Raw genomic sequence first — 114983 nt, forward strand, 5'->3', positions numbered from 1 at the left:
ATTTACCACGAGTACTGGCAGCATAGGTTTATTTTTTCAGCTTTTGCCTTGCCTATGGCGTCCGGTGAACAACCTGGCCACTGAATTCTGCACCAGTTGAAGTTTCCGAACCATCTTTTTACCAGTGCCTCCTTCAAGCAGCCAGGGACCACCCTCTCTCTCAAGGAGGCATTCATCCCCCCCCTGGCCCAGGCAGCTGTCTCTGCTCCGCTTGTTTTTTTTCAGCCAGGAGGTTTTGACTCTGCCTGTTAAAAATGTCAAAATGCTCTTCACCTCTCTGCAGCCGCCCCTACTAACAGCACCACATTCCCAGCGTAAGGCTCCCCTTCGCAGTCCTCGACCTTCACGCCATTGCCCAACGCCCCCTCCTCCCCAGCCGCCTGGGGGTGCGCAACACCATTTTGCCCACGATTTAAGTGCTGCTCCGTCACCGGTTTCAACTCTGGATTGACGGGCTGCCGGTGGATGAGCTGGTGCTTGTACAAACTCGACGTGTAGCTGAACCGCCGCCCGCAGTCCAGACACGAGTAGGGCTTTTCACCCGTGTGGATCCTCTCGTGCCTCACCAAGTCCGCCTTGTCCCGGAAGCCTTTTGCGCAGAGGAAGCACCAGTGGTTTCTTTGCCCCCTGCGGTTCGGCTTTTTTCGGGGAGCTTTGGTCACTGCCACAACCCGGCTTGGGACGGCTCCCCACGGAGAGTCCCCCGCTGGCCAGTATCCACTGGAGAAGGTGCCAGCAACGCTCTCTTGGGATGTCGCTGACGGGCTGGGCTGCAAGGATCCTGGCTGCATTTCCTGGCTTGAAGACACTTTTCCATCACCTGCAAGGAGAAAGAGAGAATCCAAACAGATATCATACCTCGTTCTAAGGAAAGGATTAAAAAGATTAATATATTTCACAAATGCACACACACAAATGTTGCACCTGCAAGTAAGTGTCTCTGTTACTGCTTTTAAGATTTTCAATTTTAGACATTTCAATAATTTTACAATCATTTTAACATTTCAAAACTCGTCTTCCTTTCCCCTCTTTCTGAGGTTCCTTTAAGTTTATTTTTTGTGTTTTCTACATATTCCAGATTAACTTACTCATTTATTCATCTACGTTAAATATAAAACGGCAGGTTATTACAATAATCCTGCCAATGTCCTTATCTGTTTACAGTTTATCTGTAAATATTCAATGAACCATTTCCATTCTTTTATTAAAAGTTTGTTATCTTGATCTCTTATTCTTCTGGTAAGATTTGCCATTTCTGTATACAGTGGACCCTTGGGTTACGTTACCTTCGGGTAAAGTAAACTTTGGGTTACGGACGTGGCAAACCCAGAATTGGGTTTGCTACTTGCACATGCGCAGAAGCGCTCTGTACACCTCACGCATATGCAGAAGCGGGTCCTCTGGTTACGAAATCTTCAGGATACGGCCGGGCCTCCAGAACGGATCCCATTCGTAACCGGAGGTACCACTGCATTCCACAAGTTTTTGTATCTGTTATACTATTATAACATATAGTATCTGTTATCATTAATTACAGGCATCCAAGACCTTTTCAAACCTCTTAAAGCATGCAAATGGCTTTCATTCTATCAGTGCGAGCATTTCTTCTTCCTCCACACACTGTTCTGGGTGGGTTCTGCCAATCCAATCCTACAAGCCAATTTGGGGTGTTTGTGTGCATGTGTGGATAGGGGGAAATCTTGTTGCACTAGTGAGATAAAGTGCTGATAACGGCAAAGTGGCAAGTTTGATCCCCATATGGGATGGCTGTTCCTTCCATCTCTGCTGCTTTCTGCTGCTCCAGAGAAGCGGACACGGGGCAATGGATTCAAACTACAAGAAAGAAGATTCCACCTAAACATTAGGAAGAACTTCCTGACAGTGAGAGCTGTTGGACAGTGGAATTTGCTGCCAAGGAGTGTGGTGGAGTCTCCTTCTTTGGAGGTCTTCAAGCGGAGGCTTGACAGCCATCTGTCAGGAATGCTTTGATGGTGTTTTCTGCTTGGCAGGGGGTTGGACTGGATGGCCCTTGTGGTCTCTTCCAACTCTATGATTCTATGATTCTACGATTCTATGATTCCAGCTCTTTGGTTTATTTATTTGCATTTATATCTCACTTTTTTCTCCAAAAAAAAAGGGAGGTTAGGCTGAGAGAGGGAGAGCGTGCCTGTGTGTGACTGGCCCAAGGTCACCCATCAAGCTTCATAAGTAAGTGGGGATTTGAATCTTGGTTGCCCAGGTCCTACTCTGAAACTCTAACCCACCATAAAATACTGGATCCAGCTTAATTCACCGTTTTATGTTCAATTGCTGCACTTAGCAGCAAATCGCACCACCTCTCCCACCGAGGCGATGCAGAAGGCTCTGAAAACTCTCAAGGGAGATACCAAATCTCCGCCACATAAGTACTGTTTTGGGGGGACAGGGGGGCAGGCAGGTGTGGATGGAGTACTGAATGGGGTAACTGTGCTCTTCCAGGTGCGCAGCCTGGGAGTCATTTTGGACTCACAGATGTCCATGGAAGTGCAGGTCAATTTTGTGTCCAGGGCAGCTGTCTACCAGCTCCACCTGGTAGGCAGGCCGAGACCCTACCTGCCCATGAACTGTCTCACCAGAAGACATCTGAAGGCAGCCCTGTATCAGGAGTTTTTTAATGTTTGATGTTTTATTGCTTTATTATTAATAATAATATTCTGTTGGGAGCCGCCCAGAGTGGCTGGGGAAACCCAGCCAGACAGGCGGGGTATAAACTGTTGTTGTTGTTATTCAGGTTGACACACACACAACCGGTTCAATCTCTGGCACCCCTACTTCAAAAGAGAACCAGAAAGCAGGGGCGGCATCAGTGGCAGTGAGGAGGGAGATACACTGAAAGGGGGTCTTTGCCCGAGAGCTCCCCCGAATACAGAGCCAGCTCTGGCTGGAAGAGGTGGTCCTGGAGGGTAAGCCCAGCCTCATACCTGCACCATGGCTGCCTTCTAGGTGCTTCCTCTGGTGTCTGTTGAGGGCGGGTTTCTGAGTGAAGCTCTGTCCGCACTCAAGGCAGCTGTACGGTCTCTCTCCCGTGTGGACCGTCTGGTGACGAAGGACTTGCGAAATGTCCCGGAAACTCTTCCCGCACTCTAGGCACTCGGGTCGTTTGCGGCCCACAAGGGTCTTCGGGGGTCGGACAGTGATGCTTACACCTGTTTGGCCAGAGGCGGGGAGCGGTATGAGATCCCGCACGAGGAAGGAGCGTCGCAAGGTTTAAATAAGGTCATTTGGTTACGTGAATTTTAACCGATGCAAAACTTTTATGATTCCTTAGATGTTGGAAACTATGGTGCCAAGCAGTGTGTGTGTAAAATACGTTATTGAAAACTACCATATGTTTTGGAAAGTTACTCGTTTGCTGTTTATTTAGACACCTCTTAAAGGCAAAGGTAAAGGGTCCAGTCGAGGACGACTCTGGGGTTGCGGCGCTCATCTCACTTTACTGGCCGAGGGAGCCGGTGTTTGTCCGCAGACAGCTTCCGGGTCATGTGGCCAGCATGACTAAGCTGCTTCTGGTGAACCAGAGCAGCACAAGGAAACACCGTTTACCTTCCCGCCAGAGAGGTACCTATTTATCTACTTGCACTTCTTGCTTTCGAACTGCTAGGTTGGCAGGAGCTGGGACCGAGCAACAGGAGCTCACCCCATCGCAGGGATGCGAACTGCCGACCTTCTGATCAGAAAGCCCTAGGGCTCTGTGGTTTAACCCACAGCATCACCTGCGTCCCTTAAGACACCTCTTAAGAGATCACAAACAAATGTTGCATGATGATTCCCAAGATCAAGAAGCAGGGTTTTTTTTTGTCTATGCCTCTCTACAATTGGATGCCATTTTGAATCAAGGTTGCAGAATGAACCTTTCAAAACTGCACTGGTTTTTAGGTTTCTGGTAATTATTGAGAACGAGCCTGCTTGTAAGTAAGCAATTAAGTAAGTAAATACTGTAGATTAGATAGATACAGGTGTAACTCGAAAAATTAGAATATCGTGGAAAAGTCCATTTATGTAAGCAATTGTTTTCATTAGCTACTGGAGTTTAATATATGAGATAGACTCATGACATGCAAAGTGAGATATGTCAAGCCTTTGCTTGTTATAATTGTGATGATTATGGCGCACAGCTGATGAAAACCCCAAAGTTGAAATTGTTAATTTGGGGTTCTCATCAGCTGTACACCATAATCATCACAATTATAACAAATAAAGGCTTGACATATCTCGCTTTGCATGTCATGAGTCTATCTCATACATTAGTTTCACCTTTTAAGTTGAATTACTGAAAGAAATGAACCTTTCCACGATACTCTAATTTTTCGAGTTTTACCTGTAGATGATAGATAGATAGACAGAAATATTTTTTATAAGCTAAAAAGGGTGTCTCTTATTAATTGGGCAGCAGATTTTGTTTTTCTGTGAAGGTTATGTTTAATACAATATCTTATGGCGACTGTATCAGGAACATCTGAGAATAGACATTCCTCCTAATACTTCTTCCACTGTCTTTTTAGGAGAGGCACGCTGCTTCTCTCTCTCTCTCTCTCTCTCTCTCTCTCTCTCTCTCTCTCTCTATCACACATACACACACACACACACACACACGTGGAATTCCTCTTAGGATAATATTAGAAGAGACATTTCCTTATCTCTCACCCAGCAAGAGGGAATCACTTTGTCCCTTACAATTATTGTCCCTTACAATCATAGCAGAATGCAGAAAGCTGAATGCCCCTGATGATCCTGTGGGAAGTCCTGTGGTTTCATATTATTGTGGAATATTAAGTATATCAACACACCAGAGCTGGAATCCAAATACAGTGGTACCTTGGTTCTTAAATTTAATCTGTTCCAGGAGTCTGTTCGACTCCCGAAACGGTTCAAAAACCTAGGTGAAGCTTCCGATTGGCTGCAGGAGCTTCCTGCACTCAACCGGAAGCCACGTCAGATGTTCGGCTTCCAAAAAACGTTTGCAAAACGGAACACTCACTTCTGGGTCTGCGGTGTTTGGGAGCCGATTTGTTCAGGAGCCAAGCTGTTCAGGAACCAAGGTACCACTTGGTTACATTTTCTATCGTAAGTTGCATAGTTTCAATAATCTCGATGGAGCTGCAGGGTTTGTGCAGTTATTTAAAAGCTTTTATATTTTGTGTGTGTGCAGATTCTATTACCTCTTGAGCATATTCATCTTTTGTGGCACCTGCAAAATTGATTACGGTGTACGTACCTGTGTAGTTCTTTCCTTCCAGATGTTTTCTGAGATGTCTATTGAGGGCCGGCTTCTGGGTGAAACTCTGCCCACACTCGGAGCAGGAATACGGCTTCTCTCCGGTGTGGACTGTCTGATGCCGGAGGACATGCGAGATATCGCGGAAACTCTTGCCGCATTCCGGGCATTCGGGACGCTTGCGGCCAGTGTGGGTCTTCTGGTGTCTATCCAGCTGCCATGAATCCTGGAAGCTTTCGCCACATTCGAGGCACCAGTGGCCATGTTCCTCCAAGCGCACAACAGTCTCGTAGACCCCTTCGCTGCAGAGCGTGGCTTCGTCCCACCTCTCGAGTGGCTCCGTCTCATTCTCCTGTTCCAGATCACAGCTGCTTTCGAGGGAACCAGGCCGCCCCAATAACGTCCCGAGCATCACCGGTTGCCTGGGACTTCCTCTCTGGAAAGGACCCAGCTTGCTCCCATTCAGAGTTGTTTCTCCAGCTGAGACTGCATAGCCATCAAGGTTCACTTTCCATGAAACAGGAAAAGGAAACAGAAGGATCAGTTCTGGATTTTACTGCACAATGTTTTAAAATATACAAAAGAGGAAACCAACGCTGCCTCCACACAGCCACATTTTGATGGGGCATTTGCATGACATCTCAGACGCCCTCTCTCATTTTAGCTTCTAAAGCTCAGAGAAATCTGACTCTCTTTATCTCATTGGACAAGCCGCACAATTATCACAGGTATAAATGGCCTTTTGCTCTGCTATTCTGGTCAGTTATGGCTCTATTTACTTTGTTCTAGCAGCTAGCATTTTCCTAGATTGCTCCAGCTGTTTCCTTCTCTATGGCCTGTCCCTTCTGCGAAGGAAGAAGAAGAAGAAGAAGAAGAAGAAGAAGAAGAAGAAGAAGAAGAAGAAGAAGAATTTATATACCGCCCTATACCTGGGGGGTCTCAGGGCGGTTCACAGAATAAAATCAAGATATAAAACCACAAAATACCTAATAAAAATGAAAGCAACACATTTTAAAAGGGCATAGGATGTAAATTGGATCAACCAAAAGCCTGGTTAAAAAGGAAAGTTTTTGCCTGGCGCCTAAAGGTGTATAATGAGGCGCCAGGCAAACTTCCCTGGAATCAACTCTTATCACTTTAAGAGTTAATAAAGAGATGAAAGGAACGAAAATAAAAGCTTAAAATTGTGCGACAAACATAGACAAAGAATACCAGAAACAGCGAGATTAATTGGAAGTCTTTTTATTTAACATCAAGAATGTTTTATACTTTGGAAATTATGTTATAAACTTTGTTTCTGATTTTTGTATTGGATTGTTTTTCTTATTAATATTGTAAATATCTTTTTTTTTTTACTTTTTCTTTTTCCTTTTTGTTTTTGACTTAATGTATTCTATTTTTAATGTTGCTGTGTTTGTTAGTTGTCTGAATGTTTTTTAAAATAATAAAGTTTATAAAAGAGAGAGGGGGGGAATATTAACCACTCTCAATTTTACCTGTGGACTGCCATCTGTCCAGATTTTACTTTGTTCTGAACTAATTTTTAAGATGTATTTTAATTGATTGCCTGTTTTTATGTTCTTATGTTCTTTGTATACTGTGTTAGTTTTATGAGGTTAGTTGCCCTGAGCCCGGCTCCAGCTGGGGAGGGTGGGGTACAAATAAAAAATTATATATATTTTTATTTTTTTATTATACATACCTAGTGAGTTGGGACCCAGGCTGCCCTCCAACGGCGACCACTCGGCCTCAGGGGAGACCACAATCACCTCCTCCTCGTGCCTCCCCGGCACCTAAAAGAGCAGAGGATTCCCGTCAAGTCAACGCCTCGGAATCAGGAGGGTGAACCCTCCTCAGGGCTCACCCTGAGCAAGATCAAATCTTAAAACTTCCTCAAAAGACAACCAGGTCAAATCAGTAATGATACACTGGGCAAAGGATTTGGGACATAATATCCAGGTGGCAGATTGGGAAAGTTTATGGAAAACGGATTTGAAATTTACAGCATGCTGTACACTGAAAGAAAATGATGTACTGGTGGTATTTGACTCCTAGTAAGTTAGCAAAAGTGTATAGAAGTAGTGCTGGGAATGTAAAGAAAAAGAAGGTACCTTTTATCATATGTGGTGGTCGTGTAAGGTAATAAAAGCTTTCTGGGAGATGATATATAATGAAATGAAAAAAATGCTTAACATAACTTTTGTTTAAAAACCAGAAGCTTTTCTATTAGGAATTATGTCGGAATACGTTTCACGGATCCGCCATGGATTCATAATTAATTGGTTATTTTATGGGTTTTTTAAGGTCTACTTTTGGTATAATTGCGCGCAAAAGTGAAAGTGAAAGCATGAATGAATAGTGTGATTCACTTACAAGATTAATCCGCCTTTATTTTGTAGATCCGGTCATGTTCAAAGTTGTTAATGAGCGTTAAACTTGCTTCCCGCCCTTTTGGAGGGCAGCAACAGTGATTTTATTGGTTAAAGTACTAATGATGATGTCACGTTTGTTCCCTAATAAAAGGCAGAGGCACCCCGCTTAGGCAGGAGAAGTAGCACGAGACCGCACGTTCTTCTTATGTTCTTTTAGTTGGGTTTTAGTTGAAGTCAAGTTTAGTTTAAGGGGCTAGGAGCGGGCTGGACGGGTTGGATGGGTTTTTCTTTAGTTAGAGTTAGATCGCGGAAGATCATTCGGTTTAGCCTTAGTTAGGTTTTCTTTAGGTTTAGCCTAGGGCTAGAATTGCGGAAGATATTTCGGTTTTAGTTTATTTAGTTAGCCTCGCGGAAGATTGGGCGCGCAGGGTCTTTAAGCTTAGGAGAACTTAGCTTAGGGGACGAGCCTACGCGGGTTCTGCCGAAGCCACTAAAGATACAACCGGTGTCTGTCTTCCTTTGGGGTTAAAGGGGGGAGTAAAGTAAAAATTTTATTTCTTTAAATTGGTCCGTCTATTCAGAGTCAGGGTATATATTTTATTTCACGAGGCAACTGTTCATTAAAGAAGGCAATTAGGAACTCACACTTCATCGGAGTCGTCAATTGGCTTACTCATCATCCTTCAGACTGTGAGGCTTGGCCGGCGACCGTGCTCAAAAGCACGCGGAACGCTGGCCACTTTCCCCGCAACTGGTACCTCGTGCATAACCAATCCAAGGCCGTGCACGAGGAGCTCCAGCACCCAAACCCCGACAAGTGGTGCCCTCTCTGAGGCAAAGCGTAGTCAAAAATCGCTTCCACGAAGACTCCGGTTAAAGGCAACATATCGGAAGTGGCTCGGAAACAGACATTGAGAGGTGAGGTATAACGGCCCGGTTTATCCAGGATTTCGCTGCAGTAGCGCGAATCCACCGCTTACCCAAAGTAGTGTAAATAGAAGTCGCGCGCGTATATTTTGCCCCAAGGGGTCCCCGGGTAGAGCGGCAAGGAGTTTAGTGTAAGCCTACGGGCAGAGTAAGGTCTTCCCTAAAGCCTACGGGTGCCAGGGTCTGGCAAAAGCCTACGGGTGCCAGGGTTTTCGGTCAAAGCCTACGGGTAGGGCCGGTGTCTCCCGAAAAAGCCTACGGGTGGGAGGGAAAGGTTTTCTGGCTAAAGCCTACGGGTGCCAGGTTTTTCGGTCAAAGCCTACGGGTAGGGCCGGTAGCCCCTAGTAGAAGCCCACGGGTGGGGGCGGAGGTTTTCTGGCTAAAGCCTACGGGTGCCAGGTTTTTCGGTTAAAGCCTACGGGTAGAACCGGTGTCCCCTAGTAGAAGCCTACGGGTGGGGGAGGAAAAGTTTTGGAAAAGTGTTTAAAAAATGGGCTCCTCACTCTCAACTGCTCAAGTAAAATTTTGTGAAGATTTATTGTACCTTTTGAAAAGAAATGGTCACCCTGTCTCTGAATCAGAAGTAGAGCTTTTAGTTAAAACCATTGGGGAAATTTGTCCCTGGGTCCCTAAGGAGGGAACGAAAGATTTAGCCTCATGGGAAAGGATCGGGTTAGAATTTATGGCCAACCCGAAAATCGGAATTCCTGTACAATTAGTATGGAGCAAAGTAAGAAACTGCTTTCAACAAATCGCTCCAAGAAATGTTTTGCTTAATGGAACAGTGAATTTAGGAAATACTGCTTTTAATAGTGCCCCTGTGCTGCCGCTTGCGGTTGTGCCATTTTCGGCCCCCTCGCAGCAGCCAGTTCAGGCCCCGTTGTCGTACACGCACTCGCCCTTGTCCAATTTGTCATTGCCAGATTCATTGCCGCCTGTGCCGGTGCAGCAGACGCCGTCGGCCTTTCAAGCCCCGCCGCGGACTGCCCCACCGCCAGTCGCTCAGCAGTCATCGCAGGCCTTTTACCAGCCAGCGATTTCAAGTCAGCAGCAGCCGCGGACCTCGCTCCAAGCAACGGTCCCGCTTCCTCCATCGCAAGCCGCGCTTTTGCCAGCGATTCAGCAGCAGCAGCAGCAAGCAGCCTTTTTGCCAGCAAACCCTGCTGCCCTGCAGGCCGCGCTCAAGCCAGCAGCTCCAGTTTTGCAGCAAGCTGATTTCCAATCAACAGCAATCCAAGCTTCAATGCAAGCAGCACAACAGCAATTTACCAACCCTTCAGCACCTCCAATGCCAATGCAGATTCCAAGACAAGAGCAAAGCCAAACAATGATGATCCAGATGCCAGGACTTGCAGTACAGAGCCAACAACCTTATGCTCCAACTTCAAGTCAGCCATCTTGTCTTCATCCAACTTCAAGTCAGCCATCTTGTCTTCATCCAACTTCAAGTCAGCCATCTTGTCTTCATAGTCAGCCATCTTCAAGGCATCCAGATGTCAAAGACTCTTTAGCACCATCTAGTGGCTCATCATTTGGAAAGCATCAAGAAGATTTAAACTCACTGATGCCACCTACAGATCCAACAGCAATGCAGCCCATCTGCAGAACCCAAGCTTTGGAAGCAGCTTTGGGACAAATAGACTTTAGTGCTGATCCAATGCACATCTTTCCAGTGATTCGTGCTAATGGAGGACAACCTGCAAGATATCAAGCCATTCCTTTTGAAACACTACGTGAACTGCGAAAAGCCATACGCGAAAATGGACTTCAAGCTCCTTATACTAGAAGTTTACTTGAAGGACTGTCCACTAGTAGACTTCTGCCATCTGATTGGAAGTTGATTCTTCGCACCTTCCTGTCGCCTACAGATGCTCTTCTGTGCCTGCAAGAGTGGAAAGAAGTAGCAGCCAGACGTGCAACGCCACTTGCCACAGAAGATATGCTCACAGGATCAGGACATTACTCCAATCTCAATCAACAGCTAGCCATACCTGATGCTGCACTTGTCACCATAGCAGACATTGTAGTCAAAGCTTGGCGCAGACTACCCAATCGCACAGATGCTAGCTCAGTATCAGGATTCGCTGCAGTTAGGCAAGGTCCAAAAGAACCTTATGGGGACTTCGTGGATCGCCTGATTGTTGCAGTGGAACGCCAGATAGAAGATCGTCATGCCAGAAACATGCTGACAAAACAACTTGCCTTTGAAAATGCCAATGATGACTGCAAGAATGCCCTAACAGCAGTTGCAGCTCGTCCAGATGCCACATTGACTGAGATGCTACGCGTCTGCCAGAATGTCGGTACCCACTCCTACAAAGCACAGCTCTTGGCAGCTGCGGTACAGATGCCACGTCAAGACAGCTCTACGCCAGTCAAGAAGTGCTATGGGTGTGGAGGCGATGGGCATTTCCGGTCGCAGTGCACAACAACGCCAAGGCCTTCTGCCAAGCCGCCAGAGAGATGTCCCATCTGTCAGAAAGGATTTCATTGGGCGAATGATTGTCGCTTGAATCCACAAAACACATCACCTACCTCATCTCCAGTTCAGGGAAACGGTTCTGCGGGCCGCGCCCCGGCCCCGGTAAAACAATAGGGTGCAAGTTCAAGAACATCATGAAGGTCAACCATCCCAGAAAGGTGAACAACGCTACTCCTTATCCAGGTCATCAGGAAAAAAGAGTGATCCAGAGAGATATCTACTCTTCAGATGTCCAGAGAAAAGATGTGACCTCATCAAGCATTCAGGTTCCAGAGGTTTCATCATCTGCCTTACCTATTCAAAGGGTTCCAGTAGAGAACACAGCATTCAGTTCACCTTCTGCTGACCGCCCTTCAGTTCCTGCTGATGTTGATCCTGCTTCACAGCAAGCAATCACAGTCAAGCCTCTGATCGCAGAATTGCCTTCAACGTTGAGAAGACATCCTACTGAGATCAATCTCGCAACTCCTGAGCTTTATTCATCTTCAAATCAAGGTCAATCTGTCATTGAAGGACATTTGCCCTTGATGAAACAGCAGTGTTCAAGTTGCAACCCAGCTGATGATCACTTTCCATGTGGCCAAAGAATGCAAGTGAGTGAGCCAGCTCCCTCTTGTGGAAGCTTAAACATCACTCCAGTTAACAATGTCCACACCTTTGTGTCACCTCCAGCTTTTAAGCTCAGCCCGCCACAACCAAACAACTATCAGGAACAACAACTTCTACTGCCTCGTGTCAAAGAGGAAGTTCCATCCTGCCAGTTTGATGCACAACTGACTGAATGCCAACAGGTTCAACAGCATCAGCAACTTTTACCAACAGAGGAACCTCAAGTTTGCCAACTCAACGCCAAGCAGCTTCAGAGTTGCCAACTTCAGCAGTGCAAAAAACCCGAAGCCAAAAAGATATCTTCAAACACTGCCAACGAAGAACAAGAAGAATCTTCTGTCCCAGGTATACCACTCTTCTTAACAGAGGACTGTTACTTTTCAAATCCATGGTTTGCTCAGCAATTGCCAACATCCATTCGTGGTCCATTCCCAGACACCTCAATTTGCCTTATCCTGCCTAGGATGGATCGCCTCCCTGCCACAGTCACACTGACTGCAGGCCTAGTTCGAATCACAGATTCATCGCAGTTGCTGATTCCAGGATTTTCAACTGTTCCTTGTGTCCTAACAAAAGGTTTGGAAATTGCCAGACTCTATTTGCTTACTTCTACGCCTACAGCTCCTGTAGACTCTTTGCCTCCTCAGACAGCAATGGCGCTAATCAAGATTACAGAAGAACGCCCTCATCTCGTCTTAGAAATGGGTGGACGAAAGATCAAGGGTCTTCTTGATACAGGCGCAGATGTTACAGTGATCGCCAGAAAAGATTGGCCTGACCAGTGGGCAACGACTGTCACCCAGGAAGTCTTCGGAGTCGGAGGTTTCGAACCCGCCCACCAGAGCGTGCATCCGATTACCTTCCAGTCAGACTCAGGCTCCATGGTGCAGCTCCGTCCACTTGTTATGGATGTGCCTATCACCCTTTGGGGTAGAGACTTATTGTCTAAAGCAAGAACTGTTGTCCATACGCATTTTTGATGTGGGCCTTTGCATCAGCGCCAGTACATGCTCTTCCACTCACATGGAAGGAAGGACCCCCTGTATGGGTCGACCAATGGGCGCTGACGTCAGAAAAGCTCGCTGCAGCAGAGGCCCTAATCAAAGAGCTGCTACACCAGGATCGTGTGCAACCCTCTAATAGCCCTTGGAACACTCCAATTTTCGTCATCAAGAAGAAAAGTGGAAAATGGCGTTTGCTTCAAGACCTGAGAAAAATCAATGAAAGAATTGTTCCAATGGGTCCCCTTCAATGTGGACTTCCTAACCCTAACCTCATTCCTAGAAACCATCAGCTTGCAATCATCGATCTTAAAGATTGTTTCTTTACCATTCCACTGGCACCTGCAGATCAAGAAAAGTTCGCTTTCACTCTACCTGTGTTCAATAACACCAGACCAGCTTCCAGATACTCTTGGAAGGTACTCCCTCAAGGAATGGTGAATTCGCCGACTCTCTGCCAGAACTTTGTAGATAAAGCATTACAGCCTTTCAGAGCACAATATCCAGCCTTAGAAGTTTGTCATTACATGGATGACATCTTGATCCATGGAGAAAAGGTCTCAGAGCATCATATTGAGCATCTTACGCGCATCCTGAACTCTTTTGGGCTTTGTATTGCCCCAGAAAAGGTACAGCGCACTGCTCCATTTCATTACTTGGGTCACAGACTGCTTCAAGATACAGCCCTGCCGGAAATGCCGAGCATAGTCATTCCAGAATCCTTTACTTTAACACAATTGCAGCATCTCTTGGGACAGATAAACTGGGCTCGAAAGTCTCTAGCAGTTCCAACATCTGAACTCTCGCCATTGTTTTCTGCTCTTAAGGGACATACATCTCCTTCAGATGTTATTCCATGCACTTCTGAGATGCGTCTTGCTTTACAAGGGGTAAACACAAAACTGCACCAAATAGCTGTAGATCGTGTGCCAACAGCCAACTGCGCTCTTTCATGTGCTATCTTCACTACACCAAGATTGCCGACAGCAGCCTTATACGTTCCGGATACTTCCTCAAAGGTGGCAATCGTGGAGTGGATTCATCTTTCGCACACGCCTCAAAGGAATGTGTACCCCAGTATGGACGCTGTTGCTGATCTCCTTGTTAAGTGCAGAGGCCGTGCAATTCGCCTGAGTGGAAATGATCTGCTTTCCATCTACCTTCCTTTCTCTCAAGAACAAGTACTAACTTTGATTCAGTTTTCAGATAGTTTCCAAATTGCTATTGCAGATTTTGTCGGTTCATTCTTGTATAATCCTCCTAAGGACAAAAGATTCACTTTGTTGCAACAAGTAAACTATCACCTTTCATCCATGTTGGTGCTTCAGCCTATTCCCACTGCAAAAACTCTGTTCACAGATGGCTCCTCTTCCTATGGTGTCCTTGCATGGAAGGAGGATGGACAATGGAAAACTGTGTTTACAGAGAAACAACTTTCAGCACAAAGATCGGAACTGGCAGCTGTGATTCTCGCTTTTAAAACTTTCACTACAGAAGCATTCAACCTCGTTGTAGATTCTCAGTATGTATATAGATTGTTATCATCGCTTCCAGTTGCTTATCTGTCTCCGTCCATGGACGAAAATCTCTTTAATCTGTTCGCACAGCTTCAAGAACTACTACAGAGACGTTCATTTCCCTTTTTTGCTGCACACTTGCGCTCTCATTCTAACCTTCCAGGATTCCTGGTGGAAGGAAATGCAGTAGCAGACGCTGCCCTCAGGACTCTAGCTTTCTCCTTGTTCGACAATCCTGTGACAAGCCATGAAACTTTCCACCAATCAGCAAAGGTTCTACACAAGACCTTCAACATTCCAATGTCACAAGCAAGGGACATTATTTCATGCTGCCCTTCGTGCTCCAAGTCTCCTATCTGCTTGCCATTTGACGCTGTAAATCCTCGAGGCACGGAGGCGAATCAGCTGTGGCAGATGGATGTGACACATGTCCCAGCCCTTGCTCCAATGTCTAAGTTGCATGTCACAGTGGACACCTTTTCAGGTTTCATTTGGGCTACAGCACTGAAGGGAGAAACTACGAGGCACGTCATACAGCACTGCATGAGAACCTTTTCAGTTATGGGAAAACCTCAAGCCATTAAAACAGATAATGGCCCGGCCTATGCTTCTCAGGCCTTTAATGACTTTTGTGTGCAATGGAATATTTCCCTATCCCACGGGATTCCGTTTAATTCGACAGGCCAAGCTCTCATTGAAAGGACACACCTCACTTTCAAAACTCTGCTCCACAAACAGACCGCAGGACGTCACCTTCCAGCCTCGGAGATCCCTTTGGCAGTTGCAAAGGTGCTGTTCACCTTAAATTTTCTTCTCTTTCCACATAACAAGCCTCATTCCCCAGTGGATCTCCACTTCAAGAAAGAAGAACAGCTTCCTCGACCTTTGGTCTCTTATCGCCTCTTGCCTGACATTGAATGGCGAGGACCAGTTCCACTCATCACTTGGGGTCGTGGGTATGCTGCCGTTGCCCTTGAAGAAAAGGCTGTTTGGGTGCCTGCCAGATGTGTGCGCCCTTGGAGAGCTAAGGAACCAAGTTGAGAATATCCACCTCGTTGTTTGGCTGCACTAGTTTCCAGTGTCAAATGCAGCAACTCTTCAACTATCCTTAACCTATGCCTTTTGTTTGCCTCTGGGCGGCCTCTGGTTCCTGGCTGCCTAGATTTGTTCCAGTTATTCCCATACCTGCACTCACTAGCAGATCACCTTGATTTGCTTGCTTAACCTCCTTTCTTCTACAGGTATCGTTGTTTCTTCAGAGCTCGATGTTTCAGTACTTTCCTGAGCTCCATGAACTTTTCCTGAGTTCCAGGACTATTTCTTCTACATGGTCATGTGTAGTCGGAGAAGAAGACGACCGGCAACTCATTCATCGTCTTCATCCTCCTCTCCAATACCATTTTGCAGTTCTAAACCTGTCTTGTACTTTATATTGTACTTGTAAAAATTGCATATTTGCCTTTGTATGCTTCTTGAAATATCCGCCTCGCATATTACATGTGTTTTCCATATAGCTTGGTAATTAATGATATGGGTGTTTATATATATGATAATTTTTCTGAAATGGTTTCCATTTAGAGCGTCACAACTTTGATGATATGGAAATGTTTATGTAAGGTTAAAAACATCATCTTTGTGCAGTTCTAGTCATAGACATATTTATACATATATGTTTTATTTCAATAATCCTAAATCTCCACGTTGTGCTTGCAAAAGTTGTAGTTCAAAATGTGGTAACACTTATATGCCTTATTTGAAATATTTTCCCTGGTCAAAGAATTGGTCATTCTCGGATTTGTTCAAGATATATGTGTCAAGTCTGGTGGCGTCCTACCCTTTTAGTACCCCTATTTTCTTTGAAGAATACCCCTCTATATGCTACCTTTTGGCAGTAAACCAGGTTCCCAGCTTTTCCCTTCACTCTGTTTCCTGCTGTTGATGGGAGACCTTTATGTAGTTGGTTTAATTCCCATCTCGTTTCGCTGGAAACCCTTGCGTAGATGGTTTAAATCCTCATCCTGGCTGGGACACCTTTATGTAGGTAGCTTAAATCCCCTCTTATGGCGAAAACCACTTGTACATAGGTGGCTTAAATCCCCTCTCTGGAATCGGACCCTAGTTCCCCGTTACCTGTGGTCGCTGTGGTAAGTCCAGAATCTAAAGTTCCCTCGATTCTGTAGCCTCAGAGCCACAACCCTTTTATGTTTCCTTATCCATTTTCCTTAGTTTCCAAAAAAAAAATTAAAAAAAAAATGGGGGAGGGGTCTGGGTAGGCCATGTAGCCCCAGCTCTAGTTATACTTTAATTTTGGGTCCCGGATCGGGACCTCTCTTATGTTTGGGCAGTCGTTATCCGTTATTTTTAATTTTGGACCTGCATCAGGTCCTCTCTTGTGTTTGGGGAGTAATTTGTTGTTTTACGCTGCACGCGAAAGTATACATGCTTATGAGGTGATTTGTTGTGTTACATTACATATTGAAGTATTTATATATGCCTAGAAGGTTTATAGTGTATCGGATCGATCATTTTTTATGTTCGGCTAGTGGTTTGTTATTTTCATGACTTTATTGCTACATTATTGTACAAGTATTTCCTCCTATGAAAGGGGTGGATGTTGATGGTTTTGCTGGTGTTTATATCACAGTCTTGATGTGGACACTGTCAGCACTGTTGACGCTTTGCCCTTTCATGTCGAGTTCTATATCTAAACAAATGGTAATGTTTGTGTCAGATAAATGCTTATGATATTTCTAACCTTCCTTTTTATATAACTAAATCAAAAATAATTTAATTTAAAACAAAAAAAGAAAGATGATATGTCGGAATACGTTTCACGGATCCGCCATGGATTCATAATTAATTGGTTATTTTATGGGTTTTTTAAGGTCTACTTTTGGTATAATTGCGCGCAAAAGTGAAAGTGAAAGCATGAATGAATAGTGTGATTCACTTACAAGATTAATCCGCCTTTATTTTGTAGATCCGGTCATGTTCAAAGTTGTTAATGAGCGTTAAACTTGCTTCCCGCCCTTTTGGAGGGCAGCAACAGTGATTTTATTGGTTAAAGTACTAATGATGATGTCACGTTTGTTCCCTAATAAAAGGCAGAGGCACCCCGCTTAGGCAGGAGAAGTAGCACGAGACCGCACGTTCTTCTTATGTTCTTTTAGTTGGGTTTTAGTTGAAGTCAAGTTTAGTTTAAGGGGCTAGGAGCGGGCTGGACGGGTTGGATGGGTTTTTCTTTAGTTAGAGTTAGATCGCGGAAGATCATTCGGTTTAGCCTTAGTTAGGTTTTCTTTAGGTTTAGCCTAGGGCTAGAATTGCGGAAGATATTTCGGTTTTAGTTTATTTAGTTAGCCTCGCGGAAGATTGGGCGCGCAGGGTCTTTAAGCTTAGGAGAACTTAGCTTAGGGGATGAGCCTACGCGGGTTCTGCCGAAGCCACTAAAGATACAACCGGTGTCTGTCTTCCTTTGGGGTTAAAGGGGGGAGTAAAGTAAAATTTTTATTTCTTTAAATTGGTCCGTCTATTCAGAGTCAGGGTATATATTTTATTTCACGAGGCAACTGTTCATTAAAGAAGGCAATTAGGAACTCACACTTCATCGGAGTCGTCAATTGGCTTACTCATCATCCTTCAGACTGTGAGGCTTGGCCGGCGACCGTGCTCAAAAGCACGCGGAACGCTGGCCACTTTCCCCGCAACTGGTACCTCGTGCATAACCAATCCAAGGCCGTGCACGAGGAGCTCCAGCACCCAAACCCCGACAGAATTATAGGTGCTGATATTCCAAAAAAGACTTTTTATATATACAACTGCTGCACTGATGTTACTAGCCCAGAGGTGGAAAGAAGAAAGAGCTCCTACCAGAGAGGAATTGCAAACTAAGTTGATGGACTGTATACCAAAAGGACAAAAACTTTTTAAAAGAATGGGATTTTTTAAAAACCTATTTGGATTGTTAGAATTTTATATTTCTAAAGTCAAATAAAAAATGATTTAAAATAAAATCTTAAAACTTTCTCCCCTTTACCTCGGCCTCTGGTTGCTGGCGTCTGAGGAAATCTTCGGCCAGGGCCACCGCCTGGGAACAGGCCTGAGGGCCACATTCCCTGACCCAGCTCTGCATCTCCGGAGGCAGGATGGTCAGGAACTGCTCCAAGATCACCAGCTCCAGGATCTGCTCCTTCGTGTGCTTCTCTGGCTTCAGCCACTGCCAGCAGAGCTCCCGGAGCTTCTTGCAAACCTCTCGGGGTCCCTCGGCTTCCTGGTAGCCAAACTGCCCGAAATGTCTGCCCCGCGCATCGGTGCTAGTGTCGTCCTTTCCCACGGCCTCTTTTTCCGACGTCCTGTTTTCTCCAGCGGCTGGATTGCTAAAGGCTGCTGGAGCTCCTCTGCCACTGCCTACCAGAAGCTGAGCGACTCCATCTCCGCTGGGCCACTGGCCAGCAACTGTCACGGCCTCACAAGAGCCCCACAGCAACGGTTTTGACGGCTGTTGGCTTCCCCACCCGGAGGGAAAGGGCTGCACGGCCTTTAGGACCTCCTGCCACTGAGTTTCCCAGCGTTGCGCCAAGCCCTCCTCAGACCCCTGCGTCAACTCTTGGGGGGGCACCCAGCCCAGAAGCTCCCCGATGGTCCCAACCTGGATGACGCGAGGGACCACCCGTTCCCCTTCGGATTCCAGAAGCCCCGCTTGGGATTCCTCCCTCAGTTTCGTGCCAGGGATCGTCTCATGTTCTAGAACGTTCTGCAAAGGGAAACTCATCACTCCGCCGGCCCTCAGCTCGGCAGCCATTTTGTCCGACGGCGTTGAACACCGGAGGCAATCTCCACAGAGAGCGTAGAAAGTATTATTTTAAGCTGGAAAACCCATCACCGGAAGGACGAGGGTTCCGAAATGTTGCCACATCGAGACCTGCAAGCCTAAAACAAACAAACAAACAGAAAATTTGTAGCATTCTCCTTTAAAAAGAGCTAAACAAAGAGTTTACTCCTTCTTATCCATTGTGTGAGAGACTTGTGCCATTGTGGATGTACCACAGGTGCTGCCAGGGAGGACTTTGTCATCAATCGCACCTCCTTTAAAATAAGCGGATCTCATGTTTTCATCTGCCAGGCTGATTCCTCCAGGTTCCACCAGCAGGATCTGTCGCCGGTGCCGCAAGTCACTCCTGTCAAATGGTGACTTTATGCTGGATTCAGCAAAATGTCCAGCCAGCAAGAACGGAACTTCTTTTCCCTGAAGGAAGAAGACAAAAGATGGAATAAATAAGCCAAACCAAGCTGTTTTGGCTGATGAGTTGTTCTGAAAAAGAAACCATATTTTAATCCTTCAGGCCAAGCATCTGCCTTGCATGATCCTGGGTTCAATCTTTGGCATCTCCATGCAGGGCTTGGGATAAGCTGACTTTCCATGTTGATAACAACAACAATTTATACCCCGCCCATCTGGCTGGATTTCCCCAGCCACTCTGGGCAGCTCCCAACAGATTATGAATAATAATAATAATAATAAAGCAATAATAATAATAATAAAGCAAAAAACATCAAACATTAAAATTTCCCTAAACAGGGTTGCCTTCAGATGTCTTCTGAAAGTCAGATAGTTGTTTATTTCCTTGACTTCTGATGGGGGGTGGTGGTTCCCACAGGGCAGACACCACTACCGAGAAGGCCTTGCCTTTTTTCTGAGCGTGCTCATTCAACTCTTCCCTTTCCTCCAGTCACTTTCTTCATGATCAGAGCTTGTGCAGCTAGACTGAACCTTTTCTTTTTCTATATGCACAACTGCAAATATAACTGGCAAGCTTTTAAAAGCCTCAGGCCCTTATGCCAGGGTACCAGTTAAAAGCGCTTTGCTAAACTGGGCCTGCTGTCCGGATCTAGCAGCTGACGCAACATCATGGAAAGAACATTTCAGTTCTGAGTTAGATGGACCAATGGCCCAACATAGTCTGTAGAGGGACCAATGCTCGTCTCCTTTGTTATTTTGTCCTCTCAACAACCCAGTTAAGTAGTCTTTAGCCTGAGAGAGAACGTGAAGGGCTAAAAGTCTCTCAATGAGCTTTACAGCCACGTGGAGACTTGAACTCGCGTCTCCCTCTTCCTAGTCCAGCACTCCAACTCGGCGTGACTGACCTATGTAGCCCTCCAGAGGTCAGGGATGATGCGAGCTGTTAGTAGTTCGAATATCAGACTTGGACCTGAGCGACCAGAGTTAAAATTATCCCACAATCATGAAACCCACTAAGTGACCGTAGGCCATTCACTGCCTCTCAACCTGACCTACCTGGCAGGGTCGTTGTGAGGATTAAATGAGGAGGAAGAGAACCCATGTAGGCCACACCTTTAGCTCCTTGTAGGAAGAGGTGAGATACAAATGCATTAAGTTCTCTAAGCATATGGCACAAAAAGAGGGAATATATATATATATATATATATATAGGAATAAAATAAATCACGCTCCCAGTGTTATTATTAGATAAATGATTCTCGGTAATACCTATTCTTCTTTTGAATCCATTTGCTTACACACCTGGTTAATTCCATAATTTTAAGCTTGCTCACAATCCTACCCGAAGGCACCTTTGCTGTTTCACACCCCTGACACTCCTTAGCAAACAACCTCAAATTTAACTTTTAAGTAAAAAAACAACAACCCAAAACAGAGTTTTGTGTAAAGAGTTACCCTACCACCCCCTTATTATCTCAACTAGGACGCCCGGTTGATTATTGTGTGACTTTTTCCCTCGTTGTGGACCAAGATAAGCAAAAACTGCAAAATTTCTAGGAGTTGCTGTTAGAAACTCCTAGAAACTTTCTAGGAGTTGCTGTTAGAAACTCACAACAATGAGCTTTTGATTTTGTGTGGTTTTTAATTTAAATTGGGCAGCCTTGTCTGCTTAGCTGCCTTCATATATGTCTGTTATTTGTGCACAAATTGCAATGCTTGGTGGTTGGTTAAAAATATTGATCTACCAGGATGTTCTACGGCACAACTTCAATGTGTATTAAGGGGGAGACGTTCCTCTTAAAAGCCTCCCCACTTTTGCAAGAATCCTCTATCGAACCACTCCGTCTTCACTTTTTCGTCTCTCCGCCCCCACCACCGCAATTGCATGAAAGTGACATTCCCATCCTAAAACACCAAAAAGATGCAATGGCACACCGTAGCATTTATGAAGGAGAAATAAAATACTTTAGAAGCAGGAGGAGAAGAAGAAGGAGGAAAAGGAGAAGCGACCCTGTAGTTGTAGACAGAGGTGGTGCATACGGTATGTACAGGGAAACACATGTACAGGAAAACATACGAAAATCGGTTTTATCAGAGATCTAGGTCAAAAGTGAACGGAAGTGGCAGAGGGCAACGGTTTGCAATCTGCTCTGCACCACTTTCACATTTAGAAACACCTCTTTCCCCCTCCTCAATGCAACTCACAGCACATCCTGCCCCACTGCGCTGGATCTGCTTCAGCCCCACAGAGGCACCTAGCTGTCCTCTTTCTGGTCTGGCTGTATCCTGCAACAGAGGGGCTGGAAGGGGGGGAGGGGAGCATCCAGAACAGGAAGTGGGCAGCCCTAATTTGTTTCCCCTTCACCCCCAACTCCTCAGTCTCTCTAGGAACCAAAGCACTCACAAATGTAACCCTTCATGAGCCTGTAGAAAAAACCCAAACCCCAACCAACCAGAGACACACCTTTACCCTCACGATATTATAAAACACACATTTTTATAGAGAAATATTGGAGGGTATGGAATAGGATGTCCCCATTTTCATCATGTTGTTGCGAATGCACTCAGCTGTGCAAATCCCCACAGAGCTGGGAGGGATCCCGAGGGTTATCTAGTCCAACCCCTGCAAATGCGGCAGTTACCTATTGGAAGAAGCTTGAACTCTGGACCTCCTGCATGCAAACCGCGTGCTCTTCCAGTGAGCCGCGCGGCACCTCCCCAAGGGCAATGGATGCACTTTGCATATGCTCAGAGGGCTACCGGAGACCCTTCATATTCCTGCCTGCCATGACGCAGGCTCTCAAAAGCTGGGAACCTCATCTGTCCCAAGCACAAGTTCTGTACCCATGTTGGAAGGTCCCCTGCCCCGCTCTGCCCAGGGCAATGCAGCCCCACCAACAACTCAGCCGCGGCACCAAAGGAGTTAAAGGGCTTGAGTTAGAGAGTCCTAGAGAGGACAGGAAATGGTGAGTGCATGGGGGAACTAAAACACCAGAGGAATCTTCCGGCCATGTGCACCTTTCTTTCTCTTCCCTTCTTTCTTTGGAGGAAGCTGGGCTGTTTAAAGCGGTATGATACCGCCTTAAGTGTATAGTGCAGATGGGGCCTTGTCAAGGTCATTAACTTCAGCTGCTCTACATAAGAAGAGCTTCTGGATCAGGCCAATAGTTCATCTAGTCCAGCATGTGCTGGCCCCGGGGGTGCCCGGCACAGAGGACACCGGGTGGGAAGGCCAGAAACTCAACTGAGGCCGAGCGGGGCATGGTCAGCAGTCCAATAGGGGGGTCAGTCCGGCAAAAAGCAAGGCAGGAAGCAGGGCAAGGTACAGGTCGGGATCAGGTACGAGGACACAGGCAGGCACACGTGAGCAGCTGTCAAAACAAAATTAAAAAATTCCTTCCAGTAGCACAACAAAAGAAAAAAATAAATTCCTTCCAGTAGCACCTTAGAGACCAACTAAGTTTGTTCTTGATATGAGCTTTCGTGTGCATGCACACTTCTTCAGATGCATGCACACTTCTTCATGTGCATGCACACGAAAGCTCATACCAAGAACAAACTTAGTTGGTCTCTAAGGTGCTACTGGAAGGAATTTATTGTTTTATTTTGTTTTGACTATGGCAGGCCAACACGGCTACCTACCTGTAACTTCCAGTATCACCTTAGAGAAGAACAAACTTAGTTGGTCTCTAAGGTGCTACTGGAAGGAATTTTTTAATTTTTAATTTTTAATTTTGTTTTGACTATGGCAGACCAACACGGCTACCTACCTGTAACGTTAGCAACTGTGTTGCTCACGCAACTTGGGGCTGGGGCTGGCCGGCCTTTATCTGCCCCGATGACTCACCTCTCCTTCTGGCCTGGAGGCAAGCACTCCTACTGCGGGGAACTTAGTTGCCTTCGCCTCTCTGCCCTGAGGCTCCGCAGCTCAGGAGAGGCTGGTGGGTTACCGGACCCAGGAGCAGCCTCAGCTTCCCCTGACGGGGCTGAGAGTGGGGCACCTGCAGGCAATGGGTCCTCCATCCCATCAGGAGCCAGAGCAGACTCAGCCTCAGGACCCTTCAGACTCAAGCCCTAGCCCCGGCTCAGCTGGTTCTGGAGGCAGGGAATCCTGTGCAGGCTGGGATTCCTCCAGTTCAGCATCTGAGTCTGAATCCCAGGCCATCACACAGCATCCTGTTCTCAAACTGGCTGACCTGTATATCAAAACCAACAAGCAGGATTCAAGCACTTTCCCTTCCTGTTGTGTCCAGCAACTGGCATTGAGAAGGCGCATTGGTGTCTCCAACCTTGTAGGCTGGTGTTTCCCAGACTTGGAGGTTTTTTTGGACTACAATTCCCATCATCCTTAACTAGCAGGACCAGTGGTCAGGGATGATGGCAACTGTAGTTCAAAAACAGCTGGAGACCCAAGTTTGGAAAACACTGGCAGAGACAGAGCATAGCTTCCATGGCTAGTAACCATTGATAGGCCTTTCCATGAATTTGTCTCATCTTCTTTCAAATCCATCCAAGTTGGTGACTGTCGCTGCCTCCTGTGGCAGGGAGTTCCATAGTTTGACAGTGAGCTGCATAAAGAAGTATTTTCTTTTATCTGCCCCTGAATCTTCCAACATTCAGCTTCATTGGATATCCTTGCAATTTCCCAGCATTTAGGAACTTGAGAGGACCGTAACAAATTTCCACTCAGCCATGATGCTGACTGCATAAGCTTGGGCCAGCCGTTACCTTAAAGTCTAACCAACCTTTCAGGGTTGTTGGTGAAGATAAATTATTTGTGTGTGAAGAGGGAGAGAGATGGGGGAGACAGGCATGCAGAGAGCGGAATGCTGCCCAGGTTTCTTGGGAAACTTGGTTGTTGTTTAGTTGTTCAGTCGTGTCCGACTCTTCATGACCCCATGGACCAGAGCATGCCAGGCACTCCTGTCTTCCACTGCCTCCTGCAGTTTGGTCAGACTCATGCCAGTCTCTTCGAGAACACTGTCCAACCATCTCATCCTCTGTCGTCCCCTTCTCCTTGTGCCCTCCATCTTTCCCAACACCAGGGTCTTTTCCAGGGAGTCTTCTCTTCTCATGAGGTGGCCATAAGTATTGGAGCCTCAGCTTCAGGATCTGTCCTTCCAGTGAGCACTCAGGGTTGATTTCCTTAAGAATGGATAGGTTTGATCTTCTTGCAGTCCCTGGGACTCTCAAGAGTCTCCTTCAGCACCATAATTCAAAAATATAATTCAAAAATTTATTGGGAAACTAGCAAGATTCAATTAAAGAAAAACTATCACAATAATACTGACAAAATATCACATTAAATAGCTAGATATATTTCCCTTTATTCTCCATTTTATTGTATTGTATTGTATTTTACTTTTTCTTGGCAACGGCTGTAGAAATATTATACGCATCCCAGTAAAGAATGGATACAAAAAACTTTTGAAATCTGCAGAAATGGCAAAACGTACCAGAAGAATAAGAAATCAAGATAACACACTTGTTATGAAAGAATGGAAATAGTTTATTGAATATTTACAGATAAATTGTAAACAGATAAGAACATTAGCAAGAGTATTGTAATAATCTGCAGTTTTATAAGAGTAGCAGTTTGAAAGCACATCAAGTGCAAGCAGATAAATAGGTACTGCTCTGGCGGGAAGGTAAACGGCGTTTCCGTGCACTGCTTTGGTTCGCCAGAAGCGGCTTAGTCATGCTGGCCACATGACCCAGAAGCTGTCTGCGGACAAACACCGGCTCCCTCAGCCTATAGAGCGAGATGAGCACGCAACCCCAGAGTCGTCCGCGACTGGACCTAACAGTCAGGGGTACCTTTATCTTTAATATACTTACAGTAGATATTTAAATGAGCAAGTTAAATGAATTTGGATATGCAGAAGATATTAAAAAAATAAATTTAAAGAACCGCAGAAAGAGGGGGAAGTCAAATTTTGAGGTGTTAAATTGATTGTAAAACTAATGAAATGTATAAATTTGAAAAGTATAAATAAAAAAACGTTTTTAAAAAAGAAATATTATATGTAACTAATTTGCAAACAGTTTTTAATAACACCTATCAATAATAAATAATAATAATAAAATCTTTATTACGGTCCAGAGACCCAACAATTCATTATAAAACAGTACACAGTTTTGACAGCCCCCTTCAGGTTATATAAGCATTATGTACAAACTTAGGAAGAGAGATCATTAGCTCTAGCCACCACCGATAGAAACTTCGCCACTGCTAATGTTCTATCATTTATCCGGTCTTCCAGTAGGAACCAGATGTGCCATCCCAGCTCAAGTCTGGGAGAACCACTTTAGAAACATATTTATGGAAAACACAAACCTCCCTTCCAGCTTCCAGGATGATGACAGTGCTAAATTGGCACCTATCAATAAAATGTGAGGTTCTTATTTTTTTCCTGTGTTTTCTGTATTTCTTTCTTCTTTTTTAAAAAATCTGTTTGCCTACTATGCAGCTGACAGTGTCATGGGAGCCTCGCCTAAAGAAAGACCAAACACCCTTCGTCAAAAAAGTTGCATGCGTTTTGATTTATATACAGAGAGTGTGTGGGACTCGATGTTCTTATGCACCTCCCCATTAGATATCCATGTGCATTATTTCTTCACTTAAAATTGTAGCAAGCCAGCCTTGCTACGTGAAAAGGTGATGGGGGGGGCTGGGAGGCACCACTTGCGGAGGGGGGGGGAGAAGAAGGAGGGAATTGCAAGTGGGTCTATAATGGTTAAATCCAAGGAATCCGATTCCTAGAGAGGCTCAATAAAGCTGGTGGGGGCGGGCGGAAGGGGAGGTCAGTAATGGACTCATCTTCCTCGCTGGAGGGGTCAGAATGGCTCCTTTGCAGCTTTGAGCAGGGTGAGCAGCTGACACCAAGTTCAATAATAAAGGGAGCTTGGGTGGGCGGAGGGTGTTGGAAAGGTGCAGGGTGCAGAGAAGGAGAGGCAGGGGATGGTGGGGGGGATTGGAGTGGGGGTGCAGGGGGGAAGCACCCCCTTCTCTCCCCTAGATCCTCTCCCTTAGGGGAGCAAACCTTGCAATGCACGTGGGAAAGGCACGCAGAGCAGGTCAGAGGTCCATCTGCAGTCCCGTTTGTCCCCTGGCACTGGAAGTGAAGGTAAAAGGAAGCACTTCCTAACTGCAGCACATTGTTAAACTTCGGAACTCCTTCCCACTGGAGGCAGTGATGACCACCAACCTGTTGAGCGCTCTCTTCTGCCCTGCCGCATTTGGAAGCAGCAGTGTTTCCGGATGCCAGGTGCTGGAAACCGCAGGAGGGGGAAGCGGTGTTGTGCTTGAATCCTGCTTGCGGGTTTCCCAATGGGTCCTCCGGATGGCCATTGTGAGAGCAGGATGCTGGACTAGGTGGGCCACTGGCCTGATCCAGTGGGCTCTTCTTAGGTTCTTATGGAAATGGCTCGTCTCCCCTTGTTTAACCCCCGGCACCTAATATCCGGGGATAGACTGCTGCTGTAAAAGGAGGCTCCCCCCCCCCCACCGCTAGTGTGGCACAGACATTCCTCTCCCCTAGACAATGCCATTTTTTAAAGTAGCAGTAAGATGCAGCTCTGGTGCAACATCAGTTTCCTTATGTGTAAATAAAAGTGTTTACCATCTCTTTCCCAATTATCTTCCCCAGTAAGACCATCAGCTTCCCTCTCCCTTCTTCCCATATTTTCTGTTTCCAGCCCAATCTGCTCCTTTCTTTCTTGGGGGAGGTCTCTTCCTTCCGCTTGTCCTGTCCAATTGCTCCCTTCTGAATGTTACCTAAAAATTTGCCAACCTCCCCCCCCCCCAAAAAAATCACTACCTAGACTGCTTCTGGCAATCTTTCCTTCTCTTCCAATAGCAAGTAAAACCTTCATCGCCCCTTCAACCAGTTCCCCTCCCCTCTCTTTCCTTGACCACCTTTGCATATTGCTTTAATTTCAATGTGTTTTCAGATACAGTGGTACCTCAGGTTACAGACACTTCAGGTTACAGACTCCGCTAACCCAGAAATAGTACCTTGGGTTAAGAACTTTGCTTCAGGATGAGAACAGAAATCGCACGGCGGCCGCAGCTGGAGGCCCCATTAGCTAAAGTGGTACCTCAGGTTAAGAACAGTTTCAGGTTAAGAACGGACCTCCAGAACGAATTAGGTTCTTAACCCGAGGTACCACTGTACATGTTTCGAGTATAGTAGTAGTAGTAGTAGTAGTAGTAACAATAATTTATTACTTATACCCCACCCATCTGGCTGGGTTTCCCCAGTCACTTGGGTGGCTTCCAACAAGATATTAAAAATACATTAAAAGAGTTTTTGTTTTTTTTACTCTTCCTTCTGTTCAAACATTTTTATTAACTTTGCTAATCATCCTTAAGGATTGTGTTAATTCCCATTTTTGATATAACAACTTTACCATTGCTTTGTCTGTGTGGTTCTGTTAACTTCATGAGGTGTCAAATTCTGGAGCGTGTCCGAAGTCTCAGTGTCAAAAGATCCCCCAAAGAGGCATTTAGATTGTATGTGAGGACTGCAGGCTTGCAGGCAAATTGCACACTTATGAACATAAGAGCCTGCTGGATCAGGCCAATACTGATCCTTGTGGGGTGTGTGGGTGTGTGTTCCACTTTCTACATCTTTCCATTTTGAGAACCGTCCCATTTATTCCTACTGTCTGCTGCCTGCCACTTGTCCAGTGTGTAATACACAAGTGAAACTCTCATACGTCATGTTTTATTGTGTTTTTATATATGTTGGCAACCCAATCAGATGGGTGAGGTACAAATAATAAAATTATTATTATTAAAATTGTCGTCGTCATCCCAGTCTGTGCCTGTGTTGGATTTAAAACCCACTTTTATATATGTAAGGGTTTTTAATTGTTTTTGGATATACAGTTGTTCATAGGCAGCAATCATTTTAACTTTATAAATATGTGTGCATGAGGGAGAAATAGCCCAAACACAATATATCTATGTGTATATTGTACAGTATTGTGAAATGGCTTCAAAATCCTTCATAGGGAGCCATCCACACCAGGCACGCCTATCCTTCACTGCCTCTCGCAGTTTGGCCAAACTCATGTTAGTAGCTTCAAGAACACTGTCCAGCCATTTCGTCCTCTGTTGTCCCCTTCTCCTTGTGCCCTCCATCTTTCCCAACATCAGGGTCTTTTTCAGGGAGTCTTCCCTTCTCATGAGGTGGCCAAAGTACTGGAGCCTCAACTTCAGGATCTGTCCTTCTAGTGAGCACTCAGGGCTGATTTCTTTAAGAATGGATAGGTTTGATCTTCTTGCAGTCCATGGGACTCTCAAGAGTCTCCTCCAGCAGCATAATTCAAAAGCATCCATTCTTTGGCGATCAGCCTTCTTGATGGTCCAGCTCTCACTTCCGTACATTACTACTGGGAAAACCATAGCTTTAACTATACGGACCTTTGTCGGCAGGGTGATGTCTTTGCTTTTTAAGATGCTGTCTAGGTTTGTCATTGCTTTTCTCCCAAGAAGCAGGCGTCTTCTAATTTCATGACTGCTGTCACCATCTGCAGTGATCATGGAACCCAAGAAAGTGAAATCTCTCACTGCCTCCATTTCTTCCCCTTCTATTTGCCAGGAGGTGATGGGACCAGTGGCCATGATCTTAGTTTTTTTGATGTTGAGCTTCAGACCGTATTTTGCGCTCTCCTCTTTCACCCTCATTAAAAGGTTCTTTAATTCCTCCTCACTTTCTTCCATCAAGGTTGTATCATCAGTGTATCTGAGGTTGTTGATATTTTTTCCGGCAATCTTAATTCCGGTTTGGGATTCATCCAGTCCAGCCTTTCGCATGATGAATTCTGCATATAAGTTAAATAAGCAGGGAGACAATATACAGCCTTGTCGTACTCCTTTCCCAATTTTATTATGCTAAACTTACTTAGGAGTCTTAGGTGAGTTAACTTGCTAAAAGCTTTTTGAAAGCCTAAGTGTGCTTGCTGACGTTCTCAAAGAACTCTAATAAGTTCACGAGGCAGGACTTCTCCTTGTAGAAGCCATGCTGGTTCTGCTTCAGCAAGACTTGGTCTTCTATACGCTCAGTTATTTTATCTTTAGCCATACTTTGCAGCAGGTGATCAGGGATGGTGGTAGTCGTAGTCTAGAAGCTTCTCAAGGGCCACAGGTTCCCCATCCCTGCAAATATATTGTCTAACTCCTGTTTGTGTTCTTTCTCCCTCAGGTGAAAGGGCTTCCAGTTACGGACTTCAAGAAAGTATCTCTGAAGTATCTCTGGAGATTGATTCAGGCGCAGGTTAAGCGTTTCTCTTGCCTCTTGCTGCGAGATTTGAAGGTTGACTTCAACTCGGCTCTCCCCCCGTCAGAATAAAATGACTACAGATTATGAATCGTCATCAGCCTTTGGTCTCCAGTTTCAGGATGTGCAGATGGGACTTAAAAGGGAGACCCAGGATGAGCCGGCAGCTGCCCCCCAGCCAGGATCTGAGGAAATGGGAGAAGCTTTTCAGCATCAGTGGACAGCCTTATCTGTTAAAGCCGAACCAGATGTGGGTCTGTGGTCCCACCAATATGAAGCTCAGTTGCAGGAGCTCGTGAAGACAAATCAGGCCCCTTGCTCCAGACAGGGAATCCCACCGCTGCCAGAAACTGTTCTTTGCGTTGATGCCAAAGTAGTTGCAGCAAAGCAATTGGCCCAAATCCTGCCATGTGCTCAGAAACCAAGTCAACAGGCCCGTGACAGGCTGGACTCCATGGCGCAAGGAGGAGGCCACAAGAGAGAAAGACACGATATCCTGAACGAGGAGGCCGCCGTCAGCTCAGGTGTACCCTGCCAACACTTTAGGCAGCTCAGGTACCGGGAGACCGAGGGCCCCCGAGAGGTTTGCAGCCAGCTACGGGATCTTTGTCATCGGTGGCTGAAGCCGGAGAGGAACACCAAGGAGCAGATCCTGGAGCTGGTGATCCTGGAGCAGTTCCTGGCCGTCCTCCCTCAGGAAATGGAGAGCTGGGTGAAGGAACATGGCCCAGAGACCTGTTCCCAGGCGGTAGACCTGGCAGAAGATTTCCTGCTGAGGCAGCAAGATGCTAAGAAAGAGGAAGAACAGGTGAAGGGCAAAGGAGAGAAGTTTGAAATGGGCAAAAGGACATTGCCTGTCCTGGCATTGGAGCCTTTTGCTGCCTGTCCTGGCATTGGAGCCTTTTGCTTTCTAGGCCTAAGGCCTTTCTCGTAGTAGCCTGGGAACCTTTGTTTCTCTAGGCCAGAAGCCTTTCCGGTAGTAGCTCGAGCTGGGCGATAATGCAATTAACCGGTATAATGATCAAACCGCGATACCGGTTTCAGACTTTTTGAACTGGGGATATATCGCGGCTCCCCAGCCCCTGCCAGCACAGCGTCTGCCTCGCTGTTGTCTGCCTGCCTGCCTGCACTGTGTTTGCAGCGTTCGGCAAGCTGCAACGTATCACCATCTCAAATTGCCTTGATCAGCTGGGAAACGGGCTTCCTTAAACTTAAAGCAAATTTAACTTCCTTTAAATTACTCCTGAAGGTCGATAATGAGGGAGACGGAGGCACTTCACCAGGGAGCGCGTTCCACAGATGGAGAACCACCACTGAGAAGGCCCTGTCATGGGTCAATGCGAACCGGGTGGCAGCCAGAGGCGGCACCGCCAATGGGGCCTTCCTTGCTGATTGTAGGACCCAGGAAAGTTGATATTGTGGGACTCCCTCCCTTAGGTCCCAAGCCATTTTGGGCTTTCAACTAAACCCATGAATTGGGCTCGGTAGCTCACAGGCAGCCCTAACGCATCCCCTTTCCTACGGCTTCAAAATGCTTTCCAGTTGTTACTGTCATATGTTGGGCGCTTTCCAGACCAGGAATGCACGATGGCAGAGAGTTAAAACACATTTAATAATTCCTTGTTTGCTGTTTCAGGAGCACTTTCACGTGATCACAGTCAGCTTCCCAGGCGATGAACAGACTTTGTTGGAAACCTCACAGAGCCAGTCCCACAGGGAGATCAAGCAGGAGGATGAAAGGGATTCCAGCTCCCCAAGTAAGGACCTGTTGTTACAATCCATTGCTTACTATAAAGAGCCTGGTAGGGCTTTAATTTGGGGGTTCTTACTCGGGGGGGGGGAATGTCTAAAGTGACTGCACTTGGAATCGTGTGTCCGGTTCTGGTTGCCTCACCCTAAAAGGGATATTGTGGAGTTGGCGACAGTTCAGAAAAGGGCAAGTGCTCTGACTGCGGGAACAGCTTCAACCGGAGCCAGAAAAGGGCAACCAAAATGAGTCAAGGCAATGGAGCAAAGATCATGGGGAAAGATTGCAACAACTTGATAGCTGTCGGTAAACTAGCTCAGTGTTTTTCAACCTTTTTTGGGCAAAGGCACACTTGTTTCATGAAAAAAATCACGAGGCACACCACCATTAGAAAATGTTAAAAAATTTAACTCTGTGCCTATATTGACTATATATAAAGTAATTCTCTTGAATTTTTCAATTTTTCCCACGGCACACCAGGCAACATCTCGTGGCACACTAGTGTGCCGCGGAACAGTGGTTGAAAAACACTGAACTAGCTGATCTCAAGGTCATGGGTTTGAGCCCCACATCGGGCAAAAGATTCCTGCGTAAAATCTCTCACTGCCTCCATTTCTTAGATACTGTACCTAAATTGTAAGTAAATTGTTCTCCTTTATTATCTCTCTACTTCAGCAGGTGACGAACACATGAATGGGATGCATTTGGAGGAAGCCGAGCTTCGAAAGCCGAAGAAAAGCTCAGGAGATCAACGTGGATCAAACAAGCGGAAAGAAAAAACAACGCAGAGGCGGAGAGAGAACTCTGTTCTTTGTCAGGCAGGTGGTATTGGAGGTCAACTGAGAATCCCCACAGGAGAGAGCAGGGACATGTGTGAGGAAAGCTCGAGTGATGCTACAGGCCACGATGCATTCTTAGGAGACGAGCCTTATACGTGCTCCGCCTGTGGGAAAGCCTTCCGTCTCAAGTCAAGCCTCAAAAGACACTGGAGAAGCCACACGGGCGAGAAGCCGTACACCTGCTTAGATTGCGGGCGGAGCTTCAGCTGGAGGAGCAGCCTCACCACACATCAGAGAACCCACATGAGCGAAAAGCAGTACAAATGCTCCAAGTGCGGGAAGACCTTCCGCTGGAGCCAGAACCTCACGAGGCACTGGAGCATCCACACCGGGGAGAAGCCGTACAAGTGCTCCGACTGCGGGAGCAGCTTCAACCGGAGCCAGAACCTCATCACTCATCGGAGAATCCACACGGGAGAGAAGCCGTACAAGTGCTCGGAGTGCGGGAGCACCTTCAACCGGAGCCAGAGCCTGATCACGCACCAGAAGACGCACGCGGGAGAGAAGCTGTACATCTGCTCGGACTGCGGGAAGACCTTCAACCGGAGCCAGAGCCTCATTGCTCATCAGAGACTCCACACGGGGGAGAAACTCTACATGCTCCGGATGAAAGGAGAGCTTGCGGGGAAAATGCAGCCCCCTCAGACACGGGTGGATTCGCACACTACGGACATGATATAGTAGGGTTGCCATATTCCAAAAAGCGAAAATCCAGACACAAATGTTGTTGAGCAAGATCTCCGGGCAAAAAAAGAGAATGTTTTAAAGCTATTTTTTAGGAAATTTGCCCCAAAAAAATAAATCAACATTGCTGATTTGAGCTGCCATATGTCCAGATTTTTCTAGACATTTTAACCGATTTTTGAAAATTCTGCCCGGATGCTATTTTCAACAGACAAATCCTGGGAAATTCCGTACGTATGACAGCCCTATGATATAGGCGTACTCACAGCGGAGGGGGAAAGATGGGTTTGAGATCCACCCCTTGTTTAGATAGGTACAAGGACACAGTGGAAAATGAGTGCCAGAAATGTTCATTTAAGTTGGGTGTTGCTGATGTGGCAGCCTGAGGGTGCTGGTATACCCACCAGGACCTCCCGTGATGCCTGCAAAATAAAATCTCTGTAAATATCCCCTCAAAAATCCACAATGCACAAAAGACTCTTTGCTCTTCCCACTCAGTTCCTGTTTGTACTGGCTTCGCCTCTCCTGCAGTGAACACTCCCCCTTTCAATATACTCAAGTTCCATTGGACGCCAGGACTGGATGCCCGCCTTCCCTTCCATTCTGAACAGGGGAGAGGTGCGCAGTGGCTGATAGAGGTGCCTTTCCCCCCATTTATCGGGCAGCTGACGTGGAGGCATGCTTCCATCATTTGGCGATCCTGTCTCTCTTCCTCCCAATGCTGTTAGGTGTGGCATTTTTGTGTGTGTGTTATAGCAAACCCTCCTGCATGCAGCATTTTCTCTAAACCTCAAGGGCTCTTTGCAAACCTCTCCTTCTGTCTGTTGAGCGATCAAGGCCAATGAAGGAGGACTTGCTAAGCTTTTGTAGCATAGTGGACACGGGTTCAAATTTTGGGGTGGGGAGGCCCTCTTCGAGATGTCACATTGACAGCAAACTCTACTTAGCAGAGCCTGACGACCACACAAACACCCCTCCCCAAATATGTGTGCAGTATGCTGGAAATAAAACTGTTGTATGTTAGTTAAAATAATAAATTTGATCATCCCTGAAAGTTGAACTGTATCCTCTGACTGAATATTCCTTCAAACTCCTAGGAAAGAGACTAGCCAATGCACTGTGTTTCTTCTTTTACCTAGCAAACTGCCTAAAATGAATCCTTAGTTTTGTTAATATAAACGTTGACTAGATTCCTGTCTTCCACCACCTGCCAAGGAACCTACCGTATTTTCCGGCATATAAGACGACTGGGCGTATAAGACGACCCCCAACTTTTCCAGTTAAAATATAGAGTTTGAGATATACTCGACCGCAGATTCTCCACCCGGCGTATGAGACGACCCCCGACTTTTGAGAAGATTTTCCTGGATTAAAAAATAGTCTTATACACCAGAATATACAGTAGGTGTTTTAATCAAAAAATGAAGACCCATCTGAGTAGAAGGTGGATTTTACATTTTAAAATATGGGGGAATTGATTTAGTCCAGGGGTAGGCAACCTAAGGCCCGTGGGCCGGATGCGGCCCAATTGCCTTCTCAATCCAGCCTGTGGACGGTTCCAGGAATCAGTGTGTTTTTACATGAGTAGAATGTGTTTTATTTAAAATGCATCTCTGGGTTATTTGTGGGGCCTGCCTGGTGTTTTTACATGAGTAGAATGTGTCCTTTTATTTAAAATGCATCTCTGGGTTATTTGTGGAGCATAGGAATTCGTTCATATTTTTTTTCAAAATATAGTCCGGCCCCCCACATGGTCTGAGGGACGGTGGACTGGACCACAGCTGAAAAAGGTTGCTGACCCCTGATTTAGTGCTTGTTGCCCCTTCCCAGTGGCCCTAAGTACCTGAAACCTGACACCACTTCACAGCCTCAGTTCAATGCTGGCCACACAAACACACCTCAGCCATTTCCTTCCCCCATCTGGATTTCTTCACACACACACCAATTTTTGTTTACCATCTAACCTGATGAAGCGTTCTGTAGACCTTGAAAGCTGGCAAGCTGTTTTCTGACATTTTATTTTCCCTAATAAAGGCATTGGTGTAATATGAGCTTTGTAGAGCATACGAGCAATCATTTAAAATGCGTTACATAAATATTAAGCATTGTTAAGCACGCTTCATTTCCTCATAAAGGGTGGGATTAGGGGCTGCACAATAGTTTACACCCCAATCCTGTATATGTGTACTCAGAAGTCGTCTTCTTTGGCGATCCCTCATAGCCAAGTAACACTGTCTTCCAAAACAGGGTTTTAGCAGTGAGTCCATAAGTGAATGGAGGCCAATTCTGGATCCACACATCCTTCCACAGTGGGGACAAAAGTTTCCGTGTGTTAGTTGATCATGGTGAGGGTTTGCCAAGTGTGCCTTCCTCTTAGTACATGTCTCCCTTTCGTCCTGAGTTCGAGCGTCTTCAAAGCCCCTGACACTTTTGGTAAAGGCTGTTCTCCAGTTGGAGTGCTCGCAGGCCAGGGTTTCCCAGTTGTTGGTGTTCATACTACATTTTTTTAGCAGTAAGCTCCAATTCAATAGGGTTTACTCCTACGTGAGTGAATAAAGATTTCAGGCCTAGTATCCATTGGGAGAAGAGCACAGGAGATGGGTTTGCTCCTATTGGACAACACAACTGCTGATCCTGCTTCGGATTCTGAAATTTTAGCTACCGGTAGGTAACATCTCTATCCAAATTAAATCAAAACAAAATTAAAAATTAAAAAATTCCTTCCAGTAGCACCTTAGAGACCAACTAAGTTTGTTCTTGGTATGAGCTTTCGTGTGCATGCACACTTCTTCAGATGCATACACACTTCATGTGCATGCACACGAAAGCTCATACCAAGAACAAACTTAGTTGGTCTCTAAGGTGCTACTGGAAGGAATTTTTTTGTTTGTTTTGACTATGGCAGACCAACACAGCTACCTACCTGTAACTCAAATTAAATCAGAATGGGCTGCTTTCTGCACATGTCCCTCTCTGTCTTCTATCCTACAAGCAAGAGGCATACAGGATGGTAGACACCTGGCTTACTAGATGTACATGTGAAAAGGATCTAGGGGTCTTGGTGGACCACAAGCTGAACGTGAGTCAACAGTTTGATGTGGCAGCAAAAAAAGCCAATGCTCTTCTAGGCTGCATCAACAGAAGTATAGTGTCCAGATCAAGGGAAGCAATAGTCCCACTCTGTTCTGCCTTGGTCAGACCACATTTGGAATACTGTGTCCAATTCTGGACACCACAATTTAAGAAGGATGTTGACAAACTGGAACGTGTGCAGAGGAGGGCAACCAAGATGATCAAGTGTCTGGAAACCAAGCCTTATGAGAAGTGCTTGAAGGAGCTGGGCGTGTTTAGCCTGGAAGAGAGGAGAGTGAGGGGAGATAGGATAGCCATCTTCAAATATCTCAAGGGCTGTCAGAAGAAGAAGAAGAAGAAGAAGAAGAAGAAGAAGAAGAAGAAGAAGAAGAAGAAGAGGAGGAGGAGGAGGAGGAGTTTGGATTTGATATCCCGCTTTATCACTACCCGAAGGAGTCTCAAAGCGGCTAACATTCTCCTTTCCCTTCCTCCCCCACAACAAACACTCTGTGAGGTGAGTGGGGCTGAGAGACTTCAAAGAAGTGTGACTAGCCCAAGGTCCCCAGCAGCTGCATGTGGAGGAGCGGAGACGCGAACCCGGTTCACCAGATTATGAGACTACCGCTCTTAACCACTACACCACACTGCAAGCTTGTTTTCTCCCTCTCCAGAGGGTAGGACACAAAACAATGCCTTCAAGTTACATAAAAGGAGATTCTGACGAAACATCAGGAAGAACCTTTCTGACAGCAAGAGCCCTTCAACAGTGCCAACAGACTCCCTTGGAAGGTTTTGCACTCTCCCTCCTTGGAGGTTTGTAATCGGAGGTTGGATGGCCATCTGTCATGGATGCTTTAGTTGAGATCCCTGCATTGCAAGGGGTTGGACTAGATGACCCTTTGGGTCCCTTCCAATTCTAAGATTTTATGAAATGTCCTTACAACATAATGCAATTTAGTCCCATATGATTAAGCAATTATAAGTAAATGAGTTCCCCCACCCTAAGAATAATGCACTTGGATAAACTGGTTTGTGCACATCTTTTTTCGGGGGGGGGGTGTCTGTCTGAGAGGGAGGGAGATAAGTAAATTTATATAGCAGGAGGAGGGCAACTTTCAGGGATGATCAAAAGATGGGAAAGCTGCATTTTCCTGCATTGCAGAAGGTTGGACTAGATGATCCTCAACAGGGTCCCTTCCAACTCTACAATACTATAATTTTAAGGCAGGCGTGTCAAAGATGTTGTGATCGATTTGGAGATCCTGGGGCTGATATTGGTCGATCGATCGCAGGCTCCTCCTCCTCCTCCTCCTGAAGCTGGCTTGCCTACTGGGGGTTAGAGCTCTGGTTGTGGGGTGAGGGGGACGTGGGGGGGGGAGGCAGGAAACAAAATGGAGCCCCCCCCAAAAAAAACAGCGAGGAAGGCAAAGAACAAAACACATGAGGGAAAGCCCCCTTAGCGCTCCATGAGCTTGAGAGAAAGGCTTTAAAGCAGTGGTGTCCAAACTTGTTTCAAAGAGGGCCAGATTTGAAGGGGCCAACCAATGTTGTTGAACTTTTTTTTAGGATTGAGGTTTTTGAGGGGTTTTTTTAGGATTTTACCCCAGGAAATAAACTGCCACAGCAGGCTGGATTAGGCCCCTGAAACGGACTTTGGACATACCTGGTTTAAAGTAACAGTATGGGAAAGAGAGGTGGAGTAAGGGCTTGGGGATGCTGCCATGAAGTCAGCTGCGATTTAAAGCAACAGTAGGGGAAAGACGGAGAAGTCCAGCAGACCCTGCTTTGTCCCGTGAGCAGCACAGCTTTGTCCTCGACCACACAGACACACACACAGCACCCGAGCGAGGGTGGGACATGGATGGGCAGGGAGAGCAGTCGGCATTTTGTCACCCCCTTCAATGATGACATCCGGGGCAGGCCGCATGCACTGCACACCCCCTCCTACGGCACTGTTCCTGCCCAGGAGGGGACAAATTGCCCACCCACTGCTCTGGTCCCCATGATGGAGGCAGGGAGGCAGAGATACATTATCTCCACATTGCAGATTCTCATAGCAGTAGAAGTCATGGCCCCCCAACAAAGCTGAATGTTGGGAGATACAGGACAGATAAAAGCATTTCATTGTGCAGCACAATTTTTTTTGTTAAATAATTTATTCATTTTCTATTATTATTATTATTATTATTATTATTATTATTATTATTATTATTATCATTATCATCATCATCATCATCATCATCATCATCATTATTCCATGCTTATTACATACAAGAAAAACAATACCAAAATGGGGACAACTTAAGAGGGGAGAGAAAAGGAAAGAAAATAAAATTTACACAATCCATTAATAAGATAAAAATTACAGTCTGACAAAAAAATTTGATTGCAATTTCATGTTACAATAAAAATAAAAATCTCATTATCTTTTATACCCAACCTCCCATTTATTGCTTAATTCTTTTTCATAGATTTACTGCCATATCAAATTACTATTTTTATATTAATATTTTCACACTTTATAAATGTTTATATTATATAAGCAATTAATAAAAACTTCTGGGATCACACAAAAGCTGCTACAGATTTTAACACGGTATAATTTTTGTATCCACTCTTGTCTAGAAGAAATTATGTGGCTCTTCCACCTTGTAGCTATAAGAACTCTGGCTGTCGCTGTTGCATACAAATATCTATCTATATCTATATCTATATCTATATATATATATGAATATGAATATCTGAATCAGTAATGCTCAACAGATATGCCTCTGGTTTCCTAAGAAATGAGATTATTAACATTTTTTCTAGTTCAAAGTGGATTTCCTCCCAAAATGGAGGACCAAAATGGTCAAAGGCCTGGAAACGATGCCTTATGAGGAACGGCTTAGGGAGCTGGGTATGTTTAGCCTGGAGAAGAGAAGGTTAAGGGGTGATATGATAGCCATGTTCAAATATATAAAAGGATGTCATATAGAGGAGGGAGGGAGGTTGTTTTCTGCTGCTACAGAGAAGCGGACATGGAGCAATGGATTCAAACTACAAGAAAGAAGATTCCACCTAAACATTAGGAAGAACTTCCTGACAGTAAGAGCTGTTGGACAGTGGAATTTGCTGCCAAGGAGTGTGGTGGAGTCTCCTTCTTTGGAGGTCTTTAAGCGGAGGCTTGACAGCCATCTGTCAGGAATGCTTTGATAGTGTTTCCTGCTTGGCACGAGGTTGGACTGGATGGCCCTTGTGGTCTCTTCCAACTCTATGATTCTATGAGCCTCTTTTCCATAAGAATTCATTTTTTTGTAACTGCGCAATAATAATTGCCATTTTGTTTCAGTCTTCAGCCTGGGCTGCTATATCTGATCTTGTTTTGCCAACTTCTCATTAAAGTTTTCCATTGAGGGCTGTATATCATGCAATCAATTATAATTTTTGCCTCATGTGTTTTCGTTTAAGTAATTATATTCTTTCTGGCTGAACTTCGCCAAATCATGATGCAAGTAAAAAAAGATTGTGGTTGCTCACCTCCTTAGTCCACATTTCAAGATTGGAGTCTGTTAAAAGTCTGAAATTCAACATCCAACAACTGAATAATTTAGCAGTTTTCTTCTTTTTTCTCCTCCATCTGGAACATGCCTGTTTCGCCCCCCAAAAAACTTATAAATATGAAAAACTGGTGCCTCTTGCATGTAGGAGTGGCTCTGGAGAGTGCCAGCCATGCCGAGCTCTTTGACCCAGCGCCCCCTGCCGCTCGTACCTTGATGCAAGCCGAGAGATCACTGGTGATCTGTGGGTCTGTGGGACAGTCCTCCCCCACCCTGGGGAGTCTGGCAGGGCTAATTACCCCTATATCAGTCCTGAATTACTAGCACGGTTGTAGTCCGTTCATGTGGGAGGCAGCCATTTCCCACAGCAAGAGACCAGAAGTCCATCATTGTGCAGCGCATAATTGAACTATGGAACTCACTGCCACTGGAGGCAGAGATGGCAACCAACTTAAAATCATGGGATTGCAGAGTTGGAAGGGATCACAAGGGTCATTTAGTCCAGATCTCTCCAATGCAGGAATCTTTTGCTCAACGTGGTGCTCAGTCTGGTGACCCTTAGATTAAGAGTCCAGCACTATTCAGTGGACACTCCATTTGATTCCCCCAATATACAGAATCTAGCATGTAAATAAGGAACGTCAATGCATCGACCCTTTACACATTTATAACAGGGCAGAAGCCCCACTCAATGCAATGAGGTTTATTTCTGACTAAGTGTAGAGATGGCGAGGCTGTATTTGCAGAAGATATTTGAAGCTGACACCTTGTTAAATTTCTTTTAAATTCTCTTCCTGTCTAAGGTCTCCAGAGCAAGGAGCTATCCTGCCTGATGTGGGTGAAGGGGTTCATTTTTTAGTCCCCTATTAATCCAATGATGCATGCATTTTCACAGCTGCATAAGGGAGAGAAAGGTTTCCTAGAATCGCAGAATTGCGAGGGGTCCTGAGGGTCATCTAGTCCCACCCCCTGCAGTGCAGGAATTTTTTTGCCCAACGTGGGGCTCAAACCCACAACCCTGGGATTAAAAGTCTTGTGCTCGGCCAAAGGTGAGGAAAATATTATTTATTGGGACTGTTAAAAGTATTACTGTCTCTTTAAGAAGTAAGAGGCAGAGGGAATTATGGGAAAAGGAAGGAAAATGCAAAGCCACAACAACCAATTTTTATTTTGTTATTTCTGCTGATTTTGACTGGAATGAATCTTCTCAAAGGGCCCTTGAAAAACTGCCCAACGTGCTCTTGCTGGGTAAATGTTTTTTATATTAGTCACTCTGGTCTGGAGAGAAACTCCTGCAGAGCCTGAGAGGCAGATTTAGTCTCCTCAGGAGATACTCAGGGGGGTTTTATTCCTCCACAGATGAAAGAAAGGGAGGATGGTCTCTCCAGAGAATGAGGCTCCTGAGAACGTGTAGAGTTCGGCTCCTGAGTCAGCGTCAGAAAAAGACACACGTCCCCCTTCATAGACCACGGTCACACAGATCCTCCTGGGCTTCTCACTCAGGGACAGAGGAGAGTCATCAGGGGAGGTGCAGGCCGAGTACTTGCCTCCAGACTTCTCCACAACCCAGATCCCCTCCTCAGGCCTAAAGGAGAAGCGGCCCTTTCTCCTCACAGACTTCCTGGCAACCCCCAAAGCCCACCATTCCCCACTTTCCACATTGACTTCCCAGAAATGTCTGCCTGCTGTGAATCCCTCGCGTCCCAACACACAAGGCCGGTCATTGAATCTCTCAGGATTGTCAGGCAGGTCTTGCTTTTTGTCTCCCCATCTCACGCTTTTCTGATCCTCAGACAGGATGAGGCCAGGATGGGCTGTGTCTGGATCCAGAGTCACATTTGCTGTTGGGGAGAAGATGAGGGAAAGAGAAGATTAGGCAGAGGCAGCTGAGAGACAGAAACGGACATCCTGTTAAATAAATAAAAAACAATGGAAAAACCCAGATTCCTTTTCAGATCAATGGGATTTCTTTGCATCGCCTGCAAGACTAAGACTCCTCCTTGCAGACTCTAATAAAAATAAACATATTCCTTGTTGGTTTTTAAATCAGTTTTCTCCACTTTCTTATATTTGACTAGTGGTTTCAGCCCGTTAAAATAACGGGCGCTAGAAGATATGTGGTGAATTTTTTTTAAAAAACTCACTTTTTAAAAATATTTCTTTTTTGTGGTGGGGGGGGGGGGAGGGTTAGAAAATCCACCAACCTGGTTTCCCAGTCCTGGAGTCGACTAAAACGAAATGCAACTTCTTCCAAGAGTTGAGCAAAGCTCCCCAACCCCAGCAACATTCTGCTTAACTGAGCAATGATTAGGAAAGGGTTAAGAAGCCTGCTCTGTGCACCTTTGGCTCCAGCGGCACACCCCCTCCAGCCAGGAATGAACGGAGTGGCCGGATTCCGGATTCCGGACTGGCCCCGGCTTTTCAGCTTTTTTTTTTTTTCCAGGCTTTTCAGGGTGGGGAGGAGAAGGGGAAGAGGCTGCTGCCTCCGTAGCTTCCTTAAGAGTTTTTGCAGCCTGCCTTTTAGAGGAAGAGACAGAGGGGGGTGCTATGGATTTTGTTCCTTTTAAAAAAAAAAAACCGGGTGCCTAACGACTGGGCGCGCGCCCTGCCGTTGCTAACCAACTCCGCGGCCCTAGCAACAGAAGGCCGCTCTCCACCGCACCGGCACCGGCTTTTCAGCTTTTCCCCCCCAGGCTTTTCATGGTGGGGAGGAGAAGGGGAAGAGGCTGCTGCCTCCGCAGCTTCCTTAAGAGTTTTTGCAGCCTGCCTTTTAGAGGAAGAGACAGAGGGGGGGTGCTGTGGATTGCGGTGCCGGGAAGGTAGAAGGGGGTGTGGCAACGGGGCGATTGCCAGGTGAGTCACGCTGCTCCAAGTTTCCTTCTTTTCTCCAAGAATACTCAATAGTTGTTTGAGGCCGCGCGGGGGCTGCAGCCGCGAGCCCGACCGGCCAGGGGGCCGAAGAGGAGGCGCCACAGGTACATTGCAATGCCTCCCTGCAAAAGGGAGCAAGCGAGTTCGCCCCTCGGGCTCCTCCGCTGCTGGTGCTGCTACCTCAGGAAGAAAAATCACGGGAAAAGGGGTTGGGGAAACACGGCAGCCCTGCCCTGACTGGCTCCGAGGGGGGGGGGAGAGATCCAGCCAGGGACCCCTCTTGCTCGCCGTCGGAGACGGAGGAACAGGAAGAGGAGCCGCGTTTCCCCCCGGAGGAAGCGTGGGAGGGGGCTTGGAAGCGGCGCCGGAGAGTGCGCAGGATCGCGGGCTGAAGGGGAGAGGGAGAGAGTTAAAGCTCGCGGGGGAAGAAGAAAGGGCGGGTTGTCGTTTGTCGTTGCCGAGCTGCTGCTGCGTGGCTTTGGCGCCTTCTTCCCACCCACCCCCCCAGCCTCCCTCTCCCAGCGGGGCAAACCATTGCCCCCCCCCCACCACGCTCCTGCTCTTTGCAAGGCCTGGGGCTCTGTTTTAGCGGCGGCAGCGGCAGCGTGACCTTCCTCTTCGGCCTCCCCTCTCTTTTGGAGCCCAGCGTTCCATTTCAACCGCCCCCTTCAACTGCTCCCGGCCCGATGTCTCTCCATCCAATCCTTGTGTCCCTGGGGCACATGCTCAGTAGCGCAAACCCAGAGACACACGGACTGGACGCAGAGACACTTGCATTTTATATATATAGATGTGTATTGTGGCTCCCCTCCTCTAAACCCAGGCATTTTCTAAGAGGAAAAACCACCCAGGAAACCTTTTACTCAGCTCTTCTGTGTTAGTGAAGGGGAAAGAGGAGAACTGGAGGAGGCAGGAGAGGAGAGAAGCTGCTTTTCTCTGACAATCTCTGTGGGAATTGGCCTTTGGGGACCTCTGGGTTGGGCAGGGAGATGAGGCCCCCCCTGTTCTAACAACAACAACAAAAACAGTATTATATTTGCATACTGCTCTTCATTCATAGATCTCAAGGTGGTTCACAGCATAAAAATACAACAAAAAAACACATTTAGGCGTCCCCTCACTTTTGCAGGGGTCACATTCTGGGCCCTCGTGCACACAAGTGAAAATTGCGTTGAGTGGGGAGCTTGTTTATTTCTGCTCTCCATCTCTCTCATCCACTTGGTCTCTCCTTGCCTTCCTCCTCCCTACCATCTTGGATGTTTAGGCCTCTTTTGGATTTAATATATGCCAGAATACTAGTTCCCTGGGGGAAGGGGGGGAATAACTCAACAGGTTACCAGTTAGGGGCTGAGACAGTCATGATAGGCGAGTGTAGGGTTGCCATCTTTTGAAGAGCAAAAAAGAGGACACCTCTACTTTTAACTATGGTTCGCTATGACGACTCTCATTTTATTTATTTATTTATTTTTTAAATATTAAACTTTATTATTTTAAAAAACACTCAGACGTATAACAAATATCACAACATTGAGAATTAAATACAGCAAAACATTACATAAAGGTTGCCATCTTTTGAAGAGCAAAAAAGAGGACACTTCTACTTTTAACTATGGATCGCTATGACGACTCTCATTTTAAATACCCCTACTCTATGTAGGCTATGGAAGCTGTGATATACTGCTAGTAGCAATAATACATATTGCTCCCTCACTTGCCACATGGAAGTATTTGCATTCATGTTCACATCTAGGTGAACATAAGTGTGCACAGAACAATTTATTAAACTGTTAAACATGTACATATGGACTCTCCTTAAGGGCAGGGGGATGTTAACTCTTGCCCTCCCAGACTACTTCTCCAAGATCTTGTAGCTGAGCCAGCGTCCTTTTAGTTCAGCCACAAGAGGAGGGATTTAAACAGTATGTAGATGCTGCTCTGCTGTGATTCTCTGTTGCAGATTAGTTTAGCTGGGTGCCTTAGATCTGAATCTGTGCTTTCCCCCACAATCAAACAGTATACACATTTTATGAAATAAAGCAAAATCTATAAAATTGAGGGGGAAACCAGGATACTAGTCTATAGGCAGGAGTGAAACTCACGGCTGGTGTGCAGGTTCTTCTCAGGGACAAGCTCTGCCCCCAAACCAAGGCTTCAAACCCTCTCCCAGTTCATTCATGGAACATACAAAGAACCCAAACACCACTAGAGGACTGTTACCCAGAGTTACACGATTGATGGGGGTCCCAAAGTCTGCAGAACAGACGGTTCATCACCAATGAAATATCAGTCCCCATCCCTCCTGTGAAATTGCTCTTCCCCTGGAAATTTACCTTTCTGTTTTCTGTATAACACAGCATCTGAGGAAGCAAAAAGATATAAAGTGTAAGGGCAACACTCTTCCATCTGAAATAAATCTCCATACAAAAGCAACACTTCATAATGTGGCATCCTTAAATTCTAGTACAATTATTAAATAGAAAAAATAATTATAAACAAGAAAATCATAGGAAGAATCTATGAAAATAACTAAAGCTTTAAAACTCAGCAATCATGAAGCAAGCTTACAAATAGCAGAATAAAAACATTCAGCATAAATCCTGATGGTCTCTGAACTTTGTCCCTGAAATTGGGCTCTACATTCTTGGACTGGAGGGGAGGCAGAGCAATAGGAATCCTGTAAAAGGAGGCAGAGGGGAGATGGAGGCAGCCTTAACATCTTCCCCAAGTAAAGTGGTGGGGGAAAATTATTAAAACAAAACTTGCTCGGTATTGGCAGAGCTGTCATGCAAAAGGAAGTCCTTCCTCATGAACCTGTTAAAAATCTTTTAGATTGTTAACAAACATAATTGTGCCCTTTTGGGGCTCATGTGCTCTTGCTTCCATCCTCAATGTCTCCATCTCCTCTCAGGAGATCTTGAAGGCTGGAGCACTAGATATGGCAGCTGCAGGGGATGTCTGAGGAGGAGATGGCTCAGGCCTTGGCTCCACTGCTGTGAAAAAATTCAGAGCAGGAGAACCTCCAAAAGGACAACCCCAGATTGTTTAGATGGGAAACCAAAAGGAAAATAAGGTTCCATTGAATTGTAAAGATGCACATTGGATGAAAAAATTCTGACTCTGTTTCAGGCTTTCTTTACAAGCTCCAGTGTCACACTGTACAGGAAAGGAAGGCTGGAGCACCAAGAAGGAAGGTATCCTGGCGTTACTAAATTCCATGCAATAAGAGTCTGGCATGTTCAGTTCTGAAGAAGTCATAGAATTCCCAGAGTGAAATCCTTGCAGCCATTTTTCATTACCATTCCAATGTCTCATTGTATGCTCCACAAGGTGATTTACATCACAGGATTCCAAGATCCTCTTCCTCAAGCCTGGGGGGAAAGGCAGTGGCTTCTCTGGACTCTCTCTTTTCTCATACCTGGTGGAAAGGAAAACAATGAATGGCCCCATTGTGGCACCGTCTCCCTAATTATTACAGGGGATTTCAATAAAATGAACAAAGTGGAAGTTCATTTCCCATCAAGTTTATTTCCATCACAGACTGGGGAGACCTCAGTCCAAAACCCCTGAGGACAGCTGTCAGTGGCTTCGTAAGGATGCTAAACAGCACAAGGGACAAGATGTAAACCTGTGTGACGCCACCGGAGGGCTCCCATGGCTTCCAACGATGCTGCCCCATAACAACTTTCTGGCAAGGTCCCAGGATGTAAGAACCAAACCCCTGAGATGGAGTGCCTGCAATCCCTCCCTACCTGAGCCTCTCCAGAGGATGTGAGTGATATCAGAAGCTGCCAAGAGGTCAAGGGGAACAACTGAAACCGTCCCTGCACCCCCTTTCTCAGCCAGGAAGGGCACAACCCCATGCCCAATTGGCCTCTCCCTCCAGAGGCAGGAAACAACCAGACTTTCACCCCCAACTCCAGACCACCTTCAGCCTCTCACGCTGGAAAGGCTCCTAAGAAAAAGAACCCACGCATTCTAGACCAACAGACCTTCCCTCCCTAAGTGCCTCAAAGGGGCTGAGTTACCAGAGTTGGGGGGCTGCTAGCTGGACATGGAAATCTATTGATACATCCTAAGCTGTTCCCAAGCATCTTTGGCACTTTCTCTCCTAGATATTTGATATTACCACAAAGTCCATGAACAGAAAGTGCAAGAGAAAGAAAGCCCCCATTCCTGGGTGAAGTGATGTGGGGAGGGAGGGAGGAGGCAGAGCTCTGGCCTTGATCACTGGAGGGAGAATTGGGATGCTACAAGTTCCAAAGAGGGGGCCCTGCTTTCACCTGTGAGATGCTGCAGAGAGTGAGTCCTACAGTCTCCCCCCTGCAGCCCCTGGAGGGCCATATTTGAGGTTCTTGCATCCCAACCTCATGGAGGGATGCTAATGGAAATGAGCCAGATCCACTTACCTCTGCAAGGTGCTTCTCACATCCTAGAGGGGAAAAGAGAAGGGAATTCACTGCACACCACAGGTCACACCAGGAAGACCCCCTCAGACCCTGGCCCTTGGATGTCAGTCTGCCTGGCACATGGTTTTGGGTAGGGATGGCTGAATCAGCTAGTTTGGGTTTCTCACAGCTTTTATTTTTCCTTTGTGAAATTATGAATTTTTCCCATATCAAGTTCTCCACATTTCCACATCAGTTTGCAATTATTACTTTTAATCCTTATGAAAATCCTCCAGCTTATAAAGGAATTTCACGTTTGTGGGTTCAAGAGAAGATTCCACCCCATCTCCTGTATTGGATTATAATTTATTAACTTTAATCCAGTTTGCATCGTGCAATTCAGACGTAAGTATGCCTACAGGGTAATCCAACCAGGGCACTATCCCAAACTGTCTTCCATAGAAGTCCCAAAATTTCAAATTCTATTTTTCATAAAAAGGACCTGCAGCATAAATGCTTCCAAAGGGGTAATAAAACAGTGTTTCTTTGGGCTCCTCCACACTTCTGCTTTTCCTGTGCCCAGAAAACACGAATCCAAAGGGTTTTGCCTTTGCTCTGCTGCTTTCCATGAGGAAAGACCAGCGCCTTAGTGCAACATCAAAGCTAACGTCAATCCGGAGAAAACCTGGCTGATGTTTGCTCTAATTCAGCAGTAAGCAGCGAGTTTCCTTGGAGGGAAGGGGTGGGACACAAGCAGCAGTCTGGATGAGTCCCTCTGCCTTGCTCTTTGGTCACTGTGACTAAGCACCTTTTTGGGTCGATCTGGATCCATGGAGAAAGGGATCAACCCAGAAGTTGTGGAGGAAACAAGAAGAGAAGCTTGGTCAAGAGACTGGCTCATGTCGGAAGGAGGCCTGAACGCATCCTAGGCAAAGCCCCTCACAGCTGGAAGGCATTTGGAGACAAATCTTCAGCAAAGAGCAGAAAACCACCAGTTCCATCAAGACCACAGAAGAATCTCTAGTCTGCATTCAGGTGAGTTAAGCATCCCAGGTCTCGTGGGTCTTCCTGTCCATTACAAACCTGACTAGAGGCTCCATCATCTGAGCCACTGCACTCCTTGTATACATGAAAGGGGCACAGATAGGATGGGAGGCAGCCTTTTCCTGGAGCCTTGGGCTGTTCCTGCCACCGCCTTACCTGCAGGAGTTCACTTGCTGGCTGCTGACGCGTCTCCTCCATCTCCTGGATGATCTTCTCAAGGGAGGAGAGTTTCCTGGAGAGTCTGGCCAGCTGCTCATCCCTTCTCCCTGCAATCTCATTCTCCACCTCTTCCACGTGATTCAGCAGATGTTTTTCCTGTTCTTCCAGGAACTGGTGCAGTTCTTTGAACTTCTGCACAGTCTTCAGCCTCTCTGTTTCTGTCAATTTCTGCAATAAAAGAGGAGGTCTGAGTTTGGAAGATGGTCAGCCTTCAAAACATCAGAAAGAGAATTATGAGAATTCCACAGGGAGGACACTTCTGATTTTTAATTGCTGTTTCTGTTGACTTCTATTTTGCAGAGGGCTTCAGCCTAAATCAAGGAGCTCTTTTTCTAGCCACGGATATTGCCTGCATGTTTTTGGGCATGGAATAACCAGAGTTTTAAATTGTTCAGAGAACATCCAGGGACATAAAACACCCCTCAGTTTAGACTGGGGCCATTTAGGTGCAGGAAGGCAACAGAAACAGAGGAGGAGGAGGACAAAGTGCAGGTTTTTCCCCATAGCTCCCCTGTTTTCCTTAAAGGTTCAAAATGACCTCTGTTTCCTAAAGATGAACAAGAGCACACATTTAGAAAGACCATTATTTAGTAATATTTATGGTAAATCAAGATTTGAATGGAACTGCTTCCACCCTGTCAGCTCACAAGTCCTCAGGCTTCTCTTTGGCTGCTTTTCACATAATAAACGACAATGGGAAATAAACTCAATTTAGCTGCATTCAAAGGTGAACTTACCTAATTCACAATTGCTGAAAAAATATGGGGGCCAAAACAGAACAATCCTTTGAAATACACACCTCTGAATGCCTGACCCAGCCAGCTAATGTTCACACAAAAATGTATTTATCAAGGTAAGGTACATATCAAAATATTTTTACAAAATATTTATAGTAGCTACCCTAACATCTGGTTCATTTTCAGAATAATAAATGAAAAAGGAGAAATGGGGAGAAGCTTAAATAGGCAGATTTCCCCATCCCTCCTCAGTCCTGACTTGATTCTTCAAGTGCTTGTTCCCTCACTAGTAACAACCTACAAGGAGGTCTTTGCTTTCCTTGTCCATGTCTGCTTGATAGGCCAGAATTTCCTCTCTCTCTTTCCTCAGAATCTCCAGGCAGCAACAGATATGTCCCTGAAAAGAAAAGGGGTTTGATTGAGACACAAAGAGAGGAGATGAATATTAGACTGGCTTCGTGGGTCCAGTGGCCTTGCTATAATAGCAAAGTAGTTTACTGGAAGAAATAAAAGTACAAGGGTTTTCAACCTTTTTGGGTCCACGGTTCCCTGGACCTACTACCTTTTTTTGCAGCACCCCTGTGGGGCTTAGGATCCCAATTAGCTCACCACTTGGCTGCAGAGCTTGCAGCCCCTCACTCTTTCTTGAACACCCTTCCTTGTGGAGGGCTCTCTCAGCCTCCTCTCCTCTCTCCTCTCCTTAGCAGTCCTCCTCTTGGTCTCTGAGCCCCAAAGAGAGGTGCCTCCTCACGCTGCCCCACAGGGGCCTGGGACCTTTCTGTCCATTCCCATCATCAAGGGCCCCTCGCTGGTTTGTTTGCTTACTCCAAGGCCACCTCAGCTCCTGGCAGCCAACACCCCATGGCCAGCCCCAGAGGCAACATTTGCCTGGAGAGCTTGTAGCCAGGGCTGCTGCAGAAGCCTTTGGGAGGCAGAGATGGCATCTGAGGAGGGAGGGAAGGAAAGAAAGAAGGACAGAGGCCAGTGTTGCCAGAGGCACCCCTGAGCATCATTCAAGGCACCCAAGGGTGCCACAGCACACTGGTTGAAAACCACTACCGAACTGGGATGGGAAAGTGCAACAAACGAGTCTGGGGAAGAGCAAGAGCCATACTTGCTCCTTTGTCTTCTCCCAGGAGACTTCCAGCCTGACTTCTCATCTTGAGGTCCCAGGGAGAAGTGGGAAGAGGAGGAGGAGGAAGGGCTAAGGCAGGATCCAGAATGAGTATTTTATTTTTTATGTATTATAGCACAGGTCCCATTCTGAGTTGTCATGGAAAAGTCATCTTCCCCCCATGTCTTTGCAGATGCTACTCTGAACCACGGAGTCCTTTGCCATTTGGGACAGGAAGAGATCCTCAGCCCCCCCCCCCCCGCTGAGACTTCATTGCACAGGCCCCGCACCACCCCCAGAATAAGCCAGAATAAGCATGCTCCCCACAGTAGGAGCTTCCACCTCCCCCCCTCTGAAATCTGCTTCCAACAGATACTTGGGAGGGATCCTGCACCATCCGGTCAATTCCTGGCTACCAGTCCCTGCCTCCCCTACAGCTGATCCTCTGCTGCTTTCTGCTTTGCAGGGAATTGAGGAGGCATGTACTTAGTTGTGTATGTGCAATTTACCTTTGCACTCTTCAGATGTACAAAGCAACTTTGCTGGGAGATGTGGATGGGGTTAACCCTTTCTGGCTGAGATAAAGACTTCAACTCCCTCCTCCCAGCCATCCCAGGAGCCCTCCGGCTCCCCCTGAGCTGCGTTTTACATAATAAACAACCACCAATAAATGCCATGCCTACTTTGGACCTGAGAATTAAAAAGAAAACCTCCCAAGAAGAATCCACAGCTATTCCCCCACCCCTCAAGATCCAGGGATCTCCTACCTTGTATTCCTCGAAAGCCTCCTCCAGAGGAATCACCTTGTGATGTTCATGTTCCTTTGATTTGTCACACACCACGCAGATGGGGGCTTCGTGGACTTTGCAAAAGAGCTTCAGGGGCTCCTGGTGCTTCTCGCAGACTCTCCCTTTCCCCCCTCCTTCCTCCTTTCCCTCTTGAAGGCTGAGATTCTTCGTTATTTCTACCATGTTAGCCAATTGCCGGTTGGGGATGAGGCTCCTTCTCTGAACTCTTTCTCTGCACTGAGGGCAGGAAGCCTCTGCCTCCGATTCCCCCCAGCACTGGATCAGGCAGGATCGGCAGAAGTTGTGTCCACACTCTGCCATGATCACAGGATCCTTAAAATATTCCAGGCAGATGGAGCAAGTGGCTTCATCAAGGAGACTCTGGATGTGACCCCCTGCAGCAGCCATGGCTTCTTCGCGCCAAAGACCCGAGTTAAGTTTCGTTTTCTCAGTTTTCAGCTACTGGGAGTTTCCCCTTCCTGGAAATGAATCAGAAACTCAGTGACCACGTGATCTTTTTTCTTTTTTTCTTTTTAAATGTCCCCATGCTTTTGATTACACACAAACACAGACGTACCTAATAAGTTGTGGTATTCATAATGTAACATTTTCATTCATAGGCTTCCTTGTCATTTTTGAATTGGAGAACATCTGCTGCTGCCCTAAATGGACGGGAGTTCTGATTTAGCAAGCGGAACTTGATTCCGTGAAGAAAACTCCTTAATTGCACATTTATTTAAAACCACAACCTGTGAACCCTTGTAGTAAAAAGCCATTTATCCAGCCTGTTGGAACAAAAATGTCTCCCAAAAGTGCAGAGAGTGGGCGCCTTACACATCTGGACAGGAACGATATTGCAGAGAAGAGGGGCAGCCACTCTCAAGGCCCTGCTCAGAGTCACTGTGCAAAAGGGCTTCTGAGATCTTGGGGGTGTGCAGAAGAGACACTCCCACAGACTGCAGGGATCTAGTGGTGTATAAGGCATAAGCCCCTCTCTCAGGAAACCTGGTCTTGGGGTATATGGGACCTTGAACTTGGCTCAGGAGCTGACTGGCAGCCTGTGGGAATCTCGCTAGCAGGGTGCTCAGCACTGGTGGTATTTGCCCCCACAACATGTTGACTTTCTGCACTGTCTTCTTCTTCTTCTTCTTGGAAGGGGAGGCCAGTTATGGTTGGTTTTTTTTTTTTTTTTTTTGCTGTGTCATTGTATTGTGAGTGGAACAGTGTTTGTATAAGGTATGTTTACATTGCAAACAGGGGCGTTTCTAGCCCCCTGGCTGCCAGGGGCGGCAAGCCAAGAGGCACCCCTGGGGGCGGGGCATTGCGGCATGTGCATGCGTCATGACGTCATGACGCACGTGCACAGCGCAATGCCACGCCCCTGGGGATGCCCCCGCAGGGGGGAAAAAGGAAAGCAAAGCGGGCGCTTGAACGCGCCTGCTTTGCTTCCTTTTCTCTCCCTTTTGGCGCCCAAAGGGGCGGCCGAAAGGGGGGGGGAGAAGCAAACAGGTGCGTTTAAGCGGCCGAAAGGAGGGGGAAGCGCCCGTTTGCTCCCCCCTTTCCCTTTTGGACGCTTCTTTCAGCGCTGGCTGGGCTGCGCCTCTGCAGCCCAGCCGGCACCGAAAGAAGCGACCGAAAGGGGAGAGAAGCGCCCGTTTGCTTCCCCCCCCCCTTTTCATTTTCGGACGCTTCTTTTGGTGCTGGCTGGGCTCCGGCTCTGCAGCCCAGCCAGCATTGAAGGAAGCATCCAAAAGGGGAGAAGAGCGCCAGTTTACTCCCCCCCCCTTTCCCTTTCGTCCGAAAGTGAAAAGGGGGGGAAAGCAAACGGGCGCTTTTCTCCCCTTTCGGTCGCTTCTTTCGGTGCCAGCTGGGCTGCAGAGGCGCAGCCCAGCCAGCACCGAAAGGGGCGGCCGAAAGGGGGGGGGAGTGTTGTGTCGTGGGTTCTGGTAGCAATAAAGTCCAGCAACACTACTTAGTGAACAGCTCTTTATTATAAGGATTGGACAAGACTGGGGAATAGGGGGTAGGGAAAGCTCTATTTATAGACACATAGGGACAGAGGGAAAAGATACATTTTAGCGGGAACCAATAATATTCAAACTTTCCGACGGGATCCAATCAGGCTGTGGATTGTGATTGTACTCTTTAAATTGACCAATGATATTACTCTACCCGGCTGACAGAATATCTATTTAATACACAACAGGGAGAAGCAAAGCTGGCGCGTTTAAGCGGCCAAAAGGGGGGGAGGCGCCCGTTTGCTCCTCCCTTTCCCTTTTGCCGCCATTCGTTCCGTCGCCCCAGGAGCAGCAGCACCGCACACACTGTGCGCTGCTGCTCCCACGGCGACGGAGAGAGCGGCGGTGCGTGGGGGTGACAAGCCACTCCCCATGCACCACCGGTCACCCCGGGAGGAGCAGCGCTGCTGCTCCCGGGGTGACGGAGGGAGCGGCGGCGCGTGGGAGTGGCGGGAGGGGCCGCCGCTTGTCTCCTCCACCCGCCGCTTGTCGCCCTGTCACTGGGGGCGTACCGCCCCTACCGCCCCTCCCCAGCGACGCCCCTGATTGCAAAGTAGCCAAAGCAAAATTCCAAATGTACTTGGCCAATAAATTATTCCTTCCTTCCTTCCTTCAACATGGTTTTATCAATGAGTCCGTAAGTGACTGTGGAGGCCAATTCTGAATCCACATGTCCTTCCACAGTGGGGACATTGGTTTCTGGGCGGGAGTTGATCACGGTGTGGATCTGCCAAGCATGCCTTCCTCTTAGCACGCTTCTCCCTTGCATCCTGAGTTCGAGTGTCTTCAAAGCCCATTACACCTTTGGTAGATGCTCTTCTCCAACTGGAGCGCTCGCAGGCCAGTGTTTCCCAGTTGTCAGTGTTTATACTACATCTTTTTAGATTTGCCTTGAGACAGTCTTTGAACCTCTTTTGTTGACCACCAGCATTACACTTTCCACTTTTAAGTTCAGAGAATAGTTGCTTTGGAAGACGATCATCAGGCATCCGACAACATGACCAGTCCAACGAAGTTGATGTTGAAGAATCATTGCACAAGCCATTCTGCTAGGCCGGGAAACTAGGATGCGGCTAAGGGACTTTGGCTCAGGGCTGCGTTGACTTTCTCCCTGTGTTTCAGATGCCATCTCAGGGGACAGCCACCAGGCCCCTTGAGGCAGACGAGGCTTCGCCAGACAACTCCCAGAGACAAAGCTACATGGACACGGCACTGAAATGCAATGGGGACATGATTCTGCTGGGTAAGGCTTTATTTTTAAATGTTTATTGGGTAAAACTCCTGCAGGAAAGGGAGGCATTGGGAGGAGGTCTTCCAGAGGATCCATAAGTAGGTTCAAGATTTTGGCGGATTCTCCAGGGTGAGGGAATGTCTTAACTGTAGATCAGACACCCAGAACACCTCCCTCTGTGCATTGTTTTTGTCAACCTGGTACTTGAATGGGATGGGCAACCTCTTTTCCTGAGACTCTGAAGAGCCTTCCTTGTGTGGCGGAACGTTCTCCCCCTCTCCTCTTCCCAAATCTGTTCTGGAATTTCCCTCTGACCTTCCCTAGCAGATCTTGTTGTGCAGGAAGGGGAGGAAGGGGGACAAACTCTCATTCTGCTAGTCCTAAACCTCGAGTTGGTGTATGCTTAATTGAATGCCACCCAATATGTGTATCTGCTCCTGATTGAAGCACTCCTGCAGGAAAGGGAGGCATTGGCAGGAGGTCTTCCAGAGGATCTGAAGAGAGAGAGTTTTTATTTTCTAGTTTATGAGTTTATAAGTCTTTTTGTGAACCAAGTTTTTTTTAACGCTTTCTATACTGTGTGTCTCTCAGTCTGTTAACACCATGCTTCATTATCCAGAACCGGGTAGCTATGGGGGGCCCCTTATTCTTACTCACCACTCTGTTATCTCGGCTAGCTCTGCCTGGCACAGGAGATTGCCATCTTTCTCTTTTGAGAGAAAGTTCCCTTTTTTGTGGCTCAGAGCTGCGCATTCAGCTTTCTCTGAGGGACAGTCTCTGAGCCTCTCTGAAATTTGAGCTGGATTTTCTGGGCTGAAAATCTTCTTATTTGGGAAAGGAAGGCTTCCCCTGGATAAGCTGGACCCTCCTTCCTATATAGAAGTAGGTTCCTTTTCTGAAATTCCCTCTTCTCCCCTCTTAGTCTCTCGAAATCACTAGGCAAGCCCCTTCTTCTATTTGACCTTCCTGCTTTTTCTGTAAGCTCTCTTTGTGATAAGTCCTTTTATTTGATATTTGGATTTTGCCTGTTTGCTCCATATGTAATTGGTATGATATTTAGCTTTCTCTGTAAGCTCCTTTTGAGAAACATGTTTTTAGTGCATATTTTTGTTTGCTGGCATATCATTAATCAATGGAAAGCTGTGGGTCAGAGTGCCCCTTCCCGTGGAAGGTACAAAATTGCTGGCAAGAGATGTGAAGGAGATTCTTTGTTGGATGGTCTTGCCAATTAGAGGGAAAGACAAGAGGCACCAAGAGCCAGTTGACCCAAAGTTTGAGATAAGAGTAAAAAGCTTTAATTATAAGAGCCAACCAAAGGGCAGGTTGACCCATATCTTAAAATAAGAGTGAAAAGCTTTAATTTTCACCCAATAATGAACTCAGGGCTGTCTTAGCCAGGGACAAGATGAGTCATTGATAGATGGCCTGGCTGGAGTACTTTTTGCTTTGGTGTTACTAATGGTGTGACGTGCACGAACTCATGAGGCTGAATTAGGGGGAGAGGGACTCTGAAAGAGGATAAAAGCTGTATGTATCTTTTCGCCAGTTGTATTTCGCTGTGAATTATCACGCGGATGCCTTCTGCTGTCCTAGGCAGTCAGAATAAAAGGAATTCTTTCTCTATTTCATTTCCTCGGTGTCATTTGGCTCCTTTTCTCCCTCATCTCGTGGTGCAACACGAAAGCCTGAGTTAACGGGAAGGTCTGCCAAAAAGGCTACAGATCCATAAGCAGGTTCAAGATTTTGGCAGATTCTTCGGGGTGAGGGAATGTTCTAATTGCAGATCAGACACCCATAACACCTCCCTCTGTGTGTTGTTTCTTTCAAATTGGCACTTGAATGGGATGGGCATCCTGTTTTCCTGAGACTCTAAAGAGCCTTCCTTGTGTGGCAGAACGTTCTCCCCCTCTCCTCTCTCCAAATCCTGTTCTGGAGTTCCCCCCTGACCTTCCCTAGCCGATCTGGGTGTGCAGGAAGGTGAGGAAGGGGACAAAGTCTCATTGTGCTAGTAATAAACCTCGAGTTGGCATACGTTTAATTGAATGCCACCCAATATGTGTATCTGCTCCTGCTTGAAGCACTCCAGAAGCCACAAAATAATTCCGCAAAGGACCTGGCCAACACCCAGTCTTGACTGGTGGCATCTCTCTGGGGGTCTTGCGGCCGAGGACTTTTGCCATCATCTGCTACCTGGCTGCTTTTTAACTGGAGGTCCCATGGATGGAGAGTGGGGTCTTCGTGCAATGCATTTGCCCTGTCCCTGAGCCAGCCGTCTTCCTCTCTTCTGTCCCTCACAGCCAACAGAACGATGCTCCCAAGCCAGGGAGGGACTGGAATTGGCTGAAGGTAAATAAACATCCCTCGCTTAGCAGCAGGCCTGGGGTGTTCCCTTGAGCAGGGTGAATGTAACAACGAGCTATGGATCAGAGCGCACCTGAGCACATGCAGAGTACATTTGCTGCATCACTGAGCAATTTCCCAGCCCCGTTTAATTTGTCTCAACCATTTCTATACAGCTTGATTGCCATTGTCTCTAAGCAGTGCGCAAAGTATTCCATACAATGAAAAATAGTGCAAAATATAAAATAAGCCTGCTAGAATGATGATGATGATGATGATGTCTTCAGTAAGTTCAACAGGGAGAAGGGCCTGTCTGACCGAAACCTGGAAGGGAGTTCCATAAAATTGGGCCCACAATGGAGTGCTTTATATCCCACCTTTACGCCAAGGAGCTCAAGGTTCTCCCCTTCCTTTTATAATCCCCAGAACAACCACCCTGTGAGGTGGGCTAGGCTGAGAGCCTGTGACTGGCTCAAGGTCACCAATGAGCTTCATGCCCAAAAGGGGATTTGAACCCAGGTCTCCCAGGTCGTGGTCCAACACTCTAACCACTACACCACACTGTCTCTCAGCAGCTGCTTAGGGATGGGACTGGGGACTGATTTTACACGGCTTGGTATTACGAAATTGGGAGTAGTGTGTGGGGGATCTTGGGTGTTCATTTTTAAATGGCGTTTTCTGGGACAGCAGAACCTGAGTGGGGCACATTTGACTGTTTCAGGGCCCAGCGAGCACCAAGGATGAGGAGGGGCCTTTTGGCAAGGAGGAGGCACCCCTGACACAGCCAGGCCAGAGGACGATGTTCTGGCAAGTCAAAGAGGAGAACTGTGGCATTTGGGGCTCTCTGGGTAAGGAATAGCGTTTCAGAGGAGGGAATCTATGGTCCTCCAGGTGGGGCTGAGCCACATCTCCCATCAGCCCCAGCAAGCGTGCCCAATGGCCAAGGATGATGGGATTTGTAGTTCAGCAACATCTGAGGGTCGAAGGTTCCCCACAGCTGGCCTAGGACTTCAGCCATAACTATCATCCCTAGCTAGCAAGGCCAGTGGTCAGGGATGATGGGAGTTGTAGGCCAAAAACAGCTGGAGGCCCAAGGTTGGGGAACACTGGGTTAAACCACAGAACCTAGGGCTTGCTGATCAGAAGGTCGGCGGTTTGAATCTCCGCGACGGTGTGAGCTCCCGTTGCTCGGTCCCAGCTCCTGCCCACCTAGCAGTTCGAAAGCACGTCAAAGTGTAAGTAGATAAATAGGGACCGCTCCAGCGGGAAGGTAAACGGCGTTTCCGTGCGCTGCTCTGGTTTGCCAGAAGCGGCTTAGTCATGCTGGCCACATGACCCGGAAGCTGTACACTGGCTCCTTCGGCCAGTAACGCGAGATGAGCGCCGCAACCCCAGAGTCGGACACGACTGGACCTAATGGTCAGGGGTCCCTTTACCTCTAAACAAAAACTATATTAAAAAAAGCTGACACCACATAAATAGGAGAGTTTCAGATAAATTGGCATAGCTGTCAACTTTTCCCTTTTTTTTAAAGGGAAATTCCCTTATTCCAAATAGGATTCCTTGCAAGAAAAGGGAAAAGTTGACAGGCAGCTATGTAAATAGGTGCAGACACACTAAGATCTCAATTCCTTGTAGAACAAACATTGCAGAACAAACAAGCATTTGCAGAATTCCCCAAAAAGGAAAAGGAGAGTTGGTTGTTGTTGTTTTTTTAATAATAATAATAATAATCAGATAGCAATTGGATTCCAAACCAATGTACTACAATTCCCAGAAGCCCTTGCCTTCCAAGGGGGCCGGGAGGAGCGAGGACTACAATTCCCAGCATGCCCTGGCCTTTCCTGCTGGAGGGCTCCCCGCCCCCTTGCTTTGCCCAGCTTCGGAGCACAAAGGCAGGTGGTGGGGAAGCGCCGGAGATGCAAAGGGGATCCTGCCTGCTCTGGATGGGTCCTGGCGCCGGTGAGTTGCAGCTGGAAGGGGAGGAATGGGGGGCGAGGAGAACTGCAGGGTCTTGTCCGAGGTTGCCAGCTTCTTCGATCAGCCTCTGCTCCTGTGCTCCTGCTCCAGCAGCAGGCTTGGGCTGGTGGAAGTTGACTGCTTTTTATTTCCCCGGCGTGGAAAGCTTCTCTTGTTGATTTCTGAAGATCAACCTGCTTTTTAAAGGCAGGAAAGCAAGCCAGGACATTCCTCCCCACATTTGCGTCTTCCTGTATCTGGCTGGGCCTTAACTTGGCATGGGAAAAGAGGGAGATGTTTCAATCTGTTCCAGCAAAACACAGGTTCACACACAATTTGGTGGTGGCCCTATAAACCCAACTGGGTTTTTTAAAAAAAGTTTTGTTTTTTTTAAAGTAACTTTTTATTGGATTTTATAAACAAGGATCATAGGAATAATAAAAGGTATAACTAAAAAGACCAAGTCTTCCAATGTCATTTGTACATTGCAAAAATAGCATAATAAATTTGCAATTAATATCTATGACATATGGTTCATTATTAGTGGTCAATGTACAAGTCCTTGGTTTAAAAATAAACCAAGTGGAGTGAATTAAATAAAAACAGCAAGCGGAAACGGGAAAGAACTGCTCAGCTCTGTTTTGTTCAAAGCAGACATAGGCAAACTCTGGCCCTCCAGATGTTTGGGACTACAATTCCCATCATCCCTAGCTAACAGGGCCAGTGGTCAGGGATGATGGGAATTGTTGTCCCAAACATCTGGAGGGCCACAGTTTGCCTGTGCCTAGTTTAAAGCATATAAATCCAACTGTTTTTAAGGTGCCACAAAAAGTATGAATCCCCCCCCCAATTTTCCAATTCCCAATTCCAATGTACAGTTGTATATTACTGTAATATAAAGTTGTTACAGAACCATTTATAAATGTGGCAGTTTATTAAATCATACGTAATGAATCTATAATTCACTGCTTTCATGAAAATGTAGAGGGTTGTGCTTTTGATTCTCTCTCCCGCCCCTTCCCTAAATCAAATATCACTTTGAGCTTTGCAAAATACTTTTTGAGATATTCAGATTTCACAAATAGGGAGAGGGCTGTTGCACTGAGGTTCTGCTCGTGGGCTTCCCATTGCGTTTCCAGGTTGGCCACTGTGAGAACAGGATGCGGCCTGATCCAGTGAGGGGCTTTTTATGTTTGTATATTCTTCATCCATAAAATGCAGCTCAGTTTCCCCAATCCGCAAATAACGGAAATCTCATTTTTTAAAGATCCCTCAGAGTACCGAATGACGTCCTCAGTTGAACCTGGATCCCCCCCTTTTTCCAAAGGGAGAGGAGAAAACACTCTGGTGGAGTCAGCTGAGGTAGGAAATTTTTGAGGGAGGATGGATCAAAAAGTCCTAGAGTTAAGTGTCTCTCAGTCCTCTGCGGTGTACTAGATTTCTTCAGCTGTGGGAGCTAAGAATTATATCTCTGTGGTAGATAAATTCTGCTCCCAGGTAGGGCTGGGCAATATATTGCCCAAAACAAGTTTGAAATCCATATCACGATACCTGTTTCATAACTTTTGCCCTTGCGATATATCGCGAATCATAATGTGTGTTAGGGCTGAGTGATGTCTGGCTTTCACCAGCTGAACATTGTGATATACCGATATATCATGATGCCTAAAATAAGGATGTAACTGTCGAGGTGAACGAAATAATGTCCAGAAAATGGCTGCTACTTAGGGGTCTAAACAGGCATAGGCAAACTCTGGCCCTCCAGATGTTTTGGGACTACAATTCCCATCATCAGAGGCGTACCAAGCCGCTTGGGTGCCAGGGGCGGCAAGCCAAGCGGCACCCCCCAGGGGCGGGGCCTTGCTCCATAGCGTATGTGTCATGACGCATGCGCTACGGAGCGCAGCCTGGGCAGACTGTGCATGTCCGCACATGCGCAGTCCTATGGGCTGCTGCGGACATGTGCAGTCTGCCTGGACTCCCAAGCCCTCGCCCAGCCACGCCCCCCGGGAGTGCGACTACCAAGCCGCCGCCCGGCAGCCCTTCCGCCCGAGCAGCCACCGCACGGAAGGGACGGAAAAGGGATGCCGGGCTGTGCTTGGGAGTCGCACTCATGGGGGGTGGGGGGGTGCAGAGTGTCACCCTCCCCAGGCTGGAACCCGGGGCGGACCCCTCCTCCACATGCAGCTGCTGGGTGACCTTGGGCTAGTGGTCACACTTCTCTGAAGTCTCTCAGCCCCACTCACCTCACAGAGTGTTTGTTGTGGGGGAGGAAGGGAAAGGAGAATGTGAGCCGCTTTGAGACTCCTTAGGGTAGTGATAAAGCGGGATATCAAATCCAAACTCCTCTTCTTTTATGGTCAGCTAAGCGTAGAATTCAGCACACGTCATTTGGGCACTGTCTGCACTACGCATTTAAACCTGTATCATACCACTTTAAACTGTTATGCCTTCCCTCAAAGGATCCTGGGAACTCTATTTTGTTAAGGACGCAGACGGCTGCAAGGAGACCCCAATTCCCTTCACAGAGCTGCACTTCCCAGACTGGTTTAACAAGCAAATCCCAGGAAACTCCGGAAACTGCTGATTTGTGAGGAGAATAAGAGTCTCCTAAGAATTCGAGTTGCCATGAAGATCACTCGTTGACCTAGTGCCAGCCCTTGCCTCAGTCATTTAATCTATCTCACAGGGTTGTTTTGAGGAAGAATTGGGAAGCGAGGGAACCGTGTCCGCCACCTCGGGTCCCTCAGATTTCGCTTTGTTCTTGCAGGGCCCGTTGACCTTTGAAGACGTGGCCGTATATTTCACGGAAGGGCAGGCGGCTCTGCTGAACCCGGTCCAAAGGGCCTTGTACCGGGAGGTCATGCTGGAGAATTATGGGAATGTGTCCTCGCTGGGTAAGGAAGGAGGCGATGCCTTGATAAAAATCTTAAAATGGAAAGTGTAACCATGGTTGTATAGCAGCCTTCGCCTACCATATCGTTGGACTACAACTTCCATCATCCCTGACCATGCTAGCTGGGACTGATGGGAGCCAGTGTGGTGTAGTGGTTAAGAGTGGTAGACTCGTAATCTGGTGAACTGGGTTTGCGTCTCTGCTCCTCCACATGCAGCTGCTGGGTGACCTTGGGCTAGTCACACTTCTCTGAAGTCTCTCAGCCCCACTCACCTCACAGAGTGTTTGTTGTGGGGGAGGAAGGGAAAGGAGAATTTTAGCCGCTTTGAGACTCCTTCGGGTAGTGATAAAGCAGGATATCAAATCCAAACTCTTCTTCTCTTCGTCTTTTATAGTCCAAACCATCTGGAGGGCGCCAGTTTGGGGAAGGCTGGTGTATAGGGTAATCCTTGCGGTCTGCCTAAGAAATAAATGCATTTTCTGAATCATTTTGGCGTTGCACAGACAAACATTTCATTCTGAAATTATGGCTAAACATTCATTCATCCTGAAATGATGGCTGAAAGCAAAGGAAAAAAGGGAAGCTGTTAGATGATGGGTCCACTTCACTCTGTGTTCTCTGGCAGAAGCTCTCCAGTGTTTCAGGCAATATTTCAGCTCTCCAGAGTCCCTGATCTCTCCCAGCCTTAACTGGAGATGTTGGGGATTGAACCTGTGACCTTCTGCATGCAAAGCAGATGCTGTTCCATTGAGCTAAGGGCCTCCCTTATAAGAGCGTATTAAAATTTTTTCTTATTAAGTGCCAAGTAGGAATGTACGGAGTTTTTATATGTAGACTCTATCAGCAAAGTTGACATGGGCGTACCCAGGGGGGCGGGGGGGGGGGGCAGCTGCCCCCCCGAAGCAAAAAAAAATAAAAAAAAAATAAATGGTTATTGGGAGCCTAAAAGTAAAAAAAAGCTTGACTGGTCTTTCTCCCCCTCCCAAAATCTCAATAACAATTGAGCTCTTCCGCTCTTGCCGAGGAACAGTTGGCCACTCGTGTGTGTGTGTGTGTGTGTGTGTGTGTTTTGCGCCGGCTGTTTCCCCCTCCCTCATGCCGACAAAGAGCTGGCGTTCCTATCAGAGACCGGATCCTAGCCTGCACCCTGCTTGGTCAAATGGGGATGCAGGCTGAGACCTGGGCAGTGTCAGGGGGCGAATTCATCGTTGCCGGGATTCATCGTTGCAAGGGAGCTTGGCAAACAGAGTTCCCTTGGATGGTGAGTAGTTCCTTTGCGAGGACTGAGGATCCTGGGAAACTGAGTTTTTCAGCCATTTGGGGCTTTCTGGTTGGGGGGGGGAGTTTTTCTGTTTTTTTGAAGCTGTTTTTGTTTTTGAACCTGAATGACTATGGCTCCCCCCCCCCTAGTTTTGATCCTGGGTATGCCCCTGAAAGTTGACTCAGCATAAACTCTCCTTTTGCATAACTTGCAGTTAAACCTCAGTAAAGAAGAAGAAGAAGAAAAAGTAATGAAAGGAAATAAAAGAAGGGAGAACTGGGGGAAAATAGTTCATCTATGTAACCTTCCTTTTCTGCTCCTGTTGTTTTGTTTAATGGAAAGAGTGAATTGCATAAAAATTAAAATTTGCAGCCAGGCAAAATGAAAGATTAAATGGTTACATAGGCTTGGTCTTCTTAAGCTTATGCATATATACAGGTGAAACTCGAAAAATTAGAATATCGTGGAAAGGTTCATTTCTTTCAGTAATTCAACTTAAAAGGTGAAACTAATATATGAGATGGACTCATGACATGCAAAGTGAGATATGTCAAGCCTTTATTTGTTATAATTGTGATGATTATGGCGTACAGCTGATGAGAACCCCAAATTAACAATCTCAACTTTGGGGTTTTCATCAGCTGTGTGCCATAATCATCACAATTATAACAAGCAAAGGCTTGACATTTCTCGCTTTGCATGTCATGAGTCTATCTCATATATTAAACTCCAGTAGCTGATGAGAACAATTGCTTACATGAATGGACTTTTCCACGATGTTCTAATTTTTCGAGTTTCACCTGTATATATAAAACCCAGTCAGCCAATTGTGACCTTGATTTCCCCCCTCGTTCTTTCCCAAGAAGGATCGCCAGTCCTCAAGCCAGACCTCATCTCCCGGCTAGAGCAAGGGGAAGACATGTGGGTGCCCGATTCTCAGGGGATGGATGAAACCATGATCTCCAACACACACGCAGGTAAGGGGCTTGGGATAAGTTGGGGATTCGGCCCCCTGACCCTCAACAATTAGCAGTTGCCTGAAACTGTTTCATTTCCTCCCCCTCCAACTGCCTGAGAGCTTGACCACAACTAGCTCAGTTGGGGATGGGGGGACCCACCCATTTTGCTTCTCTTCTCATTTTTCTGATCTTCAATTCCATTCTCCACGTTCCTGCAGCAAATCTGCCTATTTTGTTTCTTTAAAAAAAATCCTATTGGAAATTATTTCTCCTAATAAGACACACGTTTGCTGGCAGTTTTGAGCTGCTTCTCCGACTGTTGCATTTTTGGGTGCTGTTTTTGCAAACGTATTGATTCTTATGCCCATGTTTACCTCAGATATGCCTTTTTCTAAATGTCGGTGGGAGAACCGCATCATGAAATTTGGACAGGTGTGCATTTCGAAGGGCGGCTCCCTCTCTGTTCTCGTACTGCCTCAGGAAGCATAAATTTGGCTTTAAATGGGAACGGAATGGGATTTCTGCCCCGTCCCTAAAAGGGATTCCAGGCCTCTGTGGAGCATTTCTGAGGTGCCCCATGGAACACGAGTGGGAAGACCCTCTAGCAAGGGGCCATATTCCTTTGTGGCAGCCTTCTGGGGGCCCCATGCCAGTGGAGGGTGTGGCCAGGGACAAAGTGGGTGGAGCCAAAGTTAAAAGTGGGTGGGGCAACAGACGTCCAGCTACGTTCCATACAAGACATCTTTCCATCCTCTATTCAGGCGAGCAAAAGGCATTACAGTGGAGCGACGTCATAAGCACATTTAATGTACACGAATTCAACTCCACGTACCTGTCGAAACAAGGCGTGGGCGACTGTCAAAGCCAAGTGTGGCCGGTTCCACCCAGTGAGCCGCCTTGGGGTGAGCGCGAGTGTGATTTCCTTGCCGAGCACACCGTATTTCAAGGAGAGCATTCGTCATACCCCATGACCCCTAAACACAAGCTAGCTGCCTGCAGGTCACCCGGAGGGCAGCGCAAGAAGCAGCGATCTGTTCCAACGCTGGAGGAGAAAGTGGCCGTGTTGGATTTATTGAGGACCGGCATGTCCGTTTCCAAAGTGGCCCGCGTATACGGCCGCAATGAATCCAGCATCCGTGCCATTAAGGTTCGAGAGAGAGAAATCCGTCAAGCCGTGGCCTCGGGTGCTCCCATAACGGCTAAGGTGACGAGCCAAGTTCGCGATCAGACTTTGGTGAAGGCGGAAAAGGCGTTGTACTTGTGGCTGGAAGACATGAACGGCCAAGGCGTTCCCGCCGACGGCAACATGATCCGAGAAAAAGCTCTTGACCTGTACGCGCTGTTCAAGCCTCTTACCGAAGAGGGGCGGCCTTGTGACGAGAAGGAGTTCAAAGCCAGCCAAGGTTGGCTCAACAGCTTTAGGAACCGCTTCAACCTGAAAAACGGGCACAGCCCCGGCGAGGCTGCTCCCACCAATAAACAAGCAGCGAAACCCTACTCCAAACAGTTAAAGAAACTGATAGAAGAAAAGGGGTATCTCCCCGAACAAGTTTTCAGCGCCGGCGAGACGGGGCTCTTCTGGAAGAAAATGCCCAGCCGCACGTACATTTCGAAAGCAGAAAGGCAGGCGGTCCAAGACCATGTGATGTTGTTGTTTTGTTGCAACGCGGCCGGGCATTTAATAAAGCCCGGCTTGCTCTGTGGGTCTGCGAATCCTCGTGCCCTAAAAGGCAAGGACAAACACCTCCTGCCTGTGTTCTGGCAATCGAGCAAAAAGGCTTGGGTGACGGCAGTGATATTCCTGGATTGGTTCCACCGATGCTTCGTTCCGGAGGTCAAGCGGTACCTCGAAGAGAAAGGAATCGAATTTAAGGTGTTGCTGATTGTCGATGATGCTCCCGGCCACCCCGAGGGAGTCCGGTTTGCGCATAGCGACGTCGAAGTTGTCTTTCTGCCCCATAGCGCCGCCTCCGTCATCCAGCCTCTGGACCAAGGCGTAGTTCGCTGCTTCAAGGCGAAGTACATGAGTCTTATGTTCTTGAGGGTCTGCAACGCTATGGACGCTGATCCCAGCCTCAGCGCAGCCGAGCGTTGGAAGTCCTTCAACATCGCCGACTGCATCACTTACATCAAACAAGCCACGGATGCGATCGAGCCTGAAACGGTCAACGCGTGTTGGCGAAACCTGTGGAAAAAATGTGTGACTGATTTCAGGGGCTTCCCAACCATTCACCACGAAGTGGAACGTATCGTTCGGGTGGCCAGGCAATTGGGCGGCGATGGCTTCAGCGACATCCTCGAGGAAGAAATAGAAGAATTAATCGAGGGCCATAGAGGAACGCCGGCTAGCGAAGAGCCGGAGGATCTGATAAAATCGGAAGAGGAAGATGACGACGAACAGGAAGAGCCGGCAAGTTGGAACCTTCCCAAATTTGCCGAGGTGTTTCAAGCGGCAAAGCACTTGAACGATTTGATTTCGGAATATGATCCCTCCATGGAGCAGAGCCTCAAAATCACACGTGGCATCGCGGAAGCCTTGAGGCCGTACCGAGAAATGTTTGAGGAGCTCAAGAGGCAGCAGCGGCAGTTGCCGGTCGCCATTTTGTTCTCAAAAAAACAACCGGCAGCGGATGAACCCTTGCAACCGACTCCTCGAGCGGACACAGAGACAGCTGCCTTGTGTGCGACTCACTCTCCATCATGCAAGCCTGGACCGTTCTCTGCCGGATCGGGATCAAACCCTCGTGACCCGGCAGCAGTGATATCGGGAGAAGAGAAAGACCAATTGCCTGAGTGTGTGCAGCAGCCCTCTTCATTGTGTCATCCTCGTCATATGCAGGTGTGTACCGCAGTGTGTTTTATGGGCGGTTTAAGGGATTTTCAAGGGTAATTTTGACTATTTAGGGACTATTTCCCTGTTTAGGGAAGTTTTTAAACTGTGATATTTTAAATGTATTTTAATGTTTGGTGGAAGCCGCCCAGAGTGGCTGGGTACAAATAATAAATTATTATTATTATTATTATTATTATTATTATTATTATTATTATTATATACAGAATTTTTGCCTTAGGTGCTGAGTTCGGAGCCTAACCCCAGTATTAGATGCAATTCCATGGTATTGTAGTTTGAGGATACATGGGGCGAAGGCCCTTGAGGATGTGGGGCAGGTTTATGATGGAGGGGGTGTAGCCTGTTGAAGCGCATGGGGGCTGGCTGGAGAGAGGGGCCTGGAAGCCAGAGTTTTCCAACTTCTGGGTTAAAATATTGCAATTACTATAGAGCTCCAGGTTCAAATCCCCACTCGGCTGTGAAGGCCACTGAGCGATTCTGGGGCATTCACACATACTGCCTAAGCTGCCTCACGGGGTTGTTGTGAGGAGAAAATTGAGAGGTGGGCGGAAATAAGTATGTACCATGCCCTGAGTCTTCTGCAGAGAAGGCAGGGTGTCCACATAATGAACAAATAAATGCTGTGCTCACCAAAACGTACATTTCTTTTGTATTTTTTGCAGTGGCTTGGCTCCTCCGATAAGATCAAGGAGTTCCATGGGACTGTTTCCCTCCCCTTCTCGTCCACCCTGTCCCAACTGGCAATGTCTGCCACCTCATGATGGCTTCTTTTTTACCAAGAGATGGGCAGATCCTGCTCCTCAGCCAAGGCAAACCTTTTTACCCCTTCTCATTTGCCCACCCTTATCCCTCCACCCAAGGATGGCAGGGAATGGCTTGTTTATCATTGTATCAAGTCTGAAGGGGTCTTAATGGTTTAGATATGGTTTTCTTTTCTCCTTTCTGTATCTCTTAGGACAGGCATCGCCAACCTTTTCTGGGCCGGTGGGTGTATTTGGAATGCTGTGGTCACAAAATGGCTGCCGCCGGAGGCATGCCTTGAGACAAAATGGTTGCCACATGTAAAAGAACAGGGGAGAGGGCAATGAAACCGGACAAGGAAGCTCTTCCATCAGCTGCCCCATCAATGGGTGTTATGTGCTTTTTACTGATCATAAAATCATAGAATTGTAGAGTTGGAAGGGTTCTAAGGGTCATCTAGTCCAACCCCCTGCAATGCTGTGTTTGACATTCCAGTTGAGTTTCAGGGCACTTCCAGACAGCCAATATTTGGGAGTGGGATTCAGGCATGAGATTATAGTGGATTTGGAGCTCTTGTGCAATAAACCCTCCCTTCCCAGCTTTACCCAAATTTCCATTTTGAATTGTCATTTTTCTCTCAGTTTCCCTCCATCTCTGCTAATAATAAAAACAACGAGGAGGCTGGGTGCCCAGTCATGGCATCCGATAAAATGTGGGCCTGCTCAAGGGGGCCCATTTAATGTGGGAGAGGCTGGTGTGGATTTTTGAAACAATCTTTACTCAGCAGGCACCATAGTAGGTACTGGGGGGCACACGTGGGCACCATGTTGGCAACCCTTGCCTTGTCCATTTTCTGAGGTTGCTTCTTACAAGGATCAGCAGTGAATCCCTGTATGTTTTTTGCTCTTTTCTCCTTGCAGGCGACTCGGAGAAGAGGCATTCATGCCCGGAGTGCAGCCGGCATTTTGCTCGGAAATCATCTCTTGCCAGACATCAGAGAATCCACGTAGGAGAGAAACCCTACAACTGCTTGGAGAGTGGGAAGGGTTTCCCCCGGGAGGCAGAACTCGGGAGCCATCGGAGAGCCCACCCGGAAGAGAAACCGTATAGGTGCCGGGAGTGTGGGAAACGTTTTGTTTACAAATCAAAACTCATTGTGCATCGGAGGGCCCACACGGGAGAGAAACCCTACAAGTGCCCGGAGTGCGGGAAAGGCTTCGCTTACAAGTCTTGCCTCGTAAGTCATCAGAGGCTCCACACCGGAGAGAAACCGTACGAATGTCCGGAGTGTGGGAAAACCTTCGCTCAGCAGTCTGCTTTTGTGATACACCGGAGAATCCACACGGGAGAGAAGCCCTACAAATGCACCAAGTGTTGCAAATCTTTCCCTCAGCTCTCCAACCTGGTGAACCACCAGAGGGTCCACACAGGAGAGAAGCCCTACAACTGCCTGGAGTGTGGTAAATCTTTTGCCCAGTGCTCGGCCCTTGTGATCCACCACAGGGTCCACATCGGGGAGAAACCCTACACGTGCTTAGAGTGCGGGAAAGGATTCCCACAGCAGTCGGAGCTTGCAAAACACTGGAGGACCCACACGGGAGAGAAACCCTATACCTGCCTGGAGTGTGGGAAAGGTTTTCTTCAACAGGCTCACCTCAGCGGACACCAGAGAATCCACTCGGGCGAGAAACCCTACGGCTGCAGGGAGTGTGGGAAATGTTTTGCCGACCAATCAAACCTGGCAAACCACCAGAGGACCCACACAGGGGAGAAGCCCTACGATTGCACTGGGTGCGGCAAGCGTTTTGGCCAAAAATCCCACCAGAGAGTTCACACCAGAGAGTTCACACAGGAGAGAAGCCTTACAACTGTTCAGAGTGTGGGAAATGTTTTGCCCAAAAATCAAATCTTTTGATGCATCAGAGAGTCCATTTGGGGTAGAACTTTGCTTGTAACGTGCTCTGCATATCTATTTTTTAAGTTTCCCTTTAAGTTTGCAATACTGTCTTTGCATTATTCACCCGTGAGAGCATTTGAATGAAAGGAGAATAAATTGTCACACTATGCAAATAGCACAAGTAGACCTCTCCGGAGTCTGCCATGAGACACTGGAGGAATCCTTGTCCGATCTTCCTGTCTCATGCAAGATATAAACTGTTGCCGTGCCATGCAATATTATTATTTATTGAATTTACATACTGCCCTATACCTGGAGGTCTCAGGGTGGTTCACAGAACAAAATCAAAATATACAATCAAAATATATAATATGCAAAATATATAATCAAAATTAAAACAACAACCTAATAAAGCCCTGTTTAGGGAAGTTTTTTTAATGACTGATGTTTTAATGTATTTTTCATCTCCTGTTGGAAGCCAGCCAGAGTGGCTGGGGAAACCCAGCCAGGTGGGTGGGGTATAAGTAATAAATTATTATTATTATTATTATTATTATTATTATTATTATTATTATTATTATTATTATTAACCCCCCTCCAAAAAGGCCACATTTTAAAAGGGCATAGGATGTCAATCAAATCAACCAAAGGCCTGGTTAAAAAGGAACGTTTTTGCTTGGTGCCTAAAGTTGTATAATGAAGGCGCCAGGTGAACTTCCCTGGGGAGACCATTCCACAGATGGGGAGCCACTGCAGAGAAGGCCACGTTCTCGTGTTGCCACCCTCCAGACCTCTCGAGGAGGAGGCACGCGAAGGAGGGCCTCAGAAGATGATCTCGGGGTCCGGGTTGGTTCATATGGAATCATAGAATCCTAGAGTTGGAAGAGACCACAAGGGCCATCCAGTCCAACCCCCTGCCAAGCAGGAAACACCATCAAAGCATTCCTGACAGATGGCCGTCAAGCCTCCGCTTAAAGACCTCCAAAGAAGGAGACTCCACCACACTCCTTGGCAGCAAATTCCACTGTCGAACAGCTCTTACTGCCAGGAAGTTCTTCCTAATGTTTAGGTGGAATCTTCTTTCTTTCTCAACCAATAAAACCACTGTTGCTGCCCTCCAAAAAGGCGGGAAGCAGATTTAACGTTCATTGATAACTTCAAATATTGCCGGAACTACAAAGAAAAGGCGGATTAATCTTATTGGTAAACCAACTATTCATTCTTACTTTCACTTTTGCTTTCACGCGTAAAGATACTAAAAGTAGTTCTCAAAAAACCCATTAAAGCAAATGAAACAACCGCGGATCTTTTAATGGATCCACGCAGCGTATTCCGACACCGTCCAAAATGCAAACGGGGGTTTGCAAAGCCACCAGGGGCATAGGAAACTCCCTGGGCTCTTCTGATCTGAATGCTCGTATTTTCAACCCTAAAAGGGGAACTTTTTCTACATCAGGGTTGGGACACTGTTGTACTATTTCAGTCTGCAGTTGGCTAGGATAATTCAGGCTTCTTGTCTTAATTTACAAGACTCTTAACAACTTGGGTCTAAGTTACAGGTAGGTAGCCGTGTTGGTCTGCCATAGTCAAAACAAAATAAAATAAAAGATTCCTTCCAGTAGCACCTTAGAGACCAACTAAGTTTGTTCTTGGTATGAGCTTTCGTGTGCATGCACACTTCACATGATAGCTCATACCGAGAACAAACTCAGTTGGTCTCTAAGGTGCTACTGGAAAGAATTTTTTATTTTATTTTGTTTTAACGTGGGTCTAGAATATCTTAGGGCTCGTCTGAATACTTATATCCCTGCCTCTCACCAAGCACTTTGCGGGACTCGCAATTTGTGGCTCAAATGCACGGTTTATAACCCCAGGAGCCATGCATCCAGTACTGTGGGCCCAATCCTGTGGAACTCCCTTCCACCTGAAATTTCACATACATGTTGAACTTCAGGCATTGAACAACAGTCAGTCTATTCCAGCAGGCATTTTAAGTAAGTTAAACTGTGCCTATTTATGAAATGTATGTTTTTTGTTTTATTATTATGGTTCATGGATTGTTTTATTTCTCTGTAAACTGCTTTGTGACCACCCAGTCTTAGAAACTGGGATAGGAAAGCTAAGAGCCAAATGGCTCCTGGGACCCGGGTTGTGGGTGCCAAAACAGAATGTCTAGTCATCATTTTGGGGTGTGGGTGTGTCCAGCAACACTTTTTATTTATTATTTTCAGAAGCATGAACTAATACACAATTCACATAAGTGACACATTGTTAGTATCACATTTTTAACAGAAATTGTTGATATATGTTTAATTTGGTGTTTGCACAGTAAAAATACTGGTAGCATACTTCAGTTTTCAAAACACTCTACTCTTTATTGTTAAACATACTGTCTATCCTTCACATATACTTCGAGGCTTCAAAGCATATACATTTCAGTAATCCTTGAGTTTCAGCCTGGTGCAAAAAATGGCACCCAGACTTTTTGAGGTGTCCGCAAAGGGAGAATCTTTAGGCGTGAAATGCGCCTGGCCCCCTGCTAGTTTCGAACCCTGTGACCATCTACGGTCAAAAACGGTCTGTAAATATGCAGCGTATCTGTTTTGCAGTGGCAGGCAGTTCCAAAGGGTAGTTGCCACCGCACAAAAGGCCTGATTCCAAAATCATGCCGCATGGACATGTTGATAGGATGGTGTTTTGCAGAAGGTCCTCTGCTGCAGAATCCAATGATCGAGTTGAGTATGCAGGGGGAAGCCTTGACTAAGTGGCGCAGATTTGTTGCTAAATCCTGGTTCAGCCATTTCATGCTGGAATCGCCTTTCAGTTTTTGTTGTTGCTGTCCAATAAGGTTGCTTTTCAAGTTAGCTGCTGAGTGGTTTGGGAGTTTATGCTTTCAATGTGCAATGTTTTATTACATTTTTATGTATGTTGGAAGCTGCCCAGAGTGGCTGGTGCAATCCAGTCGGATGGGCAGGGCACAAATAATAAAATTATTATTATTAAATTATTACAATAAAGGTCCTAGTCGTGATCGGTATAGCTTTATTATGCATGTGGCCAAAAAATGAAAACAGAAGACTCCACTCGCGTTATGAAATGATTTGGTTAACGTAAATAGTTGCCTGCAATAAGAACTTATTTGGATTTTCATTCAGTAATATTGCCTAAAATATCTTCTGGGTTAGGGTGGGGTATTTTATTATATAATAATCTAATATAAAATATGTAATAATATAATACCAAATAAAACGTCCTAGCCCTTAATGCTCCTCCAGACAATCTATTTATTTATAACTGCTGACAGTTCAGTCAGTTAGAGCTTTGTGCAGATAACACCAAGGTTTCAGGTTCGATCCCTGTTTGGGACAGCTGCATATTCATTCCTGTATTTCAGGGGGTTGGACTGGATGATCCACAGTTTCCCTTCCAATTCTACAACTCTGTTACTCTATGAAGGTTCATCCCAATGTAATTCAACAAATCAAATTCCAAACGTGGGTTAAATTATATCCAGTCTGTATTGAGCTTTGGATCCAAATTGCCTATGGGTCCATTCTACCACATCCTGTCTTGCTTGTCTGACTTCCCACACGGCTATTAATTTCACTGGGTTTACTCTTGGGTAGGACTGGCACTGGCCACAACCTCAGGGCTCATTTTTTGCCCTGTGCTCTCTCCGGGACTGGGGTGAAATGTTGCAGCTACACTGTTGATATGGACAGAATATTGCCAGCACAAAACCCAGTGCTCATATAAGTTTTCCCTGGGTGCCCATACACTACCAGGGCAGGTTCAGGCTCCTTGTATTAATTTGCAGGCCCTAAATAATTTGGGTTCAGGATACTTCAGGTACTGCCTCACCAGCAGGCATCCTATAGCTCTAACTGATCTTTGTGGTTTTTCATATAGAATCTTTGTAAACCTCTTAAGAGACTGTTGTAGTTAAATGGTACATAAATTGTATAAAGGCGTGCTCTGGTCCATGGGGTCACGAAGAGTCGGACACGACTGAACGACTGAACAACAACAAAATTGTATTAACTGAATAATAAAATAAAAACCATTCCCCGCCACTTCCCTAACCTGCAAAAAGTCAAGAGTTTCCTTTTGAAAGTGCCTGAATCCATTTCAGTTGTCCAAACTTAAATTTCCTGATATTTCCATCCCTTTTGCAAGCTACTGACTGGCGGCACCCACCCTGACTCTCTTAACTACACACACACACAAATCATTTTGCTGAGTGTTTTTAGGGTTTACCGTAATTTATGTTGTTTTTCTGCTTTTGCCCAACAATGTCACGATAATACTGCATGTTTGTTTCGCCAATCCTGCTTTTCCTATTTGGTGTATATCCTGCATCTAGTAACTCAGTAAAGAATTGAAATCTAAATCTAGTCCCCGTTTTTATATTCCATGTACATCCTGCATAGAGAAGTTTTCAATGTTTAATGTTTCATTATTATTATTTAAATATGCTAGAAGCTGCCCAGAATGGCTGGGGCAGCACAATCAGACAGGCAGGGTACTGCTACTAATACTAAGGCTTTGCTCAAATGATAAAGCAGTGAATTTCTCAAACTAAGAGGTCATAGAATCATAGAGTTGGAAGGGACCACAAGGGCCATCCAGTCCAACCCCCTGCCAAGCAGGAAACACCATCAAAGCATTCCTGACAGATGGCTGTCAAGCCTCTGCTTAAAGACCTCCAAAGAAGGAGACTCCACCACACTCCTTGGCAGCAAATTCCACTGCCGAACAGCTCTTACTGTCAGGAAGTTCTTCCTAATGTTTAGGTGGAATATTCTTTCTTGTAGTTTGAATCCATTGCTCCGTGTCCGCTTCTCTGGAGCAGCAGAGAACAACCTTTCACCCTCCTCTATATGACATCCTTTTATATATTTGAACATGGCTATCCTATCACCCCTTAACCTTCTCTTCTCCGGGCTAAACATACCCAGCTCCCTAAGCCGTTCCTCATAAGGCATCGTTTCCAGGCCTTGGACCATTTTGGTTGCCCTCCTCTGGACACCTTCCAGCTTGTCAGTATCCTTCTTGAACTGTGGTGCCCAGAACTGGACACAGTATTCCAGGTGAGGTCTGACCAGAGCGGAATACAGTGGTACTAATACTTCCCTTGGTCTAGATGCTATACTCCTATTGATGCAGCCCAGAATTGCATTGGCTTTTTTAGCTGCTGCATCACACTGTTGACTCATGTCAAGTTTATGGTCTACCAAGACTCCTAGATCCTTTTCACATGTACTGCTCTCAAGCCAGGTGTCACCCATCCTGTATTTGTGACTTTCATTTTCATTGCAGCCCAGAATTGTGGGAATGTTTAGGAGTGTGGATGAGTATATATTATTTATATATCTCAATCCCAGCTTGTGTGAGCAAGCTCCAAACTTAGCAGAGTTTACATTCCCTTTTAAAACACAGCAGAAAAACGTTTGCATAGGCTTGCTTAAGCCAGCTATATTCCTGGTATATTCCCCTTGTTCCCTCTTAAAAGTAGAAAGACACAATACTGATTATAAGATATAAAAGGAGTTTACTTACAGACATCCATGAGTTACAGTACATGCTTCAAGGAGGCAGACAAACTTAGATAAATGTATTTACATGCAGTGAAGCTGCTTCCATGAGGGAACAGGCTTCACCTCTGCTTCTCTCAGCTGCAGGCTGAGAGAGAGCATGCTGCTTCTTCAAAGGATGAGGCAAAATGGAGAGTGATCTTTTGGGATGTTGTTCCCAGGTAAGACCACACCTACTTCTGGTTCCTGTAACTCAGTCCAGGTAAACAGGAAGTTAAGCCTGGAGGACTGAGTTACCTTCATGTCCTCTCTAGGAGTGTTGTGTTTGGCTGCTCTGTGCTTACATCCCACAAACCCCTTCTCAGACGAACACAACATACAAACATATACAACTTTATTCAACCACCCAGAGTCCCAGCTTGACACGTAGATTCTGGAAACTCTCTCTTGGGAGGGGCTTCGTCAGGATGTCCGCAGCCATCTCATTGGTGCAGCAGTACGACAGTTCCACAAGTCCATCCTGGACTGCCTGACGTATATAATGGTACCTCACACCTATATGTTTTGTCCTGGCAAGGAACTTTTCACTCTGAGTCAGTTTTATGCAACTCTGATTGTCCTCCAGCAAACTGACAGCTTGCTTTCTCACCAAACCAAAGTCCTTGATGAGTTCATCGAGCCAGGCAATCTCTCGGCACGCTTCCGATGCAGAAATATATTCAGCTTCTGTGGAAGATAATGCTACACAGTTCTGTTTATAACTGCCCCACACAACAGGTCCATCCCCAAACATAAAAACATGACCACTTGTTGATTTATAATCAGCATTATCCCCAGCCCAATCTGCATCAGTGTACCCCACCAACTTAGGGTCACTGACAGCTGGCAACCTTAATTTACAGTTCACTGTACCCTTCAGATAACGCACCACCCTCTTTACACCAGCCCAATCATGCTCAGTGGGAGAACTCACTTTCCTGCTAAGAATCCCCACTGCATTGGCTATGTCAGGTCTACATGTGGTAACTAAATACAAAAGTTTACCAATTACCGACCTATATTCACTGTTATCTGGCAACAGCTTCGAATCCTGCTGATTCTTGAGGAAGTCTGTGGCCATGGGCGTTGCAACTGTGTTTGCATCTTGCAACTGCATGCATTCAATCAGTTCATTTATTTTCTGTCGCTGGCTGAGAAGGAATGATCCGTCTTCCTCTCTTTCCACCTGGATTCCTAGGTAGTACTTGACATCTCCTAGTTCTTTGACTCCCACCTCTTTGCTGAGGTGTTTCACAATTTGCACATAGTCTCTGTTATTAGATGTTGCGATAATCAAGTCATCAACGAAAGCCAATATATAAGAAAATTGTCCATTACTTGACTTACTGTACAAGCATTTGTCAGCGTTTCCTTGCTTGTATCCAAGTTGCACCAGCATACTGTGCAATTTCTGATTCCAAGCTCTAGCAGCCTGCCTTAATCCATAAAGTCCTTTTTCTAATTTGCAGACTAGATGAGCCTCATTCGGTTTTATAAAACCCTTAGGCTGTTTCATATAAATCTGTTCTGTAATCTCGCCATGCAAAAACGCAGTCGAAATATCGATTTGACGCACGTCCATTTGCTTAGAGGCTGCTATGCTCAAAAGCATTCTTACGCTACTGTATCTTACAGTTGGTGCAAATGTTTCATCATAATCTTCACCATATTTCTGCGAAAATCCTTGTGCTACTAGCCTTGCTTTGTAGCGTTGCACTTCCCCTTCTGACCCCTTCTTAACCTTGAAAACCCACTTGCAGCCAATGGCTTTCTTACCCGGAGGTAGTTCTGTGAGGGTCCAAGTCTTGTTTTGATGCAGTGCATCCATCTCCTCCTGCGCAGCCTTCTTCCAGAGACTAGCTTCTGCAGTTGGCATCCGCTGAATCTCTTCCCATGTGGAAGGTTCCTGTGGTGACGCCGACCCTGCAAGGTAGGACAACCTTACCGGTGGAACACCTCTGTTGGTTCTGGATGAGCGTCTGACCTCTGGTTCTGGTTCCTGAACCGCATCAGCTTCTTCATCATCCTCCAACGCTGGCATGTCCCCTTCTGGATCCTCTTCGTCTCTGGAGCCGCCAGGATTCTGGTCCTCTGCGTCTTCTGGTGCATCACCTGTAGGGGGCGCTATGACACTAGAAGGCAGATTAGTACTTTGTGGGGTTACAGAAGGAAAGTGTATAAGTTCTTGAGTCCATTCTGACTCCTTGGAACAGTCAATGACAGTCTTCCTTGTGTCAACCTTTGCATGCTCATCAAAATAGATTGCATGTTGTGCGCTGACCTTACCAGTTCGTAAGTCCATCACTCTGTATCCTTTTCCTCCAGAGGCGTACCCAACCAGGATACCTGCCTGTGCTCTGGAGTCTAGCTTGTGTCTGTGTTCCTTGGGCACGTGATAGTAACACAGACTACCAAACACACGTATGTGTGACAAATTAGGCGTTCTTCCATGCCAAAGTTCAAATGGTGTGCGCTCTGCCCCCTTGGTGGGCAATCTATTCTGGAGATAAACGGCTGTATGGGCTGCATTTCCCCATAGTCTTTGGGGCAAGGATGCTTCCTTTAGCATGCATCTTGTCATTTCCATAATGGATCTGAATTTCCTTTCGGCTATCGAATTCTGTTGTGGGGTATATGCGACTGTGGTTACATGTATGATACCTTCCTTGGACATGAGATCTTGCATTTCACGTGAGCAGTACTCACCTCCATTGTCACTCATCAACACACCTGGAGCTCTCTGGAACTTGTTCTTGACCATGGCAATGTAGTCTCTGAACATTTCTACTGTCTCACATTTCTCTCTGATGAAATATGCAACACAATATCTCGAAAAATCATCAAGAAATATCAATATATATTTGTTGTTTCCAAGTGATGGAACATTGATTGGTCCACATAGATCTGAATGCACAATGTCCAAAACTTTAGTACTTCTTTGCTCTGCACAACGTGGAAAAGAAGGTTTTACAGCCTTTTCAGTTATACAACTTATGCATTTTGTTGGAGCCTGGTTGTTGCTCCCTTTTACCTGCAAACCTCTTACAAGATCCTTCTTTTGTAGATCCAGAATGACGTTTCTGTCTCTGTGTCCCAATCTTCGGTGCCACAGCGTTAAATCTGCTTCATCCTTCTGGCTGGAATGGGCGACTTTTGCAGACTGCTTTTCTGAAACATTAAGCTCATAAACCCCATTTGTTAGTCTGGCTTCAGCATACACTTCACCATCTTTGGTTACACTACATTGTCCATTCTCAAATGTGATCTTGAAGCCTTTCTTGTCCAAAGCGGACACACTGAGTAAATTGCAGTTCAATTCTGGCACATACTGAACATCAGACACTCTGGTTCTAAAAGACTCATTATCTACATTGAATTCCAAATGCACAGAACCTGCACCTTCCGACTTCAAAATGCGGCCATCAGCTATTTCGATCTCAGATTCTTGATCATTTAATTCATTAAAATATTCTTTTAAAAAACAGTAATGGGAGCTCGCTCCAGAATCTAAAATCCACGTATTATGCACATTTTCATAATTCTGGACAGCTAAACTCCTCTCTTGTAACAGCATGGAGCACTTAAATCTTTCCTTCCTTTCTGCCTTTTGCTGAAAGGTCTGGGAATTCTTTGCTTTAGAAGCATAATTACAGTCACTTCTCCTAGAGTTGCGTTCTTGAGAATCCAAGCTTTCTCTGCATTCCTCTCTTAAGTGGCTGATTAATTCATTAAAAGTCAGATCTTTTGTGTGATCCATTAGGCTTCTAAATGAAGAAAATGCTGGTCCTAGCGATGCTAGCAAGAAAGTCACCTTAGTCACTTCATTAAGAGCTTCAGGAGTGAGAGCAATTCTTTGCACAATCTCTGAAAAACTCTTAACATGCTCTGTGAACTGCTCTCTGGAGTTCATCTTTAACTTGAGCAATTTATCTAGCAAATGCCTGTAGGAGTTCTGTGTAGATGCTCCATAAATCCGCTCAATGTCTTTTAAAATCTGGGATGCATCATCCTCAATGTTTATTAAGGATAGATGCTCATCGCGAAGTGCACTTAAAATTATGTGCTTGGCTTCGCTATTCTTCCTTTCCCAGGCTTCAATTTTGGCTAAATCTTCTTCTTTATCTCCTGTAGGCTTTTCATCTTTTATAGCCTGCAGAACGTTCCTTGCACTCAGATATACCATTAAGCGTTGCTTCCAGTGCACAAAATTATGGTCGTTCAGCAGCATATAGTTTGGCCTTGCTTCACTAACAAAAGCTACACTAGCCATCTTAAAATTCAAAAAGTTGAAAAAAAATTTCTAAAAAATCCAAAAATTTGTCAAAAATTCCAAAAATCAAAACCTCAAAAATGCTCAAAAATACAAAAACCTCAAATAAATCTTCACTGCCTCTGAGTACTGTAAACTCTGAGGGAGGGGAGGGGGTTAATCCCTTTTCAGCACAAAGAACAAAGACAAAGAAACATGTGCTCACCAGGAAGTACTTTAAAAAAAAATCCAACTCAACTCAAAAACACAATCCAATGCAATCCTTCAAAAATACACAAAAATATGCAATTCTGGGGCCCATAACCCTTTGTGGGAATGTTTAGGAGTGTGGATGAGTATATATTATTTATATATCTCAATCCCAGCTTGTGTGAGCAAGCTCCAAACTTAGCAGAGTTTACATTCCCTTTTAAAACACAGCAGAAAAACGTTTGCATAGGCTTGCTTAAGCCAGCTATATTCCTGGTATATTCCCCTTGTTCCCTCTTAAAAGTAGAAAGACACAATACTGATTATAAGATATAAAAGGAGTTTACTTACAGACATCCATGAGTTACAGTACATGCTTCAAGGAGGCAGACAAACTTAGATAAATGTATTTACATGCAGTGAAGCTGCTTCCATGAGGGAACAGGCTTCACCTCTGCTTCTCTCAGCTGCAGGCTGAGAGAGAGCATGCTGCTTCTTCAAAGGATGAGGCAAAATGGAGAGTGATCTTTTGGGATGTTGTTCCCAGGTAAGACCACACCTACTTCTGGTTCCTGTAACTCAGTCCAGGTAAACAGGAAGTTAAGCCTGGAGGACTGAGTTACCTTCATGTCCTCTCTAGGAGTGTTGTGTTTGGCTGCTCTGTGCTTACATCCCACAAGAATTGCATTGGCTTTTTTAGGTGGGGGAACTTTTTGGCTCCAAGGGTAACTTTGCCAGGTAAGTAGAGCATCTTTCCCCGTAGCTTATCCTCAAAACAACCCTGCAAGGTAGCGCAGGCTGAGAGATAGTGACTGGTCCAAGGTCACCCAGCAAAGTTTTGTGGCTCGTTGGGGAGTTCAACTTGGGTTTCTCATCTTAGTCAAATCATGACACCACATTGAGGCAGAGGGAGAGGAAGGGGAGCTGAGGAAAGAGTAGAGCCACATACAGTACTTAACAGTACGGCCTGGGGTCCTTTCAACTGTCAATTTTGAGGACAAAACATGGGGCCTTATGCAGGGAACAAGGGATGCTACCTTATAACCCATGGGTAGGCAAACTAAGGCCCGGGGCCCGGATCCAGCCCATTTGCCTTCTAAATCTGGCCCATGGACGGTCCGGGAATCGGCCTGTTTTTACATGAGTAGAATGTGTCCTTTTATTTAAAATGCATCTCTGGGTTATTTGTGGGGCATAGGAATTCGTTCATATTTTTTTTCCCAAAATATAGTCCGGCCCCCCACTAGGTCTGTGGGACAGTGGAATGGCCCCCTGCTAAAAAAAGCTTACTGACCCCCGTTATAACGGGGAGAGCCAGTGTGGTGTAGTGGTTAAGAGCGGCAGACTCGTAATCTGGGGAACCGGGTTCGCGTCTCCGCTCCTCCACATGCAGCTGCTGGGTGACCTTGGGCTAGTCACACTTCTCTGAAGTCTCTCAGCCCCACTCACCTCACAAGAGTGTTTGTTGTGGGGGAGGAAGGGAAAGGAGAATGTTAGCCGCTTTGAGACTCCTTCGGGTAGTGATAAAGCGGGATATCAAATCCAAACCTCCTTCTTCTTCTTATAACCTCATCAGGCCATGGGTCCATGCAGCTCAGTATTATTTTCCTACATTTTCCTACATACTATTTTCCTACATCTGCCTTTTCCAACGTGGTGCCCACAGGTGCCAGAGCACCCGCAATGTCCTAGCAGTTATTGGAAAACCTCGCTATTTCTCTCACAAAGCTCTGATTACCAGAGGGCTTTAACAATCAATCTTTCTTCTCAGGGAATTATGGGAATGGGTGTGTGTGTCTCCTGACAGCTCTCTGCAGGTGGTGCTTGTATGTTTTCTGAAGAGAGAGGGGAATTGTTTTAAACCCAGTATATAATTTATTCTATCCAGTTTGGAAACACTTTAAAAAGCACACGGCATGAACTCTCTGTTACATGGCATGACTTCTGAGAGCGAACGAGAAACAGCCCTTGGAGCAGCGATGGACTGGCGTTAACAAAACTGGCATGCTGCTTTGCTGAAATACCCCTGACGTCCTAATATTGCAGATGCAAGAGGTGGACCCATGGCCTTGTCAAACTCTATCCTGAGTGAAATCCACCAGGCCCCGTTGTTTTCAGGCCTGGCGACACCCTACTCCCAGCGTTTCCTATGGCGGCCAAAGAGCTCTTGCCATCTTGCCATTAGTTCTTCCTAATGTTTAAATGGAATCTCCTTTTTTTGTAATTTGAATCCATTGGCTCGGGTCCCACCCTCCAGAGCAGGAGAAAACAAGCTTGCTCCCTCTTCCGTGCGACAGCCCTTGAGATATTTGAAGATGGCTATCGTATATCCTCTCAGCCTCCTCTTTTCCAGGCTAGTCATACCCAGATCCTTCAACTGTTCCTCATCAGGCTTGGTTTCCAGACCCTTGATCATCCTGGCTGCCCTCCTCTGTATACGTTGAAGCTTATTAATATCCCCCTTAAATTGTGGTGCCCAGAATTGGACACAGTGTTCCAGGTGTGCTCTGACCAAGGCAGCACAGAGCTGTACTATTACTTCCCTTGATCTGGACACTACACTTCTGTTGATGCAGCCTAGAATAGCATTAACTCTTTTTGCTGCTGCATCACACTGTAGGGGAAAGTGGGACACGTTGAGCCATGGGGCACATTGATCCTTTCCATTTTAAAACCATACTTTAGCTTTTATACAAAGTTTGTGGCAACACAACAACAACAACAACAGTGATACTACATACTGTCATTGTGTTTGGGTTTGGGTTTTCAAAGAAATTTAAAAAAAATCCAGATTTGTTAAATTAGGTAAGCTTTAGTAAAAAAAATTATATGTATTGTGAACCATGTAGCTCTAAAAGTTGTAAAGGTAGCTGAAATATCTTTTCATTTATGTGATCATAGTTAACATAGCTGCAGTATGTACTAAAATATTTGTCATGGCTGCCAGCCTGTTTTGCGTAAAATAGATGTATGTCTGAAATGGCTGTGGGGCACATTGATCCAATTGGGAATGGGGTACATTGAGCCTGGATCAATGTACCCCATGGAAAATATCATTCATAGTTTATTAGTTTTTGTGTTATATTCTGTTAGTTTACACTTCTTCAAATGTTTAAATTAATAAATTTATATGTCTCGTAACAATAGTAAAATAAGTTAAATTGAAAAGGCTGGCTTAGATTCGGCAGAAGGATTTATGAAACGTCATTGTGCTTTACTGTCACTTCGCATTCCACAGGCAACAAGTTTGTCAAGAGCAACAACCGTGTTAATGTAAATGAGTTCTTTGATAAACTCCACTTCATTATAGAAAGAAGTAATTTCTCAGCAGGTGATATATACAATGTAGATGAAACTGGTGTAACCACAGTGCAGAAACCATCCAAAATCATTGCTGTGAAAGGTGCAAAGCAAGTTGGCTGAATGACATCAGCAGAACTGGGAACTCTTTTGACAATGTGTGCATGTATAAATGCATTGGGAAACAGCATTCCTCCACTTTTCATATTTCCAAGGGTGCATTTCAAAGATTATATGATTAAAAAAATGGTCCAAAAGACTGCATTGGTGCTGCACATCTCAGTGGATGGATGACAGCTGATAATTTTATTCAATGGATGAACCATTTCATCAAATACTCTAGAAGTTCCAAAGATCACCCAGTGCTTCTGATTCTAGATAACCATGACAGCCACATCTCTATTGAAGTTTTGGATCTCGCCAAGGCAAATGGAGTGACAATGCTCACATTCCCACCCCATTGTAGCCACAAGTTGCAACCTCTCGACAGATGTGTTTAGGGACCATTTAAGAGATATTACAACAGTAGTTGTGATTCATGGATGACCACTAATCCTGGGAAACCAATGACAATCTACGACATACCAGAAATTGTTGCCAAAGCCTACCCTCTTGCATTTACACCTAGCAACATCCAAGCGGGATTTGCCGTCACTGATATCAGTCCTTTCAACCAAGATACATTTGGAGATGACGAATATTTGTCATCTTTTGTGACAGACTGACCTTTTCCTGAACAAGAAAAGACAAGTGCTTTGTCAAAAATTATGAAAGAAAAGTTGAATGCGAATCAGCTGCTTGAAAGTGACCCGACTGATTTTGAAACCTTTTCTAAAGATGAACTAGAGGAAGAAGAAAATATAGAATTCAACAAGACTGATGTGAAAGAGGGAAACTTAGTTATCGTGAAGATTTTAGGAAAAACCACAATTTCCCATTATGTTGCTGAAGTTACCGGAACTGATGAATATGGGGACTTCATTGTAAAATTTCTAAAACGTGTTCTGTCCAAAGTGAATGACCAGCCCTCTTCTGAACCAGAAGCTTTGATTCCTTTTGAGGATACTGTAAAATTGTTGCCTAAACCACTCTGCTTCGGAGGAACTGCTCGTGTTTCTAAGATGGTAACATTTCCATGTTTACTTAATGAGTACAAGTTGAAGTGATGCTGACTCTTAAGAACTTTGAGATATTTTTGAAACTCTTTTGGAAGTTCATACTGTGTAGTAAAAATGCCTTCTTTGCTCTTAAATTGGAATGGCTCAATGTGCCCCAAATGAAGGATCAATGTGCCCCACTACTGGGGCACATTGATCCATTATTTTGAAAAACTTAAATGTGATTTTTTGTCATTTTATTCCATCAAATGTGAAACATTAACCCTTTGATTTTGTTTGAAATAGTAACTAATAAATATTAAATGCAAATGTTTTCTGTTATGTGCATTATTTTGAGGTGTGTAGAGCTTAAAGTAAAAAATGGCTCAACGTGCCCCACTTTCCCCTAATATTAAGCTTGTGGTTGACTAAGACCTCTAAATCCTTTTCATGTGTACCACTGGCAAGCCAGGCCCATTAACTTTTGTTTTATTTATTTTTTAAATAATATTTATTAAATATTTTCCAATTTAAACCAAATTACAATACATGATTAAATTTTCCAAACTCCCCTTTCTCTCACCAAGGGTAGCAAAACAAAACAAACCCCCCTCTCACTGGGGTATTTATCAATTCTTTCCCAATTTAACCAATTAGCTTGTATGCATCATCTTTACAGACTTCCCCCCCCCCGTTGAATTCCAAATTAAACCCTAATTCACAGTTATCGCCAATTAAGTCTCCATGCTACTTATACATTCTAACGTTTTTCTTTAACCTCTTTACCAAATAATTATTCATCTGACATATCTTATTTATAAGTTTGACATATCCCCTGCTTCACAGTATCTCTGAACCCTCCATAGCCTAATTTTTAATTTCAATAAATTAACACATTTTAATTAATTTAATTTTAACTCTTCTACCCCCCCCCTTTTCCTCCCTCCGGTCCCCGCAGGCCCATTAACTTTTATGAGCTTTCTCTGTGTACAGCTAACCCTGGATACAACCCTTACTTTTGTGTTGTAATTTTGGGCATTTCCCCTCAATTTTATTTTATTGGTCAGTTGACAGCATTTAAAAAATAAAATCAGCACTTCAGTTTTTTTTAAACAGGACCCAATTATAGTGATATAAGACATGCAAAATTTAAAATGTGCGAAGAAATTGTCATTCGTTACTCTTTATTTGCAGAACACTTTGCCAATACACTAAAAAACTCTTTAAGCAACCATGCATAATAAAGACCTACAACATCCAGTTATTTTTTTAAAAAACTCAGAAACAAACCTCCACACATAGACGACTCCCTACACAGTCTAACAAAAATAGGGGGAGGAATTAATTTGGAGGAGAAGCCACTATTTGTTTGCGATACTGAATGAGTGGAGTCACCCTGATCAAATGTTCTCTAACCTGAATTTACACACAATGGTCAAAGAGAACCCAAGGCGTTTTACATTTGTAAATTCAGTTTCTTTTGAAGAGTTGGCGACGTTTCAAAACGGAGCCCCACATCTCAGGGATCGTGGCAAGCTTTCCCTATTTCCCTTCACCTGCCTTTATTTATCTTCACTTGCATATCAACATGGCGATATAAGTCGTATTGCAAGGTACTCCAGATTGCGGTATTTCACAGCAAAAAACTTGCGAATACAGCAAACGAACGAGATTAAAATGAGAGGATTTCAACGTAAGACAGGTAACAATAATGTGGACCAAGCATGGATAACGAAAAGCAAAATCTAGGTTAAAATATTTTAAAAACATGCAGAATGTCTATGATACAGTACAACTTGGAATCCTTGACGTTGATGCTTCGTGACAATGTTAAGGCCACTGGAGCCCAGGGGAGGGATGTAACGGCAATGTGAGAAAATTTTGACATTTATCAGTAAAGCCAGAGCACAAGATGATTCGGTTAAATGAAGATGATGATGATTCATAGAATCATAGAGTTGGAAGAGACCACAAGGGCCATCCAGTCCAACCCCGTAATGACCAAGTATTTTTCTTGTTTCTGTTTTTTGCAAGTGAGGAATGACGTTTAGCATTTATTTGGTTGTACGTTTCCAAAACAAGTATAACGATAACATTCTTTCTAATACAGTACCTAACTGTAAGTTTCAAGACCAACTACAGCCAGCTAGAATGAATTCTACAAGAGTAACATTTCCCGTGGGCTGGATCATGCAGATCCCTGACAATCGGGGGTAGATCTCAAAACTACGGAGTGCCTGGAAATAATCATACCCTCTTTCTCCACTATTAACTGGTAAATGTCGGCATTTAACAAGGGCAAGCTTTGAAATGTCCAGGGTGATTTAAGAAATGAAATTATTTTCATATGACATCCCCCCTGTACCTTCATCATCCCCATAGATGCACTACTGCTATGAAACTTTGAGAAACGCCATGCACTATAGCAATTTTATTTGAATTACAGGATGCTTTATTGGAAATTTATAAAATTTAACCTCTCAATATTCAAAAAGCTTAGCATAACGCATTCGTGGAAGGGAATATACCCCCCCGGAGACCGTTCAGCGTGCTCACCCGACCCTCCGTACTGTTCACAAAACATCTCATGCACCCACTAAACCCGGCTCCCCACTAATATTGTTGCTCTCTAGTCTACATTACAAATTACAGCACAACTGTTTTGCATCTTTATGCAGAAGCCAAGTCCCGCTGCAGTCCAAGAAGCGATTTCAGCATTGCAGGCTTAAAAGTACTCAAAAGTGTTAGCGTACCTGTTGGGAGTGAAACTCTGCTGCATCCATCATCCCATACCTTTGATTTAGTCTCAAAATAGCCCATAATCTTTGCTTTTAAAACCATACCAACCAACCAACCACAATTGCTCACTGATCAAGAGCCAAGCACCAGCTTTGAACCTAATTATTTCAGGGTCAACTAGATGGAAATGAGTTTTGTCATTTTTGGAAGGGTTATGCCAAAAAAAAGCAAACCGCTTCCTTTATTAACATTTATTTGGGACTTGTGCGGAGGTGAGACTGTTTTGCTTCTGTGAAGAATTCTTTGCTCCCCAAATTATGGATTGGGGAGTGGGGGTGGTCCTCTGACCAAGCCAAGAGTCTAAGCCGGCCTTGTAAATAAGCTCATAAAAGTAATTTGCCCACCAGTCCTCTTTACTACCAGCCACTGAGCAGGCTGGGAAACAAAACAACAACAAACAACAACAACCCTGCTTTCTATTAAGCATACTGGTTGATGTGGGGAAGCAGGATCTGTCCATCTTCTACCATTTGCCTCCTGTGCTGTTAAGAAGAGGAATTTCCTTCCTTTAAGGCTAGAATGGAGTCCGACAAGGCTGGTATAGGAGAACTGGCCTAAGCCCACTCACTCGCTTGCATGGAGTTCCTGCTCGCCTGTGGCGACCAAGCGAGCTGTTTTAAAACACAAGGCTGGTCTCGGTGCAGTCTTAAAACGTGTTTACTTGGGGGGTAAGGCCTTCTGATTTCAAGGGGATTTCACTCCCTTGCTATTTTGCATAGGATTGCAGCCTATATAAAAACATTTGTATGATTTCCCAAGAGCCCACACAGAGAACCTGCGGCATGCTGAACTCTTGTGGCAGAGGTTGCTAATACAAAAAAAAACTAAAGCCGACACATGCCAGTACATTCGGGAATACGGTAAGCTCCCTCAGATATTCATGATGCAGATATATCGCTTGTTCTTACTAGGTTCCATCAGCCCCAGCAAGCATGGCCAGCGCTCAGGGATTATGGGAACTGTAGCACCAGTAGCGCCATTTTCAGGGGGTGCCTGCCTCCCAAACTGAATTAACAGGAACCTGTTCCCAGTAATTTATTTTATTTTTTGCCAGGTTTCAGCAGAACCTGTTAACCTATGTCTCAGTCTCACAAATCAGCTGATAATTGTTAAGCAGAGTGTTCTTTCACATGCTTCCCATTGCAGGCTTGGAGATTCCCAGTTCAGGTGATGTACTAGCTAGTTTTGTGATTCTATAACTGTGACCTTCTTCAGCCGTCAAACTAACCCAAATACGCTGAACTGCCCAACTGCCCAACATTGTGCGACTCCCCCACGTTTCCGGATGGCCTCCACCGAAATATCGTTTTGGAAAACAATCCCCTTTTAACTATGTTAGAAGTGTGGAAAATGACAAACCATTCTGATGATACCCGTCCCTTCCACTTTTCGATCTCTGCTAGAGAAAATCTATACAGTACGACCGGGTTTACAAAATGTGAGAGTCTAGAATTTTTAACCCAATTAATACCAAGAGGCAACGAACCCTTTTTAAAACACCCTCTTTAAAATTTGGTGTGGGTCAGAACAAGCAGGATCGGTGTCCAAATTCCCTTCCCGCCCCCCACCGAGTTAAATAATGACCACCTTTCGAAAGATGGGGGAGGACAAAAGTGTTTTTTTTTTTTTTTTACAGACCACCCTGATTGTCATTCATTCTGCCACAGCCAGTTGCTGAATCTCATTCAGTCGTTTTGCTCCCATCTAGTCCGAGAGAGAACAGAATCACCATTGATTTTGGATGCTGAAGACAGCAACAACCGGGTCGGAACCAAAACAGCATTATTTTTAATGCTCTTTCTCTTTTCCCTTTTTTTTTTTTTGAAGGCATACACCCACAAATGTAATATTTGAGAATCCCTGTTCCCTGTTCAATAATTATACATCTCTCCTCTAAGTCAAGCAGGAAGTGGGCATAGCTGTGAAATGCGAGGAATCTTCCCTGCAGAGCCGGATCTCCCTTGCTGAAGATCCTTTGCCTAAAGATCCAAACGGAACTCCTGCCAGTCAGATCTTGGATCGATACATCTCTGCCTTGAAACATGCTTATTTTCAAGAATGTCTAAAGCATGGCTTTCTTGCTTGACCGTACAATCTTACTTGATGGCTGTAACCCTGGATGACGCTCCTTCCCTACTCTGAGCATCATTCACAGTGCCAAGGTCCTGTCCTCGGTTAACTCTTTCATGACTAGGATGGCTTGATCTCCGACGGAAGTCTCCTCGATTGTCCACAGGTTGGGCACCCCTCCTTCTCTGGCGTCCGCCGAGGGTGCGTAAGACGTAATGGGCCAGTGAAAAGTTTCCGCAGGGTGAGTGTATCCATAATAGTTCTCTTGCGTGAAGCCGATGCTCTCTGGGGTAAAGCTCTGAGTGATGTCCAAAAATATGTTGGCTCCGACCGCAGCCTTGGCCTTGCGCGACCGGCCTTTGTGGCGCTGGGCGTCGTGCGTGTTCTGGTGGCGGATGAGGTGAGAGCTCTGGTTGAAGCTCTTCCCGCACTCGGTGCACCGATACGGCTTCTCGCCCGTGTGGATCTTCTGGTGCCGGAGCAGCGTGGCCAGATCGTTGAAGCTCTTCCCGCATTCCGTGCATTTGTAGGGCTTCTCCCCGGTGTGGATTCTCTGATGTCGGAGGAGGGTCCTGCGATCGCTGAAGCTCTTCCCGCATTCCGTGCACTCGAAGGGTCTCTCGCCTGTGTGCACCCGCCAGTGGGCCTCCAGGTTCGACTTGTCGCAGAAGCTCTTGCTGCAGCTGGAGCACTTGTAGGGCTTTTCCCCCGTGTGGCTGCGCCAGTGAGTCTTGAGGCTGTACTTGTTGTAAAAGCTCTTGCTGCAGCTCGAGCAGTGGAACGTCTTTTCCCTGGTTTCCACGTGAGTCTTTTGATGCGTAATAAGATTTGTGGTCCGGTTAAAGCTCTTCCCACACTCCGGGCATTTGTACGGCTTCTCGCCCGTGTGGATTCTCTGGTGTCTAAGAAAGCTGGTTTTGTCGCAAAAGCCTTTGCTGCAGACGGTGCACTTGTAGGGCTTCTCCCCCGTGTGGATTCTCTGATGCACCTTAAGACTTGCCTTGCGTGTGAAGCTCTTCCCGCAAACCTTGCACTGATTTTTTCTCTTGCCTTTGTAAACTTTTGCCGGAGCTGGCAACCCATTGAAGTCGCTGCCCTGGCAATTGGGTTTATCCCGCCAGTCTTCTTCTGTTTGATCGTCCCCATTTTCCTCTAGTCCTCCTTGATCTCCCAAATTATCTTCATCCTCTGTATCTTCCGACAACACTCCATATGGTTCCCATTCACTCTCGCTCTCCCAGCCATCACCTAGTAGAGAGGGAGAGAGAGAGATCAATACAAGAGTGAAGGAAATATAAAAGATTCAAACTCTGCAAAATCATGCCAAGTTTATTTCTGCGAAGAACAAAGAATTGAAAAATGGTTCTTTTGCCTTTGGGATCTTTAAGGGAAGAGACCACAGCCCTTTTTGACACCTGGGAAGGTTTATGCCACTACTGCGGCTCGTGTTCTGTTAGCTCCAAAATAGAAAACAAGCAAAGTCACAACTAAAGAAGAATGGCAACTTAAAGTGATGGAATATGCACAGCTTGTGGACCTAACATATAGAATAAGAGAACAAAAACATACGTTTAAAGAAGATTGGAAAATGTTTATTGAATATATGGAGGGAAATTGTGTATATCTGAAAACGTAGGCAGCATTAAGATAAATTCAACAGTGTAAATAAGTTTTGGTGGATGTTATAGTAATAATAATAAATAATAATAATAATAATAATAATAATAATAATAATAATTTATTTGTACCCCGCCCATCTGGCTGGGTCCCCCCAGCCACTCTGGGCGGCCTCCAACAGATATTAAAATACATTTAAAATATCACAGGTTAAAAACTTCCCTAAACAGGGAATGCTGAATGGTTTGGTTTATATAAAATATGCAGGGATTTATGTTGTGCAAAACAAACCATGGAAAGAGAGGAATGGAAGTCATTGATGTTTTAAGGTTGTTTTAAGTGAATATTCTAAAATGTAAAACAGAAATTTAATAAAAATTATAAAAAATGAAGAGACCACAGATCGGTGATAGACGACCCGCTTTGCATGCAGAAAGTCCCAAGTTCAAATCCCGACATCTCTGTGTAGGGCTGGGAGAGACTCCCTGCTTATAGAATCATGGAACTTTAGAGTTGGAAGGGACCCCAAGGGTCATCCAGTCCAACCCCATGCAATGCAGAAATCTCAGCTAAAACATCCATGACATATGGCCATCTAGGTTTGAAACCCTGGAGAGCTGCTGCCAGTCAGGGAAGACAATACTGAGCTGGATGGGCCAAGGATCTGACTTGGTATAAGACAGCTCCCTATGTTCCTCAACAGACTATTGTTATTAAATTTATATCCTCCAAGGTGTTTCAAGTGCTGTACCCGGCTCTCCCTCCCACCTCCACTTTATCCCACAACAACTCTGTGACGTAAATTAGGCCGAGAGAAAGTGACTGGCCCAAAGTCACCCCAGTGAGCTTCCTGGCCGAGTGTGGATTTGGACTCCGGATTTGGTCCAAATCCACCAAAACACACCTGGGGTCAGACAGGGGCAGCTCCATGTCATCGCTACCCTAACCCAACAATAGGTGCCTTATGCCTTGGTGCCAAATGCCCCTGCCAAGCCTCCTCAGTTACCCCACAGGTGACACCCTTTACCAACCCTACTTTGCACCCTCCTTGAACTCTGATGTTACCACCTGCTTGCCTGGATGAAGGCCGGAGGCGGTGTGTGAGAGTTTGTGTAGAAACCATCATGGCCACCCCAAAGAATCTTGGGAAGTGTAGTTTATTAAGAACTGTTGGGAGAGTCCTGCTCCCCTCTCAGAACTGCCACTTCCAGCATGGCTTAACAATCAATTCCTCTTCCTACCGAACTCAGGGAATTGTATCTCTGTGAGAAGAAGGGCTGTGCTTCTTAATAACTCTCAGCACCTTTAAGAAACATGGCTTCCGAGATGGAAAGAAGAAACAATCCCGACAACGGAAGAACGGCAAACCAAGTTGAGGGACTATGCTGAAATGGCAAAATTAACTGGAAAGCTTAGGAACCAAGAGGACAAGAACTTTAGAAAAATAATGGGGGGGGGGGAATTAAAATTTATTTAGAAAACCATTGCAAGAAGATGAAAACATTAGCAGGATTTTAATCTCATTGTAAAGTAGCAAAGATTATGGCCAATTTGGACGGATTAAAAAAAAGTGGATAACGGATTGATATGCAGTTGTAAATATTGACATGGAGAGGATGTGGGGGGAATATTAAGATTTGGGGCAATCTCTTATTATGGACTTTTAATTGATTCTATTATAAGTTTATATTTTTTAAAACGAAATAAAAATTATTTCAAAAAGAGAAAAGAAACATAGCTTCCTTGTTTAAAATGGGATAAGACTGCTTCGGTTGTCTGGTACAGATGTGGCCGTAGTCAAACAGCATCTGGTGGGAAGGCAGAGGGCCCCCATCCTGGCTCGTAGCGGACACTCACTCTCTGCAGCTTCAGTCACAAAAGAAATGCCCTCTTGGGATCCTCCTGGTTGTGCCTCGGTTGGCTCTCCCAACAAAAGGCCTTCCTCTTGAGAGTCCTCTATGCTGAGGGATGTCCCAGTCACGCTATCTGTGGTGAGGGGGGCGGGGAGGAGAAAAGATCAATTTCTGTTTGAATTGGACAGAAAAGCAGGATATGAATCTACAAATAAGTAAATCTATGTTGGTACCGGCCGGTTCCTTCTGCCACACATCTCTCAGTGGATTTTCCTCAGGTGTCTCGGCTCCTCTTCCATTTCCAACGTTTTCCTTCGCCTCTTCCCTCTCGCCTCCTTTCGGAGCCACTTCAGCCAGTCCCCCGCTGTGTTCGCTCCCCCAGAGATTGGCCACTGAAATAGGACAACAAGAAGAAAATGGCACCTTAAACCATGAGATTTCCCCTCAAAACCCTGGGGGGGGGGGGCGGCGGCACACAGGTGCCTCACAAATCAGATGGTGTCCTGGTTCGCACAACAGGCCAGGCCAAAACGTGGCTTGGAGAAGCTACTGAAAAGGACCTCACAGCTTCTTTTTGCTTTCATGGAATCATAGAATCATAGAGTTGGAAGAGACCACAAGGGCCATCCAGTCCAACCCCCTGCCAAGCAGGAAACACCATCAAAGCATTCCTGACAGATGGCTGTCAAGCCACCATTTAAGGCCCTCCAAAGAAGGAGACTCCACCACACTCCTTGGCAGCAAATTCCATTGTCAAACAGCTCTTACTGTCAGGAAGTTCTTCCTAATGTTTAGGTGGAATCTTCTTTCTTGTAGTTTGAATCCATTGCCCCGTGTCCGCTTCTCTGGAGCAGCAGAAAACAACCTTTCTCCCTCGTCTATATGACATCCTTTTATATATTTGAACATGGCTATCATATCACCCCTTAACTTTCTCTTCTCCAGGCTAAACATACCCAGCTCCCTAAGGCGTTCCTCATAAGGCATCGTTTCCAGGCCTTTGACCATTTTGGTTGCCCTCCTCTGGACACGTTCCAGCTTGTCAGTATCCTTTTTGAACTGTGGTGCCCAGAACTGAACACAGTATTCCAGGAGTGGTACTATTACTTCCCTTGATCTAGATGCTATACTCCTATTGATGCAGCCCAGAACTGCATTGGCTTTTTTAGCTGCTGCATCACACTGTTGACTCATGTCAAGTTTATGGTCTACCAAGACTCCTAGATCCTTTTCACATGTACTGCTCTCAAGCCAGGTGTCACCCATCCTGTATTTGTGCCTTTCAAAAAATTTTGCCCAAGTGTTGTACTTTACATTTCTCCTTGTTAAAATTAATCTTGTTTGCTTTGGCCCAGTTCTCTAATCTGTTAAGGTCATTTTGAAGTGTGATCCTGTCCTCTGGGGTATTAGCCACCCCTCCCAATTTGGTGTCATCTGCAAACTTGATCAGGATGCCCTCAAGCCCATCATCCAAGTCATTGATAAAGATGTTGAATAAAACTGGGCCCAAGACAGAACCCTGTGGCACCCCACTAGTCACTTCTCTCCAGGATGAAGAGGAGCCATTGATGAGCACCCTTTGGGTTCGGTCAGTCAGTCAGCTTTGCTCCTCCTAGCTGCGTTTTGATGTCCAGAGCTCAGCCATGGTTTGGTTCAGCGTGGCCTCCAAACTGGGCCTCGTGGTAAAGCTCTCTCCTACCTAAAGACACAACCTTGTTCCTCAGGAACCATGAACTAAGACCAAGGGAAGGAGCTTAATCACGATCCCCGGGTTTGGAAGACATGCTATGTCAATCCTTGGCAGCAAAAACCAGGTTGACAAGCCCCACCCCCCCTAAAACCATAGCTGTCATCTTTTCCCTTTTTTTAAGGGAAATTCCCTTATCCCGAATAGGATTCCTCACAAGAAAAGGGAAAAGTTGACAGCTATGCCTAAAAGGTCCCAAATGCTGCAACTAAGAATCTACCTGTTGGTTGTCCTCCTTCTTCAGAGCTCTGGTCAAATATCTCTTCCTTTTCTTCCAACCAGGAGATGAGTTCAGGTTTAGGAAGCGGAGGCCCTTCTGGAGAGAACGGAAAAAAGCCCATCACATACCCCAAAACTATTATTTCTGGCTTTCTTGAGGAACTCTAAGCCAGCCACTCTGAAAACTACCCTGGCCACTGCCACTCCAGCACAATATCTGGGAAGGCAAGATCTTCTAACTGAGGGATTGAGGGGGAATTTGCTGCCGGTGTTCAGATTTTCTTGGACTCCAGTTCCCATCCACACTGCAGCCAGCATGGACAACAATCGGGGAAGATGGGAGTTGAGGGTCTTGAAGGTTCTGCAGGCCAGGAAGTTCCTCACCTTGAGGGTTAGAGAGATCGGTCAATGGCTGTTAGCAATTATCTGCTACATATTTTAGAAAGTGGTCTGTCCATCTGTTCTCTATAGGGCCATTCCATTGTCACAGGTGGGACACTTGGACCATGTTTTTTGGTATTCACACATGTGTAACAATGTAAATATACATAAAAATTAACAACCAAAATTTAAACTAAGTTCTTAATAATATACTGAACATTTTACTAATTTTTTTATTATTTTATGGATATTTTTGACAATTTTATTAAATATTAAAGTATTGTCACGGGTGGGACAAAAAACGGCATGGAGCTTGAGAGAAGTTTGATTTATGGAAAAACTCTGTGAGTTGGGAGGTGAATCAATGATAAACTCAGCATATCTGTTTAAATCAATGTTTATTGGTTACAACTATGCAATCAGAAATTAAGTTAAAGAAATTTAACGATACAAAATTAAGGAAAAAATGCTGTCATGGGTGGGACAATCATCAGAAAACTTTTAACTTGAACACTTCTGTGAAGACTACGTGGGTGGACTTTTGAAAAGAAGGTCCATAAACTAAACTTCTTTTGTCTTTAGCTTTAAAAAAATGGTTAGACTGCACATTTGGAATCTTCCTCGCCAAAGTCCAGTGCTCATCTAGCATTCTGATCAGGCTCATTTTTCATGGAATGGCCCTATAGGTTTGGATGCCTCTCAAGATAGTGGGGATTGAAGCTGGAATGTCCTGCCTGCAAACAAGATGCTCTACCAGTGAGCTGTGGCCCTTCCTTATGTCTCAAAATAGAATGGCTCTAATTCAACCCCCTTACAATGCAGGAATATGCAGCTGTCCCATACGGGGATCGAACCCACAACCTTGCCATTATTAGCACCACGCTCTAACCAACTGAGGTATCCAGCTGACATATTTGAGATGACTTCACCCAGAGCCATGATAGGATCGTAAGATGCTTTGTCCCAAGCCAGACCATTGGTCCACCTGTTTCAGCACTGCCTACACCAGGCATAGGCAAACTCGGCCTTTCAGATGTTTTGGGACTACAATTCCCATCATCCCTGACCACTGGTCCTGTTAGCTAGGGATCATGGGAGTTGTAGGCCAAAAACATCTGGAGGGCCGAGTTTGCCTGTGCGTGGCCTACACTGACCGGCAGCAGCCTTTAAGGGCTCCAGGCAGGGAAGATTCGCAGCCAAGAACTAAACCTGGGACCTTCCGCATGCAAGGCCTGATTCTCTGCCGCAGGGGCTGCAGGTCCTTCCTCAGTGTCCCTCCTCCAAAGAGCGAAGGGATCCTTACCCAGAGAGGCGACGTTCCCATAGTTCTCCACCATGACGTCCCTGTAGAGGGCTCTCTGGTCTGGGTCCAGCAGGCCCCACTCCCCCTCCGTGAAATGCACAGCCACTTCCTCAAAGGTCACAGGCCCCTGGAAGGAAGTGGGGATGGCGGGAAGGTCATTCTCACAAAGAGTCCCAGGTAGAGATGTGAAGGCTCGGAAAAAACCCAGAAAAATTTGGGAAAAAACCGTTTCCCCCCCATTTTTTCCCTGAAGCCTTTTTTGTTTTTTTGCAAATAATTGTTTCAATCCAAGCAAACCTTCAGTTTTTAGAAGTCCATAATAACTGTGATAATGACAGACACAACAGAGTAGATGCAGAGGCAGAGACTGAAACTGATACTGATCATTACAGCTCAGAAAATGATTCTGATTAAATTTCATGCCCATTCATTGGAATTTAGTCCCACTTCCTTCTTCAGTTTTTTTTAATGAGAATGTTTTTTTTTAAATACTGTGGAGAGGAAATATGAATAATTGTTACTTCTGGATTTTTAAAAATTGTTTTGTGGAGTGTTCCCCCCCCCCCCATAAACTAGTAAACAGTTCAGGAGATTGTTGCTCCATTTGTTACAAATACAAATAAATATTATTTTAAAAGTAAATTCTGTTTGTAATAATTGTTTGGATACACTATATTTTTAATATGCTAGTTGTGATAATTTTATGGCCATTAAATTGTTCATAGTTCTATTGTATGTTACTAAAGTAACAGAATGACTTTCAATCTGAAAATTTCCGTTTTTTTCTGAGCTTCAAAAATTCCGGAAATTTTACATCTCTAGTCCCATGCAAGGTGGAAAACTTCCCACTTCCCTGTATCCCAGGATTGGGGAACCCAGTGCTCTTTTTTTCTAAAGAAAAAATGTTTAGGGGTACTCTCATTTTGACTCAAGAAAATCACCATTTTATAGTTCGAATTAGGAAAAATAAAGACAGTAAATGGACATAAGTACAAAGAACATGCATTACTCATATTGAAATACTGCCCCTCAATGAGGCCAAACTTTCGTCAGCAAAACACCACACATCCACATTCCACACTGCTTCACACATTAAACGCTCGCTTCCGTCTGAGACTCAGGAAACACCGTGAGAGGAAATGACGCCGCCGTCGGGGGTAGCAACGGAACTGACGGTTCACTGTGCTAGAGAAGAAACTATTTTTTTTAAGTTTCTTCTCCCGTTACATTCACAGAAAGTTTAGGGGCATGCGTCCCCCCAGAATACAGCACTGGGGCCAAATTAGACTCAAGGGCCAAATTAGACCTCCAAGGGGTGTGGGTGTGTAACAAAAAGAAATCCCTTTGAGGATCTTTACCTTACCTGATCGGAATCCATAGCATCTGTTTCTACCCCAGCACAAAACGAAGATGAGCCATGACTTATTTCAGCAAACAGCTCTCCACCTGCAAAGCAGACAACATGACGAAAAGGCAGTTATCCTCTAAACACATTTAATACGTGGCACTCGACTCCTGTCATTATTGGTGTGCTACATAAGAAATAACTCTAAAATGTTTTGAGAAACGTAAAGAAGGAAGGAAGGAAGGAAGGAAACACAAAACATACCGTATTTTTCGCTCCATAGGGCGCACCAGACCATAGGGCGCACATCGTTTTTAGAGGAGGAAACAAGAAAAAAAATATTTTTCTGGTTTTCCTCCTCTAAAAGCCCTGTTTTTCTGAGGATCAGCTAAAAGTTTTGCAGCTTTTTTGCAAAGGGAAAAGCCCTGGTTTTTTTGAGGATCAGCTAAACGCTTTGTAGCTTTTTTTGCAAAGGGAAAAGCCCTGGGTGTTTTTGTTTGTTTGTTTGTTTTGAGGATCAGCTAAAGGTTTTGCAGCTTTTTTGCAAAGGGAGAAAAGTAAAGCTCCTTTTGCAAAGGGGGAAAAGCAAAGAGGAAAAGCCCCATTTTTTATGGGGTTCAACTCACATTTCTGCAGCTTCTGAAAGAAAGGGAGCCATTTCTACAGTTTCCAGACAGATAATCTAATCAGCCAGTCACATGTCGCTGGGGAAACAAACAACCTCCCTCTGCAGCACATTCAACAATGGAGGGCGGGGCTGAAAGGGAGCCGGGACTCTTATCTCTCTCCCGATCTCTTGCTGATCAGCTGCTGAGCGGGGTCCTTTCAACACCCCTTTTTCTCTTTGTAAAATAAAAAGCACTATCTGCTTTTGGCCCCTGGGCAATTTGGCTCCAGGAACCACCATTTGCTCCATAAGACGCACAGATATTCCCCTTAATTTTTAGGAGGAAAAAGGTGCGTCTTATGGAGCGAAAAATGCAGTATTTTGATAAGCTGCGAACCTGTTTTGAGCACACAAAAATTGTCAGAATTATTTATTCAATTTGTAGGATAATAGACTATACAGAACTGGCAAAATTAAGAGAATCTAATGCTGTTTTAAGGAAGAACAGGTGCCTTTTCAGACTACTATAAAGAAATATTATAGCATGATGAACTTGCGAGCAGGATGAGCTACAGAAGTAATTAGATTATTATACTGTAGTTATGATCTAAAAGATAGAAGATAAAGTGCAGAAGGGGAGAAGCAACAACTTCATGGGAAATGGGGTGAGAAGTCGATAAAAGTAAGAGAAAAGATGAAATTTTGTTTTGACTGTGTATGTTAAAAACAGTGTAGCTTAATGAAATGTAATTAAATAATAATAATTTGTATATTGCCCTTCATCTGAAGATCACGGGACGGTTCACAACATAAAAATGTATTCTTATGTACACAATGTAACAACATACTCTATGTATTCTAATTCAAACGCTAAACTATATCCATCACCTGGAATGGGGTGTGGCACTCTGAACATCAAAGCGGACAATTAATTGCTCATTTTACCAGAACAAAATGGTTGGGATTATCCCAATGACAAAACTATGCTTACTCTTCTGGATTGACACAAGGTCTCATTCCACAGTGCTAATGCTCAAAGGTTCGTTAAGGATTTTCCATTAAAAGAACAAAGGTAGGTATCAGTTTCCAGTCCATCGTGCTTGAACTGGAAGGCTTCCGGAAGTAAGGATAACTACAAAGTTTGGATTGCAAGGACAATTGTTAGCGCTCACCCTTCAAGTCAGAAATGGAAAAACATTCTGGTCTGCAGTGCAAATGTTAACTGCAGTTTTTTAATTCAGTGCCACAGGTTTAAGGATTTTAAAATAGTGACCACTAGACACTTGAATTACGGTGTAAGGTAAAGGTAACAATACCCTTATATTGTTGTTGCTGAATCGTATATTGAATTCCGTAAAAGAGCAACACAAGGAGCTATAAACGATGTCACTTTGCTATGATGGCAAAATTAACACCTTATTTAAGAGCTGGAGCTGGAGCCTCAAGCGACAGAAAGAATACACTTTGGGAAAGTTGGTCCAACCTTCCAAAATATATAGGTGATCCATAGGGACCTTCAAGCACCAGAAATCCTTACCAGGAAAATCTCTGTTGTCATCGTTTTCTTGTGCCATCACTCTGAACTTGGGCCTCTGCAAAATGACTGGCTGGGGGGAGTCAGCAGCAACATCCATGAATCTCACCTGCACACAGAACAAAGAGAGGGACGCCCCCCCCCAAAAAAAGTCAGGAATATAGAAGGGGCCAGCTCTTCACGCATAAGCCTGACTGGTCCACTCCAGTCTTCCAACGGGGGCCCTGCTCCTGAAACAACTCCCAGATCCTGGGCACGCAGGGCCTTCTCTGTGGCACCACCCAAAGTAACACAAAGGATCGCGAGATGCCCCAAAAGGATCTCTCTGAAGTCGCTGATCAGGAAACGGAGAGCGAGATCAGGAAACTGGCAGCAAACTTTCTCAAAGCCTTAGGTTTTCTGCTTACAAAAATTGCTGCCCTGGGATGGGCTCTTCCTTGCTGGCTTCCCAGTTATCAATTCCCTTCCTTCCCGCCACTTTCATTAATTGTTCACCCTAAACCAGTGGTTTGCAATATTGTTAAATTCAGAACAAAATACATCTAAAAATAAGTTGTTGTTTTTCAATCAGCCTTACTTCATTTGGTACGTTAGCAGTAATAAGCACTTTCAGGAAATCATTTTAAAATAGTTGACTGCTGTTTTACACCGTTTTGCTTAACAGTGGAAACTCCTGCCACAGTGAAAATTTGAGAATCGCCTGACTTAGATGACCGGCATACCTGTTACCAGTGCTTTTTTCTGGGAGGATGCAGGGGTACCCATAGCCCTAAATGTTTTGTGAATCTAATGGGAGAAGAAACTAATTGTTTTTAAAAAAATTAAGTTTCTTCTCTAGCACGGTGAATCATCAGTTCCGTTGCTACCCCTTTCTCCACTTACTGTATTTATTTCCCCCGATTTGATGAAAATGGTGATTTTCTTGAGTGAAAATGAGAGTACAGTGGTACCTCTGGTTAAGTACTGAATTCGTTCCAGAGGTCCGTTCTTAACCTGAAACTGTTCTTAACCTGAGGAACCACTTTAGCTAATGGGGCCTCCCACTGCTGCTGCGCCACCAGAGCACGATTTCTGTTCTTATCCTGAAGCAAAGTTCTTAACCTGAAGCATTATTTCTGGGTTAGCAGAGTCTGTAACCTGAAGCGTATGTAACGAAAGCTCAGAGCCAGCGTGGTATAGTGGTTAAGAGTGGTAGTCTCGTAATCTGGGGAACCGGGTTCGCGTCCCCGCTCTTCCACATTCAGCTGCTGGGTGACCTTGGGCTAGTCACACTTCCCTGAAGTCTCTCAGCCCCACTCACCTCACAGAGTGTTTGTTGTGGGGGAGGACGGGAAAGGAGAATGTGAGCCGCTTTGAGACTCCTTCGGGTAGTGATAAAGCGGGATATCAAATCCAAACTCTTCTTCTTCTTCTTCATACCAAGAACAAACTTAGCTGGCCTCTAAGGCCCTACTGGAAGGAATTTTTTATTTTATTTCGTTTTTACCTGAAGCGTTTGTAACCTGAGGTACCACTGTACCCCTAAACATTATTTTTTTTAAAGAAAAAAATGCACTACTTGTTACCCACCTGCGGCACCAGATAATCACTTAGAAAAACACCAAGATGCAACTCGCTCACCTGATCATCTTCTTGCTTCTTCAGAAGGAAATCTTTGGGCAGGCCAGTGGTTGGGATACAAGCTTCCCCATCACTCAACCCTGCCACGAAGCTCTGGATTTCTTCAGCCAGGGGTTGCTCCTTCATGGGCGGTTTCAGCATCCGATGTGGAGCCGCATCTAAGGGGATCACATCCTCCTCGCTCAGGACAACCGCTGCTCCGTTTCTTCCCCAGCATCCTCTACTGCTCCCAGCCTGGGCGGCAGACGGGTCCACGGCCACCGCCTTGGGGCCGACCACATCTTGCGAGTCTTCTGTCTTCACTTGGTGCTCCAGCACGGCGTCCAACTGCAGACCGACAGCCAATGGGTCTCCTTGTTCTGCTCTCATTCTCTCTCGTTTCGGGGGGGGGGGCAAAGGCAGAATTTGGAGGGGAGCAAGTGGAGGTCGGATGCTACTTTGTGGGCCCACAAAAGTCTGCAGGCTGCTGTTCTGCCACACTGCCAAATGAGGCTGTCACATCACAAAGGCAAAACCGAAGGGTCCCAGAAAGCCATCGGGTCTCATCCCTGCAGGAAAGGGAGAGAAAGGCCAAGGATGAGAATATCAGAGAAAAACAAGTAGGGTGTTTAAGCATCTTCCCATCAGTCATTCATTCGTCCCACACTTTTCCATGCATTTCACTGTCACTTTCCTAACTGCAAAACGTGGGTGTTTTTGAAAAAGCAGGTTTGCTGGAACAGAGCAGTTTTAAGGACTAATAACAATAATTTTGTTAACAGAGGATGAGATGGTTGGACAGTGTTCTCAAAGCGACTAGCATGAGTTTGGCCAAACTGCGGGAGGCAGTGAAAGATGGGAGTGCCTGGTGTGCTCTGGTCCATAGGGTCACGAAGAGCTGGACACGACTGAACAACTGAACAACAACAACAATAATTTTACTATTTATACCCTCCCACCCAGCTGGGCAGCCCCAGCCACTCTGAAACCTAAATTTCCAGCATGTAGTAGAATCCCTGTGGCAAAATAGTGTTCAGTGCATTTTCCTGTCACTTTCCTAACGGCAAAAAGTCCAATTTCTTTCTTTAAGTGCATTTTATTGCAACAGAGACTGTCACATCACAAAGGCAAAACTGCACATTACCTAATTTTCTTTAATGTGCTTAAATCCCTCCTGCAAAACACTGGCTGGGAGGAGACCTATACACTTGGGATGCTAATTTTTAAAAGGTGAGGTAAGGACTTATGTTTTGCCCAAAGCTGTAGCCACATGCATGCCTACTTCTGAGGAAACACTTATATAGGACTAGGTTGCAACTCACTGGCAATACTGGCTTCTAGTCAGCTACTGAGCTAAGTTCAATGTGCTGCTTTTGGCATATAAAACCCTATACCTAGAAGATCGTCTCACTCCTTAAATACCCAACTTTGCACTGCAATCTGCAGGAGGGGGAATCCTGGAAATGCCATCCTATCAGGAGGTCCATCCTGCACAATATTGTGATATTGGGCCTTTAGTATACCTGAAGGAGCGTCTCAACCGCCATCGTTCAGCCCAGACACTGAGGTCCAGCTCCGAGGGCCTTCTGGCGGTTCCCTCCCTGCGAGAAGTGAGGTTACAGGGAACCAGGCAGAGGGACTTCTCGACAGTGGCACCCGCCCTGTGGAACGCCCTCCCATCAGATGTCAAGGAAATATCTGACTTTCAGAAGACATCTGAAGGCAGTTCTGTTTAGGGAAGTTTTTAATGTTTGATGTTTTATTGTGTTTTTAATATTCTGTTGGGAGCCGCCCAGAGTGGCTGGGTAAACCCAGCCAGATGGGCAGGGTGTAAATTATTTATTTATTTATTTATCTATCTATCTATCTATCTATCTATCTATCTAATTGTGGAACGTACCCTTTGGATTTCCTTCCTCTCAAATATTAGACAGGCATCATCTCTGTTTCCTACTGAAGACCATCTTCGTCCAACAAGCCGATTAAGCACAGATCCTCCCCGACCTGCATCAGCATGGGAATTATTTTAAGTACGGTATGTTTTTTAAAAAAATAAAATAAAATATATTAATATTATATTAATGAAAACAAATAGCATATTAATCCCAGGGGGAAATGATTAAGTTTTGCTTTTTAAGTTGTGGTCAACTTACTGTGCCTCCCTGGTTCTGAAAACCGGCTCCTGCACATTGTGTTATTATTAAAATTGAACAAATAAATAAATCAATTATAAAAGGCAGGCTACCGCAGGTCGCAAATGAATTTACTGGACAGTTAGCAGAGAAAGTTTGGCAATTTGTTCTTGTTGCTATTATCAGGACGCATTGATAAGCACTGCAGTGTGGAATGCAAGCCAGTCCATGCCCTTTCTCAGAATATTCCATTCCGTTCCTCCCTCCCAGTTTTCCCTTCCTTCTCACAACAACCACCGAGAGGCCTCAGTAACCCTTGAATTAATTGCGGCATTCCCTTAATTCCACCTCCATAAGTATTTTTTTTGCTCATGCAAACTTTGGGGACACCCCCCCCCATGGCGGCCTGCTGCTCCCGACCTCTTAGGAACCGTTTTTTTAATAATAATTTTTATTAGGTTTTTTAATTAAAACATACATAGACAAAAACACAACTAACACACAAAAAACATACCTAACAAAAACACTAACATATTACTTCACTAAAAATATATTCTTTCCTCACATCATCTCAGGACTTCCTCCTATCTCCTCCTCCTGCGTCCTTTGAGAATACCTTTTATATAACTTCCCAAACTTCTTCCTATTCTAATCTTTACACTAATATCAATTCTATCTCATACCTCTTAACATTAATGTAACATTGCCAAATAATTTCTCTTAGGAACCGTTTTGCCCATGTAAGGATTTGAGATTCCCACTGGTACAGATAATTATTATTTAATATTTATAATCCACTCGCAAAGCATCTGGGGGGGGGGGGGGGCTGCTTCCATGAGGTTCAGAACGAGTGTGCAAAACTAGTCCTTCCTTTTGCTTGTCCCGAGTCTACCAACATCCGGTTTCATTAGCACCCTAAAATTCTAGAATTAGGAGGGAGGGAAGGAAAACTTTTTGTGACCCACTTTTTGTGACACACCCTGCATAATCTTACATGTCCCCTCTTACTGTCCCTTTTCTCTATAAACAAAACAAAAAAAGCCCCCCCCCCCCCAACGCCGAAACCTTTCCATCATATGCTCCAACCCCTTGGATCATTTTGGACAACTTTTCTGAACCTTTCCGCAGCTCTGAAATTTCCCATTTATTTGTTTTTTACGTGCAGCGGCTAGATGGATGGGGAAAGTGACCTCTACGGCCGCCCTCCTTGCCTTGGGGGTCAAACCGGTGTGTGTTTTCCTTGCCCTTCCCCTTTCTACACTCTCACAATTGAAAACTGCCTTCCCCCCTCTTATTATTATTATTATTATTATTATTATTATTATTATTATTATTTGTAGCCCGCCCATCTGGCTAGGTCCCCCAAGCCACTCTGGGCAGCTTCCAACAAATATTAAAATACATTAAAATACATTTTTCCCTTCTTTTTTCGGGGCTCCCCGAAATCACACCCCACCCTCCAAATTAAAGGGCCAAGCTTGCCTCGATCTGCCCAGCTGGGGAGGAGGAGGAAGAAGGGGGGGGGAAAGGGAGCAAATGTGGCAAATTATTGGACACCCCCTTGAGTTTCATGACAACTCTCCTGCTGCAAATCTCCCCTGCCCCGCTCTCTTAATCTACTACCCATGCACACTTTTGCAAGAAACTCACCAGATTCCCCTCCAGCCATTGACATCACACCCTGGATCTTTCTCACCGTGGCTGGGGGGAGGTTTGGGGGAGAGAGAGAGAGAGATGAAAAGCAGGAAGTGACTTAAAGCAGGTTACAACCCTCCTTCCTCAAAGGTATCCTAGGAATAGAGACTCGGTCAGCTTAACCCCTTAGAGAAGCGTTTCAGATGTATTGCAAAGGCAATGCACACACACAAACAAGCAAAACACATCACAACACTTCGAGGGTTGGTTTGATGCAGACATGCGCGCGCACCCACCCACCCACACCTGGGTACTAGTTTAAAGGACAACTCTGTTTTCCTGCAAAAACACCATATGAAAACACAGCGTACGCACACTGCCCCTTTAAAGCAGATACCAAATTGCTTCTTTTTCCTCTCAAAGAATTCTGGGAGCTGTAGTTTGCTGGGAATTGCGGCTCCGCCAGGGGTAAAACTACAGGGCCCAGAATTCTTTCAGGGGGAATGATGTGTTTCGAAGGGGCTTTAAAAACCAAAGAACGTATACAGCCATAAAGAGCTTTTAAAGCCCGCGTGGGAACCTGTTGTTTGTAGACCGCCGCCCCCCCAGCCTCACTTTCAGAATAAACATTTGCTTGCATTAACACCAAATATTTTACTGATAAGAAATACACTGGGAAACAAAACAAGATAAAAAATAAAAAAAATCCTTCCAGTAGCACCTTAGAGACCAACTAAGTTTGTTCTTTCTTGATATGAGCTGTCGTGTGCATGCACACTTCTTCAGATACACTGAAACAGAAGTCACCAGACCCTTATATATACAGTGGTACCTCTGGTTAGGTACTTAATTCGTTCTGGAGGTCCGTTCTTAACCTGAAACTGTTCTTAACCTGAGGCACCACTTCAGCTAATGGGGCCTCCCGCTGCGCCACCAGAGCACAATTTCTGTTCTTATCCTGAAGCAAAGTTCTTAACCTGAAGCGTTATTTCTGGGTTAGCGCAGAATGTAACCTGAAGCGTATGTAACCTGAAGCGTATGTAACCTGAGGTACCACTGTAGTGAGAGAGTGGGGAGGGGTATTACTCAGAAGGGTGGTGTCACCCATTCCCACCACCCTTCTGAGTAATGCCCCTCCCCACCCTCTCACTATATATAAGGGTCTGGTGACTTCTGTTTCAGTGTATCTGAAGAAGTGTGCATGCACGCGAAAGCTCATACCAAGAACAAACTTAGTTGGTCTCTAAGGTGCTACTGGAAGAATTTATTTTATTTTTTATTTTGTTTTGACTATGGCAGACCAACACGGCTACCTACCTGTAACTGGGAAACAGAAAGAAACAACTCCTAGCTGTGCTTGATTCATAACATAAAACACAGCTACCTTATAATATCACCGTAGGACATCCAGACAGTACAAAACAAAGCAGCTAAGTAGAAGCAGGGCTCCTTCCCAACACAGAATATTGATAGGCCTTGCATCTTCCTGCCACCCTTGCCATTCTCTCCCCTTTGAAAACCACTGAAACGAATATAAAGCTATGCACCTCAGGTATCAGAGGACAGAACAGTTTATTAGTCTGAAAACAGTTATTTTGCACCAGTTTACTTCTCAACCAAGCCTACCCCACAGGGTTGTTGTGAAGATAAGCGTAAAGTGAAGCCTATCTACTACTCATCAGGAAGGGTAGAGTCAAAATGCAATTAATTGTAAATAAATAAATAAATAAATAAATTTTACCCCAGCCATTCTGGGCGGCTTCCATCAAATATTAAAATACATTTAAAATATCACAGATTAAAAACTTCCCTAAATAGGGCTGCCTTCAGGTATTTTCTGAATGTCAGGTACAGTAGTTGTTTATTCCCTTGACCTCTGATTGGGGTGGGGGGGTGGGACACTGACTGCAAAATCCATCACTCTCCTGTAAGCTCCAGTTGTATGTGGGACTCCAACTCCCATCAGTCCCAGTCAGCAAGGCCAATGGTCATGGATTATGGGAGTTGTAGTCCAGCAACATCTTGAGGCTCACAGGTTCCATCACCCTAGGTCTAAGGAGTTCTGGACAATGTTGCAGGAGTCCCTTACTCTGCAAATTTGATTCCCAATAACAATTCTATGAAAAAAACTGAGGCCTATAAAAAGTGACTAGCCCAAGCCTTAGGCAGGTAACATTATGGTTGATCAGAAAATTGAACTCAGTGTCATGTTGGGCAAAGTTCAGCACTAAACCCTGGTAAATAATAATAATAATAATAATAATAATAATAATAATAATAATAATAATATATTCTTGGTTGCATTTTAGGGCAAAGCTCACCCAAGGGAGCTTGCAGGAAAACCAGCTGTAAACCACCAAAGCACATTTAGTGTATTTAGCAATTTTATATGCCATTCCATAGCGTGAAGCTACGGAAGTGTTGTTTGATATAAAAACGGAACTTAAAACAGCAGCCTAAAATAATATAAATGATCCTAATATAAACAGCCTAAAAAAATATAAATAATATGAAGATAAATACCAGGATATAAAATAGAAATAATACAAACAGTCTAAAATAATATAAAGCAGTCCAAAAACAATTTTCAAATAAACAGCAGCACTACTTTTTTTTTAAGGAAAAAAAAACACCTTCAATACGTGGGTATTCAAAGTCCATTTAAAAGCTTATACCCGGGGTGGGTAAAACCTTTGGTCCACTGGGTGTTGTTGGACTACAACTCCCAACAGCCTTGACTACAGGCCATACTGGCCGGGGCTGATGGGAGATGCAGTTCAGCAACACTTGGAGGGACAAAAAGTCTGGCCTTATACTGATAGGATCATATACATACCACTTTGGATATTGTTTTGTAAGAGCGGAGCTACCAGCAAGAAGGCTCTGCTTATTTCCCCCCAAAATCTGACTTATCTTACAGGCGGGATTTTGATCAGGACTTTGGGAAGTTTAGTTCTGAGAGAGAGAATAGGAATCTCCTAACAACTCTCAGCACCCTTAACAGACTACAGTTCCCAGGATCCTTTGCAGGGAAGCCATGGCTGTTTAAAGTGACATGATATGGCTCCAAATGTATAGCGCAGATGGGGCCAAATAGACTTCTAATCATAGAATCGTAGAGCTGGAAGGGACCCTGGGGTCATCTAGCTCAACCCCCTTGCAATGCAGGAATCTTTGCCCAACGTGGGGCTCGAACCTGCAACCTTGGCATTATCAGCACCAGGCTCTGACCCAGTGAGCTATCCAGGCTGCACTTTGAGGCTTACTCACCCCGGTCCTCTAAGAATCCGATCTGGCTGTAAAGGTAAAGGGACCCCTGACCATTAGGTCCACTTGCGTCACTCATCTGGCTGAGAGACTGCTCCAAATCTCCCTGGAGGATTCAGCTGGGCTCATCTCCTCCATCTGGACCCCTCATTGTTCCCTCCTTCTGACCAGCCACCTCCTCCTGCTCCTCCTGGTTAAGGAAAGAAACAGATGCAACAGTAGAGGCCAGGAACCCCCAGCCTCTTCTTTGCATGCATTTTAATACCCAAATTGTTATAAAACAACCCTAACAGGCAAGAGGAAGGAGAAGCACACAAGCACACTTTGGCCCTCGAATGGTTAAGGGGACAGAGCTCTCGTTCCTAGAGAGGCAGGAAATGGAGGGCCACAGGAGGCGGGGTGCCAGTCCTCCTCTGCCCAGCTGAGCTCCTGAATCCTCTGCAGGCTGGCTGCAATTTGTTTCTTGGGGGGAGGGGGGAACCTGTAAGTAGAAGGTGCATTTGGCTGGGGGGCAGAAAAGGGGGGTTTGGGGGAGAGGAGCAGAAGATTGCAAGCTGAGGCAAAATGCACCTGTTGGAATGGGGAGGGGGGAAGCAGTTTGTGCCAGAGTCAGACCACTAGTCCATCCAGCCCAAGGGCTGCTGCCTACTTTCACAAGCAGCGGATCATCAAAATTTCCCAAGCTCCTAGTAGCTGGGAGCTTCCCAGTTTGAGACGTCGCCTGGCATTTTCTGCCTGCAAAGTGAACACAGGAAGCAGCCTTCTACGGAGTCGGACAGCTGGGTCCGTCTCGCTCAGCATTGCCTACACTGACTGGCAGCAGCACTCCGCGGTTTCAGGCAGGAAGCCTTTACCAGCCGTACTTGGAGATCCTAGGGGGTTTAAACCTTCTGCGTGCCAAGCAACTGTTCTGCCCACACTTCTGCAAACCTTGCGGCTCCCGGGAGCCTCCCGACAGCTCCCTCTTCTGTCTGGGTGGAACTGTTTTGGCTCCATAACAAACAGCCGCAAGGAGAATTGAGGTTGCTTTCGTTCTGTATCAGGACGGGGAGACTTTTTTGGGCAGCCTTTTGAGGGCCACATATCAGCAGGAGGCAGCACTAGAGACAAAAGCGAACAGAGCAACAAGTGTAAATGCTGCTGTCACACAATAAGCTAGTTTCTATTCACACTCTCCTCTCTGTCCTCAATCTAGGCAAGCAAAGAGGTGCCATCAGAGTTCAGGGGCATATTCCAGCCAGGTGAAAATGCCCAGGAAGGGGACAAAGCAAGACTGTTGAGGGTGTGGCCTGGGCAGAGGGGGTGTGGCCTTGGGATAGTTCTGAGGGCCAGATAGAGAGAGCCCCAGGGGCCATATTCAGCCTGAGGTTCCCCACTCCTGAGGTCCATGATGCAACACACTCTGCATTCTCCCACTGTTCTGCGTGTTTCATTCCTCCAGGGTTCTTAATTCCCAGGTCTAACGGGAAACCCAGATGGTGTGAAGTATTTTTTGGGGGGGGGGGGGAGCTGCTGCCCACCACCGACATCTCCTTGTGTGCCAACAGAACAGAGCAACAGGCAGGCCATCCCCTGCTTCTCTAAGAAGCAATGGAGGGCCCAGACTAAGCTGGACCTGGATCCTGCAGAGTCCACGGGGAACTGTGCTCTGTCCCGAGTCGCCAGCTCTGGAGACACAAAGCCAGAGAAGAGATGGATACTGGAGAGCCAGCCATTTCCAAGCCAGAGGATATACGGTAAACTGAATTATGATTAGTACTATTAGTATTATCAGGGACGTGGGAGGTGCTGTGGTCTAAACCACTGAGCCTCTTGGGCTTGCCGATCAGAAGGTCAACAGTTCGAATCCCCTCGATGGAGTGAGCTCCCATTGCTCTGTCCCTGCTCCTGCCAACCTAGCAGTTTGAAAGCACACCAGTGCAAGTAGATAAATAGGTAGCACAGCGGCGGGAAGGTAAACGGCGTTTCCATGCATTCTGGTTTCTGTCACAGTGTCCCATTGTGCCAGAAGTGGTTTAGTCCTTCTGGCCACATGACCTGGAAAGCTGTCTGTGGACAAACGCCAGCTCCCTCGGCCTGAAAGCAAAATGAATGCCGCAACCCCATATGTCACCTTTGATTGGACTTAATCATCCAGAGATCCTTTACCTTTTGCCTACCAATTATTAGTACTATTAATATTAATATTTCCATTTCCCTGAATAAATAGGTCCATTCATTTGTTCTGTTCACTCTTTTGAGTCCTCCTTTCTCCTCTTCTGATCTTATTGCAGCTCTCTTTTTTCTTTTTTTCAGGTGGTAATGGCTGGATGAGTGACAGCGATGGGGAGCCACAGAGGATGTCGTCCAAAAGAGCCTGTAGTCTAGAGCTGGAACAGAGTTTTTTTAGTGATGGTGAATCCAAGAGAGACGATGGGAGACTGGAGGGGGGAAGCCACTGCAGGCCCAGAAGGCTAAGCCTGCGAAATAGCCCCGCAACAACAGATACACAAAGGAAAGGGAAGGAGTTTGTGCACTTTGTGTGAGAAAAGCTTCAGCACTAAATCAAGTTTTAATAGGCACCAGAGGATCCACACAGGAGAGAAACCGTACGAATGTCCAGGCTGCCAAGAAAGCTTTCTCGCCAGATCCAACCTCATTAGGCATCAGAGGATCCACACGGGAGAGAAGCCGTACAAGTGTTCAGACTGCAGGAAGAGGTTCAGTCGGAGTGCGAACCTCATCACCCATCAGAGGAGCCACACCGGAGAGAAGCCATATAAATGCTCCGGCTGTGGGAAGACATTTAATCAGAGTGCACACCTCATGAGGCACCAGAGGACGCACCTGAGGGGAAAGGTGTACAAGTGCACTGACTGTGGGAAGGGGTTTGCTCACGGGACAGCTCTTAGCACTGCAGTCATTAGAGAATCCACACCGGAGAGAAGCCATACGAGTGTTTGGACTGCGGCATGAAATTCCGCAATAAATCAAGCCTTAATAGACACCAGGGACTTCATATGGGGGGGGGGGAATCGTACCGGTGCCCAGACTGTTGGAAAGGATTCAGTTGCCATTTGGTACTAATCAGGCATCGGAAAACCCACTTGAGGGAGAAGCCAGGCCCCTGCTCACACTGTGGCAAATCCTTCCTTAGCACACCAGACCTTACTGCACACCAGAGAACCCACAGGAGATGAAGTTGTGTAAATTCTCAAGGGTTGTGGGAAAGAGATTCTTTCAGAATTGTGCACCTTACTAGAAATCAGGGCATTCTCATGGGACAGGAGGCATAAGGCTAGCTCACACAATAGCCTGGGAAGGAGCCAATAGCTGCCATTGTCCTTGCCAGTATCTCCTGTGGCACCTGTACAAGGTCTCCATAAATATACCCTAAAAAATCCACAATATGCTCCTTCTGCTCAGTTCCTGTTCTCAGTGGCTTGAACGCCTCCCCTTAAACATGTCTGCATTTCCATTGAGTGCCAGGACCCTGACTTCCATTATGAGCTGAGGAGAGGCGCCGAAAGCTTCTTTCTGTAAGAAAGCGTGGCAGCGGCTAATGTGGGTTCCTTTCAACCCATTGATACTGGGGGCATGGACATTTTCTGTTCTTTCAGGTGTGGCAGCCATTTTGTCGTCGTCCCCCGCCATGTTATGCTACCCACAGATACGTGGCAGCCATTTTGTGTCATGCCACACACCCTACGTACGGCAGCCATTTTGTGACTGGCACTCACGGCGTTTTCTCAAAATTCCAAAGATGCCCACTAGTGAAAAAAGATGATCAGAAACGGCCAGAGGCCTGTAGCTGCTAACAGTTTTCAGTTCTGGCAGCTGTTAGGGGCAACTGTGGAAAAGCCCTGCTAGTTTCTTACCAGCCTCCAGAAAGGAGGTGATCCAAAGATTTGGCAGAATAACTGGGAAGAGAATAGAAGAGGGCACCATTTGTGGATCAGAAATGAAAAGTGGTTTGGGGGAGTCACACTGTTCTTTTATCTCTATGGCGCCCTGCCTTTTTTATTGGTATTTGTTATTCCACACATGGGTAGCTTGTGGCCAGCTTACAGCTTTGGGGCCCATTGCTGAGCGACTCTAATCATTCCTGTCTCCATGGCTCAGAGTCCTCCTTTATACACCCTTCCCTGTAAAGTTTAAAAGCCAATCTGCGCATGCAGCAGAAGAGACACTTTTATTGAATTCTACCATCTTTAGAAATGTGAGTGGAGCTGGATCTAAAACACAAAACATCCTGCACACAGGGAGCTTTAAGGAGAAAGATTATGGTCCACTTCAGTTTTCTACATGCAGCGAAGTATTCAACCACAAGTGCCTCCTAACCTGCAGTCTGATGTGGGACAGTCCAGGAACTGTTTTGACACGTGATTTTACATGCGTGTATGGTATTTCAACAGTCAAATTCAATTATATTTTGTTTAAATATATATATATATATATAATGGGCTTTTACTGTACTGGGCTGTGATTCTATTTCATGTTTTTGCGGGGAGTAAGTCCTATTGAATTAGGTGGTGCTTGTTTATTTCTACAAGGCAAGTGCAGGGTCTCTCTGGCCTTCCAGTTGTTGGAACTACAAATCCCATCAGCCATTGGCAATCCTTGCCAAGGCTGATGGGAGTTGTAGTCCAGCCACATCTGGAGGGCCAAAGGTTTCTCCAGACCTGCTACGAGATCACCAGGAGGAGCTCTGCCGAATCCAATCGAAGTTCCTTCTAGTCCAGTAACTTGTTTTCCCAAAGAGGCCAATCGGATGCCTCTTGAGATGATATCAAGCAGGCTAGAGAGGTGCTGCCCTTCCCCACTGCTGCTGTTCCACATCTCATACCCAGAGGTACACTGCTGCTGAAGATGGAGGTTCCATATATCCTTCATGCCAATGGGCTATTGATAGCCTCATCCTCTTCATGGGTTTGCCTGATCCCCTTTTAAAGGTTAGCAGCCATCACCACCTCCTGCAGTACTGTGAAAGACCATGCATGAAGTAGGGACAAAATAAACTTCCGTTTGTTAGCTAAAACCTTTGCCTATCTAGAGGAGAGAATTCTCAAGTGAATATGCAATTTCACACCCCCTTCTGCACTGTACTTTTAAAGCACGTGCCATGCCACGTCAATCAGCCATGGCTTCTCGAAAGAATTATGCAAACTGTAGTTTGTTAAGGGTGCCTGGGAAGCAGCCATTATGTGTTGCCGGCACTGTGATCTCCCATTGGTTTGACTTCACCCTCAGAGGCGCACTCCATTGTGTCTCAAGACGAGCAGATACCAACCATTTTAAATACCTATTGGGCAGCATGTGAGCAGTTGCGATGCCTGCATTTTGCACCAACTGATGGGCAAACAACATTTGGAGGGCCACAGGTTTCCACCATTGATCTGAGGAGCTTGTGGTTTTCCCTCCTTGCGGAAAACCAAACCCAAGCAGATTCTTACGGGTGCTCGTTTTGCGGAATGGGTGGCAAACATTTCTATGCCTTCCATGAGCTCAGCAACACTGATCCTCGCTGAAGATGCCAAGCCAGTTCCGAAAGGCTTGAAATAGCACTGGCCTTTGTTGAAGGACAGATCCTGTTTATATTCCTCCATTGTGAAAGCTGACGGTTGGTCCCGCTGCCTCCGCTTCCTGTTTTTTAACCGCGGTTCCAAAGTTCAGGTCAGGACACATCCTTCTCTCCCCCCCATTAACTGAATGGGTTTCCTGATGGCTTTCGACACACAGCCCAGCTTGTCTTCAATAACGGGTTGCTGTTTACCAGCAGATATCCCTAGGAAAGCACCCCCTGGATGTGGAGAAACTTATGTCCCTCCCAATGTTGTTGGACTCATCATCACCCATGGGCCATTTTCCGTATGTTTAGTCGGAAACTTCAGGCTGCCCTGTGCCCTGCTTTTTCCCTTACAAGCAGTCCAGAAAGCAGCTCTGGCTGTCACCTTCCTCCTCCTCAGCCTTTGTGTTGCCTTTGCAGAACGCAGCAGGGAAGAGGATGGGGACTCTTTATGTCATTGGCTCTCTGGCGCCACCTACTGTTGGGCTCCTTGCCTTCTGCCCTACCAGCTCTGATGGGCACCAGCCACCACTGACCAGAGACTGGAGATCCAACACCCAGAGATGTCCCACTGCGGGAAGGCTGGGGAATGGGAGAGACCTGACACACCACCTCTAGATGCACAAGCCCCCACCCCCATGATGTCACGGACTGGCTGGATGCAGAAGAGTGGTGGGAGGCAGCCAACTGGGGAACCCCCAGGAGAAGAAGGCTCAGAGCCTGGGGTGTGTGTGGTGGGACAACAGTGAGTGGTTAGAGGGAGAAGACTGGGAGGAGGAGATGTCAGAAGCCGGAGAGGTAACAGTGTTTAGTGAGCAGGAAGAGGCTGTGGCAGAGAGCAGTTCAGAACTAGCGGCAGAAGAGGAGCCTGGAGAGGTGAGGGGCCCAGAGGCAGAGATTGAGTTAGGCTGGCAAAGCATCATGTGTGTCTCTTCCTCCTGCTGCCATATTCCCCTCTCCACTTGTCTCCCAGGACCAGAAGAGGAATGAAGGTGGAGCAGCGACAGATAAGGCTTTGGAGTCTCAGATTGCTCTGGAAGGACCTGAGGGAGAAGACTTAAAGGGAGCTGTAGGAAGGCCTTCAGTCCTGCCTCATAGGGGCAAGGCCTACTGGGAAGACTGGGTTTGCCTGGAAAGCTGTTGCTATGGAAGTTGCTGTGCTCACTAGGCCTGAGGTGTTTTGTTTCTTTGAATAAAGAGTTGACTTCACTGACGCCTTGCGAGTTACTGCTGGCCTGTGCCCGACACCCACCCCGACACCTACTCTTGAGCCTCCATGATTATCCCCAAGACCCCAAGGGCAGAGACAGGGGACGGGCCTAAGCCAAAATCTGAGCCAGGAAGCACAAAGCACCCTTGGCAGGAAAGGGACAGGAGCCAGAGTCGCCTCTCTAAATCCTTTCATTTGCCTGTTGTTGGGGCAACATCTCGTTTTGAACAGCTACTAGATTTGCACTCTAGTTCTGGATATCTGGGGAAAAGGGGAATCTAAGCTGGATGGCAGTGGTGGAGACTGGAACAACAACAACAACAACAACAACAACAACAACAACAACAACAACAACACCTAACCTCAACCACAGATCTTGCAAGAAATGCATTATTCTTTTTTATACAGGACCAGTGTGGGGATTATGGTCGGATTAGCGCTGGCAAGCCACGCTAAAACCTGGAGGGTTAGAGATGCAGTGCTGGCAAGCCACGCTGATGGGAGCGCCAGGATGGGGATGCACGTGTCAGCAAGGACAGGAGAACAAAGGAGTGGTTGGAAAAGTACTGGAAAGTCACAAGATGAGCAGCGGGAAGGGCGCATGTGAGAGAGGCATGGAGGAAGAGCACGTACACAATGGAGGAGTTTGGGGGTGTCACCAAAGGAACCCAGGGCAGGAGCATTTCCTTATATGGTGTGGATGTCCCACCCTAGGGTGAGGGGTTTCCTTATTTGGTTCGTGAAACTGTGTCTGAGAGTTAATCATTAACCACTATGTAAGATTGCCAATAAAAGGGAGCCCACGGGCGCTGCT

The 114983-nt window shown here is 45.8% G+C and overlaps 6 protein-coding genes and 1 long non-coding RNA gene across 8 annotated transcripts; 3 read left to right on the plus strand and 4 right to left on the minus strand.

Moving 5' to 3' along the window:
- Positions 1 to 222: 222 nt before the first annotated feature.
- LOC117042663 (zinc finger and SCAN domain-containing protein 12-like) lies at positions 223 to 21692 on the minus strand. Its single transcript, XM_033142251.1, has 7 exons — positions 21604 to 21692; positions 19242 to 19404; positions 18196 to 19088; positions 6957 to 7047; positions 5255 to 5761; positions 2961 to 3185; positions 223 to 820 (listed from the first exon to the last, which is right to left on the minus strand). The coding sequence occupies exons 3-7, from the start codon at positions 18958 to 18960 to the stop codon at positions 270 to 272; spliced, it is 2139 nt and encodes a 712-aa protein (XP_032998142.1). The 5' UTR covers positions 18961 to 19088; positions 19242 to 19404; positions 21604 to 21692; the 3' UTR covers positions 223 to 269.
- Positions 21693 to 26210: 4518 nt separating this feature from the next.
- Positions 26211 to 33058, plus strand: LOC117042703 (zinc finger and SCAN domain-containing protein 31-like). Of its 2 annotated transcripts, none has more exons than XM_033142309.1 (4): positions 26211 to 26266; positions 29610 to 30492; positions 31321 to 31441; positions 32110 to 33058. In XM_033142309.1, exons 2-4 carry the CDS (start codon positions 29758 to 29760, stop codon positions 32949 to 32951), a joined length of 1698 nt encoding a protein of 565 aa, XP_032998200.1. In that variant the 5' UTR covers positions 26211 to 26266; positions 29610 to 29757; the 3' UTR covers positions 32952 to 33058. The 2 variants fall into 2 exon arrangements, with proteins under 2 accessions (XP_032998200.1, XP_032998199.1); XM_033142308.1 differs by having other exon boundaries at positions 26212 to 26266; positions 32107 to 33058.
- A 7195-nt stretch (positions 33059 to 40253) lies between these two features.
- On the minus strand, positions 40254 to 51245 carry LOC117042457 (zinc finger protein RFP-like). Its single transcript, XM_033142003.1, has 7 exons — positions 50703 to 51245; positions 49123 to 49218; positions 48022 to 48252; positions 46843 to 46865; positions 45733 to 45851; positions 44767 to 44793; positions 40254 to 41406 (listed from the first exon to the last, which is right to left on the minus strand). The coding sequence occupies exons 1-7, from the start codon at positions 51129 to 51131 to the stop codon at positions 40889 to 40891; spliced, it is 1443 nt and encodes a 480-aa protein (XP_032997894.1). The 5' UTR covers positions 51132 to 51245; the 3' UTR covers positions 40254 to 40888.
- Positions 51246 to 58178: 6933 nt separating this feature from the next.
- On the plus strand, positions 58179 to 68120 carry LOC117042643 (tigger transposable element-derived protein 1-like). Its single transcript, XM_033142213.1, has 6 exons — positions 58179 to 58274; positions 59539 to 59633; positions 61042 to 61168; positions 63293 to 63406; positions 64150 to 66227; positions 67901 to 68120. The coding sequence occupies exons 1-6, from the start codon at positions 58232 to 58234 to the stop codon at positions 67988 to 67990; spliced, it is 2547 nt and encodes an 848-aa protein (XP_032998104.1). The 5' UTR covers positions 58179 to 58231; the 3' UTR covers positions 67991 to 68120.
- Positions 68121 to 68258: 138 nt separating this feature from the next.
- Positions 68259 to 68895, plus strand: LOC117042458 (zinc finger protein 300-like). The gene is made up of 2 exons (XM_033142004.1): positions 68259 to 68267; positions 68374 to 68895. The coding sequence occupies exons 1-2, from the start codon at positions 68259 to 68261 to the stop codon at positions 68893 to 68895; spliced, it is 531 nt and encodes a 176-aa protein (XP_032997895.1).
- A 19049-nt stretch (positions 68896 to 87944) lies between these two features.
- Positions 87945 to 98868, minus strand: LOC117042694 (zinc finger protein 436-like). Its single transcript, XM_033142297.1, has 7 exons — positions 98785 to 98868; positions 96659 to 96741; positions 95296 to 95422; positions 93613 to 93708; positions 91879 to 92037; positions 91650 to 91778; positions 87945 to 89423 (listed from the first exon to the last, which is right to left on the minus strand). The coding sequence occupies exons 1-7, from the start codon at positions 98819 to 98821 to the stop codon at positions 88255 to 88257; spliced, it is 1800 nt and encodes a 599-aa protein (XP_032998188.1). The 5' UTR covers positions 98822 to 98868; the 3' UTR covers positions 87945 to 88254.
- Positions 98869 to 100536: 1668 nt separating this feature from the next.
- Positions 100537 to 104368, minus strand: LOC117042867. The gene is made up of 3 exons (XR_004426097.1): positions 104163 to 104368; positions 102281 to 102384; positions 100537 to 100949 (listed from the first exon to the last, which is right to left on the minus strand). It is a non-coding gene; the product is annotated as an uncharacterized LOC117042867 (long non-coding RNA).
- Positions 104369 to 114983: the final 10615 nt, after the last annotated feature.

The sequence above is a fragment of the Lacerta agilis genome, chromosome 2, assembly GCF_009819535.1.
Source record: "Lacerta agilis isolate rLacAgi1 chromosome 2, rLacAgi1.pri, whole genome shotgun sequence".
In the NCBI taxonomy this organism is placed as follows: domain Eukaryota; kingdom Metazoa; phylum Chordata; class Lepidosauria; order Squamata; family Lacertidae; genus Lacerta; species Lacerta agilis.

Excerpts from the sequence above, each read along its gene's own strand:
- LOC117042703 (XM_033142308.1), top strand. The coding sequence starts at position 29,758 with ATGACTACAGATTATGAATCGTCATCAGCCTTTGGTCTCCAGTTTCAG. Across the intron at positions 30,493-31,320 it reads CTAAGAAAGAGGAAGAACAG|GAGCACTTTCACGTGATCAC; the intron begins GTGAAGGGCAAA and ends TTGCTGTTTCAG. Across the intron at positions 31,442-32,106 it reads AAGGGATTCCAGCTCCCCAA|CAGGTGACGAACACATGAAT; the intron begins GTAAGGACCTGT and ends TCTCTACTTCAG.
- LOC117042694 (XM_033142297.1), bottom strand. The coding sequence starts at position 98,821 with ATGGCACAAGAAAACGATGACAACAGAGATTTTCCTG. Across the intron at positions 95,423-96,658 it reads ATGCTATGGATTCCGATCAG|GGGCCTGTGACCTTTGAGGA; the intron begins GTAAGGTAAAGA and ends ACTTCCTTCCAG. Across the intron at positions 91,779-91,878 it reads GTGGCAGAAGGAACCGGCCG|ATAGCGTGACTGGGACATCC; the intron begins GTACCAACATAG and ends CCCTCACCACAG.
- LOC117042457 (XM_033142003.1), bottom strand. The coding sequence starts at position 51,131 with ATGGCTGCTGCAGGGGGTCACATCCAGAGTCTCCTTGATGAAGCCACT. Across the intron at positions 48,253-49,122 it reads AGGAAAGCAAAGACCTCCTT|AAATTGACAGAAACAGAGAG; the intron begins GTAGGTTGTTAC and ends CTTTTATTGCAG. Across the intron at positions 41,407-44,766 it reads GTTATACAGAAAACAGAAAG|CAAATGTGACTCTGGATCCA; the intron begins GTAAATTTCCAG and ends TCTCCCCAACAG.
- LOC117042643 (XM_033142213.1), top strand. The coding sequence starts at position 58,232 with ATGCAAAGGGGATCCTGCCTGCTCTGGATGGGTCCTGGCGCCG. Across the intron at positions 59,634-61,041 it reads CTCTGGTGGAGTCAGCTGAG|GGCCCGTTGACCTTTGAAGA; the intron begins GTAGGAAATTTT and ends TTGTTCTTGCAG. Across the intron at positions 61,169-63,292 it reads TGGGAATGTGTCCTCGCTGG|AAGGATCGCCAGTCCTCAAG; the intron begins GTAAGGAAGGAG and ends TTCTTTCCCAAG.
- LOC117042663 (XM_033142251.1), bottom strand. The coding sequence starts at position 18,960 with ATGGCTGCCGAGCTGAGGGCCGGCGGAGTGATGAGTTTCCCTTTGCAG. Across the intron at positions 3,186-5,254 it reads GGAAGGAAAGAACTACACAG|GTGTAAGCATCACTGTCCGA; the intron begins GTACGTACACCG and ends CTGGCCAAACAG. Across the intron at positions 821-2,960 it reads AGAAGGCAGCCATGGTGCAG|GTGATGGAAAAGTGTCTTCA; the intron begins GTATGAGGCTGG and ends TTCTCCTTGCAG.